The following is a 125,175-nucleotide window of genomic DNA, read 5'->3' as shown; positions in this document are numbered from 1 at the left end:
TGGAGAGAGAGAGAGGGAGACTGCAGGAGGGGAGAGAGAGACTGTAGGAGGGGAGAGAGACTGCGGGAGGTGAGAGAGACTGCGGGAGGGGAGAGAGAGAGAGACTGCGGGAGGGGAGAGAGAGAGAGACTGCGGGAGGGGAGAGAGAGAGAGACTGCAGGAGGGGAGAGAGACTGCAGGAGGGGAGAGAGAGAGAGACTGCAGGAGGGGAAAGAGAGATTGAGACTGTGGGAGGGGAGAGAGAGAGAGAGACTGCAGGAGGGGAAAGAGAGAGACTGTGGGAGGAGTAAGAGAGAGACTGCGGGAGGGGAGAGAGAGAGACTGCAGGAGGGGAGAGGGAGAGAGACTGGGAGTGGAGAGAGAGACTGCAGGAGGGGAGAGAGAGAAACTGCAGGAGGGGAGAGAGAGATTAAGACTGCGGGAGGGGAGAGAAAGTGAGACTGCAGGAGGGGAAAGAGAGATTGAGACTGGGAGGGGAGAGAGAGAGACTGCAAGAGGAGAGAGAGAGACTGCGGTAGGATAGAGACTGCAGGAGGGGAGAGAGAGACTGCGGGAGGATAGAGAGACTGCAGGAGGGGAGAGAGAGAGACTGCAGGAGGATAGAGACTGCAGGAGGGGGGGAGAGAGAGACTGCAGGAGGGGAGAGAGAGAGAGACTGTGGGAGGATAGAGAGAGACTGCAGGAGGGGAGAGAGATTGAGACTGCGGGAGGGGAGAGAGAGAGAGAGACTGCGGGAGGGAAGAGAGAGATTGAGACTGCGGGAGGGCAGAGAGAGAGAGAGACTGCAGGAGGAGAGAGAGAGAGGGAGACTGCAGGAGGAGAGAGAGAGACTGCAGGAGGAGAGAGAGACTTCGGGAGGTGAGAGAGAGACTTCGGGAGGGGAGAGAGAGAGACTGCGGGAGGGGAGAGAGAGAGAGAGACTGCAGGAGGGGGGAGAGAGAGAGAGACTGCAGGAGGGGAAAGAGAGATTGAGACTGTGGGAGGGAAGAGAAAGAGAGAGACTGCAGGAGGGGAAAGAGAGAGACTGCTGAAGGAGTGAGAGAGAGACTGCAGGAGGGGAGAGAGAGAGACTGCAGGAGGGGGGAGAGAGACTGAGAATGCGGGAGGGGAGAGAGAGAGACTGTGGGAGGGGAGAGAGAGACTGCAGGAGGGGAGAGAGAGATTGAGACTGCAGGAGGGGAAAGATAATTTGAGACTGTGGGAGGGGAGAGAGAGAGACTGTGGGAGGGGAGAGAGAGAGACTGCAGGAGGGAAAAAAGAGAGACTGCAAGAGGAGAGAGAGAGAGACTGCAGGAGGATAGAGAGAGACTGCAGGAGGGGAGAGAGAGCGAGACTGCGGGAGGATAGAGAGAGACTGCAGGAGGGGAGAGAGACTGCGGGAGGATAGAGAGAGACTGCAGGAGGGGAGAGAGAGAGATTGCAGGAGGAAAGAGAGACTGCAGGAGGGGGGAGAGAGACTGCAGGAGGGGAGAGAGAGACTGCAGGAGGGGAGAGAGAGACTGCAGGAGGGGAGAGAGAGAATGCAGGAGGGGAGAGAGAGAATGCAGGAGGGGAGAGAGAGACTGCGGGAGGGGAAAGAGAGAGAGACTGCGGGAGGGGAAAGAGAGAGAGACTGCGGGAGGGGAGAGAGAGAGACTGCGGGAGGGGAGAGAGAGAGACTGGAGGGAGAGAGACTGCGGAGGGAGAGAGAGAGACTGCGGGAGGAGAGAGAGAGACTGCGGGAGGGGAAAGAGAGAGAGACTGCGGGAGGGGAGAGAGAGACTGCGGGAGGGGAAAGAGAGAGACTGCAGGAGGATAGAGAGAGAGACTGCGGGAGGATAGAGAGAGAGACTGCGGCAGAGGAGAAAGAGACTGCAGGAGGGGAGAGAGAGAGACTGCGGGAGGGTAGAGAGAGACTGAAGTAGAGGGAAAAGAGAGAGACTGCGGGAGGATAGTGAGAGACTGCAGGAGGGGAAAGAGAGAGACTGCGGGAGGAGAGAGAAGGACTACAGGAGGGGAGAGAGAGAGAGACTGCAGGAGGGGAGAGAGAGAGAGACTGCAGGAGGGGAGAGAGAGAGAGACTGCAGGAGGGGAGAGAGAGACTGCAGGAGGGGAAAGAGAGAGACTGCAGGAGGGGAGAGAGAGAGAGACTGCAGGAGGGGAGAGAGAGACTGCAGGAGGGGAAAGAGAGAGACTGCAGGAGGGGAAAGAGAGAGACTGCGGGAGGAGAGAGAGAGACTGCAGGAGGGGAAAGAGAGAGACTGCGGGAGGGGAGAGAGAGAGAGACTGCAGGAGGGGAGAGAGAGAGACTGCAGGAGGGGAGAGAGGGAGAGAGACGGCAGGAGGAGAGAGAGAGAGACTGAGACTGCAGGAGGGGAGAGAGAGATTGAGACTGCGGGAGAGAGAGAGACTGCAGAAGGGGAGAGAGAGATTGCAGGAGGGGAGAGAGAGAGAGAGAGGCGGCAGGAGGAGAGAGAGAGACTGAGACTGCGGGAGGGGAGAGAGAGAGTCTGCAGGAGGAGAGAGAGAGAGACTGCAGGAGCGGAGAGAGAGACTGCAGGAGGGGAGAGATAGGGACTGCGGGAGGAGTGAGAGAGAGACTGCGGAAGGATAAAGAGAGACTGCAGTAGGGGAGAGAGAGAGACTGCAGGAGGAGAGAGAGAGAGACTGCAGGAGGGGAGAGAGAGAGACTGCAGGAGGAGAGAGAGAGACTGCAGGAGGGGAGAGAGAGTGAGACTGGGAGGGGAGAGAGAGACTGCAGGAGGGGAGAGAGAGATTGAGACTGCGGGAGGGGAGAGAGAGAGAGAGACTGCAGGAGGGGAAAGAGAGATTGACTGCAGGAGGGGAGAGATATAGACTGCGGGAGGGGAGAGAGAGAGAGACTGCAGGAGGGGAGAGAGAGAGACTGCGGGAGGGGAGAGAGAGAGACTGCAGGAGGGGAGAGAGAGAGAGACTGCAGGAGGGGAGAGAGAGACTACAGGAGGGGAGAGAGCGAGACTGCGGGAGGATAGAGAGAGACTGCAGGAGGGGAGAGAGACTGCAGGAGGATAGAGAGAGACTGCAGGAGGGGGGGAGAGAGAGACTGCAGGAGGGGAGAGAGAGAGAGAGACTGCAGGAGGATAGAGAGAGACTGCAGGAGGGGAGAGAGATTGAGACTGCGGGAGGGGAGAGAGAGAGAGAGAGAGACTGCGGGAGGGAAGAGAGAGATTGAGACTGCGGGAGGGCAGAGAGTTAGAGAGAGTGCAGGAGGAGAGAGAGAGAGGGAGACTGCGGGAGGGGAGAGAGAGACTTCGGGAGGGGAGAGAGAGAGACTGCAGGAGGGGAGAGAGAGACTGCAGGAGGGGAGAGAGAGACTGCAGGAGGGGGAGAGATGAGAGAGAGACTGCAGGAGGGGAAAGAGAGATTGAGACTGTGGGAGGGAAGAGAGAGAGAGAGACTGCAGGAGGGGAAAGAGAGAGACTGCGGAAGGAGTGAGAGAGAGACTGCGGAAGGATAGAGAGAGACTGCAGGAGGGGAGAGAGAGACTGCAGGAGGGGGGAGAGAGACTGAGACTGCGGGAGGGGAGAGAGAGAGACTGCAGGAGGGGAGAGAGAGAGACTGCAGGAGGATAGAGAGAGACTGCAGGAGGGTAGAGAGAGAGAGACTGCAGGAGGATAGAGAGACTAAGAGACTAGACTGCAGGAGACAGAGAGACACGCAGGAGGGTACACAGAGAGGAGAGACTGCTTGGTACAGTGAAAGTGCAGGCACTAAGACCCAGCGCACGTGGCCGCAGGCACTAGGACCCAGCGCACGTGGCCGCAGGCAGTAGGACCCAGCGCACGTGGCTGCAGGCACTAGGACCCAGCGCAAGTGGCCGCAGGCACTAGGACCCAGCGCATGTAACTGCAGGCACTAGGACCCAGCGCATGTGGCCGCAGGCACTAGGACCCAGCGCATGAGGGCGCAGGCACTAGGACCCAGCGCAAGTGCCCGCAGGCACTAGGACCCAGCGCATGTGGCCGCAGGCACTAGGACCCACCGCATGTGGCAGCAGGCACCAGGACCTAGCGCATGTGGACGCAGGCACTAGGACCCAGCTCATGAGGGTGCAGCTACTAGGACCCAGCGCATGTGGCCGCAGGCACTAGGACCCACCGCATGTGGCAGCAGGCACCAGGACCTAGCGCATGTGGACGCAGGCACTAGGACCCAGCTCATGAGGGTGCAGGCACTAGGACCCAGCGCATGAGGGTGCAGGCACTAGGACCCAGCGCATGAGGGTGCAGGGTGATTGATGTTTTAGCCTTTGCTCAGCCTGCAGTGTTGCAGACCAAGGTTCACATTCCCTCTGTGTTTTTCTCACAGGTTAGATAATAACGCTTCTCTGTACTACAGACTGGAATGGGAGAGAAGAGGATCCTATGTATAGGACTGGTCTGTCTGGATATCATCAGTGTAGTGGATAAATATCCAGAAGAGGATTCTGACACAAGGCAAGTTACACTCTAATGCTAAACTATTGGCCACACATAGACAATACTACCTTACTGTGTGTCATATAACAGAGGTCTCTGCTCAGATATTACAGGTACAGTGAGAGATCCCTGCTCAGATATTACAGGTACAGGTGAGAGGTCTGTGCTCAGATATTACAGGTACAGTGACAGGTGAGAGGTCTCTGCTCAGATATTACAGGTACAGTGACAGGTGAGAGATCCCTGCTCAGATATTACAGGGACAGGTGAGAGGTCCCTGCTCAGATATTACAGGGACAGGTGAGAGGTCCCTGCTCAGATATTACAGGTACAGTGACAAGTGAGAGGTCTCTGCTCAGATATTACAGTGACAGGTGAGAGGTCTCTGCTCAGATATTACAGGTACAATGACAGGTGAGAGGTCTCTGCTCAGATATTACAGGTACAGTGACAGGTGAGAGGTCCCTGCTCAGACATTACAGGTACAGTGACAGATGAGAGGTCTCTGCTCAGATATTACAGGTACAGTGACAGGTGAGAGGTCCCTGCTCAGACATTACAGGTACAGTGACAGATGAGAGGTCCCTGCTCAGACATTACAGGTACAGTGACAGGTGAGAGGTCTGTGCTCAGATATTACAGGTACAGTGAGAGGTCTGTGCTCAGATATTACAGGTACAGTGACAGGTGAGAGGTCTCTGCTCAGATATTACATGTACAGTGACAGGTGAGAGGTCTCTGCTCAGATATTACAGGTACAGTGACAGATGAGAGGTCTCTGCTCAGATATTACAGGTACAGTGAGAGATCCCTGCTCAGATATTACAGGGACAGGTGAGAGGTCTGTGCTCAGATATTACAGGTACAGTGAGAGGTCTGTGCTCAGATATTACAGGTACAGTGACAGGTGAGAGGTCTCTGCTCAGATATTACATGTACAGTGACAGGTGAGAGGTCTCTGCTCAGATATTACAGGTACAGTGACAGGTGAGAGGTCTCTGCTCATATATTACAGTGACAGGTGAGAGGTCTCTGCTCAGATATTACAGGTACAGTGACAGATGAGAGGTCTCTGCTCAGATATTACAGGTACAGGTGACAGGTCTCTGCTCAGATATTACAGGTACAGTGACAGGTGAGAGGTCTCTGCTCAGATATTACAGGTACAGTGACAGGTGAGAGGTCCCTGCTCAGACATTACAGGTACAGTGACAGGTGAGAGGTCTCTGCTCAGATATTACAGGTACAGTGACAGATGAGAGGTCTCTGCTCAGATATTACAGGTACAGTGACAGGTGAGAGGTCCCTGCTCAGATATTACAGGTACAGTGACAGGTGAGAGGTCCCTGCTCAGATATTACAGTGACAGGTGAGAGGTCTCTGCTCAGATATTACAGGTACAGTGAGAGGTCTGTGCTCAGATATTACAGGTACAGTGACAGGTGAGAGGTCTCTGCTCAGATATTACATGTACAGTGACAGGTGAGAGGTCTCTGCTCAGATATTACAGGTACAGTGACAGATGAGAGGTCTCTGCTCAGATATTACAGGTACAGTGAGAGATCCCTGCTCAGATATTACAGGGACAGGTGAGAGGTCTGTGCTCAGATATTACAGGTACAGTGAGAGGTCTGTGCTCAGATATTACAGGTACAGTGACAGGTGAGAGGTCTCTGCTCAGATATTACATGTACAGTGACAGGTGAGAGGTCTCTGCTCAGATATTACAGGTACAGTGACAGATGAGAGGTCTCTGCTCAGATATTACAGGTACAGTGACAGGTGAGAGGTCTCTGCTCAGATATTACAGGTACAGTGACAGGTGAGAGGTCTCTGCTCAGATATTACAGTGACAGGTGAGAGGTCTCTGCTCAGATATTACAGGTACAGTGACAGGTGAGATGTCTCTGCTCAGATATTACAGGTACAGTGACAGGTGAGAGGTCTCTGCTCAGATATTACAGGTACAGTGACAGGTGAGATGTCTCTGCTCAGATATTACAGGTACAGTGACAGGTGAGAGGTCTCTGCTCAGATATTACAGGTACAGTGACAGGTGAGAGGTCTCTGCTCAGATATTACAGGTACAGTGACAGGTGAGAGGTCTCTGCTCAGATATTACAGGTACAGTGACAGGTGAGAGGTCTCTGCTCAGATATTACAGGTACAGTGAGAGATCCCTGCTCAGATATTACAGGGACAGGTGAGAGGTCCCTGCTCAGATATTACAGGGACAGGTGAGAGGTCCCTGCTCAGATATTACAGGTACAATGACAGGTGAGAGGTCTCTGCTCAGATATTACAGGTACAGTGACAGGTGAGAGGTCCCTGCTCAGACATTACAGGTACAGTGTCAAGTGAGAGGTCTCTGCTCAGATATTACAGGTACAGTGACAGGTGAGAGGTCCCTGCTCAGACATTACAGGTACAGTGACAGGTGAGAGGTCTCTGCTCAGATATTACAGGTACAGTGACAGATGAGAGGTCTCTGCTCAGATATTACAGGTACAGTGACAGGTGAGAGGTCTCTGCTCAGATATTACAGGTACAGTGACAGGTGAGAGGTCTCTGCTCAGATATTACAGTGACAGGTGAGAGGTCTCTGCTCAGATATTACAGGTACAGTGACAGGTGAGATGTCTCTGCTCAGATATTACAGGTACAGTGACAGGTGAGAGGTCTCTGCTCAGATATTACAGGTACAGTGACAGGTGAGATGTCTCTGCTCAGATATTACAGGTACAGTGACAGGTGAGAGGTCTCTGCTCAGATATTACAGGTACAGTGACAGGTGAGAGGTCTCTGCTCAGATATTACAGGTACAGTGACAGGTGAGAGGTCTCTGCTCAGATATTACAGGTACAGTGACAGGTGAGAGGTCTCTGCTCAGATATTACAGGTACAGTGAGAGATCCCTGCTCAGATATTACAGGGACAGGTGAGAGGTCCCTGCTCAGATATTACAGGGACAGGTGAGAGGTCCCTGCTCAGATATTACAGGTACAATGACAGGTGAGAGGTCTCTGCTCAGATATTACAGGTACAGTGACAGGTGAGAGGTCCCTGCTCAGACATTACAGGTACAGTGTCAAGTGAGAGGTCTCTGCTCAGATATTACAGGTACAGTGACAGGTGAGAGGTCCCTGCTCAGACATTACAGGTACAGTGACAGGTGAGAGGTCTCTGCTCAGATATTACAGGTACAGTGACAGATGAGAGGTCTCTGCTCAGATATTACAGGTACAGTGACAGGTGAGAGGTCCCTGCTCAGATATTACAGGTACAGTGACAGGTGAGAGGTCCCTGCTCAGATATTACAGTGACAGGTGAGAGGTCTCTGCTCAGATATTACAGGGACAGGTGAGAGGTCTGTGCTCAGATATTACAGGTACAGTGAGAGGTCTGTGCTCAGATATTACAGTGACAGGTGAGAGGTCTCTGCTCAGATATTACAGGTACAGTGACAGATGAGAGGTCTCTGCTCAGATATTACAGGTACAGTGACAGGTGAGAGGTCTCTGCTCAGATATTACATGTACAGTGACAGGTGAGAGGTCTCTGCTCAGATATTACAGGTACAGTGACAGATGAGAGGTCTCTGCTCAGATATTACAGGTACAGTGAGAGATCCCTGCTCAGATATTACAGGGACAGGTGAGAGGTCTGTGCTCAGATATTACAGGTACAGTGAGAGGTCTGTGCTCAGATATTACAGGTACAGTGACAGGTGAGAGGTCTCTGCTCAGATATTACATGTACAGTGACAGGTGAGAGGTCTCTGCTCAGATATTACAGGTACAGTGACAGATGAGAGGTCTCTGCTCAGATATTACAGGTACAGTGACAGGTGAGAGGTCTCTGCTCAGATATTACAGGTACAGTGACAGGTGAGAGGTCTCTGCTCAGATATTACAGTGACAGGTGAGAGGTCTCTGCTCAGATATTACAGGTACAGTGACAGGTGAGATGTCTCTGCTCAGATATTACAGTGACAGGTGAGAGGTCCCTGCTCAGATATTACAGGTACAGTGACAGGTGAGAGGTCCCTGCTCAGATATTACAGGTACAGTGACAGGTGAGAGGTCCCTGCTCAGATATTACAGGTACAGTGACAGGTGAGAGGTCTCTGCTCAGATATTACAGGTACAGTGACAGGTGAGAGGTCTCTGCTCAGATATTACAGGTACAGTGACAGGTGAGAGGTCCCTGCTCAGATATTACAGGTACAGTGACAGGTGAGAGGTCCCTGCTCAGATATTACAGGTACAGTGACAGGTGAGAGGTCTCTGCTCAGATATTACAGGTACAGTGACAAGTGAGAGGTCTCTGCTCAGATATTACAGGTACAGTGACAGGTGAGAGGTCTCTGCTCATATATTACAGGTACAGTGACAGGTGAGAGGTCCCTGCTCAGATATTACAGGTACAGTGACAGGTAAGAGGTCCCTGCTCAGATATTACAGTGACAGGTGAGAGGTCCCTGCTCAGATATTACAGTGACAGGTGAGAGGTCCCTGCTCAGATATTACAGGTACAGTGACAGGTGAGAGGTCCCTGCTCAGATATTACAGTGACAGGTGAGAGGTCTCTGCTCAGATATTACAGGTACAGTGACAGGTGAGAGGTCCCTGCTCAGATATTACAGTGACAGGTGAGAGGTCTCTGCTCAGATATTACAGTGACAGGTGAGAGGTCCCTGCTCAGATATTACAGTGACAGGTGAGAGGTCTCTGCTCAGATATTACAGTGACAGGTGAGAGGTCCCTGCTCAGATATTACAGGTACAGTGACAGGTGAGAGGTCCCTGCTCAGATATTACAGGTACAATGACAGGTGAGAGGTCCCTGCTCAGATATTACAGGTACAGTGACAGATGAGAGGTCTCTGCTCAGATATTACAGGTACAGTGACAGGTGAGAGGTCCCTGCTCAGATATTACAGGTACAGTGACAGGTGAGAGGTCCCTGCTCAGATATTACAGGTACAGTGACAGGTGAGAGGTCTCTGCTCAGATATTACAGGTACAGTGACAGGTGAGAGGTCTCTGCTCAGATATTACAGGTACAGTGACAGGTGAGAGGTCTCTGCTCAGATATTACAGGTACAGTGACAGGTGAGAGGTCTCTGCTCAGATATTACAGTGACAGGTGAGAGGTCTCTGCTCAGATATTACAGGTACAGTGACAGGTGAGAGGTCCCTGCTCAGATATTACAGTGACAGGTGAGAGGTCTCTGCTCAGATATTACAGGTACAGTGACAGGTGAGAGGTCCCTGCTCAGATATTACAGTGACAGGTGAGAGGTCCCTTCTCATATATTACAGTGACAGGTGAGAGGTCTCTGCTCAGATATTACAGGTACAGTGACAGGTGAGAGGTCTCTGCTCAGATATTACAGTGACAGGTGAGAGGTCTCTGCTCAGATATTACAGGTACAGTGACAGGTGAGAGGTCCCTGCTCAGATATTACAGGTACAGTGACAGGTGAGAGGTCTCTGCTCAGATATTACAGTGACAGGTGAGAGGTCCCTGCTCAGATATTACAGTGTCAGGTGAGAGGTCTCTGCTCAGATATTACAGATACAGTGACAGATGAGTGGTCCCTGCTCAGATATTACAGGTAGAGGTGACAGGTGAGAGGTCTCTGCTCAGATATTACAGGTACAATGACAGGTAAGAGGTCTCTGCTCAGATATTACAGGTACAGTGACAGGTGAGAGGTCTCTGCTCAGATATTACAGGTACAATGACAGGTGAGAGGTCCCTGCTCAGATATTACAGGTACAGTGACAGGTGAGAGTTCTCTGCTCAGATATTACATGTACAGTGACAGGTGAGAGGTCTCTGCTCAGATATTACAGGTACAGTGACAGGTGAGAGGTCCCTGCTCAGATATTACAGGTACAGTGACAGGTGAGAGGTCTCTGCTCAGATATTACAGATACAGTGACGGGTGAGAGGTCCCTGCTCAGATATTACAGGTACAGTGACAGGTGAGAGGTCCCTGCTCAGATATTACAGTGACAGGTGAGAGGTCCCTGCTCAGATATTACAGTGACAGGTGAGAGGTCTCTGCTCAGATATTACAGATACAGTGACAGGTGAGTGGTCCCTGCTCAGATATTACAGGTAGAGGTGACAGGTGAGAGGTCTCTGCTCAGATATTACAGGTACAATGACAGGTGAGAGGTCTCTGCTCAGATATTACAGGTACAGTGACAGGTGAGAGGTCCCTGCTCAGACATTACAGGTACAGTGTCAAGTGAGAGGTCTCTGCTCAGATATTACAGGTACAGTGACAGGTGAGAGGTCCCTGCTCAGACATTACAGGTACAGTGACAGGTGAGAGGTCTCTGCTCAGATATTACAGGTACAGTGACAGATGAGAGGTCTCTGCTCAGATATTACAGGTACAGTGACAGGTGAGAGGTCCCTGCTCAGATATTACAGGTACAGTGTCAGGTGAGAGGTCCCTGCTCAGATATTACAGGTACAGGTGAGAGGTCTCTGCTCAGATATTATAGGTACAGTGACAGGTGAGAGGTCCCTGCTCAGACATTACAGGTACAGTGAGAGGTCTCTGCTCAGATATTACAGGTACAGTGACAGGTGAGAGGTCCCTGCTCAGATATTACAGGTACAGTGTCAGGTGAGAGGTCCCTGCTCAGATATTACAGGTACAGTGACAGGTGAGATGTCCCTGCTCAGATATTACAGTGACAGTGACAGGTGAGAGGTCTCTGCTCAGATATTACAGGTACAGTGACAGGTGAGAGGTCTCTGCTCAGATATTACAGGTACAGTGTCAGGTGAGAGGTCTCTGCTCAGATATTACAGTGACAGATGAGAGGTCTCTGCTCAGATATTACAGGTACAGTGACAGGTGAGAGGTCTCTGCTCAGATATTACAGGTACAGTGACATTTGAGAGGTCTCTTCTCAGATATTACAGGTACAGTGACAGGTGAGAGGTCCCTGCTCAGATATTACAGGTACAGTGTCAGGTCAGAGGTCTCTGCTCAGATATTACAGGTACAGTGACAGATGAGAGGTCTCTGCTCAGATATTACAGGTACAGTGACAGGTGAGAGGTCCCTGCTCAGATATTACAGGTACAGTGTCAGGTGAGAGGTCCCTGCTCAGATATTACAGGTACAGTTACAGGTGAGAGGTCCCTGCTCAGATATTACAGGTACAGTGTCAGGTGAGAGGTCTCTGCTCAGATATTACAGGTACAGTGACAGGTGAGAGGTCTCTGCTCAGATATTACAGGTACAGTGACAGGTGAGAGGTCCCTGCTCAGATATTACAGGTACAGTGACAGGTGAGAGGTCCCTGCTCAGATATTACAGGTACAGTGACAGGTGAGAGGTCTCTGCTCAGATATTACAGGTACAGTGACAGGTGAGAGGTCCCTGCTCAGATATTACAGGTACAGTGACAGGTGAGAGGTCCCTGCTCAGATATTACAGTGACAGGTGAGAGGTCCCTGCTCAGATATTACAGTGACAGGTGAGAGGTCTCTGCTCAGATATTACAGATACAGTGACAGGTGAGTGGTCCCTGCTCAGATATTACAGGTAGAGGTGACAGGTGAGAGGTCTCTGCTCAGATATTACAGGTACAATGACAGGTGAGAGGTCTCTGCTCAGATATTACAGGTACAGTGACAGGTGAGAGGTCCCTGCTCAGACATTACAGGTACAGTGTCAAGTGAGAGGTCTCTGCTCAGATATTACAGGTACAGTGACAGGTGAGAGGTCCCTGCTCAGACATTACAGGTACAGTGACAGGTGAGAGGTCTCTGCTCAGATATTACAGGTACAGTGACAGGTGAGAGGTCTCTGCTCAGATATTACAGGTACAGTGACAGGTGAGAGGTCTCTGCTCAGATATTACAGGTACAGTGACAGGTGAGAGGTCTCTGCTCAGATATTACAGTGACAGGTGAGAGGTCTCTGCTCAGATATTACAGGTACAGTGACAGGTGAGAGGTCCCTGCTCAGATATTACAGTGACAGGTGAGAGGTCTCTGCTCAGATATTACAGGTACAGTGACAGGTGAGAGGTCCCTGCTCAGATATTACAGTGACAGGTGAGAGGTCCCTTCTCATATATTACAGTGACAGGTGAGAGGTCTCTGCTCAGATATTACAGGTACAGTGACAGGTGAGAGGTCTCTGCTCAGATATTACAGTGACAGGTGAGAGGTCTCTGCTCAGATATTACAGGTACAGTGACAGGTGAGAGGTCCCTGCTCAGATATTACAGGTACAGTGACAGGTGAGAGGTCTCTGCTCAGATATTACAGTGACAGGTGAGAGGTCCCTGCTCAGATATTACAGTGTCAGGTGAGAGGTCTCTGCTCAGATATTACAGATACAGTGACAGATGAGTGGTCCCTGCTCAGATATTACAGGTAGAGGTGACAGGTGAGAGGTCTCTGCTCAGATATTACAGGTACAATGACAGGTAAGAGGTCTCTGCTCAGATATTACAGGTACAGTGACAGGTGAGAGGTCTCTGCTCAGATATTACAGGTACAATGACAGGTGAGAGGTCCCTGCTCAGATATTACAGGTACAGTGACAGGTGAGAGTTCTCTGCTCAGATATTACATGTACAGTGACAGGTGAGAGGTCTCTGCTCAGATATTACAGGTACAGTGACAGGTGAGAGGTCCCTGCTCAGATATTACAGGTACAGTGACAGGTGAGAGGTCTCTGCTCAGATATTACAGATACAGTGACGGGTGAGAGGTCCCTGCTCAGATATTACAGGTACAGTGACAGGTGAGAGGTCCCTGCTCAGATATTACAGTGACAGGTGAGAGGTCCCTGCTCAGATATTACAGTGACAGGTGAGAGGTCTCTGCTCAGATATTACAGATACAGTGACAGGTGAGTGGTCCCTGCTCAGATATTACAGGTAGAGGTGACAGGTGAGAGGTCTCTGCTCAGATATTACAGGTACAATGACAGGTGAGAGGTCTCTGCTCAGATATTACAGGTACAGTGACAGGTGAGAGGTCCCTGCTCAGACATTACAGGTACAGTGTCAAGTGAGAGGTCTCTGCTCAGATATTACAGGTACAGTGACAGGTGAGAGGTCCCTGCTCAGACATTACAGGTACAGTGACAGGTGAGAGGTCTCTGCTCAGATATTACAGGTACAGTGACAGATGAGAGGTCTCTGCTCAGATATTACAGGTACAGTGACAGGTGAGAGGTCCCTGCTCAGATATTACAGGTACAGTGTCAGGTGAGAGGTCCCTGCTCAGATATTACAGGTACAGGTGAGAGGTCTCTGCTCAGATATTATAGGTACAGTGACAGGTGAGAGGTCCCTGCTCAGACATTACAGGTACAGTGAGAGGTCTCTGCTCAGATATTACAGGTACAGTGACAGGTGAGAGGTCCCTGCTCAGATATTACAGGTACAGTGTCAGGTGAGAGGTCCCTGCTCAGATATTACAGGTACAGTGACAGGTGAGATGTCCCTGCTCAGATATTACAGTGACAGTGACAGGTGAGAGGTCTCTGCTCAGATATTACAGGTACAGTGACAGGTGAGAGGTCTCTGCTCAGATATTACAGGTACAGTGTCAGGTGAGAGGTCTCTGCTCAGATATTACAGTGACAGATGAGAGGTCTCTGCTCAGATATTACAGGTACAGTGACAGGTGAGAGGTCTCTGCTCAGATATTACAGGTACAGTGACATTTGAGAGGTCTCTTCTCAGATATTACAGGTACAGTGACAGGTGAGAGGTCCCTGCTCAGATATTACAGGTACAGTGTCAGGTCAGAGGTCTCTGCTCAGATATTACAGGTACAGTGACAGATGAGAGGTCTCTGCTCAGATATTACAGGTACAGTGACAGGTGAGAGGTCCCTGCTCAGATATTACAGGTACAGTGTCAGGTGAGAGGTCCCTGCTCAGATATTACAGGTACAGTTACAGGTGAGAGGTCCCTGCTCAGATATTACAGGTACAGTGTCAGGTGAGAGGTCTCTGCTCAGATATTACAGGTACAGTGACAGGTGAGAGGTCTCTGCTCAGATATTACAGGTACAGTGACAGGTGAGAGGTCCCTGCTCAGATATTACAGGTACAGTGACAGGTGAGAGGTCCCTGCTCAGATATTACAGGTACAGTGACAGGTGAGAGGTCTCTGCTCAGATATTACAGGTACAGTGACAGGTGAGAGGTCCCTGCTCAGATATTACAGGTACAGTGACAGGTGAGAGGTCCCTGCTCAGATATTACAGTGACAGGTGAGAGGTCCCTGCTCAGATATTACAGTGACAGGTGAGAGGTCTCTGCTCAGATATTACAGATACAGTGACAGGTGAGTGGTCCCTGCTCAGATATTACAGGTAGAGGTGACAGGTGAGAGGTCTCTGCTCAGATATTACAGGTACAATGACAGGTGAGAGGTCTCTGCTCAGATATTACAGGTACAGTGACAGGTGAGAGGTCCCTGCTCAGACATTACAGGTACAGTGTCAAGTGAGAGGTCTCTGCTCAGATATTACAGGTACAGTGACAGGTGAGAGGTCCCTGCTCAGACATTACAGGTACAGTGACAGGTGAGAGGTCTCTGCTCAGATATTACAGGTACAGTGACAGATGAGAGGTCTCTGCTCAGATATTACAGGTACAGTGACAGGTGAGAGGTCCCTGCTCAGATATTACAGGTACAGTGTCAGGTGAGAGGTCCCTGCTCAGATATTACAGGTACAGGTGAGAGGTCTCTGCTCAGATATTATAGGTACAGTGACAGGTGAGAGGTCTCTGCTCAGACATTACAGGTACAGTGACAGGTGAGAGGTCTCTGCTCAGATATTACAGGTACAGTGACAGGTGAGAGGTCTCTGCTCAGATATTACAGGTACAGTGTCAGGTGAGAGGTCTCTGCTCAGATATTACAGGTACAGTGACAGGTGAGAGGTCTCTGCTCAGATATTACAGGTACAGTGACAGGTGAGAGGTCCCTGCTCAGATATTACAGTGACAGGTGAGAGGTCTCTGCTCAGATATTACAGGTACAGTGACAGGTGAGAGGTCCCTGCTCAGATATTACAGGTACAGTGTCAGGTGAGAGGTCCCTGCTCAGATATTACAGGTACAGTGACAGGTGAGATGTCCCTGCTCAGATATTACAGTGACAGTGACAGGTGAGAGGTCTCTGCTCAGATATTACAGGTACAGTGACAGGTGAGAGGTCTCTGCTCAGATATTACAGGTACAGTGTCAGGTGAGAGGTCTCTGCTCAGATATTACAGTGACAGATGAGAGGTCTCTGCTCAGATATTACAGGTACAGTGACAGGTGAGAGGTCTCTGCTCAGATATTACAGGTACAGTGACAGGTGAGAGGTCTCTTCTCAGATATTACAGGTACAGTGACAGGTGAGAGGTCCCTGCTCAGATATTACAGGTACAGTGTCAGGTGAGAGGTCTCTGCTCAGATATTACAGGTACAGTGACAGATGAGAGGTCTCTGCTCAGATATTACACGTACAGTGACAGGTGAGAGGTCCCTGCTCAGATATTACAGGTACAGTGTCAGGTGAGAGGTCCCTGCTCAGATATTACAGGTACAGTTACAGGTGAGAGGTCCCTGCTCAGATATTACAGGTACAGTGTCAGGTGAGAGGTCTCTGCTCAGATATTACAGGTACAGTGACAGGTGAGAGGTCTCTGCTCAGATATTACAGGTACAGTGACAGGTGAGAGGTCCCTGCTCAGATATTACAGGTACAGTGACAGGTGAGAGGTCCCTGCTCAGATATTACAGGTACAGTGACAGGTGAGAGGTCTCTGCTCAGATATTACAGGTACAGTGACAGGTGAGAGGTCCCTGCTCAGATATTACAGGTACAGTGACAGGTGAGAGGTCTCTGCTCAGATATTACAGGTACAGTGACAGGTGAGAGGTCTCTGCTCAGATATTACAGGTACAGTGACAGGTGAGAGGTCCCTGCTCAGATATTACAGGTACAGTGTCAGGTGAGAGGTCTCTGCTCAGATATTACAGGTACAGTGACAGGTGAGAGGTCTCTGCTCAGATATTACAGGTACAGTGACAGGTGAGAGGTCCCTGCTCAGATATTACAGGTACAGTGACAGGTGAGAGGTCCCTGCTCAGATATTACAGGTACAGTGACAGGTGAGAGGTCTCTGCTCAGATATTACAAGGTACAGTGACAGGTGAGAGTAGAGGTCCCTGCTCAGATATTACAGGTACAGTGACAGGTGAGAGGTCTCTGCTCAGATATTACAGGTACAGTGACAGGTGAGAGGTCTCTGCTCAGATATTACAGATACAGTGACAGGTGAGAGGTCTCTGCTCAGATATTACGGGTACAGTGACAGGTGAGAGGTCCCTGCTCAGATATTACAGGTACAGTGACAGGTGAGATGTCCCTGCTCAGATATTACAGTGACAGTGACAGGTGAGAGGTCTCTGCTCAGATATTACAGGTACAGTGACAGGTGAGAGGTCTCTGCTCAGATATTACAGGTGCAGTGTCAGGTGAGAGGTCTCTGCTCAGATATTACAGTGACAGATGAGAGGTCTCTGCTCAGATATTACAGGTACAGTGACAGGTGAGAGGTCTCTGCTCAGATATTACAGGTGCAGTGTCAGGTGAGAGGTCTCTGCTCAGATATTACAGTGACAGGTGAGATGTCCCTGCTCAGATATTACAGTGACAGGTGAGAGGTCTCTGCTCAGATATTACAGGTACAGTGTCAGGTGAGAGGTCTCTGCTCAGATATTACAGTGACAGATGAGAGGTCTCTGCTCAGATATTACAGGTACAGTGTCAGTTGACCTGCTCAGATATTACAGTGACAGGTGAGAGGTCCCTGCTCAGATATTACAGTGACAGGTGAGAGGTCTCTGCTCAGATATTACAGGTACAGTGAGAGGTCCCTGCTCAGATATTACAGGTACAATAACAGGTGAGAGGTCTCTGCTCAAATAGTACAGGTGACAGGTGAGAGGTCTCTGCTCAGATATTACAGGTACAGTGACAGGTGAGAGGTCTCTGCTCAGATATTACAGGTAGAGTGACAGGTGAGAAGTCTCTGCTCAGATATTACAGGTACAGGTGACAGGTCTCTGCTCAGATATAACAGGTACAGTGACAGGTCTCTGCTCAGATATTACAGGTACAGTGACAGGTAGATGTTTCTGCTCAGATATTACAGTGACAGGTGAGAGGTCCCTGCTCAGATATTACAGGTACAGTGTCAGGTGAGAGGTCCCTGCTCAGATATTACAGGTACAGTGACAGGTGAGAGGTCTCTTCTCAGATATTACAGGTACAGTGACAGGTGAGAGGTCCCTGCTCAGATATTACAGGTACAGTGACAGGTGAGATGTCCCTGCTCAGATATTACAGTGACAGTGACAGGTGAGAGGTCTCTGCTCAGATATTACAGGTACAGTGAGAGGTGAGAGGTCTCTGCTCAGATATTACAGGTACAGTGTCAGGTGAGAGGTCTCTGCTCAGATATTACAGTGACAGATGAGAGGTCTCTGCTCAGATATTACAGGTACAGTGACAGGTGAGAGGTCTCTGCTCAGATATTACAGGTACAGTGACAGGTGAGAGGTCTCTTCTCAGATATTACAGGTACAGTGACAGGTGAGAGGTCCCTGCTCAGATATTACAGGTACAGTGTCAGGTGAGAGGTCTCTGCTCAGATATTACAGGTACAGTGTCAGGTGAGAGGTCCCTGCTCAGATATTACAGTGACAGATGAGAGGTCTCTGCTCAGATATTACAGGTACAGTGACAGGTGAGAGGTCTCTGCTCAGATATTACAGGTACAGTGACAGATGAGAGGTCTCTGCTCAGATATTACAGGTACAGTGACAGGTGAGCGGTCCCTGCTCAGATATTACAGTGACAGATGAGAGGTCTCTGCTCAGATATTACAGGTACAGTGACAGGTGAGAGGTCTCTGCTCAGATATTACAGGTACAGTGACAGGTGAGAGGTCCCTGCTCAGATATTACAGGTACAGTGACAGGTGAGAGGTCTCTGCTCAGATATTACAGGTACAGTGTCAGGTGAGAGGTCCCTGCTCAGATATTACAGGTACAGTGACAGGTGAGATGTCCCTGCTCAGATATTACAGTGACAGTGACAGGTGAGAGGTCTCTGCTCAGATATTACAGGTACAGTGACAGGTGAGAGGTCTCTGCTCAGATATTACAGGTACAGTGTCAGGTGAGAGGTCTCTGCTCAGATATTACAGTGACAGATGAGAGGTCTCTGCTCAGATATTACAGGTACAGTGTCAGGTGAGAGGTCCCTGCTCAGATATTACAGTGACAGGTGAGAGGTCTCTGCTCAGATATTACAGGTACAGTGACAGGTGAGAGGTCTCTGCTCAGATATTACAGGTACAGTGAGAGGTCAATGCTCAGATATTACAGGTACAATAACAGGTGAGAGGTCTCTGCTCAAATAGTACAGGTGACAGGTGAGAGGTCTCTGCTCAGATATTACAGGTACAGTGACAGGTGAGAGGTCTCTGCTCAGATATTACAGGTAGAGTGACAGGTGAGAAGTCTCTGCTCAGATATTACAGGTACAGGTGACAGGTCTCTGCTCAGATATTACAGGTACAGTGACAGGTAGATGTTTCTGCTCAGATATTACAGGTACAGTGACAGGTGAGAGGTCCCTGCTCAGATATTACAGTGACAGGTGAGAGGTCTCTGCTCAGATATTACAGATACAGTGACAGGTGAGTGGTCCCTGCTCAGATATTACAGGTAGAGGTGACAGGTGATAGGTCTCTGCTCAGATATTACAGGTACAGTGACAGGTGAGAGGTCCCTGCTCAGATATTACAGGTACAATGACAGGTGAGAGGTCCCTGCTCAGATATTACAGGTACAGTGACAGGTGAGAGGTCTCTGCTCAGATATTACAGGTACAGTGACAGGTGAGAGGTCTCTGCTCAGATATTACAGGTACAGTGACAGGTGAGAGGTCCCTGCTCAGATATTACAGGTACAGTGACAGATGAGAGGTCCCTGCTCAGACATTACAGGTACAGTGACAGGTGAGAGGTCTCTGCTCAGTTATTACAGGTACAGTGACAGATGAGAGGTCCCTGCTCAGATATTACAGGTACAGTGACAGGTGAGAGGTCCCTGCTCAGACATTACAGGTACAGTGACAGGTGAGAGGTCTCTGCTCAGATATTACAGGTACAGTGACAGATGAGAGGTCTCTGCTCAGATATTACAGGTACAGTGACAGGTGAGAGGTCCCTGCTCAGATATTACAGGTACAGTGTCAGGTGAGAGGTCTCTGCTCAGATATTACAGGTACAGTGACAGGTGAGAGGTCTCTGCTCAGATATTACAGGTACAGTGACAGGTGAGAGGTCTCTGCTCAGATATTACAGTGACAGGTGAGAGGTCTCTGCTCAGATATTACAGGTACAGTGACAGGTGAGAGGTCCCTGCTCAGATATTACAGGTACAGTGTCAGGTGAGAGGTCCCTGCTCAGATATTACAGGTACAGTGACAGGTGAGATGTCCCTGCTCAGATATTACAGGTACAGTGACAGGTGAGAGGTCTCTGCTCAGATATTACAGGTACAGTGACAGGTGAGAGGTCCCTGCTCAGATATTACAGGTACAGTGACAGGTGAGAGGTCTCTGCTCAGATATTACAGGTACAGTGACAGGTGAGAGGTCCCTGCTCAGATATTACAGGTACAGTGACAGGTGAGAGGTCCCTGCTCAGATATTACAGTGACAGGTGAGAGGTCCCTGCTCAGATATTACAGTGACAGGTGAGAGGTCTCTGCTCAGATATTACAGATACAGTGACAGGTGAGTGGTCCCTGCTCAGATATTACAGGTAGAGGTGACAGGTGAGAGGTCTCTGCTCAGATATTACAGGTACAATGACAGGTGAGAGGTCTCTGCTCAGATATTACAGGTACAGTGACAGGTGAGAGGTCCCTGCTCAGACATTACAGGTACAGTGACAGGTGAGAGGTCTCTGCTCAGATATTACAGGTACAGTGACAGGTGAGAGGTCCCTGCTCAGATATTACAGGTACAGTGTCAGGTGAGAGGTCTCTGCTCAGATATTACAGGTACAGTGTCAGGTGAGAGGTCCCTGCTCAGATATTACAGTGACAGATGAGAGGTCTCTGCTCAGATATTACAGGTACAATGACAGGTAAGAGGTCTCTGCTCAGATATTACAGGTACAGTGACAGGTGAGAGGTCCCTGCTCAGATATTACAGGTACAGTGACAGGTGAGAGGTCTCTGCTCAGATATTACAGGTACAGTGACAGGTGAGAGGTCCCTGCTCAGATATTACAGGTACAGTGACAGGTGAGAGGTCCCTGCTCAGATATTACAGTTACAGGTGAGAGGTCCCTGCTCAGATATTACAGTGACAGGTGAGAGGTCTCTGCTCAGATATTACAGATACAGTGACAGGTGAGTGGTCCCTGCTCAGATATTACAGGTAGAGGTGACAGGTGAGAGGTCTCTGCTCAGATATTACAGGTACAATGACAGGTGAGAGGTCTCTGCTCAGATATTACAGGTACAGTGACAGGTGAGAGGTCCCTGCTCAGACATTACAGGTACAGTGACAGGTGAGAGGTCTCTGCTCAGATATTACAGGTACAGTGACAGGTGAGAGGTCCCTGCTCAGACATTACAGGTACAGTGACAGGTGAGAGGTCTCTGCTCAGATATTACAGGTACAGTGACAGATGAGAGGTCTCTGCTCAGATATTACAGGTACAGTGACAGGTGAGAGGTCCCTGCTCAGATATTACAGGTACAGTGTCAGGTGAGAGGTCCCTGCTCAGATATTACAGGTACAGGTGAGAGGTCTCTGTTCAGATATTATAGGTACAGTGACAGGTGAGAGGTCCCTGCTCAGACATTACAGGTACAGTGACAGGTGAGAGGTCTCTGCTCAGATATTACAGGTACAGTGACAGGTGAGAGGTCTCTGCTCAGATATTACAGGTACAGTGTCAGGTGAGAGGTCTCTGCTCAGATATTACAGGTACAGTGACAGGTGAGAGGTCTCTGCTCAGATATTACAGGTACAGTGACAGGTGAGAGGTCCCTGCTCAGATATTACAGGTACAGTGACAGGTGAGAGGTCCCTGCTCAGATATTACAGGTACAGTGACAGGTGAGAGGTCCCTGCTCAGATATTACAGTGACAGGTGAGAGGTCTCTGCTCAGATATTACAGGTACAGTGACAGGTGAGAGGTCCCTGCTCAGATATTACAGGTACAGTGTCAGGTGAGAGGTCCCTGCTCAGATATTACAGGTACAGTGACAGGTGAGAGGTCTCTGCTCAGATATTACAGGTACAGTGACAGGTGAGAGGTCTCTGCTCAGATATTACAGGTACAGTGTCAGGTGAGAGGTCTCTGCTCAGATATTACAGTGACAGATGAGAGGTCTCTGCTCAGATATTACAGGTACAGTGACAGGTGAGAGGTCTCTGCTCAGATATTACAGGTACAGTGACAGGTGAGAGGTCTCTTCTCAGATATTACAGGTACAGTGACAGGTGAGAGGTCTCTGCTCAGATATTACTGGTACAGTGACAGGTGAGAGGTCTCTTCTCAGATATTACAGGTACAGTGACAGGTGAGAGGTCTCTGCTCAGATATTACAGGTACAGTGACAGGTGAGAGGTCCCTGCTCAGATATTACAGGTACAGTGTCAGGTGAGAGGTCTCTGCTCAGATATTACAGGTACAGTGTCAGGTGAGAGGTCCCTGCTCAGATATTACAGTGACAGATGAGAGGTCTCTGCTCAGATATTACAGGTACAGTGACAGGTGAGAGGTCTCTGCTCAGATATTACAGGTACAGTGACAGATGAAAGGTCTCTGCTCAGATATTACAGGTACAGTGTCAGGTGAGAGGTCTCTGCTCAGATATTACACTGACAGATGAGAGGTCTCTGCTCAGATATTACAGGTACAGTGTCAGTTGAGAGGTCCCTGCTCAGATATTACAGTGACAGGTGAGAGGTCTCTGCTCAGATATTACAGGTACAGTGACAGGTGAGAGGTCTCTGCTCAGATATTACAGGTACAGTGACAGGTGAGAGGTCCCTGCTCAGATATTACAGTGACAGGTGAGAGGTCTCTGCTCAGATATTACAGGTACAGTGACATGTGAGAGGTCCCTGCTCAGATATTACAGGTACAGTGTCAGGTGAGAGGTCCCTGCTCAGATATTACAGGTACAGTGACAGGTGAGAGGTCTCTGCTCAAATATTACAGGTACAGTGACAGGTGAGAGGTCTCTGCTCAGATATTACAGGTACAGTGTCAGGTGAGAGGTCTCTGCTCAGATATTACAGTGACAGATGAGAGGTCTCTGCTCAGATATTACAGGTACAGTGACAGGTGAGAGGTCTCTGCTCAGATATTACAGGTACAGTGACAGGTGAGAGGTCTCTTCTCAGATATTACAGGTACAGTGACAGGTGAGAGGTCTCTGCTCAGATATTACAGGTACAGTGACAGGTGAGAGGTCTCTTCTCAGATATTACAGGTACAGTGACAGGTGAGAGGTCTCTGCTCAGATATTACAGGTGCAGTGACAGGTGAGAGGTCCCTGCTCAGATATTACAGGTACAGTGTCAGGTGAGAGGTCTCTGCTCAGATATTACAGGTACAGTGTCAGGTGAGAGGTCCCTGCTCAGATATTACAGTGACAGATGAGAGGTCTCTGCTCAGATATTACAGGTACAGTGACAGGTGAGAGGTCTCTGCTCAGATATTACAGGTACAGTGACAGATGAGAGGTCTCTGCTCAGATATTACAGGTACAGTGTCAGGTGAGAGGTCTCTGCTCAGATATTACACTGACAGATGAGAGGTCTCTGCTCAGATATTACAGGTACAGTGTCAGTTGAGAGGTCCCTGCTCAGATATTACAGTGACAGGTGAGAGGTCTCTGCTCAGATATTACAGGTACAGTGACAGGTGAGAGGTCTCTGCTCAGATATTACAGGTACAGTGACAGGTGAGAGGTCTCTGCTCAGATATTACAGGTACAGTGACAGATGAGAGGTCTCTGCTCAGATATTACAGGTACAGTGACAGGTGAGAGGTCCCTGCTCAGATATTACAGGTACAGTGTCAGGTGAGAGGTCCCTGCTCAGATATTACAGGTACAGTGACAGGTGAGATGTCCCTGCTCAGATATTACAGGTACAGTGACAGGTGAGAGGTCTCTGCTCAGATATTACAGGTACAGTGAGAGGTCTCTGCTCAGATATTACAGGTACAGTGTCAGGTGAGAGGTCTCTGCTCAGATATTACACTGACAGATGAGAGGTCTCTGCTCAGATATTACAGGTACAGTGTCAGTTGAGAGGTCCCTGCTCAGATATTACAGGTACAGTGACAGGTGAGAGGTCTCTGCTCAGATATTACAGGTACAGTGACAGGTGAGAGGTCTCTGCTCAGATATTACAGGTAGAGTGACAGGTGAGAAGTCTCTGCTCAGATATTACAGGTACAGGTGACAGGTCTCTGCTCAGATATAACAGGTACAGTGACAGGTCTCTGCTCAGATATTACAGGTACAGTGACAGGTAGATGTTTCTGCTCAGATATTACAGGTACAGTGACAGGTGAGAGGTCCCTGCTCAGATATTACAGGTACAGTGTCAGGTGAGAGGTCCCTGCTCAGATATTACAGGTACAGTGTCAGGTGAGAGGTCCCTGCTCAGATATTACAGGTACAGTGACAGGTGAGAGGTCTCTTCTCAGATATTACAGGTACAGTGACAGGTGAGAGGTCCCTGCTCAGATATTACAGGTACAGTGACAGGTGAGATGTCCCTGCTCAGATATTACAGTGACAGTGACAGGTGAGAGGTCTCTGCTCAGATATTACAGGTACAGTGACAGGTGAGAGGTCTCTGCTCAGATATTACAGGTACAGTGTCAGGTGAGAGGTCTCTGCTCAGATATTACAGTGACAGATGAGAGGTCTCTGCTCAGATATTACAGGTACAGTGTCAGGTGAGAGGTCCCTGCTCAGATATTACAGGTACAGTGTCAGGTGAGAGGTCCCTGCTCAGATATTACAGGTACAGTGACAGGTGAGATGTCCCTGCTCAGATATTACAGTGACAGTGACAGGTGAGAGGTCTCTGCTCAGATATTACAGGTACAGTGTCAGGTGAGAGGTCCCTGCTCAGATATTACAGTGACAGGTGAGAGGTCTCTGCTCAGATATTACAGGTACAGTGACAGGTGAGAGGTCTCTGCTCAGATATTACAGGTACAGTGAGAGGTCCCTGCTCAGATATTACAGGTACAATAACAGGTGAGAGGTCTCTGCTCAAATAGTACAGGTGACAGGTGAGAGGTCTCTGCTCAGATATTACAGGTACAGTGACAGGTGAGAGGTCTCTGCTCAGATATTACAGGTACAGTGTCAGGTGAGAGGTCCCTGCTCAGATATTACAGTGACAGATGAGAGGTCTCTGCTCAGATATTACAGGTACAGTGTCAGGTGAGAGGTCCCTGCTCAGATATTACAGTGACAGGTGAGAGGTCTCTGCTCAGATATTACAGGTACAGTGACAGGTGAGAGGTCTCTGCTCAGATATTACAGGTACAGTGAGAGGTCCCTGCTCAGATATTACAGGTACAATAACAGGTGAGCGGTCTCTGCTCAAATAGTACAGGTGACAGGTGAGAGGTCTCTGCTCAGATATTACAGGTACAGTGACAGGTGAGAGGTCTCTGCTCAGATATTACAGGTAGAGTGACAGGTGAGAAGTCTCTGCTCAGATATTACAGGTACAGGTGACAGGTCTCTGCTCAGATATAACAGGTACAGTGACAGGTCTCTGCTCAGATATTACAGGTACAGTGACAGGTAGATGTTTCTGCTCAGATATTACAGGTACAGTGACAGGTGAGAGGTCCCTGCTCAGATATTACAGTGACAGGTGAGAGGTCTCTGCTCAGATATTACAGATACAGTGACAGGTGAGTGGTCCCTGCTCAGATATTACAGGTAGAGGTGACAGGTGAGAGGTCTCTGCTCAGATATTACAGGTACAGTGACAGGTGAGAGGTCCCTGCTCAGATATTACAGGTACAATGACAGGTGAGAGGTCCCTGCTCAGATATTACAGGTACAGTGACAGGTGAGAGGTCTCTGCTCAGATATTACAGGTACAGTGACAGGTGAGAGGTCTCTGCTCAGATATTACAGGTACAGTGACAGGTGAGAGGTCCCTGCTCAGATATTACAGGTACAGTGACAGATGAGAGGTCCCTGCTCAGACATTACAGGTACAGTGACAGGTGAGAGGTCTCTGCTCAGATATTACAGGTACAGTGACAGATGAGAGGTCCCTGCTCAGATATTACAGGTACAGTGACAGGTGAGAGGTCCCTGCTCAGACATTACAGGTACAGTGACAGGTGAGAGGTCTCTGCTCAGATATTACAGGTACAGTGACAGATGAGAGGTCTCTGCTCAGATATTACAGGTACAGTGACAGGTGAGAGGTCCCTGCTCAGATATTACAGGTACAGTGTCAGGTGAGAGGTCTCTGCTCAGATATTACAGGTACAGTGACAGGTGAGAGGTCTCTGCTCAGATATTACAGGTACAGTGACAGGTGAGAGGTCTCTGCTCAGATATTACAGTGACAGGTGAGAGGTCTCTGCTCAGATATTACAGGTACAGTGACAGGTGAGAGGTCCCTGCTCAGATATTACAGGTACAGTGTCAGGTGAGAGGTCCCTGCTCAGATATTACAGGTACAGTGACAGGTGAGATGTCCCTGCTCAGATATTACAGTGACAGTGACAGGTGAGAGGTCTCTGCTCAGATATTACAGGTACAGTGACAGGTGAGAGGTCCCTGCTCAGATATTACAGGTACAGTGTCAGGTGAGAGGTCTCTGCTCAGATATTACAGGTACAGTGTCAGGTGAGAGGTCCCTGCTCAGATATTACAGTGACAGATGAGAGGTCTCTGCTCAGATATTACAGGTACAGTGACAGGTGAGAGGTCTCTGCTCAGATATTACAGGTACAGTGACAGGTGAGAGGTCTCTTCTCAGATATTACAGGTACAGTGACAGGTGAGAGGTCTCTGCTCAGATATTACAGGTACAGTGACAGGTGAGAGGTCTCTGCTCAGATATTACAGGTACAGTAACAGGTGAGAGGTCTCTTCTCAGATATTACAGGTACAGTGACAGGTGAGAGGTCTCTGCTCAGATATTACAGTGACAGATGAGAGGTCCCTGCTCAGATATTACAGGTACAGTGTCAGGTGAGAGGTCCCTGCTCAGATATTACAGGTACAGTGTCAGGTGAGAGGTCCCTGCTCAGATATTACAGGTACAGTGACAGGTGAGAGGTCTCTTCTCAGATATTACAGGTACAGTGACAGGTGAGAGGTCTCTGCTCAGATATTACAGGTACAGTGACAGGTGAGAGGTCCCTGCTCAGATATTACAGGTACAATAACAGGTGAGAGGTCTCTGCTCAAATAGTACAGGTGACAGGTGAGAGGTCTCTGCTCAGATATTACAGGTACAGTGACAGGTGAGAGGTCTCTGCTCAGATATTACAGGTAGAGTGACAGGTGAGAAGTCTCTGCTCAGATATTACAGGTACAGGTGACAGGTCTCTGCTCAGATATAACAGGTACAGTGACAGGTCTCTGCTCAGATATTACAGGTACAGTGACAGGTAGATGTTTCTGCTCAGATATTACAGGTACAGTGACAGGTGAGAGGTCTCTGCTCAGATATTACAGTGACAGGTGACAGGTCTCTGCTCAGATATTACAGGTACAGTGACAGGTGAGATGTCTCTGCTCAGATATTACAGGTACAGTGACAGGTGAGAGGTCTCTGCTCAGATATTACAGGTACAGTGACAGGTGAGAGGTCTCTGCTCAGATATTACAGGTACAGTGACAGGTGAGAGGTCCCTGCTCAGATATTACAGTGACAGGTGAGAGGTCTCTGCTCAGATATTACAGGTACAGTGACAGATGAGAGGTCTCTGCTCAGATATTACAGGTACAGTGACAGGTGAGAGGTCCCTGCTCAGATATTACAGGTACAGTGACAGGTGAGAGGTCCCTTCTCATATATTACAGTGAGAGGTCCCTGCTCAGATATTACAGGTACAGGGACAGGTGAGAGGTCTCTGCTCAGATATTACAGGTACAGTGACAGGTGAGAGGTCCCTGCTCAGATATTACAGGTACAGTGACAGGTGAGCGGTCTCTGCTCAGATATTACAGGTACAGTGACAGGTGAGAGGTCTCTGCTCAGATATTACAGGTACAGTGACAGGTGAGAGGTCCCTACTCAGATATTACAGGTACAGTGTCAGGTGAGAGGTCTCTGCTCAGATATTACAGGTACAGTGTCAGGTGAGAGGTCCCTGCTCAGATATTACAGGTACAGTGACAGGTAAGAGGTCCCTGCTCAGATATTACAGTGACAGGTGAGAGGTCTCTGCTCAGATATTACAGGTACAGTGACAGGTGAGAGGTCTCTGCTCAGATATTACAGGTACAGTGACAGGTGAGAGGTCTCTGCTCAGATATTACAGGTACGGTGACAGGTGAGAGGTCCCTGCTCAGATATTACAGGTACAATAACAGGTGAGAGGTCTCTGCTCAAATATTACAGGTACAGGTGACAGGTGAGAGGTCTCTGCTCAGATATTACAGGTAGAGTGACAGGTGACAGGTCTCTGCTCAGATATTACAGGTACAGTGACAGGTGGGAGGTCTCTGCTCAGATATTACAGGTACAGGTGAGAGGTCTCTGCTCAGATATTACAGGTACAGTGACAGGTGACAGGTCTCTGCTCAGATATTACAGGTACAGTGACAGGTGAGAGGTCCCTGCTCAGATATTACAGTGACAGGTGAGAGGTCTCTGCTCAGATATTACAGGTACAGTGACAGGTGAGAGGTCCCTGCTCAGATATTACAGGTACAGTGTCAGGTGAGAGGTCCCTGTTTAGATATTACAGGTACAGTGACAGGTGAGATGTCCCTGCTCAGATATTACAGTGACAGTGACAGGTGAGAGGTCTCTGCTCAGATATTACAGTGACAGGTGAGAGGTCCCTGCTCAGATATTACAGGTACAGTGTCAGGTGAGAGGTCCCTGCTCAGATATTACAGGTACAGTGTCAGGTGAGAGGTCTCTGCTCAGATATTACAGGTACAGTGTCAGGTGAGAGGTCTCTGCTCAGATATTACAGGTATAGTGTCAGTTGAGAGGTCCCTGCTCAGATATTACAGTGACAGATGAGAGGTCTCTGCTCAGATATTACAGGTACAGTGACAGGTGAGAGGTCTCTGCTCAGATATTACAGGTACAGTGACAGATGAGAGGTCTCTGCTCAGATATTACAGGTACAGTGACAGGTAAGAGGTCCCTGCTCAGATATTACAGTGACAGGTGAGAGGTCTCTGCTCAGATATTACAGGTACAGTGAGAGGTCCCTGCTCAGATATTACAGGTACAATAACAGGTGAGAGGTCTCTGCTCAAATAGTACAGGTACAGTGACAGGTGAGAGGTCTCTGCTCAGATATTACAGGTACAGGTGACAGGTCTCTGCTCAGATATAACAGGTACAGTGACAGGTCTCTGCTCAGATATTACAGGTACAGTGACAGGTAGATGTTTCTGCTCAGATATTACAGGTACAGTGACAGGTGAGAGGTCTCTGCTCAGATATTACAGTGACAGGTGACAGGTCTCTGCTCAGATATTACAGGTACAGTGACAGGTGAGAGGTCTCTGCTCAGATATTACAGGTACAGTGACAGGTGAAATGTCTCTGCTCAGATATTACAGGTACAGTGACAGGTGAGAGGTCTCTGCTCAGATATTACAGGTACAGTGACAGGTGAGAGGTCCCTGCTCAGATATTACAGTGACAGGTGAGAGGTCTCTGCTCAGATATTACAGGTACAGTGACAGGTGAGAGGTCCCTGCTCAGATATTACAGGTACAGTGACAGGTGAGAGGTCCCTTCTCATATATTACAGTGACAGGTGAGAGGTCCCTGCTCAGATATTACAGGTACAGGGACAGGTGAGAGGTCTCTGCTCAGATATTACAGGTACAGTGACAGGTGAGAGGTCCCTGCTCAGATATTACAGTGACAGGTGAGAGGTCCCTGCTCAGATATTACAGGTACAGGGACAGGTGAGAGGTCTCTGCTCAGATATTACAGGTACAGTGACAGGTGAGAGGTCCCTGCTCAGATATTACAGGTACAGTGACAGGTGAGCGGTCTCTGCTCAGATATTACAGGTACAGTGACAGGTGAGAGGTCTCTGCTCAGATATTACAGGTACAGTGACAGGTGAGAGGTCCCTGCTCAGATATTACAGGTACAGTGTCAGGTGAGAGGTCTCTGCTCAGATATTACAGGTACAGTGTCAGGTGAGAGGTCCCTGCTCAGATATTACAGGTACAGTGACAGGTAAGAGGTCCCTGCTCAGATATTACAGTGACAGGTGAGAGGTCTCTGCTCAGATATTACAGGTACAGTGACAGGTGAGAGGTCTCTGCTCAGATATTACAGGTACAGTGACAGGTGAGAGGTCTCTGCTCAGATATTACAGGTACAGTGACAGGTGAGAGGTCTCTGCTCAGATATTACAGGTACAGTGACAGGTGAGAGGTCTCTTCTCAGATATTACAGGTACAGTGACAGGTGAGAGGTCTCTGCTCAGATATTACAGGTACAGTGACAGGTGAGAGGTCTCTGCTCAGATATTACAGGTACAGTGACAGGTGAGAGGTCTCTGCTCAGATATTACAGGTACAGTAACAGGTGAGAGGTCTCTTCTCAGATATTACAGGTACAGTGACAGGTGAGAGGTCTCTGCTCAGATATTACAGTGACAGATGAGTGGTCCCTGCTCAGATATTACAGGTACAGTGTCAGGTGAGAGGTCCCTGCTCAGATATTACAGGTACAGTGTCAGGTGAGAGGTCCCTGCTCAGATATTACAGGTACAGTGACAGGTGAGAGGTCTCTTCTCAGATATTACAGGTACAGTGACAGGTGAGAGGTCCCTGCTCAGATATTACAGGTACAGTGTCAGGTGAGAGGTCTCTGCTCAGATATTACAGGTACAGTGACAGGTGAGAGGTCCCTGCTCAGATATTAAAGTGACAGATGAGAGGTCTCTGCTCAGATATTACAGGTACAGTGTCAGGTGAGAGGTCCCTGCTCAGATATTACAGTGACAGATGAGAGGTCTCTGCTCAGATATTACAGGTACAGTGACAGGTGAGAGGTCTCTGCTCAGATATTACAGGTACAGTGACAGATGAGAGGTCTCTGCTCAGATATTACAGGTACAGTGACAGGTAAGAGGTCCCTGCTCAGATATTACAGTGACAGGTGAGAGGTCTCTGCTCAGATATTACAGGTACAGTGACAGGTGAGAGGTCTCTGCTCAGATATTACAGGTACAGTGAGAGGTCCCTGCTCAGATATTACAGGTACAATAACAGGTGAGAGGTCTCTGCTCAAATAGTACAGGTGACAGGTGAGAGGTCTCTGCTCAGATATTACAGGTACAGTGACAGGTGAGAGGTCTCTGCTCAGATATTACAGGTAGAGTGACAGGTGAGAAGTCTCTGCTCAGATATTACAGGTACAGGTGACAGGTCTCTGCTCAGATATAACAGGTACAGTGACAGGTCTCTGCTCAGATATTACAGGTACAGTGACAAGTAGATGTTTCTGCTCAGATATTACAGGTACAGTGACAGGTGAGAGGTCTCTGCTCAGATATTACAGTGACAGGTGACAGGTCTCTGCTCAGATATTACAGGTACAGTGACAGGTGAGATGTCTCTGCTCAGATATTACAGGTACAGTGACAGGTGAGAGGTCTCTGCTCAGATATTACAGGTACAGTGACAGGTGAGAGGTCTCTGCTCAGATATTACAGGTACAGTGACAGGTGAGAGGTCCCTGCTCAGATATTACAGTGACAGGTGAGAGGTCTCTGCTCAGATATTACAGGTACAGTGACAGATGAGAGGTCTCTGCTCAGATATTACAGGTACAGTGACAGGTGAGAGGTCCCTGCTCAGATATTACAGGTACAGTGACAGGTGAGAGATCCCTTCTCATATATTACAGTGAGAGGTCCCTGCTCAGATATTACAGGTACAGGGACAGGTGAGAGGTCCCTGCTCAGATATTACAGGTACAGTGACAGGTGAGCGGTCTCTGCTCAGATATTACAGGTACAGTGACAGGTGAGAGGTCTCTGCTCAGATATTACAGGTACAGTGACAGGTGAGAGGTCCCTGCTCAGATATTACAGGTACAGTGACAGGTGAGCGATCTCTGCTCAGATATTACAGGTACAGTGACAGGTGAGAGGTCTCTGCTCAGATATTACAGGTACAGTGACAGGTGAGAGGTCCCTGCTCAGATATTACAGGTACAGTGACAGGTGAGCGGTCTCTGCTCAGATATTACAGGTACAGTGACAGGTGAGAGGTCTCTGCTCAGATATTACAGGTACAGTGACAGGTGAGAGGTCCCTGCTCAGATATTACAGGTACAGTGTCAGGTGAGAGGTCTCTGCTCAGATATTACAGGTACAGTGTCAGGTGAGAGGTCCCTGCTCAGATATTACAGGTACAGTGACAGGTATGAGGTCCCTGCTCAGATATTACAGTGACAGGTGAGAGGTCTCTGCTCAGATATTACAGGTACAGTGACAGGTGAGAGGTCTCTGCTCAGATATTACAGGTACAGTGACAGGTGAGAGGTCTCTGCTCAGATATTACAGGTACGGTGACAGGTGAGAGGTCCCTGCTCAGATATTACAGGTACAATAACAGGTGAGAGGTCTCTGCTCAAATATTACAGGTACAGGTGACAGGTGAGAGGTCTCTGCTCAGATATTACAGGTAGAGTGACAGGTGACAGGTCTCTGCTCAGATATTACAGGTACAGTGACAGGTGGGAGGTCTCTGCTCAGATATTACAGGTACAGGTGAGAGGTCTCTGCTCAGATATTACAGGTACAGTGACAGGTGACAGGTCTCTGCTCAGATATTACAGGTACAGTGACAGGTGAGAGGTCCCTGCTCAGATATTACAGTGACAGGTGAGAGGTCTCTGCTCAGATATTACAGGTACAGTGACAGGTGAGAGGTCCCTGCTCAGATATTACAGGTACAGTGTCAGGTGAGAGGTCCCTGCTCAGATATTACAGGTACAGTGACAGGTGAGATGTCCCTGCTCAGATATTACAGTGACAGTGACAGGTGAGAGGTCTCTGCTCAGATATTACAGGTACAGTGACAGGTGAGAGGTCCCTGCTCAGATATTACAGGTACAGTGTCAGGTGAGAGGTCCCTGCTCAGATATTACAGGTACAGTGTCAGGTGAGAGGTCTCTGCTCAGATATTACAGGTACAGTGTCAGGTGAGAGGTCCCTGCTCAGATATTACAGGTACAGTGTCAGGTGAGAGGTCTCTGCTCAGATATTACAGGTACAGTGTCAGGTGAGAGGTCTCTGCTCAGATATTACAGGTACAGTGTCAGGTGAGAGGTCCCTGCTCAGATATTACAGTGACAGATGAGAGGTCTCTGCTCAGATATTACAGGTACAGTGACAGGTGAGAGGTCTCTGCTCAGATATTACAGGTACAGTGACAGATGAGAGGTCTCTGCTCAGATATTACAGGTACAGTGACAGGTAAGAGGTCCCTGCTCAGATATTACAGTGACAGGTGAGAGGTCTCTGCTCAGATATTACAGGTACAGTGAGAGGTCCCTGCTCAGATATTACAGGTACAATAACAGGTGAGAGGTCTCTGCTCAAATAGTACAGGTACAGTGACAGGTGAGAGGTCTCTGCTCAGATATTACAGGTACAGGTGACAGGTCTCTGCTCAGATATAACAGGTACAGTGACAGGTCTCTGCTCAGATATTACAGGTACAGTGACAGGTAGATGTTTCTGCTCAGATATTACAGGTACAGTGACAGGTGAGAGGTCTCTGCTCAGATATTACAGTGACAGGTCTCTGCTCAGATATTACAGGTACAGTGACAGGTGAGAGGTCTCTGCTCAGATATTACAGGTACAGTGACAGGTGAAATGTCTCTGCTCAGATATTACAGGTACAGTGACAGGTGAGAGGTCCCTGCTCAGATATTACAGTGACAGGTGAGAGGTCTCTGCTCAGATATTACAGGTACAGTGACAGGTGAGAGGTCCCTGCTCAGATATTACAGGTACAGTGACAGGTGAGAGGTCCCTTCTCATATATTACAGTGACAGGTGAGAGGTCCCTGCTCAGATATTACAGGTACAGGGACAGGTGAGAGGTCTCTGCTCAGATATTACAGGTACAGTGACAGGTGAGAGGTCCCTGCTCAGATATTACAGGTACAGTGACAGGTGAGAGGTCTCTGCTCAGATATTACAGGTACAGTGACAGGTGAGAGGTCCCTTCTCATATATTACAGTGACAGGTGAGAGGTCCCTGCTCAGATATTACAGGTACAGGGACAGGTGAGAGGTCTCTGCTCAGATATTACAGGTACAGTGACAGGTGAGAGGTCCCTGCTCAGATATTACAGGTACAGTGACAGGTGAGAGGTCCCTTCTCATATATTACAGTGACAGGTGAGAGGTCCCTGCTCAGATATTACAGGTACAGTGACAGGTGAGAGGTCCCTGCTCAGATATTACAGGTACAGTGACAGGTGAGCGGTCTCTGCTCAGATATTACAGGTACAGTGACAGGTGAGAGGTCTCTGCTCAGATATTACAGGTACAGTGACAGGTGAGAGGTCCCTGCTCAGATATTACAGGTACAGTGTCAGGTGAGAGGTCTCTGCTCAGATATTACAGGTACAGTGTCAGGTGAGAGGTCCCTGCTCAGATATTACAGGTACAGTGACAGGTAAGAGGTCCCTGCTCAGATATTACAGTGACAGGTGAGAGGTCTCTGCTCAGATATTACAGGTACAGTGACAGGTGAGAGGTCTCTGCTCAGATATTACAGGTACGGTGACAGGTGAGAGGTCCCTGCTCAGATATTACAGGTACAATAACAGGTGAGAGGTCTCTGCTCAAATATTACAGGTACAGGTGACAGGTGAGAGGTCTCTGCTCAGATATTACAGGTAGAGTGACAGGTGAGAGGTCTCTGCTCAGATATTACAGGTACAGGTGACAGGTGAGAGGTCTCTGCTCAGATATTACAGGTACAGTGACAGGTGGGAGGTCTCTGCTCAGATATTACAGGTACAGGTGAGAGGTCTCTGCTCAGATATTACAGGTACAGTGACAGGTGACAGGTCTCTGCTCAGATATTACAGGTACAGTGACAGGTGAGATGTCTCTGCTCAGATATTACAGGTACAGTGACAGGTGAGAGGTCTCTGCTCAGATATTACAGGTACAGTGACAGGTGAGAGGTCTCTGCTCAGATATTACAGGTACAGTGACAGGTGAGAGGTCTCTGCTCAGATATTACAGGTACAGTGACAGGTGAGAGGTCCCTGCTCAGATATTACAGGTACAGTGACAGGTGAGAGGTCCCTGCTCAGATATTACAGGTACAGTGACAGGTGAGAGGTCCCTGCTCAGATATTACAGGTACAGGTGACAGGTCTCTGCTCAGATATTACAGGTACAGTGACAGGTGGGAGGTCTCTGCTCAGATATTACAGGTACAGTGACAGGTGAGAGGTCTCTGCTCAGATATTACAGGTACAGGTGACAGGTCTCTGCTCAGATATTACAGGTACAGTGACAGGTGAGAGGTCTCTGCTCAGATATTACAGGTACAGTGACAGGTGAGAGGTCTCTGCTCAGATATTACAGGTACAGTGACAGGTGAGATGTCTCTGCTCAGATATTACATGTACAGTGACAGGTGAGATGTCTCTGCTCAGATATTACAGGTACAGTGACAGGTGAGAGGTCTCTGCTCAGATATTACATGTACAGTGACAGGTGAGAGGTCTCTGCTCAGATATTACAGGTACAGTGACAGGTGAGGGGTCTCTGCTCAGATATTACAGGTACAGTGACAGGTGAGAGGTCCCTGCTCAGATATTACAGGTACAGTGACAGGTGAGAGGTCTCTGCTCAGATATTACAGGTACAGTGACAGGTGAGAGGTCTCTGCTCAGATATTACAGGTACAGTGACAGGTGAGAGGTCTCTGCTCAGATATTACAGGTACAGTGACAGGTGAGAGGTCTCTGCTCAGATCTTGCAGGTACAGTGACAGGTGAGAGGTCTCTGCTCAGATATTACAGATATAGTGACAGGTGAGAGGTCTCTGCTCAAATATTACAGGGACAGGTGAGAGGTCTCTGCTCAAATATTACAGGTACAGGTGACAGGTGAGAGGTCTCTGCTCAGATATTACAGGTACAGTGACAGGTGAGAGGTCTCTGCTCAGATATTACAGGTACAGTGACAGGTGAGAGGTCTCTGCTCAGATATTACAGGTACAGGTGACAGGTGAGAGGTCTCTGCTCAGATATTACAGGTACAGGTGACAGGTCTCTGCTCAGATATTACAGGTACAGTGACAGGTGAGAGGTCTCTGCTCAGATATTACAGGTACAGTGAGAGGTGAGAGGTCTCTGCTCAGATATTACAGGTACAGTGACAGGTGAGATGTCTCTGCTCAGATATTACATGTACAGTGACAGGTGAGAGGTCTCTGCTCAGATATTACAGGTACAGTGACAGGTGAGGGGTCTCTGCTCAGATATTACAGGTACAGTGACAGGTGAGAGGTCTCTGCTCAAATATTACAGGTACAGGTGACAGGTGAGAGGTCTCTGCTCAAATATTACAGGTACAGGTGACAGGTGAGAGGTCTCTGCTCAGATATTACAGGTACAGTGACAGGTGAGAGGTCTCTGCTCAGATATTACAGGTAGAGTGACAGGTGAGAGGTCTCTGCCCCGATATTACAGGTACAGGTGACAGGTGAGAGGTCTCTGCCCAGATATTACAGGTACAGGTGACAGGTCTCTGCTCAGATATTACAGGTACAGTGACAGGTGAGATGTCTCTGCTCAGATATTACAGGTACAGTGACAGGTGAGAGGTCTCTGCTCAGATATTACAGGTATAGTGATAGGTGAGAGGTCTCTGCTCAGATATTACAGGTACAGTGGCAGGTGAGAGGTCTCTGCTCAGATATTACAGGTACAGTGACAGGTGAGAGGTCTCTGCTCAAATATTACTGGTACAGGTGAGAGGTCTCTGCTCAGATATTACATGTACAGTGACAGGTGAGAGGTCTCTGCTCAGATATTACAGGTACAGTGACAGGTGAGAGGTCTCTGCTCAGATATTACAGGTACAGTGACAGGTGAGAGGTCTCTGCTCAGATATTACAGGTACAGTGACAGGTGAGAGGTCTCTGCTCAGATATTACAGGTACAGTGACAGGTGAGAGGTCTCTGCTCAGATATTACAGGTACAGTGACAGGTGAGATGTCTCTGCTCAGATATTACAGGTAGAGTGACAGGTGAGAGGTCTCTGCCCAGATATTACAGGTACAGTGACAGGTGAGAGGTCCCTGCTCAGATATTACAGGTACAGGTGAGAGATCTCTGCTCAGATATTACAGGTACAGTGACAGGTGAGAGGTCTCTGCTCAGATATTACAGGTACAGTGACAGGTGAGAGGTCTCTGCTCAAATATTACTGGTACAGGTGAGAGGTCTCTGCTCAGATATTACAGGTACAGTGACAGGTGAGAGGTCCCTGCTCAGATATTACAGGTAGAGTGACAGGTGAGAGGTCTCTGCCCAGATATTACAGGTACAGGTGACAGGTGAGATGTCTCTGCTCAGATATTACAGGTACAGTGACAGGTGAGAGGTCTCTGCCCAGATATTACAGGTACAGGTGACAGGTCTCTGCTCAGATATTACAGGTACAGTGACAGGTGAGATGTCTCTGCTCAGATATTACAGGTACAGTGACAGATGAGAGGTCTCTGCTCAGATATTACAGGTACAGTGACAGGTGAGAGGTCTCTGCTCAGATATTACAGTGACAGGTGAGAGGTCTCTGCTCAGATATTACAGGTACAGTGACAGGTGAGATTTCTCTGCTCAGATATTACAGGTACAGTGACAGGTGAGAGGTCTCTGCTCAGATATTACAGGTATAGTGACAGGTGAGAGGTCTCTGCTCAGATATTACAGGTACAGTGACAGGTGAGATTTCTCTGCTCAGATATTACAGGTACAGTGACAGGTGAGAGGTCTCTGCTCAGATATTACAGGTATAGTGACAGGTGAGAGGTCTCTGCTCAGAAAAGGTTCCCCAATTATTGGCAAGGACTTGAGGGGAGCACTGGAGCGCCCAAGACACAGACACGCATCACAGGACTTACAGTAGGCCCGGACGTCATTCGACATTTCAGGCCAGAAAAAGTGTCAGACGCCTCAGTGTTCAGTCTCTTCCCAGGTTTCCCGCCATAGGGATTTTGTGGGCAAAGGACATCAGTTGTGCGTGATGTCTCCATGGTACCACTAGTTGAACTTGTTCCTGGACTGGTCTATCCACTTCTACTTTCCTAGCTACACGGTACAACAACCCTTTACGCCAGGTTACACTTCCCACCTCCATCCCTGGAAGGCCGCTGTTAGCCAGTTATACTCACTATAACGACGCTGGAAATGCCGACAGTTCTTACCCCGACATAATTACACCGAACACCTCATAGGCGAGTGACTGTAAACACAGACTGCTTGAAACTGAGATTTGAAGAGCTGTTAAGGTACTAATTTAAGGAGGCGGCGGCTGTAAAATGTACATGGCTTGGTAAAGAACTTTGTACAGGTGGCGCCTCCTTAAATTACTACTGTAACAGCCTTGACACGTCACCGTCCCCTTTCTTTATCCCACATGCGCCCCTCATGCCGCAGTAGGAGGAGCCTGCTGCCACCACTAAGTTCCTTCCTTTGTGGAACTAGTGATCTTTCCAGAAGTTTCAAATGGTGTGAAAATAATACATAGTCAATCCATGTGCCTTTTATACAGATTAATACAGATACCCTGGCAGGAGGTAATCCAGCCTTCTGCCCCTCTAACCAATCCAGGTGCTTCATGCAGCCTGCACATAACTCAGCCTGGAGGGGTTTCACACGATCTGGAGAGGTTTGCAAAACCCAAACATGACATATTGTCTCCTATATCAATACATTTCCATACAAAACACATACCAATATAAGGATAAGTACATTTGCAATGATAAACAGTGGTGCGTTGTACTCCTAATTAAAATAAATATCTTTAATAGGTTATTTCTACGTGATCCAGCCCCAAATAAGTTATTTATAAGTGATCCAGCCACACAATTGTGTGACCCCCTTCTCCCACATGAGAATGGGAATTAATAAGTATAACTGTGTGGCTGGGTCCAGTGTTCTGGCTGCTGCAGCATATGGGGATAACCCCTTAGGATGTAAGCTCGTATGAGCAGGGCCCTACTCCCTCCTCTCTCTACCTTCTCTTCTGCTCCAACCTCCATATATTTGCCTTGCCTGGAGCCTCTGAAGTCTTGGTACTACTCGTTTATTGTTTTGTACTGTTATTCCCTGTACTGTCCGTTGTTTGTATTGTGTACGGCGCTGCGGAAACCTTGTGGCGCCTTATAAATAAATGATAATAATATATGACTGCTGCCCTGGTATCTGGCTGCCTACTCCCGTGAGCCAAACTTGGCTACAGCGAAGAGTTAGAACTCGGGGCATGGTCCCTGGAAGTATTTTTATACTGGAGATTTAGAAAATCTCCCACGCACCAGGGATGGAGAGGAGGCTGAGCCCCCCTCTCCTTGGTGTACTCCCCCTGCCAGTGGCAACAATGTTACAACCCTGCATGCTGATTCATGTGCTAGCTTCATGAATCCATATATGTAGCCATTCATGCAATTATGGTCTCAAATCACTCTTACAATCAGTGATCTGTCAAATTACAGTTCTAAATAAGGATAATTATCCTCTTAGAGCCATTGTACTCTTATAGTGGCTCTATAGCACACTGTGATCTCATTACAATCCCGTTACCAATATGATCCATGATACATACTAACAGTTCTTAGCCTGTTTAGACTTGCTTAGCAATATTTAATAGAGTATTGAATTTAGGAGTACATATTATTATAATATGCTGAACCCTGCAGTCGCGTAGTATATTATTATTGCTATTTTTAACAGATCGGTTTCAAATGGGTTCAACTAATCATTTCAATTTTAATATTTCGCTAATAACTATGGTTTTATATTTGGGAGGAAATATTATTCCTCATTTAATAACAGATTTTAATGCATATCAATAAAAGTTACTTATTAATTCATTATAATCCATCAGAGTGCCCGCCATACACACTTTCCCTTTTGTATGATTATAAGCTTCATGAATCAGCCTGGATTGGTTAAGGAGGCAGGAGGCTGGATTACCTCCTACCAGTTAGTCTTCATCTGTCTTAAACTGTATATAATAAGTCCTGGAGGTAAATATATCAAGGGCTGAATTTTTCAACGATTTAAAATCGCGGGAGATAAACGGCGATTTGAATCCCAAAGTCGTTATGTGTATTAAGTAACGATTTTGTAGTCTGAACTTCAAAACCGCTGTTCATCTCTCAAGATTTGTACCGATTTTTAAACTCTCCCGTGTTTAGTAAACTCGCTGCTATTTAGCTGAAAATCGCCATTTGCAAACCAATACTGATTTATGATTGGTTGAAAGTTTGACATGGCAATCTATGGCGATTTTAGGCTAAATAAAATTATATTATTAAAAAAAAAAATGCGTGGGGTCCCCCCGCCCGAGCACTATTAACCCTGGTGCTGCCAGCCTAATGCTGGTTTGCGCGAAAGTCGGGGAAAAATTTGCGTGGGGGTCCCCCCGATTTTTATGTAACCAGCACTAGGCAAACCAGCCGGGGTGGGTGGCAGTATAGCAGGGGGACTCGCGGCAGGGGTTCCGCAAGCTCTATTTATAGTCTAGAGTGTTTCCCATGACAGCATGGGAACATCCCTATAAATAGAGCGTTGTATGCATGTTCAGTGTACAAGCATAGTTAGCATTGTGTGTTTACTGGGTTTATCTGTTTTACAAGCGCATTCCTGTTTGGATGTACAAAATGGGGGTCCCCCTGACCTAAAGAAAGAAGAGTGCAAACCGATTGGAATTACCAATGGGGGGTCCTCTTGACTTGAAGATCAAAAGATTTTATTCAAGCATGGACTTTTGGATATACAAATATTTTGGGGACATCTTCATGGACCTTATTTTGAAATACAAATATTTAAGGACAGTTTTTTACAAACATTTTTGGATTAAAAGCTGTTGACAAAAGAAGACATCATATTGGTGAGGATATGGGGTTTTATTATTTTTAATTGATGTATTAAAGAGGGTGTTTTATGTATTTATTGGGGTTTTATTATTTTTATTAAAATGTTGTGGTTTCAAACAGGGTGTTGGGGTTTTATTCAACATTTTATTTGTGGAACTACAGGTCGCAGCCAGCCTTGGGTGTTAGGCCATGTTGGGACTTGTGGTTCTCCAAGTGCCAGCATGACCTGGCTGCCATGGGTATGCTGGTGCTTGTAGTTCTACAAGCATCAGCATGCCAAGACTGTTTAGGGCAGCCCGGCCTGGCTGGGACTTGTAGTTCCACAAAATAAAATAGTGTCCGTTTTGTTTTCATAACATTTTCATTGACGTTATTACCCTACATCCACCGCCCAGGGGTGTAGGAAGAGCCCTAGTGCTTTATTTCTAGAGTGGGCACCCGCACAGGTTAGGGAATCCAGGCCGGCGCTGAACAGCCTGGGGTTGGTATGTCATTATGGCAGGGGGACTCCTGCTGCGTGTTCCCCTGCTATAGTGTCACCCACCCTGACTGGCTTGCTTAGTGCTGGTTACATGAAAATTGGAGGGGACCCTGCGCAATTTTTTTCCCCGTTTTTCGCGCAACCAGCAGTAGGATACTTTTGACAGCCGCCAGGACCTGCGGCTGTAGAACCCGGCATTGTAACCCTGATGTGATGGCAATCTTGCATCTATAAAGCAGCTTGTTGTATCTGTCGATTTGTATTTGAAACTCAGTCGGGTTAGCAACATTGCAGCTTCATACATTTAGAGACTTGTATAGATAGAGTGGGGAAAAATAGTGACCACTATTTTCTGCAAGTTTGAAACCAGCGATTTTTACAATAACTCATCTCCGGCGATTTTACATAAAATCTCAGGTTAATACATCAGAGAGTTTCAACTAGCCTGATTCAATTGCAGCTTGATACATTACCCCCTGGTGTTCAAATATCTACCATCTGTACCTCTGGATGATCACTAGTAACTCTAACTATTATTATTATTATTATTTATTTGTTAGGCGCCACAAGATTTCCGGAGGGCCGTACATCATACAAACAGACTATACAGGGTGAAACAGTACAGAACAATAAACAAAAAATACCAATACTTCAGAAACTCCAGGCAGGCTAATGCAGTAAAGAAAGAGCAGAAGAACAGGTGAGGAGACAGGAGGGAAGAGGGCCCTGCTCATGTGAGCTTACGTCCTAAAGGAGGTAAGACAGAACAGGCACAAGGGAAGTGGTGATAAGAGTGGAGGAGAGACGTCGATCATTGGCCCAGGGCAGTGAGCGGGCAGGAGTGTGAATGGAGAGGAGGTTAGAGATATAAGGGGCAGTAGACTGGGAGAGAGCCTTGTAAGTGGTGGTAAGGAGTTTGAAAAGGATTCTGTAGGGGAAGGGGAACCAGTGTAAGGCAAGGCAGAAAGGGGAGGCAGAGGAGGAGCAGCGTAAGGGGAAGATTGAGTCTTGCGGCCGCAATGAGTATAGAGCGGAAGGGGGAGAGATGGGAGTGGGGGGAGGCCAGTAAGGTGGCACCCTGAGAGAGAAAGGGACGGATGTGGGTGATGCGTACTTGGAAGTGACAGGCTTGGGCAAGGGAATGAATGTGGGGGGGCAAAAGAGAGAGAGGAGTCGAGGGTGACGCCCAGGCAGTGGAGTTGGGTGACAGAGGGAGATGGTGGTGTTGTTAAGAGAAGAAGGCCGGGGTGACAGCGTCCAGGGCAGCAGTGAGGGAGTGGTTGTAGAGAGAGAGGGCGCCTGGTCGGGGCAGGCCAGGGGGGGATGGGGTGAAAGGAAAGTTTCATGAGAGGAGGAGAAAGAGGTAGGGTCAATAGTATCAAGGTTGCACCTAGTGAGGGTGGCTTTAGACGAGGTGGGAGGAGGACAGAGTGAAGGAGAGGAGATGGTGGTCAGAGAGTGGGAAGGGAGAGTTGGAGAAGTCAGAGAGATTGCAGAGATGAGAGAAGACAAGGTTGAGGGAGTGACCAAGACAGTGGGTGGGGGAAGAGGTTCACTGAGTGAGGCCTAGGGGAGGAGGAAAGGGCGAGAAGTTTGATGGTGGCAGGTTCAGAACAGTTGTCCATAGGGATGTTAAACTCGGCAAGTATGATGGAGGGAAGGTCAGAGGAAAGGTAGTGGGGGAGCCACGCAGCAAAGTTGTCGAGGAAAAGGGAGGTGGGGCCAGGGGGACGGTAGATGACGGAGACACGGAGGTGGATGGAGGAGAAGAGACGGATGGAGTGTACTTCAAAGGAGGAGAAGGAGAGGGAAGGTAAAATAGCAATGACCCGAAAAGTGCAGTTAGGGGATATGAGGAGGCCCACTCTACCTCCTGGACGCTCATCCGGTCTGGTGGAGTGGGTGAAGGAGAGGCCCCCGTAAGAGAGAGCAATGGGTGAGGAAGAATCAGAAGAAGTAAGCCAGGTTTCAGTGATGGCAAGAAGATTTAGAGAGTTGCAGATTAAGAGGTCATGAGTGGAGGACAGTTTGTTACGGATGGACCTGGATTTCCAGACGGCACATGAGAAAGGGAGGGAAGAGGGGAGATGCGGATGAGATTGTCAGGGTTGATGGAGCAAGGGGGAAGGTGAGAGATGGGGCAGTGAGAGTTGGACCAGTGGAGGGGGCTAGGGGAGAGGATGGGTATAGGAAAGGAGCGGGGCGGCATGGTGAGAGACAGGGGGACGGGGAATGAGAAAGGGCAGGAGGAGGGGTAAGGGAGTAAGTAACACAGAGGTGAGGGCAGCAAAAGGGAGATCGTAGTGAACCAGAGCGGATTAGAGGTTAGTTAATTAAGGACTGATGGAACAGAGTAAAACAGTAAATAGGACTGTAAATTACTATGGAACGGAGCAAGAACGAAAGGCAGTGGTAAAAACAATATAAAGTGCAGTAAAGATTAAAATAAAATTAAAATAAAAAACAATAAGATAAAATTAAATTGAAGTAAAAATAAGGTTAAGATGAACTTATGGTAAATTGAAATGAAAACACATGGTAATAGAAGTAATGAGGGCTGCAGAGAGCCGGTACCAGGTGTGGAGGAAGGAGAACACTGAAACAGGTGAGTCTAGACAGATCATAGGTAGTCGCCGGAGCAGTAGTGGTCCGGAGGGACCAGAGTTAAGGTGAGACGAGAGATCTGGTTTGTCACAGAGATAGGGTTGGTCCAGAGTACAGGTGGGACCAAAGATCCAGGGAGTCAAGAGATAAGGTAGGTCCAGGAAACATCAGAGGAGGGTGTGTGGTAGGTGTAGGCATCAAAGCTGGCTGGGGATAACATCTGAATGTGGGAGCTCCAGGGCTCATCAGAGTAGGCAGGCAGATTGAGGTGCAGTAGAGCAAGATGAGGCCAGTAGACCAAAGTGGTAGGTAGCTTGAAACCCAGGGAGACAGCAGCAATGGCGAGGTGAGGCACTCAGGGAGTAGAGTGAATAGGCGTAATGCGTCCAGGCAGTGGCAGTTGTAGTAGAGTTTCAACAGTGGAAGGTAGCAGTGTGGAGATGTGTGGCATCGGAGTCGGGGGATACAACTGGAAGTAGACTGCCGTGGGAAGAGGAGCAGCACCAGAGACTGGGGATTGAACCAGAAGTAGGCCGCAGGAACGGACCAGGTAGAAGGAGAGCAGAAGATATCTAAGGCAGAAGGAAAGGACTCCTCGAGAGTGAGAAGAGCAGGGCCAAGAAATGCTGGAGACCGAGGCTGGATCGACGAAGGAGAGCCAGGCAAGAATCTGCAAGCAGCTAGTCCAGAGCCGGGGGCTTGAGTAGACGAAATTGCCAGAGGGACTTGTGGAGGCAATCACCAGCGGGCGCGTGAACTCAGCTGGGGGCAGAGGTAAGTGGAGGCAGAGAAACCTAGCAGAGCCGGGGATACACCACTAGAATACGGAGCTTAGGATTAAGCCCCAGCGGAGAGCTTATGCGGTACGTCCGTGCAGCATGGTAGCAGGAAGCATAACTAGTTTGTAACAGTCCTAATAAGGACCATTTCTGAGCAATAAACATGACTGCTTCAAGATCCTGCTTTGACTTCTATTTATCTGCTCTATAATCTGTTATCCGGCTGTTCTGAGGTTTGGGACCCAGCGAAAATGCTCTGCCCACTACCCTGCAGCACTGGTCCATTGTGAGAGCTCTGGGAGAGCCATCTACAGGAACTCTGATTTGAAGTAAGAGGTCAGGGGTACCAGCACAGGTGCCCAGCAAGGGGGTGCTATAGTAGCAAGATTTTACCCAGAAGAAAGTTGTCCCAGGTGATGGCAGCACAGCACCCCCCTATAGCATTTAAAGGGGGTGCATTTGGGATAAAGAAAAGGGACTATGGCAAGGCAAACCCAGCTGGTCCCCAAAAACACTACATGGTGGCAAAAGAGGTCCATCCTGTCATAGATTTCTGGTAGCCAGCAGTGAGGCAAGCCCAGGCAGCTTTTCATACACCAGTCAGGAGAGCAGAGTTATTCAAGAGAGGAATAACTGCAGCCAGAAGAGCGCACAGGATGTCAGTGTATGTCAACATGTTCAAGGTGAACCTTGAGATTCAGGGAGGAAATGAGACTTGGACCTCTACCATGGTCTCCCAGTGGAGGAATCTACTGGAGGCAGGAACCAGTGCAACAGCCCAGTTGACAACCGGGAAAAAAGGGCACCAGAACCCCAGAGAGCAGCGCCCTTTTCTCAGCAGAGAGTATTGGCAGAACTAGCCCCTCTTTCCAATGATGAGCGTGGGGCCACTGTGCTAAGCATCCAGCTGGCGGCCTTAAGGCACAATGCGACTGTAGCTGAGCGGGCCAAGAGCTTGCCAATAACCACCACGCCACGCATGAGATTTTTGCCAACCAGCTGCTGCGGTCCACCAGGAAGTAGAGGCGCAGAGCTGACGCCCAGACCTTGGAGGGGGTAATTGATTTAAAGTGCCAAGAACAGTTTTGTCACTGGTGTGCACAGAGGTGTAAGTATGGCTGCTGGATAGTAGGCCAGCCTCCTGGGTCTCGGTTGTGTCACATTGTCTGTTTCTGTGTGTTATTACTATGATAGAGTGTAAGTGTGATACAGAATGAGCGCCAACTAAATCCTTACATAGTCTTCTCTCACTGTGTATGCCTGGTCTCGGTTGTAATGCATTGTCTGATTATGTTGCAGATGTCTGTCGCAGCGCTGGCAGCGAGGTGGCAATGCCTCGAACACATGCACGGTGCTGTCCCTGCTGGGGGCACCCTGCTCTTTCATGGGCTCCTTGGCACCTGGGCACATAGCAGAGTAAGTACCAACACACTGTCATAGGGCTGGGAACTAGAGGAAGTCCCTCTGGGGGAATATTGGAGAGATCCATCATTTATGGGTGTGCAGATGCTGTTTTGTGATGTCACCAGCATATATATGCGCAGCTGCAGCCATGTGATGGGGAGGTGCATGGATTTATGGGCCAAGATAAGATGGAGATGATAAATGTTCCTTGTGAGGGTGATCCACCTGCCTATGCACCCACATGAACAAAAATAGGTGATGTATTTGATGGGGGATGCCCCGTGTAAGGATGGGCCACCTACCTATCACCCAGATGTAGAAAGATAAAGCCGTGGAGAAGGTTTCTGTAGTGGGGGATGTTCCTAGTGAGGGCGGGCCGCCTACCTATCACCCACACTTAGAAAGATAAAGTGGTGGAGAAGGTTAATCTAGGGTAGATGTTCCTAGTGAGGGCGGGCCACCTACCTATCACCCACATGTAGAAAGATAAAGCCGTGGGGCCCGATTCATCAAGGCACATATCTGCCGATATTGAGCGTATCGTATGCAAAATCACTGTGCATGCCCAGAACCGGGACGTACGCCAATAAAAGCAGCCCTGTCCGCTCCGTCTTCCAACGTAAAAGACACTTACTTCAGCCTTCAATTTCGACAGTGAATGGGGTGAGGAAGGGGTGTTTTGCCATTGTCAGTGTACAGAAAAAATGTATTACATTCTATTTCTTATTACTGTTTGATCATTAATGTCTTTATTATTAATATCATTAATTATATATATATTTTCCTGTGCGTTCTTTGGCAAATTTATAATCCAGTGTCTTGTGTAGTAGAATGCAACAGACCTACACCCGAATTCAACAGCTGCTGTATCTTGATAAGTTTGGGCGTGCGCATAAAGCTGAAATACGTGCATTAAAACCAAGCCCAAGTTGCACTCAGTATGCGTGCCTTGGTGAATCAGGCCCAATGTGTCCAGGCTAAAGTCTGTGGGATAGGGTGGAGGGCTGGGGTTACTGTGGTAGACGGATCAGTCAGAGTATAATTTAGGTTTGGGGTTTATTGTGAACTTTTGCCAGACTTTGAATTGATATAACCCTCTATTGTCCTTTTATTTAATCCTTACCACAGTCCTGCAATGCTCTACTGTCCTCTGAGAACTTGATCTGTAATGTGTGGTGCCTGTACTCCCCTCTAAACCCTGTCGGTTGCACAATAATGAGCCAGTCTGTGTGGAATCTACTTGTCAAGCACATGACATAGGATGGATAGTTTCCGTGGAAACATAGCTGCACAAGTCCATAAATTAGTGGTCATCATATCAACCAATCACATGTTCCTTTTAATTTTTTTACAAAAATAACTGCTAGAAACTGACTGGCTGTTATGAGCAAAACCGCATTTTTCATAAATGGTCCCAAAAGCCATTTCCTCCAAAACCACTAAATATTGTTATTGTGTTGGCTGGTTTTGCCCTGTAGGACTATAGGCATTTGTGCAGTGTGGTTACCCCTGCTATCACGTACTACTGTGCGGATCGTACTGATAGTGGCTGTCATTCCAATCAGTGTGGCAGATCCTCCAGCAGAGGCCCCAGTCAGTATGTGGGACAACTGCACTGTAAAAAGCTGAGTGTCTTGGCTCTCTCTGCTTTTCTACCTTGTGCTGATGGCTCCAGTAACGGTGGAAGACACACACTATTGTCGAGGTACCGAGGCTTGGTGCCCCTACTATCGATCTCTGATAACCTGATCTCCTATTTGGTATAATACTGTCGACAGGAGAGTGAAGAAGTGAAACACAAACAAGGTGTTGCAGTTTCAAAATCAGCTCTGAGGGTCTCTTCAGACTGGCCCTTTATTTATACCTAGGGTCCAGCATTAACTGGTTAACAACAAGTACATATAAGGAAATCTCTTTAGCTCAACAAACATTTCTTTGCAACAATAATACATATAAGGCAACATCCTTTGTTCAGTACTAGGTGGTTTTCATCCCGGCCATTTCCTTCAGTCTGGCATCCTGCTATTGTCTGTTCCATAGGAAACACTTGTTTTTCTTCAAGGCGTAGTCCTGCATCTGAAGTATAGTTTTAAGGTATTTCACACATATATTTGTACATCTTAATAACTATTAATTGTTTTATACTCTCACACAATATGGACACAAGTATTCGGATTCTTGACCGTTAGTTACAACAACAGGGACTGTAATGACATTGTATTCAAATATATATACTTTAATATGGAGCTGGTCCCCATTCTTTAGCGATAACAGCTTCCACTCTTTTTGGAAGGCCTTCTACAAGATGTTGGAGTGTTTCTGTGGGAATTTGTGCCCATTCATTCAGTAGAGCATTTATGAGGTCAGGCACTGATGTTGGACGAGAAGGCCTGGCTCGCAATCTCTGTTCCAGTTCATTCCAAAGGTGTTCGAATGGGTTGAGGTCAGACTCTGTGTGGGCCAGTCAAGTTCTTCCACACCTAACTCATCAAACCATGTCTTTGTAGTCCTTGTTTGTGCACTGGGGCACAGTCATGTTGGAATAGAAAAGGACATTCCCCAGACTGTTGCCACAAAGTTGGAAGCATAGTATTGTCCAAAATGACTTGTTATGCTGAAGCATTAAGTTTGCCCTTCACTGAAGATAAGGGGCCTAGCCCAAAGCCTGAAAAATAGCCCCATACCATTATCCCTCCTCCAACAAACTTCACAGTTGGCATAATGCAGTCAGTCAGGTAACGTCCTCCCGGCATCTGCCAAATACAGACTCGCCCATCTCACTGCCAAACAGAGAAGCGTGATTCGTCACTCCACAGAACACGTTTCCACTGCTCCACAGTCCATGGTCGGTGTGCTTTACACCACTCCATCCGACGCTGGGCATTGGTCTTGGTGATGTGAGGCTGCATGCAATCCCATTCCATTAACCTCCCGCCGCACAGTTTTTGTGCTTACATTAATGCCAGTGGGAGTTCAGAACTCTTCAGCTATGGAATCAGCAGAGCGTTGGTGACTTTTACGCACCATGCGCCTTAGCAGTCGCTGAACCTGCTCTGTGATTTTACGTGGCTGAGTTGCTGTTGTTCCTAAACGCTTCCACTTTCTAATAATATCACTTACAGTTGACCGAGGAATATCCAGCAGAGAGGAAATTTAATAAACCCTCTTATTGCAAAAGTGGCATCCTATCACAGTACCATGCTTGGTGTCACTGAGCTCTTCAGAACGCCCCATTTTGTATCACAAATGTTTGCAAATGGAGATTGAATTGCTAGTTGCTTGATTTTATAAACCTCTGGCAACGGGTCTGATTGAAACACCTCAATTCAATAATTAACAGGTTTGGCCAAATACTTTTGTCCATATAGTGTATATGTCCATTTTATACCATATTGAAGAATTATAAAGCAGCTGGTATGCACCGTTTGCTGTTCTTAATAAAATGTATTATAATAAAACATTTGCAGGTGGTATAGAGCTCTACTCACCAGACCTACATCCTTCCCAACACTGAAGAGATGCCACAAAATGCTAATTACCAAGCCTCATCCCAGTACTCTCTCAAATACACTGCTAAGATGTCCTATATAGCTATGTGTTGTGTTCAGTTTCTCAATAATAATAATAATTAATAAATCACTATATAATATATTTTAAAAATATAAGAAGCCACAATGTAAAAGTCTATGTGATTGGTGTATAGATTCTAAATCACCTGCCTTTCAGATCACAAACTATCTAATCTCTCTCTCTCTCGTCCAGAACACTCTCTCTCTCTCTCGTCCAGAACACTCTCTCTCTTTCTCTCGTCCAGAACACCCTCTCTCTTTCTCTCTCGTCTAGAACACTCTCTCTCTCGTCCAGAACACTCTCTCTCTCTCTCGTCCAGAACACCCTCTCTCTTTCTCTCTCGTCTAGAACACTCTCTCTCTCGTCCAGAACACTCTCTCTCTCTCTCGTCCAGAACACTCTCTCTCTCGTCCAGAACACTCTCTCTCTCGTCCAGAACACTCTCTCTCTCGTCCAGAACACTCTCTCTCTCGTCCAGAACACCCTCTCTCTCTCGTTCAGAACACCCTCTCTCTCTCGTTCAGAACACCCTCTCTCTCTCGTCCAGAACACTCCCTCTCTCGTCCAGAACACCCTCTCTCTCGTCCAGAACACTCCCTCTCTCTCTCTCTCTCTCTCTTTCTCTCTCTCTCGTCCAGAACACTCCCTCTCTCTCTCTCTCTCTCTCTTTCTCTCTCTCTCTCGCTCTCTCTTTCTCTCTCGTCCAGAACACTACCTCTCTCTCTCTCTCTCTCTCTTTCTCTCGTCCAGAACACTCCCTCTCCTTCTCACTGTGTCTCACTACCTGTCCCTCAGAACCTCTCTTTTTTTTTTTTTCTCCCACTATCTGTGCAGAGCTTCCACTGACCAACTCTGAACATCCACTCTCACCCACTGTCCAATACACAACTTAAACATAGTTTATTTATCTTTCCTTGATCAATCCAGAACTTCCACTTCCACTGTCTAGTCAAGAACCTCTATACTCTCTTTTTAAATAATCCAGAACCTCCATTCTCCACTTCCTGTCTAGTTCAGAACCTTCACTCTCTCCCTGTCTAATCTAAAACCCACTCTTGCCTGTTGCTCAATATAATAACCTCCACTTTCTCCCGATCACCTTTACTCTCTCCCTTCCTGTCTAATCGAGAACCTCCACTCTCTCTCCTACTATCCAGTACAGAACCTCCACATACTCACCACTGTCCAATCGAGAACCTCCACTCTCTCTCCTACTATCCAGTACAGAACCTCCACATACTCACCACTGTCCAATCGAGAACCTCCACTCTCTCTCCTACTATCCAGTACAGAACCTCCACATACTCACCACTGTCCAATCGAGAACCTCCACTCTCTCTCCTACTATCCAGTACAGAACCTCCACATACTCACCACTGTCCAATCGAGAACCTCCACTCTCTCTCCTACTATCCAGTACAGAACCTCCACATACCACTGTCCAATCGAGAACCTCCACTCTCTCTCCTACTATCCAGTACAGAACCTCCACATACTCACCACTGTCCAATCGAGAACTTCCATTTTCTCCCTCAATATTAAATATAGGAGCATATTCAATTAGGAGTCGCGCCTGCGATTATGCGCGGCTGCCTGTGTAAAGTGTCATAACGGTACCGCAACATTGCGATTTTCCCCTTGCAACCCTATGAGGTGCGCACAGAAATCTGCAATTTTGTGGTATCAGGACCCATGCGGCCATCACGTAATCGCTGGCGCGAATGCTAATTGAATATGCCCCATAGAGCCTACACTGTCTTCCCTACTTTACAGTGCAGAACCTTCCACTGACTATCTCCCACTGATGAATCCAGAGCTTTCAGTCTCTCTCCCCTAGTCTAATGCAAAACCTTCACTGCCGAATTCAGAGCCTCCACTCTTTGCCCCTGTGGTGAAACGAGGTATTAATATCACTCTAACCATCCTGTCCCTCGTTTCTCACAATATGTACATTATAACATGTAATTTTTATAGCCCTTGCTTTTGTTCCCCGGCTGAACAGAGTACAACTGCAGTGTCTAATTACATGTGGATAAGGGGACATTGTAGCTCATTGTAAATAAGTTTATTGTATATTGTTGATGTGGCAGTGAGGTTGTTATTCATTGTCCTTAAAGTGAAGCCAGAAGGGTTATGGGTAGGGATCAGGTTGCAAGATATTGATGAGGGGGAGGGCTAATTAGTATCCATTGTTTTCCCAAGACTACTCCAGGCGTTTGGTCTATAATCGGGCAGGGGAGTTTCTGTGGAAGCACAGCTCATCTTCACTCCCCAACCCCCTAGTCCAGTACTCACCAATGTTTAACAAGGAGAGACCCAGAGGTTTGCCCAGGGAGGGGAAAAGACAGTGGAAATTTGACCCTAGATATAAGGAGTCACTCCAGGGGGGAGGTGTTGTTCATTCTAGGATTTGATTCATGGAAGGTGCAGTGTAGCTGGTTTTGAGTTTTTGTTCTCTACCAATGGACTACAGCTGCAGCTAAGAGAAGAACTCTATGGGCCTTTAAGTCAGGACATCCAGGTGACTGTAGCTTCTTAAGCTAGTGGGGTAAGGGGTAGATGATGTGGTAAATCTGCCTGGCATTTATTTACTGTGTGTACATAATAATCTAGTATTGTTTTTATTACAATAAATGTACTGTTGTACTTTTCTAACTGCATTTGCCTGAGTGACTACCGTACTTCCCCATGTATAGGACACTCCACGGTATAAGACGCACCTATATAAATCATGTGAAAAAATTGAGAATAACAGAGTATTTGTGCATCTTATAAAGAGGAGAGACAACGCTATAGTGAATTCTGACTTACCCTGTCAGATGATTCCTCTGTCTGGTAAAGTCTTCTGTCTTCTCTCTGTCTGATCCTGATGCTGGCAACTCGATTAAGGATGCCTTTCAGGACCTTGTCAAGGTCCTGAAAGGACATCCGTACATCGCAGAGAGGACCTTAATCGGGTTTCCAGCATCAGGATCAGACAGAGAGAAGACTTTAGCGGACAGAGGAGTCATCTGACAGGGTAAGTGCTACTACCCCTGTATAAGACGCACCCAGTTATTAGACCCAAAATTTTGGGGAAAAAGGTGCGTCTTATACATGGGGAAATACGGTAATAAGAACCTTAGAAGGTACTGGGTAGGCTTCCCTGGCCTAGGAAGGCACCCGTGGGTGGCCAGCCAGAATGAAGTGGGTAGAATTGGGCAGGAAACCCGGTATCTTCACAGCCCCATAACCTTCTCCCTTTCTGTCATATCCAGAACCTCCACTTTCTCTCCTACTATCCAATCCAGAACCTCCACTCTCTCCCTTACTGTATAATGCACAGCCTCCTCTCTCTCCCTCACTGTATAGTGCAGAGCCTCCTGTGTCCCTCACTGTATAGTGCAGAGCCTCCTCTCTCTCCCTCACTGTATAGTGCAGAGCCTCCTCTCTCTCCCTTACTGTATAGTGCAGAGCCTCCTGTGTCCCTCACTGTATAGTGCAGAGCCTCCTCTCTCTCCCTCACTGTATAGTGCAGAGCCTCCTCTCTCTCCCTCACTGTATAGTGCAGAGCCTCCTGTGTCCCTCACTGTATAGTGCAGAGCCTCCTCTCTCTCCCTCACTGTATAGTGCAGAGCCTCCTCTCTCTCCCTCACTGTATAGTGCAGAGCCTCCTGTGTCCCTCACTGTATAGTGCAGAGCCTCATGTGTCCCTCACTGTATAGTGCAGAGCCTCCTCTCTCTCCCTCACTGTATAGTGCAGAGCCTCCTCTCTCTCCCTCACTGTATAGTGCAGAGCCTCCTCTCTCTCCCTCACTGTATAGTGCAGAGCCTCCTCTCTCTCCCTCACTGTATAGTGCAGAGCCTCCTGTGTCCCTCACTGTATAGTGCAGAGCCTCCTCTCTCTCCCTCACTGTATAGTGCAGAGCCTCCTGTGTCCCTCACTGTATAGTGCAGAGCCTCCTGTGTCCCTCACTGTATAGTGCAGAGCCTCCTCTCTCTCCCTCACTGTATAGTGCAGAGCCTCCTCTCTCTCCCTCACTGTATAGTGCAGAGCCTCCTCTCTCTCCCTCACTATATAGTGCAGATCCTCCTCTCTCTCCCTCACTGTATAGTGCAGAGCCTCCTCTCTCTCCCTCACTGTATAGTGCAGAGCCTCATGTGTCCCTCACTGTATAGTGCAGAGCCTCCTCTCTCTCCCTCACTGTATAGTGCAGAGCCTCATGTGTCCCTCACTGTATAGTGCAGAGCCTCCTCTCTCTCCCTCACTGTATAGTGCAAAGCCTCCTGTGTCCCTCACTGTATAGTGCAGAGCCTCCTCTCTCTCCCTCACTGTATAGTGCAGAGCCTCCTCTCTCTCCCTCACTGTATAGTGCAGAGCCTCCTCTCTCTCCCTCACTGTATAGTGCAGAGCCTCCTCTCTCTCCCTCACTATATAGTGCAGAGCCTCCTCTCTCTCCCTCACTGTATAGTGCAGAGCCTCCTCTCTCTCCCTCACTGTATAGTGCAGAGCCTCATGTGTCCCTCACTGTATAGTGCAGAGCCTCCTCTCTCTCCCTCACTGTATAGTGCAGAGCCTCCTCTCTCTCCCTCACTGTATAGTGCAGAGCCTCATGTGTCCCTCACTGTATAGTGCAGAGCCTCCTCTCTCTCCCTCACTGTATAGTGCAAAGCCTCCTGTGTCCCTCACTGTATAGTGCAGAGCCTCCTCTCTCTCCCTCACTGTATAGTGCAGAGCCTCCTCTCTCTCCCTCACTGTATAGTGCAGAGCCTCCTCTCTCTCCCTCACTGTATAGTGCAGAGCCTCATGTGTCTCTCACTGTATAGTGCAGAGCCTCATGTGTCCCTCACTGTATAGTGCAGAGCCTCCTCTCTCTCCCTCACTGTATAGTGCAGAGCCTCCTCTCTCTCCCTCACTGTATAGTGCAGAGCCTCATGTGTCCCTCACTGTATAGTGCAGAGCCTCCTCTCTCTCCCTCACTGTATAGTGCAGAGCCTCCTCTCTCTCCCTCACTGTATAGTGCAGAGCCTCATGTGTCTCTCACTGTATAGTGCAGAGCCTCATGTGTCCCTCACTGTATAGTGCAGAGCCTCCTCTCTCTCCCTCACTGTATAGTGCAGAGCCTCCTCTCTCTCCCTCACTGTATAGTGCAGAGCCTCATGTGTCCCTCACTGTATAGTGCAGAGCCTCCTCTCTCTCCCTCGCTGTATAGTGCAGAGCCTCCTCTCTCTCCCTCACTGTATAGTGCAGAGCCTCCTCTCTCTCCCTCATTGTATAGTGCAGAGCCTCCTCTCTCTCCCTCACTGTATAGTGCAGAGCCTCCTCTCTCTCCCTCACTGTATAGTGCAGAGCCTCCTCTCTCTCCCTCACTGTATAGTGCAGAGCCTCATGTGTCCCTCACTGTATAGTGCAGAGCCTCCTCTCTCTCCCTCACTGTATAGTGCAGAGCCTCCTCTCTCTCCCTCACTGTATAGTGCAGAGCCTCCTCTCTCTCCCTCACTGTATAGTGCAGAGCCTCCTGTGTCCCTCACTGTATAGTGCAGAGCCTCCTCTCTCTCCCTCACTGTATAGTGCAGAGCCTCCTCTCTCTCCCTCACTGTATAGTGCAGAGCCTGCTCTCTCTCCCTTACTGTATAGTGCAGAGCCTCCTCTCTCTCCCTCACTGTATAGTGCAGAGCCTCCTCTCTCTCCCTCACTGTATAGTGCAGAGCCTCCTCTCTCTCCCTCACTGTATAGTGCAGAGCCTCCTCTCTCTCCCTCACTGTATAGTGCAGAGCCTCCTGTGTCCCTCTCTGTATAGTGCAGAGCCTCCTCTCTCTCCCTCACTGTATAGTGCAGAGCCTCCTGTGTCCCTCACTGTATAGTGCAGAGCCTCCTCTCTCTCCCTCACTGTATAGTGCAGAGCCTCCTGTGTCCCTCACTGTATAGTGCAGAGCCTCCTCTCTCTCCCTCACTGTATAGTGCAGAGCCTCCTGTGTCCCTCACTGTATAGTGCAGAGCCTCCTCTCTCTCCCTCACTGTATAGTGCAGAGCCTGCTCTCTCTCCCTTACTGTATAGTGCAGAGCCTCCTCTCTCTCCCTCACTGTATAGTGCAGAGCCTCCTGTGTCCCTCACTGTATAGTGCAGAGCCTCCTCTCTCTCCCTCACTGTATAGTGCAGAGCCTGCTCTCTCTACTGTCCTTCTGTTGATCTTGTGAAGCACACCCTCACATATTGTTTACCCCCAAATGTATTTTCCTCAACCATTTTTCATGGTATTCTTTTGGTCTTTAACATTTAGAGTATATAACACTTGTGCAATCTGTTATCTATATCTTATTGATTGGTTTATTAATTAATCATTAATTGCCCTTGTTTGTGCGCTTCTTTCCTTTGCCCGGCAGTTTTACATTGGCCAGTCTGACCAGTTATGGCATAGATATCAGACACGTTTCCAGTCACCCTGGTTCTTCCTTCCCAGCTTCCATAGTCATCAGCAACATTACCAATGGGAGTCGAACCATCCTTCACATGAACAGGTGTGTGTGGTGTGTGGTGTGTGGTGTGTGGTGGCATGTGTCTACTAAATACACACAACACAGATAAATGATTGCATAATAAATGTGCTGGAGGTTTATAAAACTTTTCTCAGAAATCGATAATTGATCCCATTTTATCCCTAATATTTAATACACACCGGACATTGGGTTCTCTATAGATCTTCATCATCATTTGTATATATGGCACCATAGTCCATAGCACCAGATATAATCATACAGATAGGATATACATGAAAATCATACACATAATAGCAGGAACATGGGTACAGATATTGAATAATAAATACGTGGATGCAATTAACAGAACACATTATATATCACAGAACAATTCAGCATAAGACATGACCAGAACAAACAAGGACAGCAAAAAAACAAGAGACAATGATGCATGTATTTACTAGTCGTCAGTGGTACACCGGCCCCGGTGATGCATGTGTTTACTAGTCGTCAGTGGTACACCGGCCCCGGTGATGCATGTGTTTACTAGTCGTCAGTGGTACAAAGGCCCTGGTGATGCATGTATTTACTAGTCGTCAGTGGTACACCTTCCCCGGTGATGCATGTATTTACTAGTCGTCAGTGGTACACAGGCCCCGGTGATGCATGTATTTACTAGTCGTCAGTGGTACACAGGCCCCGGTGATGCATGTGTTTACTAGTCGTCAGTGGTACACCGGCCCCGGTGATGCATGTGTTTACTAGTCGTCAGTGGTACAAAGGCCCTGGTGATGCATGTGTTTACTAGTCGTCAGTGGTACACCTTCCCCGGTGATGCATGTGTTTACTAGTCGTCAGTGGTACACCTTCCCCGGTGATGCATGTGTTTACTAGTCGTCAGTGGTACACCTTCCCCGGTGATGCATGTGTTTACTAGTCGTCAGTGGTACAAAGGCCCTGGTGATGCATGTGTTTACTAGTCGTCAGTGGTACAAAGGCCCTGGTGATGCATGTGTTTACTAGTCGTCAGTGGTACACCTTCCCCGGTGATGCATGTGTTTACTAGTCGTCAGTGGTACACCTTCCCCGGTGATGCATGTGTTTTACTAGTCGTCAGTGGTACAAAGGCCCTGGTGATGCATGTGTTTACTAGTCGTCAGTGGTACACAGGCCCTGGTGATGCATGTGTTTACTAGTCGTCAGTGGTACACCTTCCCCGGTGATGCATGTGTTTACTAGTCGTCAGTGGTACACCGGCCCCGGTGATGCATGTGTTTACTAGTCGTCAGTGGTACACAGGCCCCGGTGATGCATGTGTTTACTAGTCGTCAGTGGTACACAGGCCCCGGTGATGCAGAGGCCTAGTTGGTCCAGAGGCCTAGATCTTCATGGAGAACCTAAACCCTCTGTTCTCACCAAGACTTAGACATATTTCTCTAGGGAATGAATTCCGTCCATAATGAAACTCTCCTTGTGTGACACTAGCTCAGCGAGTTAATGGACTTATCAACACTCAGATCTTAGTGAATATATATTCTTAGATGTGTTCTATTAGAGAGCAGCATTGCCTAAAGAGATTTTGGGATGTCCGTGATCTTAACATTGGATTAGGAATTGCTTTCTTTCATCAGTAAAAAAATAACGCAATTTCCAAAAACAATTAAAAATGTCATAAATTGCTAGTACAAGAAATGCATTAATAGCTGGTCCGGACTGCTGTATGTAGGTGTTGTGATCCCTATAATAGTGTGATGACGGTGAGTGTCATGTTGGTGCTCAGAGTGCGATGGCGCGGGTAGTGAGCTGTGTTACAGCATTGTACGACATTCAGTGTAACATATGGGCAAATCCAGAACTCTCAGGACAGTAAAGCTTGCTATCTGCCTCTTTATATCTATTACCACAATCACTTCTGTGATGCTTAACTCTTCCCAAACTAATGTCTTTATAACCTCTGCTGCTCTATAGCTTCATTATTTCAGACTTCTTCAAAAGGAATATTGATGCGTCCAATGTGAGCTGGCAGACTTGGGGAGATAGTCCGTGTGCTTGCTGCCTGGTAAACACCCGCACTGGTTCTCGGACGGTCACACTGTATGACACGTAAGGAACAGAGAAACACATACCTCATTTATTGGCTCATGGAAGCTTTATGTTCATTTAGTGAAACAGTTATTCCAGTGATTTTACTTTATTTGGTCTGATCTTCATATGTGCTAAGTGATATGGACTGACTACAGAGTTATCTTTTGTAGCTGTATTTAAGAACCACTAAACCTCAAAAATGATTTTTATCTAATATGATGCAAGAATACGCTGTTCATGTTTCCGCTGTCGCTCATCATTCATTACAGTCAGCTAAGGGTTTTCCAGAATAATCAGGACAGTGTCCTAACGGGATCTCCTACTGGTCAAAAAGCTGAGACTGAGCTGATGAATCGCCAATCCACACTCTGCATTTCTACTGGCTTAGAGAAACCTCTCCCTCCTAACATGGCAGCCTGCTGTTGAGGAGTAAGAGAGAGCACCATGGACATTATTATTATTATTATTATCCTTTATTTTTTAGGTTCCACAAGGTTTCCGCAGCGCCGTACACAGTACAAACAGTAGACTATACAGGGTAAAACAGTACAAAACAATAAACAAAAAATACCAATACTTCAGAAACTCCAGGCAGGCTGCTGCAATAAGCACGGAGCAGAAGAACAGGTGAGGAGACAGGAGGGAAGAGGGCCCTGCTCGTGTGAGCTTACATCCTAAGGGAGGGAAAACAGAACAGGCACAGGGGGAGCCAGATGAGGCAAGGGGGAGAGCGAGTGGAGGAGATGAAGGGGTTATGCGGATGATTGGCAGGATTTAAGGAAGAGGTGGGTTTTCAGCGCACGTTTGAAGGAGCACAGAGTAGGAGAGAGGCGGATGGAACGAGGGAGGTCGCTCCAGTGAAGGGGGGCAGCACGGGAAAAGTCTTGCATTCTGGAGTGGGAAGAGGTGATAAGAGTGGAGGAGAGACGAATATCATTGGCTGAGCGTAGGGAGCGGGCAGGAGTGTGAATGGAGAGGAGGTTAGAGATATAAGGGGCAGTAGAGTGGGAGAGAGCCTTGTAAGTGGTCGTGAGGAGTTTGAAAAGGATTCTGTAGGGGAAGGGAAGCCAGTGTAAGGCGAGGCAGAGAGGGGAGGCAGAGGAGGAGCGTCGTGAGAGGAAGATGTGTCTTGCGGCCGCATTTAGTACAGAGCGGAGGGGGGAGAGATGGGAGTGGAGGAGGTTGCAGTAATCCAGGCGGGAGATAATGAGCGCGTGGATGATAGTCTCGGTAGCATCCTGAGAGAGAAAGGGACGGATGCGGGCAATGTTGCGTAGTTGGAAGCGACAGGCTTGGGCAAGGGAGTGAATATGGGGGGTAAAATAGAGAGAGGAGTCGAGGGTGACACTCAGGCAGCGGAGTTGGGTGACAGAGGAGATGGTGGTGTTGTTGGCGACATTAGAGAGGTTATGGTGGGATGGGAGTCTGGACGGAGGAAAGACAATGAGTTCCATTTTAGAGATATTCATTTTGAGAAAACGCGCAGACATCCAGGAGGAGATGGCGGAGAGGCTGTCGGATACACGAGAGAGGAGGGTGGAAGAAAGATCAGGGGAGGAGATGTAGAGTTGAATGTCGTCAGCATAAAGGTGATACTGAAGACCGAAGGAGGAGATGAGAGCACCAAGGTAGGAAGTATAGAGCGAAAAGAGTAGAGGGCCGAGAACAGACATATTTACACCTCAGTAATTTCATGTATATTAATCATGCTTTTAGTAGCATTTCTTAACCCTAGTGAAAACATATAAGTGGGTATGGATATGGAACCATTTGGTTATAATTACCCCATATCCAACCCCGCCTACGAGCGGGTGTTTGCTCCATTAACCCCCCACAAAGGCAAGCGCCAGTTAATACTGCATGCAATCTGTCACTGGTGTTTTCCTGAATAACCAACCTTAAGAAAGTACTGATGGCAGTAATGATGGAGAAAAATAGAATGAGTTAGGATAGTAGTTGTGGCTGGGTCCCCTTCACCTCCCACATGATCAAGATGACTACTGCAGCATCGAATGGGTTAATTCCTGATGTTGCTGTGCCAAATGGGTCAAACATCAGCACTAAGGGATTAAAGATGTATTAAAGGGTATAAGTATTTAATGTATGGGTGTTGTGGCGCTGGCTAGTAACTGGCATGGCTCACCAGAAAGGGCTAAGTCTCGACGCTGGGAGTGTAAATGTTTTGTAAGAAAAGAAATCCCATGCTAATTAAATCTTTTCGCCTCAAAATGACCAACATATATTTTTAGTCTGAATGCACAGCAGGGGGCCGTTACCTTTCTATTCTGTGTAGATTTTTATCCTGTGTCTAAGAACCTGTCTGACTAATGGAACATAAAGTGATTTTGGAAATCACAGATTGATGTAAATTTTGTTAAGTTTAAATTGTGTTATCTCCAAGTCTAGAGAATATTACATCCTGAGGGTAAACATCAGATGTAATATCTCAGACTTTGTGGTGCCAGCTAGGATCAGGGGGCTGGGTTACCCCCTGCCAACATGTGTGTCAGAAACTGTATAAAAAGAGCCCTGGTCGATCATGTATTATATTATTCAATCTGAGCTCCTCAAGATACTAGCCCCACTAACTCGTGTTAAACGGTCCTTTTTAGGACCTCTTGAGCCAATAAACATCATTACTTAAGGATCCTGCTTTGATGCCTACCTGCCTGCTGTAATTTCTGTGACCTGAAGACTAGACCATTCTAATCTGTTATTTGGCTGTTCTGAGGTCTGGACCCAGCATCCAGTACCACCGCTTTGCCTGCTACCCGCAGCTCTGGCCAGTGTGATAGGCCAGAGGGAACCATCCACATCACCCTGATCTGAAGGAAGAGGTCAGAGTACCAGCAAGGGGGTACACTAGCAGCGAGAGTTACCCAGAAGGCTGCGGTTCTAGGTGCAGGTGACGGAGCCTTGTGGTGGCAGCAGAGCCCCTCCTGCATTTAGAGGGGCACTATTGGGATAAAGAAAGGAAGAACTGTGGCAAGGCAAACCCAGTCGGTCCCCTGCACCATGACATGGTGGTATAGGAAGACCATCCTGTCACAGTAGTATTAGTAATGTGGGAACTGGACTTGTTCTGTCAAGGCACAGGTTCTGGGAATAGGGACTGAATATAGACCTCTAAAAATAATACAGCTTTTTAGCAGCTGAAATCAGTGACGTTGTCTTGCAGATGACCTTGACTGCAGGTTCGATATCATCATCATTGAAAATAGAAATGGTTTAGTTGCCGTTTGTAAAGTACATTGCACATGCCCCATACTTACATTACCCCCTTAAGAGCAGCGGTAACAGCGTCTGCGAGGTCAGTGATGTCATCCAATGCAGCGGCGTCTTCTGTGTTCGCAATTGTTTGAAGTCGTGAAGTGCAAAAGTCGTGATGGATCCTCGTCGTGGAACCAGGCAGCCGGACTCCAGACGTCATGGTAAGTGTTGTCGGTTTTTCCGTACCCCATGCCTAGCCCTTACCTCGTACCATAAAGTGTAAGATATTACATTCAATGTTTGGTATGAGGATGCAATATTCTCTAAACTTGTATTTAATACAATTTAAACTGAACAAAATTTACATCAATCTGTGATTTCCCAAATTACTTTCTGTTGCATTATTTAGATAGTTCCCCTATATTTTTAACAGGACAAGATAAAAAGGTAATGACCCCTGCTGTGTATTTAGGCTTTAAAGATGTACTGATCACTCTAAGATGAAAAGACTTAATTAGCATGGGATTTCCTTTTTTACAGAAACAAATTTCCTCCAACAAGACATACTGCCAAATCAATACATTTGCAATGATATACATTAGTGCTCTGCGCCGCTAATTGAAATAAATTTATACAATAAATTATTTCTATGTGATCCAGCCACAGTTCCTCCAATCCATGTATAGCCAGGTCCTGATGAGAAAAATTCCCCCAGACGCTCATTGCCAGACAATCAAAAGACCTAATTCTAATAAAAAATAATGTTTTAAAAAAACAGAGCTGGTAAAGCTTTGGAAATATATACATAGATATATACATAGGCCACCCGCCTCAATAAGGAGAAAAGAGAGATTTGGTGCACAAATGGATCAATAACATGTACTGATTTGTGATTTCATTTTTGGTTTGTTGGTTATAGTTTTTATGATAACTGAAAAGTTCAATATACCTCAAATAACTTTCGGATCTTGCAGAGCACACTTAATGGAAATTCCTTCAGCATTCAATATTAGCATTTAGTTTTGATCTTAGAAGCAACAAAACTACCATTCTTGTAAACAGTAAGAGTCTGATGGCGGAGAGGAATCCCCTTCCTCCTACACGGCACTATATGGGATGTCCACCTGATAGAGGAGAGGAATCCCCTTCCTTCTACCCATCACTTTATGGAATGTCTGATAGAGGAGAGGAATCCCCTTCCTCCTACACAGCACTATATGGGATGTCCACCTGATAGAGGAGAGGAATCCCCTTCCTCCTACACGGCACTATATGGGATGTATGTCTGATAGAGGAGAGGAATCCCCTTCCTCCTACACGGCACTATATGGGATGTCCACCTGATAGAGGAGAGGAATCCCCTTCCTCCTACACGGTACTATATGGGATGTCCATCTGATAGAGGAGAGGAATCCCCTTCCTCCTACACAGCACTATATGGGATGTATGTCTGATAGAGGAGAGGAATCCCCTTCCTACACAGCACTATATGGGATATATGTCTGACAGAGGAGAGGAATCCCGTTCCTCCTACACAGCACTATATGGGATGTCCATCTGATAGAGGAGAGGAATCCCCTTCCTCCTACACGGCACTATATGGGATGTATGTCTGATAGAGGAGAGGAATCCCCTTCCTCCTACACAGCACTATATGGGATGTCCACCTGATAGAGGAGAGGAATCCCCTTCCTCCTACACAGCACTATATGGGATGTCCACCCGATAGAGGAGAGAAATCCCCTTCCTCCTACACAGCACTATATGGGATGTCCACCTGATAGAGGAGAGGAATCCCCTTCCTCCTACATAGCACTATATGGGATGTATGTCTGATAGAGGAGAGGAATTCCCTTCCTACACGGCACTATATGGGATTTCCACCTGATAGAGGAGAGGAATCCCCTTCCTCCTACACAGCACTATATGGGATGTATGTCTGATAGAGGAGAGGAATCCTCTTCCTCCTACACAGCGCTGTATGGGATGTCCGCTGATAGAGGAGAGGAATCCCGTTCCTCCTACATGACACTATATGGGATGTCCATCTGATAGAGGAGAGGAATCCCCTTCCTCCTACACAGCACTATATGGGATGTATGTCTGATAGAGGAGAGGAATCCCCTTCCTCCTACACGGCACTATATGGGATGTCCACTTGATAGAGGAGAGGAATCCCCTTCCTCCTACACAACACTATATGGGATGTCGGTCTGATAGAGGACAGGAATCCCCTTCCTCCTACACAGCACTATATGGGATGTATGTCTGATAGAGGAGAGGAATCCTCTTCCTCCTACACGGCACTATATGGGATGTTCACCTGATAGAGGAGAGGAATCCGCTTCCTCCTACACAGCGCTATATGGGATGTCCGTCTGATAGAGGAGAGGAATCCCCTTCCTCCTACACAGCACTATATGGGATGTATGTCTGATAGAGGAGAGGAATCCCCTTCCTCCTACACGGCACTATATGGGATGTCGGTCTGATAGAGGAGAGGAATCCCCTTCCTCCTACATGGTACTATATGGGATATCCACTTGATAGAGGAGTGGAATCCCATTCCTCCTACACAGTACTATATGGGATGTCCACTTGATAGAGGAGAAGAATCCCCTTCCTCCTACACAGCACTATATGGGATGTATGTCTGATAGAGGAGAGGAATCCCCTTCCTCCTACACAGCACTATATTGGATGAATGTCTGATAGAGGAGAGGAATCCCCTTCCTCCTACACAGCACTATATTTGATGTCCACCTGATAGAGGAGAGGAATCCCCTTCCTCCTACACATCACTATATTTGATGTCCACCTGATAGAGGAAAGGAATCGCCTTCCTCCTACACAACACTATATGGGATGTCGGTCTGATAGAGGAGAGGAATCCCCTTCCTCCTACACAGTTCAATATGGGATGTATGTCTGACAGAGGAGAGGAATCCCCTTCCTCCTACACAGCACTATATGGGATGTCCGTCTGATAGAGGAGAGGAATCCCCTTCCTCCTACACGGTACTATATGGGATGTCCACCTGATAGAGGAGAGGAATCCCCTTCCTCCTACACGGTACTATATGGGATGTCTGTCTGATAGAAGACAGGAATCCCCTTCCTCCTACACAGCACTATATGGGATGTCCGTCTGATAGAAGACAGGAATCCCCTTCCTCCTACACAACACTATATGGGGTGTATGTCTGATAGAGGAGAGGAATCCCCTTCCTCCTACACAGCACTATATGGGATGTCTGTCTGATAGAAGACAGGAATCCCCTTCCTCCTACACAGCACTATATGGGATGTCCGTCTGATAGAAGACAGGAATCCCCTTCCTCCTACACAACACTATATGGGATGTCCGTCTGATAGAGGAGAGGAATCGCCTTCCTCCTACATGACACTATATGGGATGTCTGTCTGATAGAGGAGAGGAATCCCGTTCCTCCTACATGGCACTATATGGGATGTCCGTGCAATAGCAGAGAGCATACCAGTATATGGGATGTATGTAATATTCATGAACAATTGATGGAATTTGTGGTGAATGGAGCCTGTTTCATGTGAGTAATTAAGTTGGATGTGTGTTATGTCTAGGTAGTTTCACCCCACATACATATTTTTATATGTACACAGTGTCTAAATTATTATTGACAATCTTATGAAAGCTGGTTCACGTGAAATAGTTGATGTAATCTACAGCAATCAGTGAGACGTTTGTTTCATTAAATTAATTGCTCCTTGGGTAAAAGTACCTTTAACCCCTGTACGCTGGGCTTTGGTTATCGGTTTCAGTCACCTTACGTTTGTGATACATTTATACAGCAATATTTACTGTTAATATTCATGAGATATGATGCCTGTTTATGTTCTCTCTGATCCTACAGGAACCTGCCAGATGTTACAGCTGATGACTTCCAGAAAGTAGATCTAACCCAGCACAGGTGGATTCACTGGGAGGTAAGGGGGAAAAGATTCAGCCAATAAAAATTATTGCACCAGGACATGGGGTGGAGGTGTGCTGGTCAGCATTATCATCATCATCATCATCAACATTTATTTATATAGCACCAGCAGATTCCATAGCACCTTACAATTGGAAACAAACAGTAATAAAACAATACTGGGTAATACAGACAGACAGGTAAGAGGGTCCTGCTCGCATGCTTACAATCTATGGGACAATGGTTTGATACACAAGGGTAAGTGCTACATCATAGTGCATATTTGTCCAGCTAGAATGCAAAGGTTACAAAGTATTTAGTGGGCTGTGTGATAGTCACACAACTATGTTGTTCAGAGGGTTGTTGTCTTGTGTTAGCTGTGTAGAGGATGGTAATAGGGTAACCTAGGGAGATTAAGATGGTGGTTGAGGAATATCAAAAGCTTGCCTGAAGAGGTGGGTTTTCAGAGAACGCTTGAAGGTTTGAAGACTAGAGGAAAGTCTTACTGCGCGAGGGAGGGAATTCCACAAAGTGGGTGCAGCCCGAAAAAAGTCCTTTTACCGGGAATTGGAGGAAGTGATGAGAGTGGAAGAGAGACACAGATCTTGTGCAGAACGGAGGTGTCGATTTGGGAGATATTTTGAGACAAGTGAGGAGATGTATGTTGGTGCAATTTTGTTGACGGCCTTGTATGTTAGTAGAAGAATTTTATATTGGATTCCTTGAAAAACAGGCAACCAATGTAGAGACTGACAGAGTGACTCAGCAGAGGAAGAACGGCTTGCAAGGAACATCAATCTTGCCGCTGCGTGCAAAATAGATTGTAGAGGCTCGAGCCTGATTTGGCAAGACCAGTAAGGAGGAAATGACAATAGTCGATGCGGGAGATGATGAGTGCATGAATTAAGGTTTTTGCAGTGTCTTGTGTGAAATATGTGCGTATTCTGGAAAGGTTTTTTAGATGTATGCAGCATGATGTAAATATAGAGTTGATGTGGGGAACAAAGGATAGTTGTGAGTCATGGATTACACCTAGGCAGCGAGCTTGTGGGGTGGGATTTATGGTCATGTTATCAACAGAAATAGAAATGTCAGGCAGAAAGCTTCTATAGTTGGGTGGGAATATTATTAATTCTGCTTTTGAAAGATTGAGTTTGAGTTGGCGAGAGGACATCCAAGATGAAATGGCAGAAAGACAGTCAGTAACGCGAGACAACACAGATGGTGAGAGTTTAGGACAGGTTAGATAAATTTGTATGTCATCTGCATAGAGATGATACTGAAATCCAAAGGAGCTTATTAGTTTTCCTAGAGAAGTGGTGTAGATAGAGAATAGCAGAGGACCTAGGACTGAAACTTGTGGTTTTTCAACTGATAAAGGAAGCGGAATGGAGGTTGTTACAGAGAAATTAACAGAGAAAGAGTGATTAGATAGGTAGGATGAGAACCAGGATAGGACAGTGCCTTCAAGACCTAGGGTTTGTAGTGTTTGTATGAGGAGAGAGTGGTCAACAGTGGCAAATGCAGCAGAGAGATCCAGGAGAATTAGAAGAGAGTAATCACCTTTTTGTATTAGCTGTGATAAGATCATTGACAACCTTGGTTGGCGCGGTCTCTGTGGAGTGTTGAAAGCAAAAGCCTGATTGTAGAAAATCCATTAGGTTGTTTGCAGAAAGGAAACGTGTGATGAAAAAATACTAGTAGAGAGAGATAGATTACAGATTGTAGTCAGAGGTGGAATAAGCACAGAGACAAGGACCTACCAATTTGTGAGGGAATAGGACCAAGAGGACAGGAGGTAGAGTTGGAAGATAAGAAGAGAGTAGAAACTTCATCTTCATTTGTGGGATCAAATGAAGAGAGGGTGTCGGAGGATGCTGGGAAGGAATTGAGCTGATTGCTTGTCGAGGAAGAGGATATCATTTCTAGTCTGATCTTATCAATCTTGTCCTTGAAATAGGAAGCAAGATCCTGGGCACTGATGGTGGTCGGAGGGTTTGGGGTGGGAGAATTATGAAGAGATTTATATGTGTTAAAAAGGCATTTGGGGTTAGAAGCCTGAGCATAGATGAGAGATTGGAAGTATGCTGTTTAGTATACTGATATTTAGTAGTGTCCAGAGCACTTTGATAGGAGAGGTAGATACCAGTATATGTAATGAAATCATTAGCGGTACAAAATATACGCCACTGAAATTCAACCTTACAAGAAAGTTTTTGTAGATTTCATGTTACTTTAGTTTGCCACGGTTGACAACAAAGTCTATGTGGAGTATGTAGTGTCGCTGGATCCACTTAATTAAGGGCAGTTACTAGGGTATGATGAAAATGAGGAACCGCCATATCAGGGGAGGTGAATGTAGAAATTGGGGAGAGAAGGTGTTGAAGAGAGGTGGAAAACTGTTGAAAATCAATTGAAAGTCAGTATTCCTGCGGGTGTGAAGAGTTTGACACCAGGGAGTTTAAATAACTGGGAGTGAGCGAGTAGCTAATAAGGTGATGATCCTAGAGGGGAAAAGGAATGTTAAGGAAATTAGAAACTGAGCATAGTCTAGAGAAAACAAGATGAAGACAGTGGCCATCCTGATGAGTAGCGGATTCAATCCACTGGGAGAGGCCGAGGGAGGAGGTTAGAGAGAGTAGTTTGGAAGCAGCATTGGAACGTGTATTAGAAATAGGGATGTTGAAATCACCCATGATGATGGTGGGGATATCAGTAGATAAGAAGTAAGAGAGACACGCAGAGAAGTGTTCAAGAAATTGTTGGTGTGGACCAGGGGGGCGATAGATGACAGCAACACGCATAGAGAACGGGTTAAAAATCCTAACAGTATGTACTTCAAACGATGTGAACATGAGTGATGGGACATTTGGGAGAACTGTGAATGTGCACTGTGGGGAGTGAAGTAGTCCACCCTCAACTTTAAAGCTCTTAGTCAATCTTCCCCTCCCTACATCTCCAATCTCATCTCTACCTACACTCCTACCCACCCCCTCCGCTCTGCCTGTGACCGCCGCCTCACTACTTCACTGATCACCTCCTCTCACTCTCGTCTTCAGGACTTTGCCCGGGCTGCTCCCCTGCTGTGGAACGATCTTCCACGTTCCATCAGGTTAGCATCTACTCTCAAAGGCTTCAAGCGTGCCCTTAAGATTCATTTCTTTATTCAAGTCTATCAGTCCTCCTCCTAACTTCCTTGTCCTGGCTCTCTCCCCTAGTTAGTACCACCCTATTTGTGTCTCCCCCTTCCCTTTAGGTTGTTAGCTCTCATGAGCAGGGCCCTCTTTCCTTGTGTGCTCCTTCTACAGTTCCTTCACCCTCTGTACTTCTTGGCCTGCTTTGCTAGCCCTGTTTTCTTAAGCCTTGGCCTTCTTCTCGCTGATTTCTACCATCACTTTCACTATCTGTCCCAGAGTTAATCTGAGGAGTTTAAATTTAATTCTGTAGGGTATGGGGAGCCAATGTAGTGACTGTTGGAGGGAGACAGCAGATATAGAGCGGCAGGAGAGAAAAATGAGGCGGGCAGCAGCATTTAGGATAGACTTAAGAGGGTCAAGGTAGGAAAGATGATTGTAAGACATGTGTCCTTTAGTTTCTGGCTACAGGATGAGGCTGTTATAACTATTCAATTTAAATAGGACAACAGTTCATGAGTGTTAACTAGAGGTGAGTGAAATAATAAAGAGGCAATGTGGACAGAGGTGTGTGTCCTAGCAAGAGAATAGATGTCTCTTAATACGATAGCAAATAATACGGGTCAATTAGCGATAAAGGCATTATCGTCAGTGGGGCAGAAGTGTAAGTATTCTCAGTCACAGGTGGGGTTCCCTGACACCACAATTTTGGACTGCATTCGATGGGGGTCATTGCTTGTGAATTTTTTTATATGATAGAGATTGGTTAGTGGAGATGACATAATGTTGTATGAAAGAACGGACATAGACTCTGACATCGTAAAAACACCAATAAAAATCCGGACCATCCAAGTCACGAGATACACACTGGTAAAGCTGGACTCTTACCACATCTAGGATGGAAAAGCGCCTTTAAGAAGAACAAAAATCCCCCGCTCATAGGATCGGGTTGCCGGCTTGCCTCTCTCATGCGCTGTAAGATGCTGGAGCGAGTGCAGCCTGTCCGGTGTGCACGTCCGCCTGGAGGTCCGCCCCTAGCCCTCCGACGCGTTTCAATTATAAATCTTTATCAAGGCATAAGGGTGAACACATACACGAAAGTATTTAACATCCTCTCATCCAATCCTCATAAATCTCCTTTGCATATTGTCTCCATAGTGATGTGGCACGCTGAATGGCAGTATATACAAAGTAATGTGCCGCTAATCAACTATATAAAATGCAAAACTATGCAACATCACGGACTTAGAGAGGGAAAGTAAAATCTGGTGAAAGATCGCCACAATAGAGAAATATTTAGCCGACGGCATGATACCCAGGGGTTTGAGATAGTGGCCGGTACTAAATTCATCACATCCAATTTATCGCACTATGTGGATTACCATTTACAAACCTTTATGGAGTCCATTAAGTCATATTTGAGGGATACAATGGATATATTGAATAAATTACAACATATACCATGGAAAGAAGGATACACATTAGTTACTGCTGATGTTAGTTCTCTTTACACTAACATCAGCCATGAATATAGGGAATAAGCAGTAAAATATTTTTTAAATATCTCTGCAATGGGAGAAAATGAAAAGGAATTTATTCTAGAGAGTATAAAATTTATATTAAGGAATAATTTCTTTTGGTATTCTGGGGAGTTCTACTTACAACTACAGGGAACTGCCATGGGAACCAGATTCGCCCCTAGTTACGCCAACATGTTTATGGGGTGGTGGGAGGAAAATCATGTGTGGACAGATCCCACAGTAGGGGCGAATCTGGTTTCCTGGCATCGATACATTGATGACATCCTGTTTGTGTGGAGGGGAGATGATTCTTCCCTAATGGAATTTTGTAATAGATTAAACTCAACTGTCTATAATATCCAACTTAGCTTTGATATAAGTAAGAAGGAAGTCAATTTTTGGGATTTGAACATTTATGTGGAAGGTAACCAATTACTCACTAGAAACTACAACAAACCAACTGATTCGAATTCATATATTCCAATTGATAGCAACCATTATAAAAAATGGTTGGAAAACATTTCTTTTGGACAGTTTCAAAGGGTGAGGCGAAACTGTACCAAGATTGAAGTTTTCAAAGAACAAGCTTTGACCTTGAAAGAACAATTTCTGGAAAAAGGATACAAAGAAAACCATTTAGATCAGATGATTAATAGGGTACAGGACATGGAAAGGACAAATTTACTCTGTCCAAAAATTAGTCAAGACAACATCACTTATCCAATAGAACAAGAAGTACCATTTATCACACAATACAATACCCATTATAAGGATATAGAAAAAAATTTAAGAAAATATTGGCCTATTTTAAAGAAGGACCCTGAACTAGAGGGCATACTATCCACAGGCCCTCGGGTTATATATAGAAAAGCATCAACCATTAAGGACATTTTGGTCAAAAGTGTGATATCTAAACCCATAAACAATTTAAATAAGACAAAAGGCTTCTTTAGATGCGGCTCTTGTGTTGCATGCAAGAATACCAGACCAGATATTGTCAAAAGGCTGGAGGTTAGATCCAAGACTACAGGTTTTATCTACAAAATAGAAGATTTCATTACATGCAATACTAAGAACTGCATATCCATGGCAGAATGTAATTGTGGGAAACAATATATTGGTCGAACGGGACGAAAATTGAAAGAGCGCTGGTGGGAGCATGTTAGAAATATCAAAAAGGGTTACGAGTTACATTCCCTTTCAATGCATTGTAAAGATGAACATCAATGTGATATTACAGCCATTAAATATTTCTGTGGATTGAAAAAAATCTGGGGGATTGGAGGAAAAAAGATTCCAAAAAAGATCTAGCCAAAACTGAAATGAGATTAATATACTCTATGGGCACCTTAACACCCAAAGGCCTTAATATGGATTTTGAGATTAAGTGGTTTCTGTAATCCTCATTCCCCATTTTTGCTTTGTATTTCATATATGTATCACAGATACTTACCATTTGTTTTATATCATTAAGGTTGTTTCATTCATTGTTCATGATGTTTTATTTTTATATTTATATTTTATTCTTCTGTATGGATATTCATCCAAACCCTCTCTCTTACATTGGGACTAAGTCCGTGATGTTGCATAGTTTTGCATTTTATATAGTTGATTAGCGGCACATTACTTTGTATATACTGCCGTTCAGCGTGCCACATCACTATGGAGACGATATGCAAAGGAGATTTATGAGGATTGGATGAGAGGATGTTAAATACTTTCGTGTATGTGTTCACCCTTATGCCTTGATAAAGATTTTTAATTGAAACGCGTAGACAGGCTAGGGGCGGACCTCCAGGCGGACGTGCACACCGGACAGGCTGCACTCGCTCCAGCATCTTACAGCGCATGAGAGAGGCAAGCCGGCAACCCGATCCTATGAGCGGGGGATTTGTGTTCTTCTTAAAGGCGCTTTTCCATCCTAGATGTGGTAAGAGTCCAGCTTTACCAGTGTGTCTCTCGTGATTTGGATGGTCCGGATTTTTTTGGTGTTTTTACGATGTCCGAGTCTATGTCCGTTCTTTGGTGTAATAATGAGGTAATACACTATCAGTTCCTATATCTTTTTTTTATTTGAGAATCTATTGCCAAAGATATACGTGTAGAAGGAGGGGACGTGTACCCTAAATCGATATGATGGGATCCATATACTCACATTGATCTATGTCATTCAAAGATCTATATCTTGTAAGTTCAATATCTACAGGGGTAAGACCCCATCACCTGGTGTTTTGTAGTTTTTGAATCACACTGGAATTTTTGGGACTTCATAGTCGCTGGTTTTATATTATATATTTTATGGTACCTATGAGATGATTTTCTCCCTTCACTTTTCCATGTTTACACATTGGTGAGGGGGAGTGTCGGACATCGGAAAGAGACTATCGTTTTGTTTGTTATTGGAATTTGAAGACACATACAGCAAGTTGGAATTCTTCACTTATAGACTTTGACTGTGAGCGCCAGCTCTGCTTCCATCTTTGTTATATTTGCTTTATTCTTTACACATTGTATGTGGATTATGTGTATGTAAACAGAGGGCTGCACGCGGTTAGTCTGCGCAGATATACCAGAATCCTTTTCTTCTATAATGTTGTATGGTTCAGTGTGATTAATGTTATATGAGACATCGTATTATCTCTTGGAAACTTCTTTAGTTATGGGATGTGATGTAATCTTAAACAATATTGTGTCATGTTACCTGTTGCTGAGTGATGTGATTTTTCTTCTCAGGGTAGGAATGCTGATGAGCAAATCAAAATGATCCAAAAAGTGGAAGATTACAACAAGAGCAGCGCCCCAGAGCAGCGTGTCACCATCTCAGTGGAGATTGAAAAGGAGCGAGAGGAGTTGTTCCAATTATTCCAACATGGTGACGTGGTAAGGATGGAGATCACTATCCCATCATATAGAAAGGTGACCTAGTAAGGATGGAGATCACTATCCCATCATATAGAAAGGTGACCTAGTAAGGATGGAGATAGCTATCCCATCATGTAGAAAGGTGACCTAGTAAGGATGGAGATCACTATCCCATCATATAGAAAGGTGACCTAGTAAGGATGGAGATCACTATCCCATCATATAGAAAGGTGACCTAGTAAGGATGGAGATCACTATCCCATCATATAGAAAGGTGACCTAGTAAGGATGGAGATCACTATCCCATCATATAGAAAGGTGACCTAGTAAGGATGGAGATCACTATCCCATCATATAGAAAGGTGACCTAGTAAGCAAGGAGGTCGCTTTCAGTCATGTAGAATGGTGACCTAGTAAGGATGGAGATCACTATCCCATCATGTAGAAAGGTGACCTAGTAAGGATGGAGATCACTATCCCATCATGTAGAAAGGTGACCTAGTAAGGATGGAGATCACAATCCCATCATATAGAAAGGTGACCTAGTAAGGATGGAGATCACTATCACATCATGTAGAATGGTGAGCTAGTAAGGATGGAGATCACTATCCCATCATGTAGAAAGGTGACCTAGTAAGGATGGAGATCACTATCCCATCATATAGAAAGGTGACCTAGTAAGGATGGAGATCACTATCGCATCATGTAGAATGGTGAGCTAGTAAGGATGGAGATCACTATCCCATCATGTAGAAAGGTGACCTAGTAAGGATGGAGATCACTATCCCATCGTATATAAATGTGACCCAGTAAGGATGGAGATCACTATCCCATCATGTAGAAAGGTGATCTAATAAGGATGGAGATCACTATCCCATCATATAGAAAGTGACGTGGTAAGGATGGAGATCACTTTCCCATCATGTAGAAAGGTGACGTAGTAAGGATGGAGATCACTATCCCATCATATAGAAAGTGACGTGGTAAGGATGGAGATCACTATCCCATCATGTAGAAAGGTGACCTAGTAAGGATGGAGATCACTATCCCATCATATAGAAAGTGACGTGGTAAGGATGGAGATCACTATCCCATCATGTAGAAAGGTGACCTAGTAAGGATGGAGATCACTGTCCCATCATGTAGAAAGGTGACCTAGTAAGGATGGAGATCACTATCCCATCATGTAGAAAGGTGACCTAGTAAGGATGGAGATCACTATCCCATCATATAGAAAGGTGACCTAGTAAGGATGGAGATCACTATCCCATCATATAGAAAGATGACCTAGTAAGGATGGAGATCACTATCCCATCATATAGAAAGGTGACCTAGTAAGGATGGAGATCACTATCCCATCATATAGAAAGGTGACCTAGTAAGGATGGAGATCACTATCCCATCATATAGAAAGGTGACCTAGTAAGGATGGAGATAGCTATCCCATCATATAGAAAGGTGACCTAGTAAGGATGGAGATCACTATCCCATCATATAGAAAGGTGACCTAGTAAGGATGGAGATCACTATCCCATCATATAGAAAGGTGACCTAGTAAGGATGGAGATCACTATCCCATCATATAGAAAGGTGACCTAGTAAGGATGGAGATCACTATCCCATCATATAGAAAGGTGACCTAGTAAGGATGGAGATCACTATCCCATCATATAGAAAGGTGACCTAGTAAGTATGGAGATCACTATCCCATCATATAGAAAGGTGACCTAGTAAGGATGGAGATAGCTATCCCATCATGTAGAAAGGTGACCTAGTAAGGATGGAGATCACTATCCCATCATATAGAAAGTGACGTGGTAAGGATGGAGATCACTATCCCATCCTGTAGAAAGGTGACCTAGTAAGGATGGAGATCACTATCCCATCATGTAGAAAGGTGACCTAGTAAGGATGGAGATCACTATCCCATCATGTAGAAAGGTGACCTAGTAAGGATGGAGATCACAATCCCATCATATAGAAAGGTGACCTAGTAAGGATGGAGATCACTATCACATCATGTAGAATGGTGAGCTAGTAAGGATGGAGATCACTATCCCATCATGTAGAAAGGTGACCTAGTAAGGATGGAGATCACTATCCCATCATATAGAAAGGTGACCTAGTAAGGATGGAGATCACTATCACATCATGTAGAATGGTGAGCTAGTAAGGATGGAGATCACTATCCCATCATGTAGAAAGGTGACCTAGTAAGGATGGAGATCACTATCCCATCGTATATAAATATGACCCAGTAAGGATGGAGATCACTATCCCATCATGTAGAAAGGTGACCTAGTAAGGATGGAGATCACTATCCCATCATATAGAAAGTGACGTGGTAAGGATGGAGATCACTATCCCATCATGTAGAAAGGTGACCTAGTAAGGATGGAGATCACTGTCCCATCATGTAGAAAGGTGACCTAGTAAGGATGGAGATCACTATCCCATCATGTAGAAAGGTGACCTAGTAAGGATGGAGATCACTATCCCATCATATAGAAAGGTGACCTAGTAAGGATGGAGATCACTATCCCATCATATAGAAAGATGACCTAGTAAGGATGGAGATCACTATCCCATCATATAGAAAGGTGACCTAGTAAGGATGGAGATCACTATCCCATCATATAGAAAGGTGACCTAGTAAGGATGGAGATCACTATCCCATCATATAGAAAGGTGACCTAGTAAGGATGGAGATAGCTATCCCATCATATAGAAAGGTGACCTAGTAAGGATGGAGATCACTATCCCATCATATAGAAAGGTGACCTAGTAAGGATGGAGATCACTATCCCATCATATAGAAAGGTGACCTAGTAAGGATGGAGATCACTATCCCATCATATAGAAAGGTGACCTAGTAAGGATGGAGATCACTATCCCATCATATAGAAAGGTGACCTAGTAAGGATGGAGATCACTATCCCATCATATAGAAAGGTGACCTAGTAAGGATGGAGATCACTATCCCATCATATAGAAAGGTGACCTAGTAAGTATGGAGATCACTATCCCATCATATAGAAAGGTGACCTAGTAAGGATGGAGATAGCTATCCCATCATGTAGAAAGGTGACCTAGTAAGGATGGAGATCACTATCCCATCATATAGAAAGTGACGTGGTAAGGATGGAGATCACTATCCCATCCTGTAGAAAGGTGACCTAGTAAGGATGGAGATCACTATCCCATCATGTAGAAAGGTGACCTAGTAAGGATGGAGATCACTATCCCATCATGTAGAAAGGTGACCTAGTAAGGATGGAGATCACAATCCCATCATATAGAAAGGTGACCTAGTAAGGATGGAGATCACTATCACATCATGTAGAATGGTGAGCTAGTAAGGATGGAGATCACTATCCCATCATGTAGAAAGGTGACCTAGTAAGGATGGAGATCACTATCCCATCATATAGAAAGGTGACCTAGTAAGGATGGAGATCACTATCACATCATGTAGAATGGTGAGCTAGTAAGGATGGAGATCACTATCCCATCATGTAGAAAGGTGACCTAGTAAGGATGGAGATCACTATCCCATCGTATATAAATATGACCCAGTAAGGATGGAGATCACTATCCCATCATGTAGAAAGGTGACCTAGTAAGGATGGAGATCACTATCCCATCATATAGAAAGTGACGTGGTAAGGATGGAGATCACTATCCCATCATGTAGAAAGGTGACCTAGTAAGGATGGAGATCACTGTCCCATCATGTAGAAAGGTGACCTAGTAAGGATGGAGATCACTATCCCATCATGTAGAAAGGTGACCTAGTAAGGATGGAGATCACTATCCCATCATATAGGAAGGTGACCTAGTAAGGATGGATATCACTATCCCATCATATAGAAAGATGACCTAGTAAGGATGGAGATCACTATCCCATCATATAGAAAGATGACCTAGTAAGGATGGAGATCACTATCCCATCATATAGAAAGGTGACCTAGTAAGGATGGAGATCACTATCCCATCATATAGAAAGATGACCTAGTAAGGATGGAGATCACTATCCCATCATATAGAAAGGTGACCTAGTAAGGATGGAGATCACTATCCCATCATATAGAAAGGTGACCTAGTAAGCAAGGAGGTCGCTTTCAGTCATGTAGAATGGTGACCTAGTAAGGATGGAGATCACTATCCCATCATGTAGAAAGGTGACCTAGTAAGGATGGAGATCACTATCCCATCATATAGAAAGGTGACCTAGTAAGGATGGAGATCACAATCCCATCATATAGAAAGGTGACCTAGTAAGGATGGAGATCACTATCACATCATGTAGAATGGTGAGCTAGTAAGGATGGAGATCACTATCCCATCATGTAGAAAGGTGACCTAGTAAGGATGGAGATCACTATCCCATCACATAGAAAGGTGACCTAGTAAGGATGGAAATCACTATCGCATCATGTAGAATGGTGAGCTAGTAAGGATGGAGATCACTATCCCATCATGTAGAAAGGTGACCTAGTAAGGATGGAGATCACTATCCCATCGTATATAAATGTGACCCAGTAAGGATGGAGATCACTATCCCATCATGTAGAAAGGTGATCTAATAAGGATGGAGATCACTATCCCATCATATAGAAAGTGACGTGGTAAGGATGGAGATCACTTTCCCATCATGTAGAAAGGTGACCTAGTAAGGATGGAGATCACTATCCCATCATATAGAAAGTGACGTGGTAAGGATGGAGATCACTATCCCATCATGTAGAAAGGTGACCTAGTAAGGATGGAGATCACTATCCCATCATATAGAAAGTGACGTGGTAAGGATGGAGATCACTATCCCATCATGTAGAAAGGTGACCTAGTAAGGATGGAGATCACTGTCCCATCATGTAGAAAGGTGACCTAGTAAGGATGGAGATCACTATCCCATCATGTAGAAAGGTGACCTAGTAAGGATGGAGATCACTATCCCATCATATAGAAAGGTGACCTAGTAAGGATGGAGATCACTATCCCATCATATAGAAAGATGACCTAGTAAGGATGGAGATCACTATCCCATCATATAGAAAGGTGACCTAGTAAGGATGGAGATCACTATCCCATCATATAGAAAGGTGACCTAGTAAGGATGGAGATCACTATCCCATCATATAGAAAGGTGACCTAGTAAGGATGGAGATAGCTATCCCATCATGTAGAAAGGTGACCTAGTAAGGATGGAGATCACTATCCCATCATATAGAAAGTGACGTGGTAAGGATGGAGATCACTATCCCATCCTGTAGAAAGGTGACCTAGTAAGGATGGAGATCACTATCCCATCATGTAGAAAGGTGACCTAGTAAGGATGGAGATCACAATCCCATCATATAGAAAGGTGACCTAGTAAGGATGGAGATCACTATCACATCATGTAGAATGGTGAGCTAGTAAGGATGGAGATCACTATCCCATCATGTAGAAAGGTGACCTAGTAAGGATGGAGATCACTATCCCATCATATAGAAAGGTGACCTAGTAAGGATGGAGATCACTATCACATCATGTAGAATGGTGAGCTAGTAAGGATGGAGATCACTATCCCATCATGTAGAAAGGTGACCTAGTAAGGATGGAGATCACTGTCCCATCATGTAGAAAGGTGACCTAGTAAGGATGGAGATCACTATCCCATCATGTAGAAAGGTGACCTAGTAAGGATGGAGATCACTATCCCATCATATAGAAAGGTGACCTAGTAAGGATGGAGATCACTATCCCATCATATAGAAAGATGACCTAGTAAGGATGGAGATCACTATCCCATCATATAGAAAGGTGACCTAGTAAGGATGGAGATCACTATCCCATCATATAGAAAGGTGACCTAGTAAGGATGGAGATCACTATCCCATCATATAGAAAGGTGACCTAGTAAGGATGGAGATAGCTATCCCATCATATAGAAAGGTGACCTAGTAAGGATGGAGATCACTATCCCATCATATAGAAAGGTGACCTAGTAAGGATGGAGATCACTATCCCATCATATAGAAAGGTGACCTAGTAAGTATGGAGATCACTATCCCATCATATAGAAAGGTGACCTAGTAAGGATGGAGATAGCTATCCCATCATGTAGAAAGGTGACCTAGTAAGGATGGAGATCACTATCCCATCATATAGAAAGTGACGTGGTAAGGATGGAGATCACTATCCCATCCTGTAGAAAGGTGACCTAGTAAGGATGGAGATCACTATCCCATCATGTAGAAAGGTGACCTAGTAAGGATGGAGATCACTATCCCATCATGTAGAAAGGTGACCTAGTAAGGATGGAGATCACAATCCCATCATATAGAAAGGTGACCTAGTAAGGATGGAGATCACTATCACATCATGTAGAATGGTGAGCTAGTAAGGATGGAGATCACTATCCCATCATGTAGAAAGGTGACCTAGTAAGGATGGAGATCACTATCCCATCATATAGAAAGGTGACCTAGTAAGGATGGAGATCACTATCACATCATGTAGAATGGTGAGCTAGTAAGGATGGAGATCACTATCCCATCATGTAGAAAGGTGACCTAGTAAGGATGGAGATCACTATCCCATCGTATATAAATGTGACCCAATAAGGATGGAGATCACTATCCCATCATGTAGAAAGGTGACCTAGTAAGGATGGAGATCACTATCCCATCATGTAGAAAGGTGACCTAGTAAGGATGGAGATCACAATCCCATCATATAGAAAGGTGACCTAGTAAGGATGGAGATCACTATCACATCATGTAGAATGGTGAGCTAGTAAGGATGGAGATCACTATCCCATCATGTAGAAAGGTGACCTAGTAAGGATGGAGATCACTATCCCATCATATAGAAAGGTGACCTAGTAAGGATGGAGATCACTATCACATCATGTAGAATGGTGAGCTAGTCAGGATGGAGATCACTATCCCATCATGTAGAAAGGTGACCTAGTAAGGATGGAGATCACTATCCCATCGTATATAAATGTGCCCCAGTAAGGATGGAGATCACTATCCCATCATGTAGAAAGGTGATCTAGTAAGGATGGAGATCACTATCTCATCATATAGAAAGTGACGTGGTAAGGATGGAGATCACTATCCCATCCTGTAGAAAGGTGACCTAGTAAGGATGGAGATCACTATCCCATCATATAGAAAGGTGACCTAGTAAGCAAGGAGGTCGCTTTCAGTCATGTAGAATGGTGACCTAGTAAGGATGGAGATCACTATCCCATCATGTAGAAAGGTGACCTAGTAAGGATGGAGATCACTATCCCATCATGTAGAAAGGTGACCTAGTAAGGATGGAAATCACAATCCCATCATATAGAAAGGTGACCTAGTAAGGATGGAGATCACTATCACATCATGTAGAATGGTGAGCTAGTAAGGATGGAGATCACTATCCCATCATGTAGAAAGGTGACCTAGTAAGGATGGAGATCACTATCCCATCATATAGAAAGGTGACCTAGTAAGGATGGAGATCACTATCACATCATGTAGAATGGTGAGCTAGTAAGGATGGAGATCACTATCCCATCATGTAGAAAGGTGACCTAGTAAGGATGGAGATCACTATCCCATCGTATATAAATGTGACCTAGTAAGGATGGAGATCACTATCCCATCATGTAGAAAGGTGATCTAGTAAGGATGGAGATCACTATCTCATCATATAGAAAGTGACGTGGTAAGGATGGAGATCACTATCCCATCCTGTAGAAAGGTGACCTAGTAAGGATGGAGATCACTATCCCATCATATAGAAAGGTGACCTAGTAAGCAAGGAGGTCGCTTTCAGTCATGTAGAATGGTGACCTAGTAAGGATGGAGATCACTATCCCATCATGTAGAAAGGTGACCTAGTAAGGATGGAGATCACTATCCCATCAAGTAGAAAGGTGACCTAGTAAGGATGGAGATCACAATCCCATCATATAGAAAGGTGACCTAGTAAGGATGGAGATCACTATCACATCATGTAGAATGGTGAGCTAGTAAGGATGGAGATCACTATCCCATCATGTAGAAAGGTGACCTAGTAAGGATGGAGATCACTATCCCATCATATAGAAAGGTGACCTAGTAAGGATGGAGATCACTATCACAGCATGTAGAATGGTGAGCTAGTAAGGATGGAGATCACTATCCCATCATGTAGAAGGGTGACCTAGTAAGGATGGAGATCACTATCCCATCGTATATAAATGTGACCCAGTAAGGATGGAGATCACTATCCCATCATGTAGAAAGGTGATCTAGTAAGGATGGAGATCACTATCTCATCATATAGAAAGTGACGTGGTAAGGATGGAGATCACTATCCCATCATGTAGAAAGGTGACCTAGTAAGGATGGAGATCACTATCCCATCATATAGAAAGTGACGTGGTAAGGATGGAGATCACTATCCCATCATGTAGAAAGGTGACCTAGTAAGGATGGAGATCACTATCCCATCATATAGAAAGGTGACCTAGTAAGGATGGAGATCACTGTTCCTTCATGTAGAAAGGTGACCTAGTAAGGATGGAGATCACTATCCCATCATGTAGAAAGGTGACCTAGTAAGGATGGAGATCATTATCCCATCATGTAGAAAGGTGACCTAGTAAGCATGGAGATCAGTATCCCATCATATAGAAAGGTGATCTAGTAAGGATGGAGATCACTGTCCCATCATGTAGACAGGTGACCTAGTAAGGATGGAGATCACTATCCCATCATATAGAAAGGTGACCTAGTAAGGATGGAGATCACTATCCCATCATGTAGAAAGGTGACCTAGTAAGGATGGAGATCAGTATCCCATCATATAGAAAGGTGACCTAGTAAGGATGGAGATCACTGTCTCATCATGTAGAAAGGTGACCTAGTAAGGATGGAGATCACTATCCCATCATGTAGAAAGGTGACCTAGTAAGCATGGAGATCACTATCCCATCATGTAGAAAGGTGACCTAGTAAGGATGGAGATCACTCTCCCATCATATAGAAAGGTGACCTAGTAAGGATGGAGATCACTATCCCATCATATAGAAAGATGACCCACTTAGCCACCGTGGGGTAGCACGGTGGCTAAGTGGTTAGCACTTCTGTCTTACAGCACTGGGGTCATGAGTTTAATTCTCGACCATGGCCTTATCTGTGAGGCGTTTGTATGTTCTCCTCGTGTTTGCGTGGGTTTCCTCCGGGTGCTCCAGTTTCCTCCCACACTCCAAAAACATACTGGTAAGTTAATTGGTTGCTAACAAATTGACCCTAGTCTGTGTGTGTGTGTGTGTGTGTGTGTGTGTGTGTGTGTGTGTGTGTGTAATTTAGACTGTAAGCCCCAATGGGGCAGGGACTTATGTGAGTGAGTTGTCTGTACAGCGCTGTGGAATTAGTGGCGCTATATAAATAAATGGGGATGATGATGATTACCTAGAAAGGAAGGAGATCACTATCCCATCATACGGAAAGGTGACCTAGTAAGGATGGAGATCACTATTCCATCATACGGAAAGGTGACCTAGTAAGGATGGAGATCACTATCCCATCATGTAGAAAAGTGACCTAGTAAGGATGGAGATCACTGTCCCATCATGTAGAAAGGTGACCTAGTAAGGATGGAGATCACTATCTCATCATACGGAAAGGTGACCTGGTATGGATGCAGGTCACTATATGGCAGGGTTTCCCAAACCCAGTCCTCAGGGCTCCCCAACAATGCAGGTTTTTCATATCTCCTTGCTGGAGCACAGGTGTATTCATTACTGACTGACACATTGTAACAGATCCACAGGTGGTCCTAATTATGTCACATGTGATCCGGAAAATCTGCACTGTTGGGGAGCCCTGAGGACTGGGTTTGGGAAACCCTGCTATACGGTAATATTAAATGGTGACCTCTGGTAAGGATGGCTATCACTATATACAGTAATACAGAAAAGTCACCAGGTATGGATGGAGGTCACAATGCCATCATATATAAAGGAGGCTTAGTAGAGATGGAGGTCTCTATATACCAAAATCACATTCTAAACCCCACCCAAAGATTCACATAGATGTAAAAGACAACAAATACGAAGTGCATACAATGGCTTTTCAACATTTTTTACAATAACGATTTGTGACTAAAAGCCCACAGAAGAGACTGCCTTTCGGCATGAGGTCCAGGTGACAAGCCGGTTGTCTGTATGTGGCCGCCATTACATCTGTTTGTTTGGGTTGCATGTGATATTAAATTCTGCATAACTTCTACTTGGTATTAACCTTAGGTCAACCAGATGGCTGTAGATCAGTATCTCTCATCTCGGGGTCTTGTTAAATTAGACGGGTGTCTTTATACATGCAGGATCTACAGTCATTATCAAACGTTTTGAGAATGACACAAGTATTGGTTTTCACACAGTTTGCTGCTTCAGTGTTTTTAGACGTTTTTGTCAGATGTTGCTATGTTATACTGAAGTAACATTACAAGCATTTCATAAGTGTCAAAGGCTTTTATTGACAATTACATTAATTTTATGCAAACAGTCAATATTTGCAGTGTTGAACCTTATGTTTGATGACCTCTGCAATTCGCCCTGACATGTGGTCAATCACCTTCTGGGCCACATACTGAATGATGGCCGCCCATTCTTACCTAATCCTTGCTTGGAGTTTGTCAGAATTTGTGGTTTTTGTTTGTCCACCCGCCTCTTGAGGATTGACCTCAAGTTCTCAATGGGTTTAAGGTCTGGGGAGTTTCCTGGCCATGGACCCAAAAGTTCAATGTTTTGATCCCTGAGCCACTTCGTTATCACTTTTGCCCTTTTGCAAGGTGCTCCATCATGCTGGAAAAGGCATTGTTCATCATCAAAGAAACACAGATGAGGGTCGCGCTGCTGGAGGTCTGAATAGTTATATACAGAAATATATATAAAAAAACCTGATATCACGGGATTCTCCTGAGAAGCGAAGAGAGGCCTCCACAGTAATACAGATAGGTATATATATAGATATTTATTTAAGCTAGCGATGAAGGAATAGCATATATAACATAACACTAAAAAATATTATAAATTTAAAACAATTATAAACGTGTTAAACGATAGAATAAAGCCTTCAGTATTGAAGTTAAAACAACCGCGGCTGTATAATGAATTAGAGTACACAGTCAGATTTATAACCAGAAAAAAGTGTGGCCATCACTCATGAAATCCAGTTCATGTAGGTATATCCAGAATACACAGATTCTAATGATAACTACTCTTCGAGAACAGATAACACTTAGTTGCCTAATATATCAGCCTCCTCCGTGAAATTAGCAGTGTGCGTTAGCACAATAAGTGACTCATTCACCTGGTTTGTGGTGGTCCGTCAGAAGAGCTGCTCACACGGCTTGTATAATACTTCTCCCTCCGGAGATGCCGGACCTGCACAGCACGAACTCCGCTGTATATCGTGGGTCCAATTTGTACGATGTCTCTCTCCAAGCTGTGACGTGATCCAAGCGGCTGTTAAGGCAAGAATGTGCCAGCAATAATTTATGCTTCTCACGTAAACCAGCAATCATAGATGGAGCGTTGTCACGGGCATTAGGAGTCTTTACCCAGGGATCACCAGGTGATGGGCTTACCAGAGCAGTCTAGATGGTAATATGGTACTCTGGTAGCGGGGTGATCACGGAACAGGAGACAGCAGATGATAGAGATGCTCGTGAAAGTCTATGACTAGCAGCACTGGTAATATATATGTAGTAATACACGAGGAACTGAATGGACAAAGGAAACGTGAGGGTAGTCAGTGGTCTGCGGTAGCAAGTTGTACCACTGCTATAGTGAGGAGGAATGTCCAACAGCAACGAGGAGGTGATGAGAGTCAGCGGTCTGCGTTTAGGAAGTTGTACCGCTGTCTAGGTGAAGGAATGGAATCCAGGTGGAGGTATCCGGGGAGTCAGTGGTCTGCGTTAGCAAGTTGTACCACTGAATATATATGTGAGGAGGAGCATGGGGAGAGACTGCAATACAGAGGATATACGAACACCCTAACCTTGATCCACGATGACATGCACAATATAGTAATGACTGAACAGCACTGCAATAATACAAAGTCACAGAAACTATCCGGGCAAAAGATAACACAGTCAATGATGGCAATAGTCTCAGCGGATAGTGAGCTCCAGAGGAGAACAACTCAGTCCAGCAAGATATGCAATACACCAGCACAGTCAATGAGAAGTATGCATACCGTGGTTCAGGAGCAGGCTGTCAGACAGGAGTGCAGAGATACCTGAACGGCTGGAGGCCGGCAGGATGCGAAGTCCCTGGAGGGTGAAGCGGTAATCAAGTAGGTGCAGCGCACAGGTAGGTAGACCAACAGGGATAGCAACAAATACTCAGGAAGCAGTAGTATGTAGAACTGGACTCCTGGGGAACCCTGAAGAGTAGCGATGGTCTAGACGAGATGAAAGCAGTGAGGCGTAGATCCGATGCAGACTGGCGAGTAGACACCAGCAGGAACACTGAGAAGCACGGAGAGCGGATCAGCTGCTGCAGACACGAGTAGAACTGAGGAGTAGCAGCCAGCAGGACTCTGCAGGTACACGGAGGTAGCGGATAGAAATCAGCAGGTGCAGCCACGATGAAACACGGGAGAGTAGAGCTGAGCTGGAACTGTTGAGCAGCGGATAGGAATCAGCTGTTGCAGTCTCGAGGAAACACAGGAGAGTTGAGATGAGCTGAATACTGTAGCGCACGGAGGCAGCGGATAGGAATCAGCTAAACAGTCACGATGAAACACAGGAGGGTTGAAGTGGTCTGAAGACTGTAGTGCACGGAGGCAGCGGATAGGAATCAGCTAAACAGTCACGATGAAACACAGGAGAGTTGAAGTGGTCTGAAGACTGTAGTGCACGGAGGCAGCGGATAGGAATCAGCTAAACAGTCACGATGAAACACAGGAGAGTTGAAGTGGTCTGAAAACCACAGGAGAGTTGAAGTGGTCTGGAAACCACAGGAATCAGCAGCGCTGAATACACGAGGAAACACAGGAACACCTTCAGAGGCTCATGGGGAATGAGACTCCAAGATCAGGCAACGAGGTATGTGTGACAGACCCGGGCCTTATATTGAGAATATCGTGCCAACCCGGTCTGTCCTCAGTGGGCCAATTGAACAACCATGGCCCACTCTGTTATTAAATGCCGCCCGGTGGCCAGATCTGTTATTACTGTGGTGTCCAGAGAGGGAGGGGAGAGGCAGCTCACAGGAAGTGTGAATCAGCTGTGGACCCTGTGACATCAAAAAGTAGTGGAACGGGTTAAAAAAAGGTGGGTCAGGACCTTATCTAAAATCAGTAGGGGGTCTCTCCCTGTTTGCTAACTATTGTTCTAGCAAGTCTGCAACACAGTCTGAATGGCACCATCACAGCAAGGGGTGACCACTGATGTCATGCACTATTTCCACCCCGGTTACCACCCAAACTCTTCACACCACCAATCACAAGAGGACAGTGAGTGGGGGGGGGGGTGGTGAGAAGGGACCAAAAAGGAGCTGTCTGGGGGATGGGGGTTGTTGTTGGAGAATCTGGAGACAGCAAGGACCTGTTAGAGAGTAACCGTATTCTCGCAGGGCCTTAAAGGAATGCTTGAGGCAGGAGCTTCTTGACAGAGATCGGACAGTGTACCTCTAGGACTGATTCTGTTACCACTCCATCGGGAGACACTCGCAGATTCTGGGGAATTGGTGAGCCTACATCCGTAGGGAGACTGATACCCAGGGTCCCACCAAGCTGGTGGAGAGTTGGCCGAGCGGCTGGGATCAGCAAGATACACAGACCCACCTTAAGGATCAGAAACCCTGGCCCACTTGGATTGTCAGCTGTGGATTTTATTACCAGGAGTTTGGGCCTGCTAGGACTCTGTGCTTGGAGGTAACCTGCTGGGGATTTTGTTGGGGAGTTTTACTTGCACTGGTGATTTTCTGACACTTGATATATTTGGCGGGGGGAACAAGTTTCTCCTTGGGGAGCACTGTTGTATTTTACTAAGTGTGTGCACTTTGTTTAATAAAAGGGATTATTATTTCTTTCCTGTCTCCTTACCTGTGTGACCTGTGAACCTAGAGGACCGGGTATCTAGAGAGCTTTGGTAATAACCCCGGTGTCCTCACAATTTTGGTGGCAAGCAGTGGGGTCACACAGTCCCAACGTTTGGGTAGAGCGCAGGGACTCGTATCCAGATACGGTCAGGCTCTGTAAGGACACAAGGCAACAGTCTGTCAGCACCAGTGTTAGTAAAAAAAAACCCTAGCTAGGAAGTCAGCAGGAATGGCCACAGAAGCAGAGCAGATCAGCTTAAAAGCCACAGAGAGATTCTATATGAAAGCAAGGAAACAACACTTGCAGGGGTTCTGCAGAACCAAAGGGGTGGACTTTGATGACACAGACGTGCGTGAAGTTCTGGTGGCCAAACTAATGGAATGGGAAAAGGCCCACCCTGAGGAGATGGAAGAGTCAGAGGTGGAAGAGGAGGAGGCCAAAGACCAGCCACAGAGACCCCCTAGTGGGACACAACCCAGACCACCGTCCGGCACTCCAGCAGTGCTGCAAGATTGGCTGACAGCACTGGGGGAAAGGGCAACCCTGCATGAAAGGGCAGCCGTACTCCAAGCAATGTTGGGGGTAGCATATGAGGTACCCCAGATTCAGAGAGTAGAAGGTCGGGGAGAGGCCCGGTTGAGACCTCAGCTGGGATATAGTGGAGTCCCAATTTTTAAAGAGGCAGACACAGACATTGATACCCATCTCCAGGTTTTTGAAAACTTGATGGGAGTCCATGGGATTGAGGAGGAAGAGTGGTCCAAATATCTGGGACCCAGCCTGACTGGGAGAGCGCTGGAAGCTTACCAGGCTCTAAGCCCTCACGAATGTGGGGATTATGGTACGGTGAAAAAGGCACTGATGGTAAAATTCCAGTTAAATGCAGAGACCTACAGATACAAGTTCAGGACTTTGAATAAAGGAGGGTCACAGTCGCACCAGGAATTTGCCAGCCAGCTACAGAGGGCCTGCGAGAAATGGATGGAAGGGAAAGGGGCCCGCTCCGCTAAGCAAATTAAAGAGCTCATTATGCTGGAGCAGCTGACTCTAAAAATGGCCCCAGAGATCCGGGAATGGCTGGCGGACAGAAAACCTGAGACCCTGGAGGAGGCAGCAGGGCTAGCTGATGAGTATGTGGTGAGTCGACCAAGATGGAGAGCCCCTAGTATGCCTAGTCAAGCAGCTGCAGGGAGGGGGAGCCGAACAATTCCAGCAGGTCTAGTGACACCGGGAGCCCCCTTTATTAGAGAGAACTCTGCCCGGAATCCAAGAGATGAACCAGCCCGATCCAGACCCTGGGACCTGAATCCAAAGAGGTGCTTTCGGTGCAACCAGGTGGGGCACTTCCAGAGAGATTGCCCCCGTACCAGAAGTCCGATCCCAGGAGCCAGAGCTGCACCAGTGGCCGCTGTACAGTATGCCCCAGGAGATTTTGAAATCGGCATTGAGGCCGAGCCACCCTGTCCTGATGTGCCAGAGGCAAGGGACGGGGTGTATGTGGTGAACCTGATTTTGGGGAAGGGGAGGCAGAGCCCTAGGAATATGCAGGGTCATCTACAGGACGTGTGGGTGGGGGACTGCAAGGTCCAGGGGTTGAGAGACTCAGGAGCATCCCTGACCCTGGTGGAGCCTGATATAATTAAAAGATCCCAAGTTATGGAGGGACAGCAGGTCCGGATTTCCACGGTGGGGGGCCATCTTGCAGATATTCAGGTGGCCCGGGTACATTTGGATTGGGGGGCGGGATTTGGAATGGTGGAGGTGGGCATTCTGGATGGACTACCAGCAAAAGTGATTTTGGGGAATGATTTGGGCCAGGGATTGGTCACTCACTTTGTGCAAGCTGTGACCCGCAGCCAGAGCCGAGCACAAGCCACAGCAGCACAAGAAGCCGCAACGCCAAGGAGACCACCAAGATTAACCCCGGCAACCAGAACCAAGGAGCCAGAGGCAGCACCGTTGGTGAGTAACCCAGAAATATCTGATGTTGTACCAGAAATTGATTTGGGGGAGGAGGACAGAAGGGAATTTAGGAAGGCCCAACAGACTGACCCATCCCTAGCCAAACTGAGGAGTGCAGCAGACGCTGGGGGAGGGGAAGTGGCAGGCAGTAAAGTAGTGTGGGACAAAGGACTGTTATATAGGGTAGTCACCCCCACCCTAGATCAAGACCCAGGGACAGAAGTGAAGCAGTTGGTAGTACCATGGGCTTACCGGACCCATTTATTAGCGCTGGCCCATGACATTCCAGCAGCGGGGCACTTTGGGACCAGAAAAACGTTGGCCCGGTTGTTGCGGACTTTTTTCTGGCCTCAAGTCACCCAGGATGTGAAACGTTACAAAGCCTCCTGTGACACCTGTCAGAGAATAGGGAGAGCCCCTAAGAAAGTTCCACTACAATCCCTGCCTATAATTGAGGAGCCCTTTGCCCGGGTGGCTATAGATATCGTAGGTCCATTAGCCATCCCCAGTTACACCGGAAAAAGATTCATCCTCACCCTGGTGGACTTTGCCACCAGATACCCAGAGGCAGTAGCCCTGTCGTCCATAGACGCAGAGCATGTGGCCCAGGCTCTGGTGGACATTTTCAGCCGGGTAGGATATCCCAGGGAAGTGGTTACTGACCAGGGGACCCAATTCCAAGGGGACCTAGTCCAGACCCTATGGGAAAAGTGGGGCATTAAGCCCCTACGAACCACCCCGTACCATCCCCAGACCAATGGGTTATGTGAGCGTTTCAATGGAACGCTGAAACACCTCCTGAAGGCATATGTACAGTCTGAAGGGAGAGACTGGGACAGGGCCCTGCAGCAGCTCCTGTTTGCATACAGGGAAGTACCCCAGGAGTCCACCGGATACTCTCCTTTCGAACTTCTGTATGGCCGGAGGGTACGAGGCCCCCTAGACCTGGTTAGAGAGAGCTGGGAAGGAACATTCCAGGCCAATGAGCAGCCTATCCTTAAATATGTAGAGAAGATGAGGGAGAGGATGAAGAGAGTAGCGCAGCTGGCGCAAGGCCATTTAAAAGGAGCCCAGGCAAGACAAAAAGAGTGGTACGATGCCCACGCTCAGGATAGGAAGCTGAACGCAGGACAGAAGGTGATGGTGCTAATCCCAATGAGACGGAATAAACTTCAAGCCACCTGGGATGGCCCATACAAAGTGGTGAGGCAGGTAGGGCCGGTTAACTATGTAGTAGCGCTGGATGATGAGGAAACCTGGCTGAAAACCTTCCACATCAATCGACTAAAAGGTTATGTGGAACGGCAAGTGGCAGCAATGGTGGTGTGTTGTCCCCCCATGGGTCCCACAGAGGTAGACCCCCTACTGTAGATGATAGGGGAGGTGAGAGAGGAAAAGGGGGTGGAGACAGTGACAGTGGGGACGCAGCTAGGAGAGGGACAGAGGCAGGAAATGAGGGAGGTGCTGGAGAAGGAGCAGGCCCAATTTACCTGTACCCACCTAGCCACCCACCATGTAGACACGGGGGAGGAGAAGCCCATAAGGCAGGTAGCATACCGCATGACCCCCGCTGTACTGGCCCAAGTACGGAAGGAGATAGAGGAAATGCTGGCCTTAGGAGTAATTAAGAAGTCAAATAGTCCATGGGCTGCAGGGGTGGTATTGGTCCCGAAGAAGGATGGGACCACCCGCTTCTGCGTGGACTACCGTAAACTAAATGAGGTCACCACCACTGATGCTTATCCCATGGCCCGAATAGATGAGCTACTAGACAGGCTAGGGGCAGCCAAGTTTGTGTCAACTTTGGATCTGAGTAAGGGCTATTGGCAAATTCCCCTCACCCCCGAGGCTCAGGAGCGGTCAGCCTTTATAACCCCACTGGGATTGTTTGAATGTACGACAATGCCGTTTGGGATGAAAAATGCTCCAGCCACATTCCAACGGATGGTTGATGACCTGTTGGGGGGGTGTCAGGAATTTGCCCAGGCTTACTTAGATGACATTGCCATCTTCAGCCAGACGTGGGAGGATCACTTAGTGCAGGTGTCAGAGGTCCTGAGGAGAATCAGGCAGGCAGGGTTGACCATTCGCCCAGACAAATGCTTCATGGGCATGGCAGAAGTGCAATACTTGGGGCACCGTGTTGGTGGGGGAATCATACGACCTGAACCGGCAAAAGTAGAAGCCATTGTTCAGTGGCCCCGACCCACCAACCAAAAGCAAGTACGAGCGTTCCTCGGGATCGCAGGGTACTACAGAAAATTTGTGCCGCAGTATAGCACTGTTGCCAGGCCCCTGACTGACTTGACAAAGAAAAAATACTCTAGACGTATAGAATGGACCCCAGAGTGCGAGGGAGCCTTTGACGCTCTGAAGGCAGCATTGACCCAGTCCCCAGTGTTAGCAGCCCCAGACTTCAAGAAACGATTTCTGGTACAGACAGATGCTTCAGGGTGTGGACTCGGTGCTGTGCTCAGCCAAGTGGGGGAGGATGGGCATGAGCACCCAGTAGTTTATTTATCCCGAAAGCTGGTGGATAGAGAGGTAGCCTATGCCACCATTGAAAAAGAATGCCTGGCCATAGTGTGGGCCCTAAAGAAATTACAACCCTACATTTATGGGCAAGAGTTCACAGTAATTACAGACCACAACCCCCTTTACTGGTTACAAAGATCTGCTGGGGAAAATGGGAGGTTATTACGGTGGAGTTTAGCATTACAAGGTTATAACTTTACTATCTCGCACAAAAAGGGAAAAGACCACTCAAATGCGGACGGACTCTCCAGAAGAGAGGAGGAGAACCCTTCATTAAGGAACCCACCGTGCCAAGGAGAACATCTGGAGCCCGACCACCAGACTCCAACTGTCCCCTTGATTTAATAAGGGGGAGGTATGTGACAGACCCGGGCCTTATATTGAGAATATCGTGCCAACCCGGTCTGTCCTCAGTGGGCCAATTGAACAACCATGGCCCACTCTGTTATTAAATGCCGCCCGGTGGCCAGATCTGTTATTACTGTGGTGTCCAGAGAGGGAGGGGAGAGGCAGCTCACAGGAAGTGTGAATCAGCTGTGGACCCTGTGACATCAAAAAGTAGTGGAACGGGTTAAAAAAAGGAGGGTCAGGACCTTATCTAAAATCAGTAGGGGGTCTCTCCCTGTTTGCTAACTATTGTTCTAGCAAGTCTGCAACACAGTCTGAATGGCACCATCACAGCAAGGGGTGACCACTGATGTCATGCCCTATTTCCACCCCGGTTACCACCCAAACTCTTCACACCACCAATCACAAGAGGACAGTGAGTGGGGGGGGGGGTGGTGAGAAGGGACCAAAAAGGAGCTGTCTGGGGGATGGGGGTTGTTGTTGGAGAATCTGGAGACAGCAAGGACCTGTTAGAGAGTAACCGTATTCTCGCAGGGCCTTAAAGGAATGCTTGAGGCAGGAGCTTCTTGACAGAGATCGGACAGTGTACCTCTAGGACTGATTCTGTTACCACTCCATCGGGAGACACTCGCAGATTCTGGGGAATTGGTGAGCCTACATCCGTAGGGAGACTGATACCCAGGGTCCCACCAAGCTGGTGGAGAGTTGGCCGAGCGGCTGGGATCAGCAAGATACACAGACCCACCTTAAGGATCAGAAACCCTGGCCCACTTGGATTGTCAGCTGTGGATTTTATTACCAGGAGTTTGGGCCTGCTAGGACTCTGTGCTTGGAGGTAACCTGCTGGGGATTTTGTTGGGGAGTTTTACTTGCACTGGTGATTTTCTGACACTTGATATATTTGGCGGGGGGAACAAGTTTCTCCTTGGGGAGCACTGTTGTATTTTACTAAGTGTGTGCACTTTGTTTAATAAAAGGGATTATTATTTCTTTCCTGTCTCCTTACCTGTGTGACCTGTGAACCTAGAGGACCGGGTATCTAGAGAGCTTTGGTAATAACCCCGGTGTCCTCACAGTATGGAACTCAGGTGCTTTAAATAGGGAGTGTTGCCTGATCAGCCAATTAACTAAAGGGACAGGTACTGAAGGTTTGAAAGGGCTGCGCATGCGCAGACCCTCAGGATGGTGGACGGCCACGGTTCCTAAATACACGGGAAGAAGCACTCACAGGCTGGTGAGTGACAGTACCCCCCCTTTTAAAGGTGGGCACAGAACACCTGGAACCGGGCTTGTCCGGATTTTTGGAATAAAACTTCTTAAGAAGAGCTGGAGCGTTGAGATCTTCAGCTTTGATCCATGAACGCTCCTCAGGACCAAAGCCCTTCCAATGAACGAGGAAACTGAGAACTCCTCGCGAAATTTTTGCGTCCAATACATGAGTAATCTCGAAATCTTCCTCCTGGTGAACTTGAACTGGCTGAGGTGCTGAAGGAGGAGCCGAGAAACGGTTGATGATGAGAGGTTTGAGCAAGGACACATGGAAGGCGTTGGAAATACGAAGGTTCTTAGGAAGTAGAAGTTTGAAACAAACTGGATTTATCACTTGAATGATCCTATATGGACCAATAAAACGGGGAGCGAATTTCATAGATGGGACCTTCAAACGAATATTTTTGGTAGATAACCAGACACGATCTCCAATTTTCAGTGGTGGAATAGCCCGCCTCTTCTTATCTGCGAAAGACTTATATTTGGCAGATGTCTTCTTTAAACAGGTTTTGACCTGAGACCAAATATTTTTGAAGGTCTGACAAACAGTCTCTACAGCAGGAACTTGGGTGGGAGGGAGGGCAGGAAATTCCGGAAAAGACGGATGGTGACCGTAAACCACAAAGAATGGAGTTTTGGAAGATGACTCATGGTACATGTTGTTATGAGCGAATTCAGCCCAAGGAAGCAATTCTACCCAGTTGTCTTGATTGGCTGATGAGAACATCCTTATAAAGGTCTCGAGATCTTGATTGACCCGTTCAGTTTGTCCGTTTGATTGAGGATGGTAAGAAGATGAGAGTTCTAATCGTATGCCCAAGGTTTTACAGAGGGCCTGCCAGAATCTGGAAACGAATTGTACTCCTCTATCTGACACAATCTCAGACGGACATCCATGAATACGAAAGACTTCTTTGATGAAATGTTCAGCCAGAGTAGACGAGGAAGGCAAACCAGACAAAGGGACAAAATGAGCCATCTTCGAAAATCTGTCTACCACTACCCAAATAGTATTACAATTTTTACTAGGCGGAAGATCAGTAACAAAGTCCATACTAATATGGGTCCAGGGCTTGGACGGAATGGGTAGTGGTTGAAGCAACCCCGCTGGAGTTCTGCGGGAGGATTTAAACTGAGAACACAATTCACAAGCAGCTACAAACTCTTTGACGTCTCTCCTCATCGAGGGCCACCAGTAACTTCGAGAGAGAATCTCAAAGGTCTTGCGTTCACCAGCATGTCCAGAAAAACGAGAGGAATGGAACCACAAAAGGATTTTCCTCCTAAGAGTAGGAGGCACGAGGGTCTTCCCAAATGGTAGCACTTTAGTGGAAGAAGCAGCCAGCGAGATATATTTGGGTCTAGTATAGAATGGTTGGGAACCTCTTCAACGTCAGAGGACGTCACAAAAGCTCGGGATAGAGCGTCAGCTTTCTTGTTCTTGGCAGCTGGTTTGAAGGTTATGATTAATTCGAAACGAGAAAAGAAAAGAGACCATCTTGCTTGATGAGGATTCAAGCATTGGGCAGACTGTAAGTATGACAAGTTCTTATGATCCGTGAAAATCGTCACAGGGTGACGAGCTCCTTCCAACAAGTATCTCCACTCCTCTAATGCTACTTTGATAGCCAGCAACTCCTTGTCCCCGATAGTGTAATTTTTCTCCGCAGGCAGGAGACCCCGAGAGTAAAAGGCACAAGGATGGAATTTTTGTTGCTCCGATCGTTGGGAGAGAATGGCTCCTAAGCCAACATTAGAGGCATCTACTTCTAGGAAGAAGGGAAGTGTCACATCAGGCTGGCGAAGAATGGGAGCAGAGGAGAAGGACTCTTTAAGGAATTGAAAGGCTTGGAGAGCCTCGGATGACCATTGCTTAGTATTGGCCCCTTTACGAGTCAGGGCCACAATCGGAGATGCAATGGACGAGAAGTCTTGAATGAAGCGTCTATAGTAATTGGCAAAACCTAAAAAACGCTGGATGGCACGAAGGGTAGTTGGCTGGGGCCAATGTAATACAGCATTCACCTTTTCTGGATCCATTTGTAGGCCAACTCCGGAAACAATATACCCCAAAAATGGAATCTGGGGTAACTCGAATGAACATTTTTCTAGTTTGCAGAATAATGAATTTTTCCGGAGTCTGGAAAGGACTTCTGCCACATGTTGGTGATGAGAAGGCAGGTCCTGTGAAAAGATCAATATGTCGTCCAGGTAGACAATGACACATACATATAACAAGTCCCGAAAGATCTCATTAACGAAGCCCTGGAAAACAGCGGGGGCATTACACAACCCGAAAGGCATTACTAGATATTCATAATGCCCATCTCTGGTGTTGAACGCTGTTTTCCATTCGTCACCGGGCCAGATTCTAATTAAATTATAGGCACCACGAAGATCCAACTTGGTAAAGACCCGAGCTCCCTTGATGCGATCAAATAACTCAGTGATCAACGGAATGGGATACCGATTTTTAATAGTAATGGCATTGAGTCCACGAAAATCTATGCAGGGGCGTAGTGATCCATCCTTCTTTTTACGAAGAAGAACCCGGCTCCAGCGGGAGAGGTGGAAGGTCGAATAAACCCTCGCTGGAGATTCTCTTGGATGTAATCAGATGTAGCTTGAGTTTCAGGTAACGAAAGTGGATACACCCGACCCCTAGGAGGAGTCTTGCCAGGTAGAAGATCGATCGGACAATCCCATGAACGATGAGGAGGAAGACGTTCAGACTGAGCTTTATCAAAAACATCGGCAAATGAAGCATACTGAGGAGGAAGTCCCGGTGAGGAAGATGAGATGGAAGATTGCTGTATTTTAAGAGGAATGACTTGAGAAAGACAACGATGATGACATTCAGCTCCCCAAGACGTAACTTGAGGAGTGCGCCAGTCAATCTGGGGAGAATGACATTGAAGCCATGGAAGGCCAAAGACAATCGGACTTGTCGTAACAGGAAGAATTAAAAACGAAATCTCTTCATGGTGTAGCACACCAATCTGAAGCGTTACTGGAGACGTACTCTGGGTGATGAGACCATTGATGAGACGTGATCCATCTATAGCAGTCACAGTAATCAGTGTTTTCAAAGTAATCACTGGTAGGGACCATTGATTCACTAGGGATTTAGAAATGAAATTTCCTGCTGCTCCAGAATCAATCAGTGCTTGAGACTCAAAGGATTTGGTAGCAAAGGAAATCGTAACATCAAAAGCGCAGACTTTTAATTTCGTAGAAGATGGAGAGGACTCCAGGGACCCTAACTTCACCTCTCCAGAACTAGTTAGGGCCTGGCATTTCCCGATTTCTTAGGGCAAGAACTGAGCATATGTGTGGAATCAGCACAATAGATACAAAGTATATTCTTTACTCTTCGGTTCCTCTCCTCTGAAGTTAATTTGGAACGTCCTATGTCCATGGGGATCACAGGAGATGAAGCTGGATGAAATTGAGAGGTTGAGCGAAGAGGTGCTTTAACTGAAGTTGTTTTCTCAGATTCCCTTTCACGAAACCTCATGTCTACACGATGGCAAAGAGAAATCAAATCTTCTAATGACGTAGGAAGCTCTTGGGTAGTCAGTGCATCTTTAATTTTATCGGAGAGCCCCTGCCAGAAGGCGGCAATTAATGCTTCAGTGTTCCACTGAAGTTCAGAGGCTAATATCCTAAATTGAATGACGTACTGGCCTACTGTACGAGAACCCTGATGTAAACGAAGAATGCTGGAAGCAGCGGAGGTCACACGACCTGGTTCATCGAACACACTTCGGAACATAGAAATGAATTTGGCACTATCTTGTAATACAGGATCGTTTCTCTCCCACAGAGGGGAAGCCCAAGCCAGAGCTTGTCCAGAAAACAATGAGATAAGATAGGCCACTCTGGAACGATGGGTAGAAAAATTTTGAGGTTGGAGCTCAAAATGAACTGGGCATTGGTTGAGAAAACCCCTAAAAGTTTTGGGGTCTCCATCGTATTTTGACGGAGTAGGCAGGTGAAGCGTGGAAGCCGTAGACACCTGGGATGGCACTGGGGAAACGGAGGAAAGCACAGGAACTTCAACATTAGCTGTAACAGTCTGTCCAGATGTTCCTTGGGAGGCTAACGACTGGTAACATTGAAGTAACAGCTGTTGGCGAGCATCCTGTTGCTCCACACGGGTGACCAGATGCTGCAGCATCTCTTTGGCTGTAGGTTCCGTATCTGGGTCTGTCATGGCCTGATCTTACTGTCACGGGCACTAGGAGTCTTTACCCAGGGATCACCAGGTGATGGGCTTACCAGAGCAGTCTAGATGGTAATATGGTACTCTGGTAGCGGGGTGATCACGGAACAGGAGACAGCAGATGATAGAGATGCTCGTGAAAGTCTATGACTAGCAGCACTGGTAATATATATGTAGTAATACACGAGGAACTGAATGGACAAAGGAAACGTGAGGGTAGTCAGTGGTCTGCGGTAGCAAGTTGTACCACTGCTATAGTGAGGAGGAATGTCCAACAGCAACGAGGAGGTGATGAGAGTCAGCGGTCTGCGTTTAGCAAGTTGTACCGCTGTCTAGGTGAAGGAATGGAATCCAGGTGGAGGTATCCGGGGAGTCAGTGGTCTGCGTTAGCAAGTTGTACCACTGCTATGTGAGAGGACACTGGAACAGGTGACACAGGAAACAGGGATCAGTGGTCTGCCTCTAGCAAGTTGTACCACTGAATATATATGTGAGGAGGAGCACGGGGAGAGACTGCAATACAGAGGATACACGGGCACCTTGAACTTGATCCACGATGACATGCACAATATAGTAATGACTGAACAGCACTGCAATAATACAAAGTCACAGAAACTATCCGGGCAAAAGATAACACAGTCAATGATGGCAATAGTCTCAGCGGATAGTGAGCTCCAGAGGAGAACAACTCAATCCAGCAAGATATGCAATACACCAGCACAGTCAATGAGAAGTATGCATACCGTGGTTCAGGAGCAGGCTGTCAGACAGGAGTGCAGAGATACCTGAACGGCTGGAGGCCGGCAGGATGCGAAGTCCCTGGAGGGTGAAGCGGTAATCAAGTAGGTGCAGCGCACAGGTAGGTAGACCAACAGGGATAGCAACAAATACTCAGGAAGCAGTAGTATGTAGAACTGGACTCCTGGGGAACCCTGAAGAGTAGCGATGGTCTAGACGAGATGAAAGCAGCGAGGCGTAGATCCGATGCAGACTGGCGAGTAGACACCAGCAGGAACACTGAGAAGCACGGAGAGCGGATCAGCTGCTGCAGACATGAGTAGAACTGAGGAGTAGCAGCAAGCAGGACTCTGCAGGTACACGGAGGTAGCGGATAGAAATCAGCAGGTGCAGTCACGATGAAACACGGGAGAGTAGAGCTGAGCTGGAACTGTTGAGCACGGAGAGCAGCGGATAGGAATCAGCTGTTGCAGTCTCGAGGAAACACAGGAGGGTTGAAGTGGTCTGAAGACTGTAGTGCACGGAGGCAGCGGATAGGAATCAGCTAATACAGTCACGATGAGACACAGGAGAGTTGAAGTGGTCTGAAGACTGTAGTGCACGGAGGCAGCGGATAGGAATCAGTTAAACAGTCACGATGAAACACAGGAGAGTTGAAGTGGTCTGAAGACTGTAGTGCACGGAGGCAGTGGATAGGAATCAGCTAAACAGTCACGATGAAACACAGGAGAGTTGAAGTGGTCTGAAAACCACAGGAGAGTTGAAGTGGTCTGGAAACCACAGAAATCAGCAGCGCTGAATACACGAGGAAACACAGGAACACCTTCAGAGGCTCATGGGGAATGAGACTCCAAGATCAGGCAACGAGGTATGGAACTCAGGTGCTTTAAATAGGGAGTGTTGCCTGATCAGCCAATTAACTAAAGGGACAGGTACTGAAGGTTTGAAAGGGCTGCGCATGCGCAGACCCTCAGGATGGTGGACGGCCACGGTTCCTAAATACACGGGAAGAAGCACTCACAGGCTGGTGAGTGACAAGCGTACAGAACCAATGGTGAATAAAGTGAAAAACAAATCTCCAGTAGAAGAAACACACAGATGATATGATGGAAGGTAATCTCGAACAGGGCCACCTTAACTACTTTATGGGCCCCCGGGCAATGCAGTGTGCCGGGCCCCTAAAAAAATAATATATATATATACATATAAATAGTGTGTGTGTGTGTGTGTGTAAAAAATATATATATGTATGTAAAAAAAAAACGTGATTATATATATATATATATATATAGGGGCCCCCTTAACTTACCTTAAGTCCGATCCTCTTCTTTTTTCCGCGCCGCTGAGTCTCTTCTGCCTCTTCCGTGCAGTGGTTGCAGTGACTGCTGGGGGGCGTGACATCACTGCGAGCACAGCACGGAAGAGGGGACCAGGGAGGGAGCCGGATCACCGCTGATGTGACCGCAAAGTAAGTATTTTTAAAAAAAACAGGATTCGGACGGGCCCCCCTTGCCTGCAGGGCCCCCGGGCACCTGCCCATCATGCCCAATGGAAGAGACGGCCCTGATCTCGAATCCGGACATGCAACACAGAACCCGCTGACGCGTTTCGTGCCTGTACAAGGCACTTTCTCAAAGCTGCTGTGGGGTTAGTGAAACTTCTTTAAATAGGAAGCTAATCAACAGGTGTAATGATTGATAACACACCTTGTCCATACACTTTAGTAATCCATACTATGCTTAGGTTAACAAGCTCCCCTTCAAAACAGACATGATAATGCATAGGAAATGTGCAGGAAATACACTAAGTAAACCTGGCCGCACAGTTACAAATTAACCTGATCAGATCCAATCGTTTCTCCATAAGAATAAAATGCAGATATATAAATTAATACAACAAACATAGATTATAAAATATATAAATAGCAAAAAATACTACAAAGTAAAACTAAAAATATACATAAACATAAATAATCGGTGTAGAGACACAGACACCAAGCGAAGCCACTGAATCAAAGGTCTAATACAGATATAAAAATATCTATATATAGAGAAAAAAGAAAGAGGGTTTAAAGACATATATGTATATAAACTCCTATAAGGTATATATGGGTATGTTAACTCCCATTTGTTAGAGATATCACCAGATCTAAGTTCTCATAAAGAATCATGTATAGATAGACCGATAACCCCTCATAGCAATCCTTAGAATATTATTTCAACAGAGTATCAGATGGGTGTACAGGCCTCATTAAAAGGATATTACATTGGTATAAATACACATAGACACAGGCGTACACACATATATATATATATATATATATATATATATATATATATATAAATATACACATATGTGTACACACACACATAGACACACATGTACATACAGACACACAAACACGGGTCTCTCTAATTCATGGACCTAATACCAATAACAATGATTCACGCAACAATGGTAAACGTGCTCTAAGAGCATTATGTGAACATCAGTTCAGGCCAGTTGGACTTAGAGTTTTCAGCTTGAAGATCCGGATTCACACAAACAGAGTTTAGAAAAGCGTGATTTTGTACTTTATTACAGATGTTCCTCCTATGCTCTCTGAAACGTGCTTTTAAAGACCTTGTAGTTCTCCCCAGGTACTGAAGCTTACACCCGCATTCCGGTACATACACTACATAGGTACTATCACAGTTTATGAACCCTTTAATTGGAAACGTGACACCAGTATGGTTAGATTTAACGATTTTGGATTTATTGACAATATGCTTACAAGTCCGACAGACTGTCGGGTGGTTTAGATAGCCAGCTGTTATTGGAGTCAGAGAGCTAGGTGCCAATATTCTTTTAAGGTCCAAGTTTTTGCTAAAAATGACAGTGGGCTTCTCTTCAATACAGTCACATAAGATTTTGTCCAATTTAAGTAGGGCAAAATTCGTTTTAATTATTTTAGTAATATGCATTGATTTAGAGTTATATTTAGATACGAAAGCTGGTGTCTTATTATTTACATGTAGATCATTATTTTTAGATTTTTTATTATTAGTATGTGCAAGTAACCTTCCTCTATCCAAAGAAAGCGCATGTTCTAAGAGGTCTTCAGGATAGCTCTGCATTTAAAGGATTCCAACATTATCTGTATTACTGTGGAGGCCGCTCTTCGCTTCTCAGGAGAATCCCTGTGATATCAGGTTATTTTTATATATATTTCTGTATATAACTCTTCAGACTTCCAGCAGCGCGACGCTCATCTGTGTTTCTCTGTCTATCTGACCACCTCTGCTGGGAGTAAGCAATCCACCACGGGTTTGCAGCAGCTAAGGAGTCTGATTAATATTGGGTTTTCCTTACCTTTTTTTTCCCTTTCCCTTCCAAATTATTTTAACCAATTTTATCAGGTTTTATCCCTGTGCGGTCTCTAGTGTGCACCATTAACCCCTAGTGGGTTCTCTGTATTGTTCATCATCAAACTGTTCTTGGATGGTTGGGAGAAGTTGCTCTTGGAGGATGTTTTGGTTCCATTCTTTATTCATGGCCGTGTTCTTAGGCAAAATTGTGAGGTGGGAGTGAGAAGTGGATATTAGGACAGACGGGCGAGGGGGTGCATAGTGCGGTGGAGTAGCTCAAATGATACAGCATTAGAATCACTTGGGGTAGTTGAATCAATACCCACATTCTGCAATAAACATATGAAAAGAGCAGACTGTGAGGCTGGAGCTATATATGTCACACTGGTTACGTATACGTCCTGTTTTATGTCTTTACAGGTGTTTGTCAGTAAGGACGTAGCCAGATATTTGGGGTATAATTCTGCAGCTGACGCTGTTGTTGGACTGTACCCACGTGTGCAAAAGGGGTAAGTCATATCTTTTCACTATATGTAATTTTATTATTATTGTCGCTTTTGTAAGTACTCTGCAGGGCCGTATAGTGGGGAAAACAGAAACATACAAGGTGACAAAATAAATGCAGGCATTTATACAAAGTGTAGAAAGAGCCCTGTTGGTGAGAGAGCTTACAATCACACAGGGAGCGTGTGCCAACGTGAGTGTTGTTTGCACACCAGACTGAGTGAACTGTCACGTGAATCCCTTTTAAGCAGCAGAAGTGTAACTCAATAATATATAGTTTTATATGTTACTATATATTTCTATATTATAATTGTCATCTTTACTCTTCTTTGGCATTAGTGATTCCGTTTATTGACGCTAATCTTTCTCATGGTTTGCTGCAGTACTTTCTAGACAGACACAGAGCGGAGAATAGGCCTTAGATGTTCATGTACCTGTCTTCTCAGATAGTAAGACAGGTAAGGTGACGTCCGTAAGAGTAATGTTACAGAGCCATCTTCTAGCCAGCAGTTTACCTCTAGTTACATATGTTTATCATTCTGGGTACAGATACGTTTATTCACACTGCATTTATTATTTCTTCATCTGTATATATTCAGTCCTTTGCTCCTTGTCCCATGAATACTTTCTCTCTATATCGCTGCCTCATGTTCATTTTCTATTCTTCTAAATTTTCATGGTATAAACTTTTTTATATTATTGGTGATTCCTGCCTACTAGTAGCCCCAACCTCAGACTGACAGTGAGAGGAGTCTTTATATGTTCTAGTATCCAGGAGCTAGGTCTTTATTAATACTAAACAACAGACAGTCCTCTGTATTGTATACTAGCAACCGCCATAGGGGTCTATATTGTGTACTAACCACCAGCATAGGGTTCTGTATTGTATACTAACCACCAGTATAAGGCTCTGTATTGTATACTAACCACCAGTACAAGGCTCTGTATTGTATACTAACCACCAGTTTAAGACTCTGCATTGTATACTAGTCACCAGCATAGGGCTCTGTATTGTATACTAACCACCAGCATAGGGTTCTGTATTGTTTACTAACCACCAGTATAAGGCTCTGTATTGTATACTAACCACCAGTATAAGGCTCTGTATTGTATACTAACCACCAGTATAAGGCTCTGTATTGTAAACTAACCACCAGTATAAGACTCTGCATTGTATACTAGTCACCAGCATAGGGCTCTGTATTGTATACTAACCACCAGTATAGGGCTCTGTATTGTAAACTAACCACCAGCACAGGGCTCTGTACTGTATACTAACCACCAGCACAGGGCTCTGTACTGTATACTAACCACCAGCACAGGGCTCTGTACTGTATACTAACCACCAGCACAGGGCTCTGTACTGTATACTAACCACCAGCATAGGGCTCTGTACTGTATACTAACCACCAGCACAGGGCTCTGTACTGTATACTAACCACCAGTATAAGGCTCTGTATTGTATACTAACCACCAGCATAGGGCTCTGTATTGTACAAACTGGGGTTTAAGGGCGGTTGCCCACATTGTATAAAGAAAGAAACAGAGATACTCTGCAGATACACAATTAATGTTGTTTTAACTATGTTGAATTATTAAAAACAGGGATACATTATTGCAGTATATGTTAAGCTAACCAACTCATGCCACAGTGTTCCCTTCTGACCAGTCCTAGCATGATCAATTGCAATACTTGTTAGCTGGGTTGGCTCTTACCTGCACACAACTTTTACAGGCAAGTCCTCCCCTATCAGTTGTGTGTGTGTGTGTGTGTGTGTGTGTATGTATGTATGTATGTATGTATGTATGTGTGTGTATATGTATGTTTGTATGTGCATATATATGGATTATTATTATTATTAATTTTTATTTATAGGGCGCCACAAAGTATCCGTAGCGCCGTACAAGGACAAACAATGGCACAGTACAAGGTGAAACAGCACAGTACAAGTAACAGTGAGCACTATAACTCTGGGGGCTCAGGCACAGCATGAAAGGGAGGGAGGGGAAAAGTGAGTACAGGCAGGTAACTATGGCCCAAGAGGGTGGGCACGGATGACAGGTTGAGAGTCACTGAGGGGAGCGGAGAGAAGCGAGAGGAGACAGAGGGCAGAGGGACTGAGAGGAGGTGAGCTGAGTAGCTGGAGAGAGCAGTTAAAAGTGATGGAAACAGGAGGTAGGAGAGCCCTGCTCAAAGGAGCGAACAATCTAAAGGGAGGGGGAGACAGACAGACACATGGATGAGACGGAGAGACGGGAGAAACGGAGACGGAGTCGAGGAAGGGGGAGAAAGGAAGAAGGGATGAGAAAGAGAGGAAGCCGACCAGTGGGAGTTTAGGCATGAGACTGGAAGGCTTTAAGGAAAAGGTGGGTTTTTAATGTTCGTTTGAAAGAGGACAGATTAGGGGAAGTTCTGATGGAGCGGGGGAGCTTGTTCCAATGGAGGGGAGCGGCGCGGGAGAAGTCTTGGATACGTGCGTGAGAGGAGGTAATCAGAGGGAAAGAGAGGCGACGATCGTTGGACGATTGCAGTGGGCGGGAGGGAGTGTGAATAGAGATGTAGGGAGCAGTGGAGTTGGCGAGGGCCTTGTAAGTCAGAGTGAGGAGCTTGAAAAGGATTCTGTAGGGGAAGAGGGGAGCCAGTGAAGAGCTTGGTAGAGTGGGGAGACAGAGGTGGAACGGCGAGAGAGGAAAATAAGCCTAGCAGCGGCGTTGAGTACAGATCTAAGGGGAGCGAGATGAGAGAGGGGGAGGCCGATAAGGAGAAGGTTGCAGTAGTCCAAGCGGGAGATAATCAGAGAGTGGACGAGAGACTTGGTGGCATCCTGGGAGAGGAAGGGCCGAATGCGGGCAATGTTGTGAAGCTGGAAACGGCAGGATTTGGCGAGAGAGTGAATGTGAGGGGCAAAGGAGAGAGAGGAGTCGAGGATGACACCTAGGCAGCGGAGTTGGGGAACAGGGGAGATAGATGAGTTGTCAACAGTGATAGAGAGGTCAGAGGGGAAGGAGGTACGAGAGGGAGGAAAGACAATGTACTGTACCATCAGCCCTGTGCTAGTGGTTAGTATACAGTACAGAGCCCTATGCTGATGGTTAGTATACAGTACAGAGCCCTATGCTGATGGTTAGTATACAGTACAGAGCCCTATGCTGGTGGTTAGTATACAGTACAGAGCCCTATGCTGATGGTTAGTATACAGTACAGAGCCCTATGCTGATGGTTAGTATACAGTACAGAGCCCTATGCTGATGGATATATATATATATATATATATATATATATATATATATATATATATATTGATCCTATTTAAGTGATGTCATCTTGTCATCTCCCTTGACAAGCAAAATAAATATATATATATATATATATATATATATATATATATATATATAGATTAAGATGATGATGATGAGGAATATCATAAGCTTGTCTGAAGAGGTGGGTTTTCAGAGAACGCTTGAAGGTTTGAAGACTAGAGGAAAGTCTTACTGTGCGAGGGAGGCAGCTCCAAAAAAATCCTGTAACCGAGAATGGGAGGATGTGATGAGAGTGGAGGAGAGACGTAGATCTTGTGCGGAATGAAGGTGTCGAGTAGGAAGATATTTTGAGACAAGTGAGGAAATGTATGTCATGCAATTTTGTTGACGGCCTTGCGGGTTAGTATAAGAATTCTATATTGGATTCGTTGAAATACAGGCAACCAATGTAGAGACTGACAGAGTGGCTCAGCAGAGGAAGAACAGTTTGCAAGGAAAATCAATCTAGCCGCTGTGTGCAAAATAGATTGTAGGGATTCAATTATGACTTTGGGAAGACCAGTAAGGAGGGAATTGCAATAAGCCAATGCGGGAGATGATGAGTGCATGAATTAAGGTTTTTGCGGTGTCTTGTGTGAGATATGTGCGTATTCTGGAACTGTTCTTTAGATGTATGTAACATGATTTAGATATATAGTTGATGTGGGAATTAAATGATAGTTGTGAGTCAAGGATTACATCTAGACAGCGAGCTTGCGGGGTGGGATTTATGGTCATGTTATCAACAGAAATAGAAATGTCAGGCAGGAAGCTTCTGTTTTTGGGTGGGAATATCATTAATTCAGTTTTTGAAAGATTGAGTTTGAGTTGGCGAGAAGACATCCAAGATGAAATGGCAGAAAGACAGTCAGTAATGCGAGACAACACAGATGGTGAGAGATCAGGAGAGGATAGATAGATTTGTGTATCATCCGCATAGAGATGAAATCCAAAGGAGCTTATTAGTTTTCCAAGAGAAGTGGTGTAGATAGAGAATAGCAGAGGACCTAGGACTGAGCCTTGTGGAACTCCAACTGATAGGGGAAGTGGAGCAGAGGTGGCTCCAGAGAAATTAACACTGAAAGAGCGATTAGATAGGTAGGATGAGAACCAGGATAGGACAGTGCCTTCGAGACCTAGGGATTGTAGCGTTTTTATGAGTAGAGAGTGGTCAACGGTGTGACATGCAGCAGATAGATCCAGCAGAATTAGGAGAGAGTAATGGTATTTACATTTTGCTGTGATCAAATCAACGACAACCTTGGTCAGCACAGTCTCTGTGGAGTATTGAGAACGAAAGCCTGACTGAGAGGATCCAACAGGTTGTTTGCTGTAAAAAAGTGTGTGAGGCGAGCGTAGGCAATTCTATCTAGAAGCTTGGAGGGGCATGGGAGCTGGGAGCTGGGAGATGGGGCGGTAATTTGCAAGAGAGTTTGAGTCAGAATTTTTTTTTTTTTTAAATGGGAGTAATCACTGCTTGCTTGAATATAGATGGAAAAATACCAGTAGAAAGAGATAGATTACAGGGGGAATGAACACAGGAGACAGGGACCTAATAATTTGTGAGGGAATGGGATCAAGAGGACAGGAGGTAGAGTAGGAAGATGAGAAGAGATTAGAAACTTCCTCTTCATTTGTGGGATCAAATGAAGAGAGAGTGTCAGAGGGTGCTACAAAGGAATTGAGCCGATTGCTTGTCAAGGGAGATGATACCATTTCAAGTCTGATCTTATCAATTTTGTCCTTGAAATAGGAAAAATGATCCTGGGCACTGATGGTAGTTGAAGGACTTGGGGTGGGGGGATTGAGAAGAGATTTAAATGTGTCAAAAAGCGTTTAGGGTTAGAAGCCTGAGCATAGATGAGAGATTGGAAGTATGTTTGTTTTGCAGTGTCCAGAGCATTTCTATAGGAGTGGTAGATATCAGTATATGTGATGAAATCATTAGAGCTGCAAGATTTACGTCAGTGACGTTCTGCTTTACTAGAAAGTTTTTGTAGAGTTTGTAATACTGTAGTGTACCCTGGTTGATAGGAAAGTCTACACGGAGTATGTAGTGTCCTTGGAGCCACTTGATCAAGGGCAGTTGCTAGGGTATGATGAAAATGAGGAACCGCCAGATCAGGGGAGGTGAATGTAGAAATTGGGGAGAGAAATTGTTGAAGAGAGGTGGAAAACTGTTAAAATCAATCAAAATTCCTGCGGGTGTGAGGAGGTTTGGAGGAGGTTGACAGCAGGGAGTTTAAAGAACTGGGGGTGAGCGAGTAACTATTAAGGTGATGATCCGAGAGGGAGAAGTAGTGTTAAAGAAAATGAGAAACTGAGCATAGTCTAGAGCAGGCCTGTCCAACCTGCGGCCCTCCAGGTGTTGTGAAACTACAAGCCCCAGCATGCTTTGCCAGTAGACTACCTGTTAATAGCTGGAAGGGCGTGCTGAGACTTGTAGTTTCACATCATCTGGAGGGCCGCAGGTTGGACAGGCCTGGTCTAGAGAAAACAAGATGAAGACAGTGGCCATCCTGATGAGTAGCGGATTCAATCCACTGGGAGAGGCCGAGGGAGGAGGTTAGAGAGAGTAGTTTGGAAGCAGCATTGGAACGTGGATTAGAAATAGGGATGTTGAAATCACCCAGGATGATGGTGGGGATGTCAGAGGATAAAAAGTGAGGGAGCCATGCAGAGAAGTGTTCAAGAAATTGTTGGTGTGGTTGCTCCTGTTTAAACAATCTCTGCTGTGTAGCCACAGAACAATACCTGTCCCTAATTGTATAAAGAGCAAATCATCTGCTATCTGTGAAAAAATAAACAAAGAAAAGGACCAATCAGACAGGTCCTGAGAAGGTAATTTCTGCCACTACAAATAAGCTCAATAAAACAGTAAATGGGCATTCACTACCGAGTTATAGCTGAAGTCAGGCTGGCGTTGAGGCCTCGGCCTCTGTCCTGACAGGAAAGGGACAATCGGTCCTTGGAGTACTGCCTTTGTCCTGATCTACTCTCTCTAGGTCTTAGGGAGCTGTGTGTCCGCCAAAAGCGGAGTGACATTGACTCAGGACCACTACCTTACTGGTAGCCAGGAGAAGTTTGGATAGACGGCACCCTCTGAGAGTGGCTAGGAAACTGGTGAGTGTCACACACCAGGCTCTCGGGTCCTGTCACTTACCTCCCTGCGGCCCTCAGGCCTCTCTGTCCAGTCTGTCTCCACTCCAGAGATCACACCAGAATCAGGATATGGGCACTGCCATCTTGGATTGGGTCACATGATTCCTCCTAGGCAATCCGGATAGCAGCCTCCACTTCAGGTTTTCCTCCAAAACCAGTCCATGGGAGCTGCCATCTTGGATATAGTCACCTGATCCATCTCAGTCAGAGTGCTACTTCTGCCCAGCTGACCGCAGTCTCCAATTAGGAATCATCAACTACTATAAAAGGACTTCCGGGAGCAACGTTGTTTTTCAGACGCCAACCTGGCAGTCTGCAATCCTTTTGGTTGTTTCTGTTGAGACCGCATTCAGGTCCGGTTCCAACATTAACAGTTCCGTTCCTGTTCCGTCATCCAGCACTCCAGTTCCAGCATTTCGGTTCCATCCCAGTTCAGTAATTCAGTTCCTGCCTGGTCTCCTCTGCTAGTCTATCACCACCTGTTCCTGTCCTTTCACCTACATGCAAAGGAACATAATCAGACTCCCCAGCTTTGTGTCTGTTGTTACCAGTCCAGCTCCAGAGACAACACCCAGTCTGGGTACAGTCAGATCCTCCGGCGTTTATTGCTGTTTGGTGCTACCATTTTGTTAAATAAACCTATTTATTATATTTCGGATATTTGCCTGGGTGATTTTGAACCTTGGTACCAGGTAGACCAGCTGTGCGGCAGAGAGGGTTACAGTATCATCACACACACACACACACACACACACACACACACACACACACACACACACACACACACACACACACACACACACACACACACACACACACACACACACTCCCTTGTACAAGAAGAACTTCCCCATCCTTCAAACCTGCAAGAGCTCCCTGATAGCACCTTGTCCCTCTTCCTTCTATTCTACCCACTTCTACCCACCCCTACAGGCTATACTGCCCCCCCCCACTGCTATTCTACCCACCCCTACAGGCTATACTGCCCCCCCCCACTGCTATTCCACACACCCCTACAGGCTATACTGCCCCCCCTGCTATTCTACCCACCGCTACAGGCTACACTGCCCCCCCTCTTCCTTCTATTCTACCCCCTTCCACCCACCCCTACAAGCTAAACTGCCCCCCCTGCTATTCTACCCACTTCCACCCACCCCTACAGGCTATACTGCCCCCCCTCCTCTATTCAACCCACTTCCAGTCACCCCTACAGGCTATAGTGCCCCCCCCCGCTATTCTACCCACTTCCACACGCCCCTACAGGCTATACTGCCCCCCCTGCTATTCTACCCACTTCCACACACCACTACAGGCTATACTGCCCACCCTCTTCCTTCTATTCTACCCCCTTCCACCCACCCCTACAAGCTAAACTGCCCCCCCTGCTATTCTACCCCCTTCCACACACCCCTACAGGCTATTCTGCCCCCCCCCCCCTCTTCCTTCTATTCTACCCCCTTCCACCCACCCCTACAGGCTATACTGCCCCTCCTCCCCGCTATCCTACCCATTTCCTACCCCCCTCCGTGCTATTGATAACCCCTTAGCAAGGACTATTCTACCCACTTGTACTAATACTACTATTAGTAATAATTGGGATACCGCATGGTGGAGTCTATATATTAGGAGTTTCCCATGATCTTATCTCTGTCTTCTCAGGGCGTACCTGGTCTGTGCCTGGGCAGACAAAGGAGCTGACGCTCTGGGTCCAGATGGCTGCATCATTCATTCTTCCTCCTTTCCCCCTGAGACCATTGTGGACACATTAGGGGCTGGAGATACGTTCAATGCTTCCGTCATATACGCTTTGTCTAACGGTAAGTAGTCACCATGTGATTTATCAATAAAATATAGTCACATATCAATCAAGTTAGCAATATTTATAACAGTAATTTAAAGACGTTCCTATAAACGTTGTTTCTTGTGTTTCCTCACAATGATACTGAAGTAGTAAGGGTACAACGCCTACCGGTTTATGGTGTATGTGGCAGATTTACATACTGGGAGAAACAGCAACTTGTATCACAATAATACAGTAAGAGGCCCCTGCCCATATAGTAGTAGATCTACACAGACACCTGCTCCTGATTGGTTACCCATCTATTAAGTAGGTGGACTTACTGTACATTCATTCATTTCACGTCGGTAGCGTCTCGGGGGCTGTCCGGTCCGTTCCATTTCTGCCAATGGATGACTACAGAAAGATCAGCGCTACACACTTTTCTAAGGGGGCAATAACTATACCAATTATGATTATAGCATCCACCAATGAAACCAAAGTGGGAGGAGCTACAGTCCTATATCTAGTCCGCTGGGCGATCCCTGAGGAAGGCTTCAATCGGGCAGCTGAAACGTGTTGGTATTATTATTCATCCAACTCACCAATACTACTACACTGACTACTGCAACAAGCATTTGCTATACTATATAGTACTAAGCTTTCAGACCGCTTAATTATGTTGCAGCAAAACTGCTCCAAAACACACGCTGGGACTTCTGTAAAGTTTATTAGCCTTTTAGACCATTTTTATTGTGTATAACACACTATTAAGCATTTGGTGTGACAAGCCAAACACAACTGCACCCTAGTAGTTAGTAGTATGAATTGTTTTATTTTATTTTTAGAATAATGGTTTGAGTTTGAATGATCTGCATTCACCACAGGGAGGAGAAGCAGCCCATGCAGTGTAAATACTATTGGACAAAGTGGACATGTAACGTTATATACTCCCTCAAAAACTCAACAATGACATCTGTGCTACATTATACCTCAACAACAAGGAGATTTTCTTGAACATTTGCTTTGAAAAATACTTTTGCAAACACTGGGATATGGAGAAATGACTATTTGAACGTTAGGAATTCTATTTATTAACATTTGTACTCTCATTTCTTTATTGACAATTTCAGGATGATTAAGTAACTTTTCGGACAATAAAGGTTTTGCACACAACTGATTATAGACTGTAGAGGACACTGCCCATTTAGGAACAGGTGTAGCCCTGCTCTCTCTTTATCTTCTGCTACACTCATCAGCTCCTCAATCTTGTACAGCAAATTAATCCATAAGGAATACTAGGGTGCAATTATCTGTATTATTCCAATGGATTATGTTGGAAAATAAGAAGATTATGTTTAGAGAATCCACAACACTACAGAAATGATTATATCATATATTTATATGAATATAATAATCACACTGACACACAGCACGGACACTTGGATATATTCCAGCAGACGGACACAGAGCACAGGCACTTGGATATATTCCAGCAGACGGACACTTGTATATATTCGTGTACACGGACACACAGCACGGACCCTTGGATATATTCCAGCAGACGGACACACAGCACGGACACTTGGATATATTCCTGTACACGGACACACAGCACGGACACTTGGATATATTCCAGCACATGGACACACCGCACGGACACTTAGATATATTCCAGTACACGGACACACAGCACGGACACTTGGATATATTCCAGCACATGGACACACAGCACGGACACTTGGATATATTCCAGTACACGGACACACAGCACGGACACTTGGATATATTCCAGCAGACGGACACACAGCACGGACACTTGGATATATTCCAGTACACGGACACACAGCACGGACACTTGGATATATTCCAGCACATGGACACACAGCACGGACACTTGGATATATTCCAGTACACGGACACACAGCACGGACACTTGGATATATTCCAGCACATGGACACACAGCACAGACACTTGGATATATTCCAGCATACGGACACAGAGCACGGATACTTAGAGTTATTGTAATTTCCAGGCACATGTACAGAAAACAATTCGGATAATAAAAGTTACTACTTACTTCATTGTTTCCTGTGCATTTGAATAGATAAATCCTCCGACCTTACCACAAAATAATGAAATTTTAAATTGTTACAGTATTCTAAGCTTACAGTCTGTGAGGTGAGGGAACATTGGATACATAAGGTAAAGGATAACAGTTGTAGCTGGTGATAGGAGCAGTGTATGCAGCTACTGAAATAAAGCAGCCATTGGTGACTGACATTACTGTGTCTCCCGGCAGTTTTAGTGATAAGTTTTCTTCCTTCTCAGACATAATTTGTGAGCAGTTTCCTCCTCTTACTCTCCTCCTTCTTCCCAGGTAAGACTTTGCAGGAGGCGCTTACATTTGGCTGCCGTATAGCGGGCAAGAAGTGTGGATTACAGGGTTACGATGGAATTGTTTCCTAATGTAGCCAATGAGAATGAAGACATGATTGTCGGGACCAGACATAAATAATACAAAAAGATGTAAATACATATATATCTTCTCTGCAGGAACCACGTTAATCGGCTTCTAATAAAATGATGTTAGATCATAACTGTCTCATTCTTATTTCATCAATGATTACAGTGCTGAGATGTGTGGTGGTCCAGGTAATACAGGGGGAGCCTCCAACATGGTTCTCTCTCTTCTGCCTCTACACCAGTGATTATAATGCTGAGATGTGTGGTGGTCCAGGTAATACAGGGGGAGCCTCCAACATGGTTCTCTCTTCTTCTGCCTCTACATCAGTGATTACAGTGCTGAGATCTGTGGTGGTCCAGGTAATACAGGGGGAGCCTCCAACATGGTTCTCTCTCTTCTTCTGCCTCTACATCAGTGATTACAGTGCCGAGATCTGTGGTGGTCCAGGTAATACAGGGGGAGCCTCCAACATGGTTCTTTATCTTCTTCTGCCTCTACATCAGTGATTACAGTGCTGAGATCTGTGGTGGTCCAGGTAATACAAGGGGAGCCTCCAACATGGTTCTCTCTCTTCTTCTGCCTCTACATCAGTGATTACAGTGCTGAGATGTGTGGTGGTCCGGGTAATACAGGGGGAGCCTCCAACATGGTTCTCTCTTCTTCTGCCTCTACATCAGTGATTACAGTGCTGAGATCTGTGGTGGTCCAGGTAATACAGGGGGAGCCTCCAACATGGTTCTCTCTTCTTCTGCCTCTACATCAGTGATTACAGTGCTGAGATCTGTGGTGGTCCAGGTAATACAGGGGGAGCCTCCAACATGGTTCTCTCTCTTCTTCTGCCTCTACATCAGTGATTACAGTGCCGAGATCTGTGGTGGTCCAGGTAATACAGGGGGAGCCTCCAACATGGTTCTTTATCTTCTTCTGCCTCTACATCAGTGATTACAGTGCTGAGATCTGTGGTGGTCCAGGTAATACAAGGGGAGCCTCCAACATGGTTCTCTCTCTTCTTCTGCCTCTACATCAGTGATTACAGTGCTGAGATCTGTGGTGGTCCAGGTAATGCAGGGGGAGCCTCCAACATGGTTCTCTCTCTTCTTCTGCCTCTACATCAGTGATTACAGTGCTGAGATCTGTGGTGGTCCAGGTAATACAGGGGGAGCCTCCAACATGGTTCTCTCTCTTCTTCTGCCTCTACAGTGATTACAGTGCTGAGATGTGTGGTGGTCCAGGTAATAGAGGGGGGCCTCCAACATGGTTCTCTATCTTCCTGCCTCTACATCAGTGATTACAGTGCTGAGATTTGTGGTGGTCCAGGTAATACAGGGGGAGCCTCCAACATGGTTCTCTCTCTTCTTCTGCCTCTACATCAGTGATTACAGTGCTGAGATGTGTGGTGGTCCAGGTAATACAGGGGGAGCCTCCAACATGGTTCTCTCTTCTTCTGCCTCTACATCAGTGATTACAGTGCTGAGATCTGTGGTGGTCCAGGTAATACAGGGGGAGCCTCCAACATGGTTCTCTCTCTTCTGTCTCTACATCAGTGATTACAGTGCTGAGATGTGTGGTGGTCCAGGTAATGCAGGGGGAGCCTCCAACATGGTTCTCTCTCGTCTGCCTCTACATCAGTGATTACAGTGCTGAGATCTGTGGTGGTCCAGGTAATACAGGGGGAGCCTCCAACATGGTTCTCTCTCTTCTGCCTCTACATCAGTGATTACAGTGCTGAGATCTGTGGTGGTCCAGGTAATACAGGGGGAGCCTCCAACATGGTTCTCTCTCTTCCTGCCTCTACATCAGTGATTACAGTGCTGAGATCTGTGGTGGTCCAGGTAATACAGGGGGAGCCTCCAACATGGTTCTCTCTTCTTCTGCCTCTACATCAGTGATTACAGTGCTGAGATGTGTGGTGGTCTAGGTAATACAGGGGGAGCCTCCAACATGGTTCTCTCTCTTCTTCTGTCTCTACATCAGTGATTACAGTGCTGAGATGTGTGGTGGTCCAGGTAATACAGGGGGAGCCTCCAACATGGTTCTCTCTTCTTCTGCCGCTACACCAGTGATTATAATGCTGAGATGTGTGGTGGTCCAGGTAATACAAGGGGAGCCTCCAACATGGTTCTCTCTCTTCTTCTGCCTCTACATCAGTGATTATAATGCTGAGATGTGTGGTGGTCCAGGTAATACAGGGGGAGCCTCCAACATGGTTCTCTCTTCTTCTGCCTCTACATCAGTGATTACAGTGCTGAGATCTGTGGTGGTCCAGGTAATACAGGGGGAGCCTCCAACATGGTTCTCTCTTCTTCTGCCTCTACATCAGTGATTACAGTGCTGAGATCTGTGGTGGTCCAGGTAATACAGGGGGAGCCTCCAACATGGTTCTCTCTTCTTCTGCCGCTACATCAGTGATTACAGTGCTGAGATCTGTGGTGGTCCAGGTAATACAGGGGGAGCCTCCAACATGGTTCTCTCTTCTTCTGCCTCTACATCAGTGATTACAGTGCTGAGATCTGTGGTGGTCCAGGTAATACAGGGGGAGCCTCCAACATGGTTCTCTCTCTTCTTCTGTCTCTACATCAGTGATTACAGTGCTGAGATCTGTGGTGGTCCAGGTAATACAGGGGGAGCCTCCAACATGGTTCTCTCTTCTTCTGCCTCTACATCAATGATTATAGTGCTGAGATCTGTGGTGGTCCAGGTAATGCAGGGGGAGCCTCCAACATGGTTCTCTATCTTCCAGCCTCTACATCGGTGATTACAGTGCTGAGATGTGTGGTGGTCCAGGTAATACAGGGGGAGCCTCCAACATGGTTCTCTCTCTTCTTCTGTCTCTACATCAGTGATTACATTGCTGAGATCTGTGGTGGTCCAGGTAATACAGGGGGAGCCTCCAACATGGTTCTCTCTCTTCTTCTGTCTCTACATGAGTGACTATAGTGCTGAGATCTGTGGTGGTCCAGGTAATACAGGGGGAGCCTCCAACATGGTTCTCTCTTCTTCTGCCGCTACACCAGTGATTATAATGCTGAGATGTGTGGTGGTCCAGGTAATACAAGGGGAGCCTCCAACATGGTTCTCTCTCTTCTTCTGCCTCTACATCAGTGATTATAATGCTGAGATGTGTGGTGGTCCAGGTAATACAGGGGGAGCCTCCAACATGGTTCTCTCTTCTTCTGCCTCTACATCAGTGATTATAATGCTGAGATGTGTGGTGGTCCAGGTAATACAAGGGGAGCCTCCAACATGGTTCTCTCTCTTCTTCTGCCTCTACATCAGTGATTATAATGCTGAGATGTGTGGTGGTCCAGGTAATACAAGGAGAGCCTCCAACATGGTTCTCTTTCTTCTTCTGCCTCTACATCAGTGATTACAGTGCTGAGATGTGTGGTGGTCCAGGTAATACACGGGGAGCCTCCAACATGGTTCTCTCTCTTCTTCTGCCTCTACATCAGTGATTACAGTGCTGAGATCTGTGGTGGTCCAGGTAATACAAGGGGAGCCTCCAACAGGGTTCTCTCTCTTCTTCTGCCGCTACACCAGTGATTATAGTGCTGAGATGTGTGGTGGTCCAGGTAATACAGGGGGAGCCTCCAACATGGTTCTCTCTCTTCTTCTGCCTCTACATCAGTGATTATAATGCTGAGATGTGTGGTGGTCCAGGTAATACAAGGGGAGCCTCCAACATGGTTCTCTCTTCTTCTGTCTCTACATCAGTGATTATAATGCTGAGATCTGTGGTTGTCCAGGTAATACAAGGGGAGCCTCCAACATGGTTCTCTCTCTTCTTCTGCCTCTACATCAGTGATTATAATGCTGAGATGTGTGGTGGTCCAGGTAATACAGGGGGAGCCTCCAACATGGTTCTCTCCTTCTGCCTCTACGTCAGTGATTATAATGCTGAGATCTGTGGTTGTCCAGGTAATACAAGGGGAGCCTCCAACATGGTTCTCTCTCTTTCTGTCTCTACATCAGTGATTACATTGCTGAGATGTGTGGTGGTCCAGGTAATACAGGGGGAGCCTCCAACATGGTTCTTTCTCTTCTGTCTCTACATCAGTGATTATAATGCTGAGATGTGTGGTGGTCCAGGTAATACAGGGGGAGCCTCCAACATGGTTCTCTCTTCTTCTGCCTCTACATCAGTGATTATAATGCTGAGATCTGTGGTTGTCCAGGTAATACAAGGGGAGCCTCCAACATGGTTCTCTCTCTTCTTCTGCCTCTACATCAGTGATTATAATGCTGAGATGTGTGGTGGTCCAGGTAATACAGGGGGAGCCTCCAACATGGTTCTCTCCTTCTGCCTCTACGTCAGTGATTATAATGCTGAGATCTGTGGTTGTCCAGGTAATACAAGGGGAGCCTCCAACATGGTTCTCTCTCTTTCTGTCTCTACATCAGTGATTACATTGCTGAGATGTGTGGTGGTCCAGGTAATACAGGGGGAGCCTCCAACATGGTTCTTTCTCTTCTGTCTCTACATCAGTGATTATAATGCTGAGATGTGTGGTGGTCCAGGTAATACAGGGGGAGCCTCCAACATGGTTCTCTCTTCTTCTGCCGCTACACCAGTGATTATAGTGCTGAGATCTGTGGTCGTCCAGGTAATACAAGGGGAGCCTCCAACATGGTTCTCTCTCTTCTTCTGCCTCTACATCAGTGATTATTGTGCTGAGATGTGTGGTGGTCCAGGTAATACAGGGGGAGCCTCCAACATGGTTCTCTCTTCTTCTGCCTCTACATCAGTGATTACATTGCTGAGATGTGTGGTGGTCCAGGTAATACAGGGGGAGCCTCCAACATGGTTCTCTCTTCTTCTGCCTCTACATCAGTGATTACAGTGCTGAGATCTGTGGTGGTCCAGGTAATACAGGGGGAGCCTCCAACATGGTTCTCTCTCTTCTTCTGCCTCTACATCAGTGATTATAATGCTGAGATGTGTGGTGGTCCAGGTAATACAGGGGGAGCCTCCAACATGGTTCTCTCTCTTCTTCTGCCTCTACATCAGTGATTATAATGCTGAGATCTGTGATTGTCCAGGTAATACAAGGGGAGCCTCCAACATGGTTCTCTCTCTTTCTGTCTCTACATCAATGATTACATTGCTGAGATGTGTGGTGGTCCAGGTAATACAGGGGGAGCCTCCAACATGGTTCTCTCTTCTTCTGCCTCTACATCAGTGATTACATTGCTGAGATGTGTGGTGGTCCAGGTAATACAGGGAGAGCCTCCAACATGGTTCTCTCTCTTCTGCCTCTACATCAGTGATTACAGTGCTGAGATCTGTGGTGGTCCAGGTAATACAGGGGGAGCCTCCAACATGGTTCTCTCTTCTTCTGCCTCTACATCAGTGATTACAGTGCTGAGATCTGTGGTGGTCCAGGTAATACAGGGGGAGCCTCCAACATGGTTCTCTCTTCTTCTGTCTCTACATCAGTGATTACAGTGCTGAGATCTGTGGTGGTCCAGGTAATACAGGGAGAGCCTCCAACATGGTTGGACATAGTAGGGCAGCACATTGGTGTAGTGGTTAGCACTTCTGCCTCCCAGCACTGGGGTCATGAGTTCAATTCCCGACCATGGCCTTATCTGTGTGGAGTTTGTATGTTCTCCCTGTGTTTGCGTGGTTTTCCTCCGGGTCCTCCGGTTTCCTCCCACACTCCAAAAACATACTGGTAGGTTAATTGGCTGCTATCAAATTTAACCCTAGTCTCTCCCTCTTTGTCTGTCTCCCTGTCTGTCTGTGTGTGAGTGTGTGTCTATATTAGGGAATTTAGACTGTAAGCTCCAATGGGGCAGGGACTGATGTGAATGAGTTCTCTGTACAGCGCTGCGTAATTAGTGGCGCTATATAAATAAATGATGATGATGGTTCTCTATCTTCCTTCCTCTATATCAGTGATTACAGTGCTGAGATCTGTGGTGGTCCAGGTAATGCAGGGGGAGCCTCCAACATGGTTCTCTCTTCTTCTGCCTCTACATCAGTGATTATAATGCTGAGATCTGTGGTGGTCCAGGTAATACAGGGGGAGCCTCCAACATGGTTCTCTCTTTTTCTGCCTCTACATCAGTGATTACAGTGCTGAGATGTGTGGTGGTCCAGGTAATACAGGGGGAGCCTCCAACATGGTTCTCTCTTCTTCTGTCTCTACATCAGTGATTACAGTGCTGAGATCTGTGGTGGTCCAGGTAATACAGGGGGAGCCTCCAACAATGTTCTCTCTTCTTCTGCCTCTACATCAGTGATTACAGTGCTGAGATGTGTGGTGGTCCAGGTAATGCAGGGGGAGCCTCCAACATGGTTCTCTCTTCTTCTGCCTCTACATCAGTGATTATAATGCTGAGATCTGTGGTGGTCCAGGTAATACAGGGGGAGCCTCCAACATGGTTCTCTCTTTTTCTGCCTCTACATCAGTGATTACAGTGCTGAGATGTGTGGTGGTCCAGGTAATACAGGGGGAGCCTCCAACATGGTTCTCTCTTCTTCTGTCTCTACATCAGTGATTACAGTGCTGAGATCTGTGGTGGTCCAGGTAATACAGGGGGAGCCTCCAACAATGTTCTCTCTTCTTCTGCCTCTACATCAGTGATTACAGTGCTGAGATGTGTGGTGGTCCAGGTAATGCAGGGGGAGCCTCCAACATGGTTCTCTCTTCTTCTGCCTCTACATCAGTGATTATAATGCTGAGATCTGTGGTGGTCCAGGTAATACAGGGGGAGCCTCCAACATGGTTCTCTCTTTTTCTGCCTCTACATCAGTGATTACAGTGCTGAGATGTGTGGTGGTCCAGGTAATACAGGGGGAGCCTCCAACATGGTTCTCTCTTCTTCTGTCTCTACATCAGTGATTACAGTGCTGAGATCTGTGGTGGTCCAGGTAATGCAGGGGGAGCCTCCAACATGGTTCTCTCTTCTTCTGCCTCTACATCAGTGATTACAGTGCTGAGATCTGTGGTGGTCCAGGTAATACAGGGGGAGCCTCCAACATGGTTCTCTCTTCTTCTGCCTCTACATCAGTGATTACAGTGCTGAGATGTGTGGTGGTCCAGGTAATACAAGGGGAGCCTCCAACATGGTTCTCTCTCTTCTTCTGCCTCTACATCAGTGATTACATTGCTGAGATGTGTGGTGGTCCAGGTAATACAGGGGGAGCCTCCAACATGGTTCTCTCTTCTTCTGCCTCTACATCAGTGATTACATTGCTGGGATGTGTGGTGGTCCAGGTAATAGAAGGGGAGCCTCCAACATGGTTCTCTCTCTTCTTCTGCCTCTACATCAGTGATTACATTGCTGAGATGTGTGGTGGTCCAGGTAATACAGGGGGAGCCTCCAACATGGTTCTCTCTCTTCTGCCTCTACATCAGTGATTATAATGCTGAGATGTGTGGTGGTCCAGGTAATGCAGGGGGAGCCTCCAACATGGTTCTCTCTCTTCTGCCTCTACATCAGTGATTACAGTGCTGAGATCTGTGGTGGTCCAGGTAATACAGGGGGAGCCTCCAACATGGTTCTCTCTTCTTCTGCCTCTACATCAGTGATTACATTGCTGGGATGTGTGGTGGTCCAGGTAATACAAGGGGAGCCTCCAACATGGTTCTCTCTCTTCTTCTGCCTCTACATCAGTGATTACATTGCTGAGATGTGTGGTGGTCCAGGTAATACAGGGGGAGCCTCCAACATGGTTCTCTCTCTTCTGCCTCTACATCAGTGATTATAATGCTGAGATGTGTGGTGGTCCAGGTAATGCAGGGGGAGCCTCCAACATGGTTCTCTCTCTTCTGCCTCTACATCAGTGATTACATTGCTGGGATGTGTGGTGGTCCAGGTAATACAGGGGGAGCCTCCAACATGGTTCTCTCTTCTTCTGCCTCTACATCAGTGATTACAGTGCTGAGATCTGTGGTGGTCCAGGTAATACAAGGAGAGCCTCCAACATGGTTCTCTCTCTTCCAGCCTCTACGTCAGTGATTACAGTGCTGAGATGTGTGGTGGTCCAGGTAATACAGGGGGAGCCTCCAACATGGTTCTCTCTCTTCCAGCCTCTACGTCAGTGATTACAGTGCTGAGATGTGTGGTGGTCCAGGTAATACAGGGGGAGCCTCCAACATGGTTCTCTCTCGTCTGCCTCTACATCAGTGATTACAGTGCTGAGATGTGTGGTGGTCCAGGTAATACAGGGGGAGCCTCCAACATGGTTCTCTCTCGTCTGCCTCTACATCAGTGATTACAGTGCTGAGATGTGTGGTGGTCCAGGTAATACAGGGGGAGCCTCCAACATGGTTCTCTCTCTTCCTGCCTCTACATCCGTGATTACAGTGCTGAGATGTGTGGTGGTCCAGGTAATACAGGGGGAGCCTCCAACATGGTTCTCTCTTCTTCTGCCTCTACATCAGTGATTACAGTGCTGAGATATGTGGTGGTCCAGGTAATACAGGGGGAGCCTCCAACATGGTTCTCTCTTCTTCTGCCGCTACATCAGTGATTACTGTGCTGAGATGTGTGGTGGTCCAGGTAATACAGGGGGAGCCTCCAACATGGTTCTCTCTTCTTCTGCCTCTACATCAGTGATTACAGTGCTGAGATATGTGGTGGTCCAGGTAATACAAGGGGAGCCTCCAACATGGTTCTCTATCTTCCTGCCTCTACATCAGTGATTTGCCTACTCTTCATGTAGCCGTCTCACTGAGAATTGAGGCTTATTGTTTTGTCTGGAAGGTAGACACGTGGGATTGTAGTTGTTATTTTATGAGCTGATTCACATCCTCTTCCTTGTGTGATATATTCTCTTAAGCTCTGACTGCTCTAGATCTCAGTCATAGGTTTCCTCCACACACCTTGAGAATGCCCAGAACAAGCTTAGTTATGAAAGTTACGTAAGACGCACGGTACTAAGGTCACTGTTGGCACAGACGTCACCAGGGTATATTGGGCAGATTTTAGCTTTCCACCAGATTAATGTACCCGACGTCTGTATTGCTGAGCTCTGCTTGTTGCCTAACCATGGTCTTCTTGCTGCACAGCATCCAGCCTCTGATGTCCTTCTGCATATCTGGCCTTTTGTTTTGGTATTATCTTTCCAGAGATTGTTTCTTAAAAATCTGGCCACACAGACTCTACTGGAGCCTCCTAGAAATACAAACGCTAATGAATCAGTTATAGCATAGACAGAAAACAAAAATATGAGCAGCTCTCTTTAAATAAAACATATAGTTGTGAAAAGGAGGAGCCAGAGGTAAGCTGGGTACACAACTGTGCGGTCATACTTCAGATGTCTCCAACGATTTACATTCAGTCCTGTTATCTTCAGCTCTTATAACCATCTGATAAAAAGACATAGTTCCATCGTTGATTCTGATTTTTAGGGAATTTAGAAAACCAAAACATACAAATGAACAAAATATTTCAGGTGCAGAAAGGATCAGAAGAAATAATTTTATAAAATGATCAATATAAATAAATGTAAATGTGAATATTGTGAATGTAGTTATATATAAGTAGTTTATATATATATATATATATATATATATATATATATATATATATCCCTGACCCTAACCCAAAAAAGGCTTAGGCTGCAGTCTAACCAGAGACTACCAAATGCCTCTAATTGACTGTCTGACTGGAATGTCTTTTTGGGTTCTGCTCTGAGCAGTGGGAAGTTTTCACATGGTGATGTTATAACAATCCCGAGATACTTTGCCATTTAAGGTTAGATGTACTTTATCTGGAGAACATCAATGCTTCTAAATTTGAGAAATATAACTTGTATACTTAGCCGTAATCCTCAATCAGGTTATAAAGGTTATGGATGTTATGTGAGTATAAGAAGTACAGAGATATTTTATAGTTAATCTTCCGCCCTCACTCCTTCATCATATTGTTATGTTCTAATCATAGATACCAGGGACTCCGTCACCAATGTAAGCACTAATGGGCATAGTTGTGCTATAGTGATTATTGGTCACATTTGAGGGGGGCATTGGTCAGTATTCTGGCTGCTGGGAGCTGCAAAAAAAAGTCTGGATCATAAATTACCAGGAAATCCTGTCCAAGTCCTTCTTGGCAGAGAACAACGTAGGTAGGTGGATTGGGAAAGGTGTAGGGAGGGGGCTTCAACTCCAGTATTAGATTAGTTAATGTAAAAGTTCTCATGCGCAAAATAGCACAATGTTGTTGTGAACAGCAGGAGGCGGTGGATATAATGTACATGTAAGTTTATATAAAGCAAAAGTTGTAAAATCAGGTTATAATATGAACAATATCAAATAGTGCATATAGATCTTATGTTTATATCAACAGAAATAGGTTTCATATACACATATATATCAAATATTATAGTCTTTTATGAACCATCAGGTGCTGGTAATAGAAAGGGTTCAGGACTATATAGCCCAATCCTATAAAGGACACTGCTAGTCGTCTGAAACCAAGGAACAGGTCACTATCTAGATTACAGTCCTCTCAGTGACAGTTTTTATAATCCAGTACAAAGATGGCGGTTCTGGTCCGATGTATAATGATTACCAGTCACTTTGCTGAGAAACAATCAGTGAGTACATTATGCTTAAGTTTGTACTTGTTCCATCTCATGAATGATTATACGTTGTACAGCAGATCAGGGTAGAGTGGGAGGCCGGTATGTTACTGACATCTAAGGAGTCTGGTTCCGGCTGACCTGTCCTCCGGTGTCTGTATGTCTCTGCAGGTGTCTGAAGCTGCGAGAGCAGCAGCTGGGGGCCCCAGTGCAGGAAAAGGGAGGAGGGAACTGGGCCCCCAGCTCGCTAGTTCCCCATGCAGTGGGCTCCATCATCTCCATGGGTCCCGGTGCTGGTATCTCTGCCACTGGTCTGTACGTCTCTGCAGGTGTCTGAAGCTGCGAGAGCAGCAGCTGGGGGCCCCAGTGCAAGAAAAGGGAGGAGGGAACTGGGCCCCCAGCTCGCTAGTTCCTCATGCAGTGAGCCCCATTATCTCCATGGGCCCCGGAGCACTACACTGCTTTACCAATGGTAGCTCTGCCACTGGTCTGTATATCTCTGCAGGTGTCTGGAGTCGAGGGAGCAGCGGCTGAGGGCCCCAGTGCAGGAAATGGGAGAAGGGAACTGGGCCCCCAGCTTGCTAGTTCCCCATGCAGTGGGCCCCATCATCTCCATGGGCCCCGGAGCACTACACTGCTGCACCAATGGTATCTCTGCCACTGGTCTGTACGTCTCTGCAGGTGTCTGGAGTCGAGGGAGCAGCGGCTGAGGGCCCCAGTGCAGGAAAAGGGAGGAGGGAACTGGGCCCCCAGCTCGCTAGTTCCCCATGCAGTGGGCCCCATCATCTCCATGGGCCCCGGAGCACTACACTGCTGCACCAATGGTATCTCTGCCACTGGTCTGTACGTCTCTGCAGGTGTCTGGAGTCGAGGGAGCAGCGGCTGGGGCTACAGCGGGGACGTGCACTGGAGGTGGTTCTGTTTCCTTTCTCCGCCGCGTAGAGGTTTTTACTTGTCAGCTGTGTCTGATGTTCAAGCCATTAATTCATTTGAAAGTAAGAATAAGTGTTTAAGTGTTTTTATTTACCAACGTATTTCAGCCCAGCACCGTCGGACTTCACCAGAGATAAATCTGTTCTCGTATTACACTGTCCGATCATTTATACTCCTGATTAGTAGATAAGGATGTCCGTAGATGTGGTATTAGAGATGGAGCTTAATTAGCCGATGTGTCAGGTTATAGTCTTACGCCCTTCAGGGCACTAATAGCAGCAGCCAGTAGGATCGTGCGTATCCAGTGTAACTTGAAGGTGCAAAAATAGATGTACATAAAATCTATAACTCATGATGTCCTAATGGTGACAGGTTACAAGGTCACAGTAAAGGACATCAACATTTATATTCATGATATAGGTCCATCAGTTTTGTAGCTGGCAGTAAAACAGATTTATTGAATTCAAAGAAATACATTGAACTCCCCAGATCAAAGCCTATGTTTAGACCATTAGGTGACAGTGTTTTTAGACTATAAATATAATTTGTCTTATATAATCCCCTCCTCTCCCAATACATTTGAGGGAGGAGGGATCATGTTTACGGTGTGAGGGGTAGTGCTCTGAAACACTGCGAGCTTCCAGTTCTCTCTATGTGGAGTTTTTGGATGGTGCACCCCACATATTACTTCCCACATGGCCATTCGCTCCAGTGGTATCACATGACAATTTCTCATTGATACGTCACCAGTTATGTTGTTTTACAGACATAACTCCTATTACAATAATAAACCAGGTTTCACAAGGGCTATGCTGCTTCTTACCAACGTGTTTCCAAGGTTCTCAGCCTTGATGTATATGATTTTTGGTTTATCAGGTTAAACCCCTTTTAATTGGTCGTCCATCAGAAGAATATTCCAATGTTATCTTCCTCTGTATTGTTTTTATTGTTTACATTATAACCTGATTTTATGATTTTTGCTGGTTATAAACTTAAACGTAGCAAGAGCACATTTCTGGTGAACACATGCAAA

General features: G+C 46.5%; 1 protein-coding gene across 4 annotated transcripts; it reads left to right on the top strand.

Annotated features, from left to right (window-relative positions):
* The first annotated feature begins 4,118 nt into the window (after window positions 1-4,118).
* KHK (ketohexokinase) lies at window positions 4,119-112,808 on the top strand. Of its 4 annotated transcripts, none has more exons than XM_075200459.1 (8): window positions 4,119-4,454; window positions 46,076-46,192; window positions 58,176-58,310; window positions 65,393-65,465; window positions 72,837-72,983; window positions 101,885-101,973; window positions 110,090-110,247; window positions 112,594-112,808. In XM_075200459.1, exons 1-8 carry the CDS (start codon window positions 4,363-4,365, stop codon window positions 112,680-112,682), a joined length of 900 nt encoding a protein of 299 aa, XP_075056560.1. In that variant the 5' UTR covers window positions 4,119-4,362; the 3' UTR covers window positions 112,683-112,808. The 4 variants fall into 4 exon arrangements, with proteins under 4 accessions (XP_075056560.1, XP_075056559.1, XP_075056558.1 ...); XM_075200458.1 differs by lacking the exon at window positions 58,176-58,310 and adding an exon at window positions 56,115-56,249 and having other exon boundaries at window positions 4,132-4,454; window positions 112,589-112,808; XM_075200457.1 differs by having other exon boundaries at window positions 4,134-4,454; window positions 112,589-112,808.
* The last annotated feature ends 12,367 nt before the right edge of the window (window positions 112,809-125,175 follow it).

The sequence above is a fragment of the Mixophyes fleayi genome, chromosome 3 (genome assembly GCF_038048845.1).
Source record: "Mixophyes fleayi isolate aMixFle1 chromosome 3, aMixFle1.hap1, whole genome shotgun sequence".
NCBI lineage: Eukaryota > Metazoa > Chordata > Amphibia > Anura > Limnodynastidae > Mixophyes > Mixophyes fleayi.
The sequence above is the reverse complement of the archived record's forward strand: the minus strand, read 5'-3'. Positions and strand labels throughout refer to the sequence as shown.

What these genes read in the sequence shown, in the direction of transcription:
- KHK (XM_075200459.1), top strand. Translation starts at nt 4,363, where the DNA reads ATGGGAGAGAAGAGGATCCTATGTATAGGACTGGTCTGTCTGGATATC. An exon ending in GCACCTGGGCACATAGCAGA is followed by an intron (nt 46,193 to 58,175) that starts GTAAGTACCAAC and finishes GCTGCTCTATAG; the next exon opens with CTTCATTATTTCAGACTTCT. An exon ending in ACGGTCACACTGTATGACAC is followed by an intron (nt 58,311 to 65,392) that starts GTAAGGAACAGA and finishes CTGATCCTACAG; the next exon opens with GAACCTGCCAGATGTTACAG.